This window comes from Vipera ursinii (assembly GCF_947247035.1).
Source record: "Vipera ursinii genome assembly, chromosome: 1".
NCBI classification, from domain to species: Eukaryota; Metazoa; Chordata; class Lepidosauria; order Squamata; family Viperidae; genus Vipera; species Vipera ursinii.
In genome coordinates this window covers 258,336,857-258,481,035 of record NC_139512.1, presented here as the reverse complement: position 1 = coordinate 258,481,035, position 144,179 = coordinate 258,336,857, and the positions used below count along the sequence as shown (strand labels likewise).

The following is a 144,179-nucleotide window of genomic DNA, read 5'->3' as shown; positions in this document are numbered from 1 at the left end:
CATCTGGTTTGTTCATGCTGTGGGGGCGTTTTTCTATCTCGATGGCTTCTCTGATTATTCTGTTGTTAAAATGTTCAATTTTGGCAATAGTTCTGGTTTTTTTAAAATCAATTTCGTGTCCCGTGGCTTTAAAGTGTTGGAACAGGGATGAAGTTTGTTCTTCCTTTCTAAGTGAATTCCTGTGCTCTTCAATGCGTGCGCTTATTCTTCTGTTGGTCTGTCCAATGTATGTGGTGAAGCAGGTGGTGCATAGGATTTCGTATACTCCTTGGTTTTCTAACGAATGTTGGTTAAATCTCCAATTTTTGTATCATCTAAAAATCTGACAAGTAACATTTGACTGTTACTCCAGTTCAACATAGAAATTACATCTGTTCTGGTTGTCTGAGCATGCTTAGCCAGCCAATTGTGGACTCACCTTACTGAAATGCCAAGTCATCAAGAATCTCATCAAAAGTCATCAAGAACCTCATCCAAAAATTTGGCTTAAATTAAAATAGATAATATTCACATCATTTTCCTTACCCAATAGATACCTTATCAAAGGAGATTTGTCTCGCATGACTTGTTTTTGACATTGCTGACACTTAGGACTCACAGCATTGCCTCTCAAGGTGCTCACAAATCATTATTATCTGCTGTAACATCTTTCCAGATATTGACATTAGGTTCACTGATGGATAATTGCTGTATCTTCCTCTTTTTTTTAAGGGGAGGGGAACTGATTTGCCCTTCTCTAGCCTTCTGGCACTCTTCCAGTTCCCTATGACCCCTCAGAGATAATTGGCAGAGGCCCTGATAGTTCTTCAGCTTTCTCTTTCAGTACTCCAGAGTGTATTTCATCACAACCTGAGGAGTTCAAGCCCACCTTAATGTCTTCAAACAACTACTCTTATTAATAAGAACCAATAAAAGAAGCAGAACCCTAATACTTACCTCAAACTTTTGATAAAGAAAAACCTGTCATAAACCTGTCAAGGTATGTGACATCTTGCAATTGGAAGAGTTAGTTTTCCAAACATCTAGGTAATTGAAATATTCCATTCCAACCACTTCATGATATATTTTTGTTCTTGATGTTTCAGTATCAGCGTTAATAAGTCTTCATTTACCATTTGGCAGTATACAGTAGGCTCCAAGAAATTATCTACTCAGTTTGCCTTTTTCTCATAACTCATTGTTTCAAAATTTACAAATTTGCCCACCATCTTGCACATTTTGACACACAAATCCCTGTCCACTTATTAAGTCTAATGTTCTGTGAGTGGGAATTATTCCACTATAGGTTTGAATTCCATGTTATAACATACTTGCCATTGTGCCTTGTAATATTCATATCATCTTGCCCATACATTAGTAAAATATACATGATAATGGGTTACACTTTCTCTATTCAGTGTCTCCTTTCCTTTATGCCTGCAGTTCCATTATTTCTTTCTTAAATTATTAGATTCCAAAACATTATTTGCTGCTGTATTTAATTCATTAGATGCAAATTGATTCCTCACTAATAGGCTTATGTATCCTACTTTCCTGTATTTCAGCCAAAAGCACTCCAAATCAAATCAACTAGCTATTGTTCAAAGATATACTTTACCCCTTAGTGTGATGAATTCTATCTCTGCAAAGTACCCCTTCATCCCTGAAGATTGCACCACTGCTGAAAAATCCAAATTCTTTCAGTTATAGTAATCTTGCAATCTGTTCTTTGAGGGGGGGAAATTGTTTTGTCTTGCAGGGCTTTTGTTTTCAACATGAGGTCCTGATGAAAACACCATCTAGGTTTCAAGATCCTTCACCTTCCTCTCCAAAGCCAAGAAATTGCTCTTGATATACAAAGGTCCTATCTTGCAGTATCATTTGAGTGAGGTCAGCAGGTGTAATTGAGCTTTGCCAGTCTTTCTGCTGCATCTTAGATTTGCTTCCAAGGACACAGCATGCATGTCAAGATGAAAAATCCAGATGATAAATAGGAGATTTTCTGCCTTGTAAGAGAGTCACCTACAGACATTACTAGATGGCTCTTGTAGTTCACTCACGATTGTAGAATCTGGAGACATTCATAGTTAGAATCAATTGCCATGATCCAGAGGAATAATCATTCTTCTCTTTTTATTAAACCTGCATGCTTCAGGTAGATCTCATGAACTACTGCTTCCAGCAACAACTGTTAGAAGTTACAACAGTCCTGAAAAAACATTTTGCAAAAAAGGCACCATTTATGACCTTTGCAACATCTCTCTCTCAGACACATGTTCATCATTACACTTAGTACACATTGTCCTCTGCCTGACTCTTTTCCCCTTTCCCCACAGATTATTTAAACAAGCTGTTTCTCCCTGCTTTTCTCTACAGTGCAGTTTTTCCCCAAAAGATTGCAAGTTATCAAGTTAATAAACTCCTTCTGTGACCCTAATTAGCTGGCTTGCAGATGCTTCTTGTAACTGACAAGACTTTAATCTCTTTCATAACTTTTGCCTCCTAAGCAACTGAGGATCAAAATCAGGAGTGCACTAGGCAAACAATCAATGGTATTTATCTCAATGTGTATTCACTACTCTGTGCCTGCTTACTCTCTTGCAATCCCTTTCTCTCCAATAAATGTGAAAACATAACTTAATTGTCTTTCTACTAATTTTCCCAGCACCAGGATGAGTATTCCACTGGGCAGGGGAATGGGGAAAAAGAAAGTAGAAATAAAATTGTAAGCACAGTTGCAGTCACATGATTTTCCACTTAGAGGATGCATCACTTAGCAACTATCCCAATCATGATCACTAAACAAGGGTTGTAAGTCCCTGCTTCAGTTCATCCTATTATTCAAGATGTGTAAAGGAGTATGCCAGTTATCTTGAAGGAAGAATTCAACAATGGTTATGGAAACATCAACTTAACCTGAATAGATAGAAGGGGTGAGGATTTTATGTAAGAAGGGTGAAAGAGTATTTCTGACAGGCTTTCTAGATTCTATTATTATTCTTTGTGACAATAGAGTAGTTTTTGCAGTATCTGGTCTATCTCAAAAGGCTGACAAATAGTAGTTATTCTGACTGGGGAAAAATGTAGGAATGATGGGCTATCCTCCAACTCATTGATCTTTGTCTTCCAAGCTTTCAGCAGCTGACATATTGTCAAGGTGAAATCTGCTTTATCTTTGAAAAATGGATGAACATAGTCCATCTATTGCAGGTGAGTGCCAGGACCCTATATCCTATATTTCCTATATAGGGGAGGGAAGCAGGTAGATTTGTTAAATTTCACATGCCATTACAGAAAAGTTTATTTGGTCCAGGAGATGGGGAAAAACTTGTCAAACAAACTCAGATTCCACCTTAATTATGCTAGGTATAAGTTGATCAGCAGAACTGTTTTGGCAGGCTTTCTAGATCCTGTTGCACTAGCCCACTAGCAATAAAGATCATTCTAAAAATCCAAGTGGTTCTTGTTCCTGTTTGTGCAAATCTCAAATGACTTAATATCAGCAGGCATTTGGCAGCTGGCTTGAAATGGTCAGAAGTCCAACTACTCTACTGTAGAAGTGACTTCTTTTCCCTTCCGCATATATGCTAGAATACCCCTGTAAATATATAATACATCAATTGGTCCTCAGATCTTTTTTTTTTTTAAAAAAAAGACAGAAGTCATGGCATACACACAAATGTTTTACTAGTTCTGTAAAAGAAAGAATATTTTGCATCTGATGAATGCAGTGTGAATACAACCTGTATCCCAAATATTTAGTACTTTAGCTAGTATTATCATAGCCAAAGCTATACAGTTTTCCAGTACACAGTTTAATGTGCACCTTTGAAAAAGCTCTCGGGATCAACAAATTACAGTTCACTATGCCTTGAAATTGCCAAGCATATCCCATATTAATGATATAACTGGACAAGAAAGCTTAACCTTGCAAAGGGATTAATAGTAGTGAAGAAGATCAGCAGGATGTGGAGATTTCTAAACTAGATTTCCCTTGCCTATATTTGAAAAAATACTTTTTAAATAAGAAATGCCACAGATAAGAGTACATGAAGATGCCAAAGCATCCAAACCAATGAGTTTTATTGAAAGATTGGGGAGTTCGTGTCTGAATTCTGAAGGAGGCAGACTGTCTAGTTATGTGAACATAATTCATGAAAGATGCTGAAGCCAAAGTGCCAAATAGTAATTAGCCAAGCAATCATTAAAATTGGAGCTAAGTTGAAATTAGTGATTATATTTACATCCTGTCCCTTTCTCTAGAAATTCATAATGCTACAGTACATATTAAGAGCTCTCCTTTTTAGTGTCAAAATAAACATGTAAAAGAGATAGTATTTACTGAATAAGCTCAGTAGTCAAGTGGAATTTGAACCTAGGTTCCCAGTTTTACATTTTAATTACACCGGCTTCTTTTTTAACAAAGCTTTATGTAGCAACTAAGCATTTTCCCCAATCTTATGCTTTCATCCTTCTAAGTACTGTATAGTACTAGAATATTTTAGTAGCACATATGAACTAGAGACCAGAACACATATATTGGTTTTATAGGCAGTGCTGGAGCTAAACATAGGTCTAGTGTTATAGACTCTCTTTATAGATCTATATGAATTAGAATTTGCATATGATTACACAGATCAAGTTGGCATTTCATTGGGTATAATACATCATGTGCCTAGTGAAATCAGTGAGGCCATTAGGATGTAACTACAAATGATCCTTACTTAATAACAGTAATTGAGACTGGAATTTCTGTTGCTAACCAATGAAGTAATAAATTGTGACATCACATCACCATACCATTTAAAGATGGTAATCCTGGCAGTCCCCATTACCATTGTTAAACAAGGATTGGGGTTGTTAAGCAAAGACCTCATGTGACCCTCATTTGTGACTTCCTGCTGGCTTCCCACAAGCAAAGTCAATAGGGAAGCAGGTAGGAAGTTGCCAGTTCCAGATAACTTGCAAGCAGGCCAGAGAGTCAGTGAATATTAAGCAGTGGGGTGGGGGGCGGGGGGGGAGATGTTGCAACAAGTGTGTTCTGTCTGCAAAGAGATTTTTGCACCACACCATGAGAGTGCAGATAGTCTGAAAAGGTTTTGCTGTGAAGTCAGAAGAGTGCATGTAGACTGGGGAAGGAATGTATGCAGATTTGGGTGCCCTGTGGAGCCATCAGGAAGTTGCACATCCTGGATAATTTGCAAGTGGGCCAGAAGGTTGGTAAATACTATCCAGTGAAGGGGGATGCTGCAGCGAGTGCATGCAGGCTGGGGACATTCTGCAGAGCCACACAGACTTGAGAAGGGGTGCTATGAAGCTGCATGTGTGCAGGTTGGGGAAAGGATGACGTGGTGCAATTGAATGCTACTAAAGATGAGATCCCTGAAATTCCTGGGATCGCATACTCCTTAGCAGGACTCCTTGGGAGAACAAGCAGTGGGAGCAACTTGCAACATTTCCAGCAGGCTTCCCTATTGACATTGCTAGTGAGAAGCCACACAAAGGATGCATTGTAATCAGGAGATTATGAGGCAGTGCAACCATTTTAAGTACAAGCCGGTTGTAATCACATAGCCACAGGGATGTTGCCTATATGAGACAATGGAGCACCAGGTCATCAAAGATAATAGGGCTCTGAAAGAAGAAAGGCAGGATTTCATGAACATTGTGTCTTTCTAGGAACAAATTTTCTTCTACTTTCCCAGAGTCTTGCTTGTCTCCAATATATCAGGGTTCCCCCATCCACAGGCCATGGGCTGGTACTGAGCCTCAGGCCATTTGGAACCAGGCTGTGCAAGCAGTGGGCAGCTCTACTTGTGGGAATGGTGGATGTGTGTGCTTACACACATCCACCATGCAAGCAGCGGGTACGTGCACCTGCCACTTGCACACATGGAGTTGTGCAGGCAAGCGCATATGCCCACTGCTCATGTAGAGCCATCCCCTCTGCCCCACCACCACCACCAATGCCACTGGGACTGCCTAGCTGGAAAGGTTGGGGGCCGCTACAGTCTATTTTCCCAGCTTACACTATCAGCATTCCTTGGCCTTCGAAATGTTTTATGACTAAGCTGAAAGTATTAGCTTTCCTGAGAAGCTGTATATCGAGTAGGGGCTTTTAACTTGGCTCCACTTCTTATTTAGTTTCTTACACATTCTCCTTGAAATGTGTCAAATAATATATAAATACTTTTGAAATAAGGGTAAAAGGAAAAACAATAACAGGTCTGAGCACAGAAAAGGCCAAGGTGTTCTTCAGTAATGACTACATTACAGGTATCTTAAGTCTGTTTTTTAAAAAAACCTGACAACAGTAACACAATTACATTCCTAAAGCCAAGTGAGATAGAAACAAATAATATCCTTTTTGAGCTCCTCAGATCTCAATATGGACTATCAGTTTTGTTCTCAAAGTGCCAGGTATACTGATCACACAGCAAGAAATATATTGTTTTATTTTATGATAATGAACATACTTTGATTAATTGTTCAGCTGAAGTTGTCTATTAAGATTCTTTCCATGTTTATTGAGACAAACAAAACTTTGCCTGTGGTAATTATATAAGTAAATGTCATGTAACTCTGTCCAAAGCAAAACACTATAGGTACTATGAAAAAGGGAGGGGTGGGATCAGCCAACTTTAAGTATTTTTTCAACTTTTTCTCTGAATTTGATCTGATTTCAACCCTTCAAAACAACAAAAGCACTGACTTCCTTTATGAGTTTTCCACGCTAATCAATAACAGGCATAAATTAGACAACTTTTGATTTGAACCTAATATTTTTTTCTTATGTGCTAAAGAAGGCCCAAACCTGTGGCAAATGTATAAGCTTACTCGCTTTTATGGAGAAAAAAATAAAAATGAAACCTGAAAAACCATTTTTCCTTCATAGAAATTCACCTTTGAGATGAAGCAATCAGCTCTGAAAATAAGATTTATCCTCCAGCTTTTGCACATTTCCATGCAAAGCTCCCAAAAAGGGAAGCTGCATAGTGATCAACGAACTTGAGTGTAAGGTAAGGCCACCCAATAATTGCTTTGGCATAGATTCACTGTTCACTGTACCATTCAACCTGCAATTCTAAAAAGGTCATAAATCAGATCAAATATATATTTTTTTCCTTGGGACCGTTCAATCATCAAGATAAACTGTAAACTCACATTATGTTCTCTCCTCCTCCAATGCAACCACAGAAAAGCAGAAGTTTCCCTTTTAAAAAAAAATCAACGGCACATTCTAGTTTTAAGTTCAAACATTTTGTTGTTAGCTGCGAAGTCGTGTCCGACCCATCGCGACCCTATGGACAACGTTCCTCCAGGCCTTCCTGTCCTCTACCATCTTCTGGAGTCCATTTAAGCTCACGCCTACTGCTTCAGTGACTCCATCCAGCCACCTCATTCTCTGTCGTCCCCTTCTTCTCTTGCCCTCAACCTTTCCCAGCATTAGGCTCTTCTCCAGTGAGTCCTTCCTTCTCATTAGGTGACCAAAGTATTTCAGTTTTAGCTTCAGGATCTGGCCTTCTAAAAAGCAGTCAGGGTTGATCTCCTCTAGGACTGACTGGTTTGATCGCCTTGCAATCCAAGGGACTCGCAGGAGTCTTCTCCAGCACCATAGTTCAAAGGCCTCAATTCTTTGGTGCTCAGCCTTTCTTATGGTCCAACTTTCACTGCCATACATTGCAACTGGGAAGACCATAGCCTTGACTATACGCACTTTTGTTGACAGGGTAATGTCTCTGCTTTTTAGTGTGCTGTCTAGATTTGCCATGGCTTTTGTCCCCAGGAGCAAGGGTCTTTTAATTTCTTGGCTACAGTCCCCATCTGCAGTGATCTTGGAGCCCAGGAAAATAAAATCTGTCACTACCTCCATTTCTTCCCCATCTGTTTGCCAGGAATTGAGAGGGCCGGATGCCATGATCTTGGTTTTCTTAATGTTAAGTTTCAAGCCCACTTTTGCACTCTCCTTCTTCACCCGCATCAAGAAGCTCTTTAGTTCTTCTTCACTTTCTGCCATTAGAGTGGTATCATCTGCATATCTTAGGTTGTTGATATTTCTTCCGGCAATCTTAATTCCAACTTTTGATTCATCTAGCCCTGCCTTTCTCATGATGTGCTCTGCATATAAGTTAAATAGGCAGGGCGACAGTATACAGCCTTGCTGGACTCCTTTCCCAATTTTGAACCAATCAGTGGTTCCGTGTCCAGTTCTCACTGTTGCTTCTTGGCCCACATATAGGTTTCTCAAGAGACAAATAAGATGGTCTGGTACTCCCATCTCTTTAAGAACTTGCCACAGTTTGTTGTGATCCACACAATCAAAGGCTTTAGCATAGTCAATGAAGCAGAAGTAGATGTTTTTCTGGAACTCCCTAGCTTTCTCCATGATCCAGCGTATGTTGGCAATTTGATCTCAAGTTCCTCTGCCTCTTCGAAATCCTGCCTGTACTTCTGGTAGTTCTCGATCCACATACTGCTGAATTCTAGCTTGTAGGATTTTAAGCATAACTTTACTAGCATGTGAAATGAGTGCAATGGTGCGATAGTTTGAACATTCTTTGGCACTGCCTTTCTTTGGAATTGGAATGTAAACTGATCTTTTCCAATCCTGTGGCCACTGTTGAGTTTTCCAAATTTGCTGGCAAATTGAGTGTAGCACTTTTACTGCATTGTCTTTTAAGATTTTGAATAGCTCAGCTGGAATACTGTCACCTCCACTAGCTTTGTTGTTGCTCAGCTTTTCTAAGGCCCACTTCACTTCACATTCTAGGATGTCTGGCTAGAGGTCAGTGACCACCTCATTGTGATTATCAGGGACATTAAGCTCATTCTTCTATAGTTCTTTTGTGTAATTTTGCCACCTCTTCTTAATCTCTTCTGCCTCTGTTACGTCCCTGCCATTTTGGTCCTTTATCATGCCCATTTTTGCATTAAACATTCCCTTCATCTCTCCTTTTTCTTGAAAAGATCTCTGGTCCTCCCTATTCTATTGTTTTCTTCTATTTCTTTGCACTGTTCATTTAAGAAGGCATTCTTATCTCTTCTAGCTATTCTCTGGAATTCTTAAATTCAATTGGGTGTATCTTTCTTTTTCTCCTTTGCCTTTCGCTTCCCTCCTGTCCTCAGCTATTTGCAAAGCTTCCTCAGACAGCCATTTTGCTTTCTTGCATTTCTTTTTCTTTGGGATGGTTTTGGTTTCTACCTGTTGTACAATGTTGAAAACCTCTGTCCATAGTTCTTCAGGCACTCTGTCTATCAGATCTAATTCCTTAAATCTATTTGTCACCTCTACTGTATATTCAACAGGGATATGATTTAATTCATACCTGAGTGGCCTAGTGCTTTTCCCTACTTTCTTCAATTTAAGCCTAAACTTTGCAATGAGAAGCTCATGGTCTGAGCCATAGTCAGCTCCTGGTCTTGTTTTTACTGACTGTATAGAGCTTCTCCATCTTTGGCTGCAGAGCATATAGTCAATCTGATTTCTGTGCTGACCATCTGCTGATGTCCATATGTAGAGCCGTCTCTTGGTTTATTGGAAAAGAGTGTTTGCTATGACCATCGTATTCTCTTGACAGAATTCTATCAGACTGTGCCCTGCTTCATTTTGCACTCCAAGGCCAAACTTGCCTGTTATTCCAGTTATCTTTTGGCTTCCTACTTTAGCATTCCAATCCCCCATGATGATAAGGACATCATTTTTGGTGTTAGTTCTATAAGGTGCTGTAGGGCTTCATAGAACCGGTCAATTTCATCCTCTTCAGCACTGGTGGTTGGGGCATAGACTTGGACTACTGTGATATTGAATGGTTTGCCTTGGATTTGAACTGAGATCATTCTGTCATTTTGAGGATTGTATCCCAGTATTGCTTTTCCTACTCTTTTATTGACTATGAAGGCTACTCCATTTCTTCTGAGGGATTCTTGCCCGCAGTAGTATACCTGATGGTCATCTGAATTAAATTCACCCATTCCTGTCCATTTTAGTTCGCTGATTCCTAAGATGTTGATGTTCAGTCTTGTCATCTCTTTTTTTGACTATGTCCAGCTTTCCTTGATTCATGGATCTTACATTCCAGGTTCCTATGGTGAATAAATCTTTACAGCATCGGACTTTCCTTTCATCACCAGATGCATCCACAACTGAGCATCCTTTTGGTTTTGGCCCAGTCACTTCATTCTTTCAGGCACTACTAGTAGTAGCCCTCTGCTCTTCCCCAGTAGCATATTGGACACCTTCTGACCTGAGGGGCTCATCTTCGAGCATCATATCGTTTTGCCTTTTGGTACTGTCCATAGGGTTTTTATGGCAAAGATACTGGAGTGGTTTGCCATTTCATTGTCCAGTGGATCACGTTTTGTCTGAACTCTCTCCTATGACCTTTCTGTCTTGGGTGACCCTGTACGGCATAGCTCATAGCTTCATTGAATTACACAAGCCCCTTCGCCACGACAAGGCAGTATTCCATGAAGGGAGTTCAAACATTAAATGCTGGCAAATTATAGATTTTCAAATATACATCACCATTATTGAGAAAGTGCTGATAAGATGAGAAGTTGCATGGTCAAGATAACTAGCTAAAATTAACATCTCATGCAAACGCAAATATTTGATAGCTTCAAACAAGCCAATTTTTTAAAAAACATAACCCCCTATTATGTTTGATTATAGTTTGCCTTCTTGAGAAATGATAAGCTATTATTTACTTTAAAAAGGAGCGAAATGTTCCCTTCTATTCCTTGTTGCCAAGATTACTTATAATTGGTCGCTTAATGACCATTTGAAGTTCCAATAGACCTACCTAGGAGATATTTACAACCTGCACTTGAAGTTACAACAGCTACCCCTATAGTCACATGATCACTCTTCGTGTGCTTGGCAACCAGGCCATATTTACAGCCATTTGAAGTGTTCCACAATCACTTTATGTCAGTTTTCCTGAACACTGTCTTACTCCCAGTTTCTGGTAAAACCACACCCACAGCAAACCATTGGCTCATTTAACAACTGCAGATTTGCTTAACAACTGCTGATTCGCTTAACAAACACTGCAAGAAAGGTCATAAAACTGACTGGGAATTAGTGCCACAAATTATGACCATGGTGGGCAGGCTCTCTTTGATTCATAACTCATAACTGTATTCTTTAATATACATGTATTGCAAACCTCATCAAATAGGAACAGTTGGCCCATAAATTTGTCGAAAACAAAGCTAGGCATAGCACTTTTCTTTGCCTCACCCCTTTCTCCCTTATTTTTTGGGAGGGAGGAAGGGTAGTTAACAAGATGCTATTTCTGTGTAAATAATGCAAGTAGAATACAATACTAAGAGACAGCAAATACTGCTGAATAAGTTGTTTTGCTTGCATCCCATATTTATGTAATCTATCTATATACTATTAAAATTCTCCTCATGACCTTTAACTGGACAAAACATTGCATGATAGGGCAACAATTTTTGAATGAACCAACTCAAATAGGACAACTTACAGAATGTGTCCAAAATCTGGAACCCATGACTTCTAAGAGAATGTAATTTGGCAAAACCAAGTCTTCAGTAGCTTTCTAAGGAGTGTCAAGGTGGGGGCCAATCTTTTTTCTGCAGGGATTATTTCCCACAGGGAGGGAACCACCATGGAAAAGGCCCGTCTTCTTGCTCCCACTGGATGGGTCTCCTTAAGAGAGGGAACACATAACATTCCATCTCCCCTCTCCAGTGGATCAGTGGATGTAACTGGAAAATTTTCTGCCAGATTCCCAACTGTCTTTCCACAAGCGAAGCAAATGGGGAAGCTGACAAGAATTCCAGGCAGGCAAGAATTTTAATAATTGCCAGGCTATTCACTATTGACAGAGTTCACACATAACACCAAGCTATAATGTACTACATTCATTTTTGGGTTAGCATGGGAAATGATTCCACTCTTTATAAAATAGCAGGTTGTGCAAATAAGATGAATATTTTTTTTGAATCACCTAGAAATTAAATGTTCTCTGAAACATTATCTTTTAACAGACATGTCTAGGAGTAAATAAAGTATTTGCTAGTCCTACTAACTAACCAGACTAGAGCTCAGAGTAGATTAAAGGTGGAGAGAAAGCAGATGAAAATCTACTGATAGAAATTTGGAAGGATTTCCACACTAGCGATTTATAATGTCATCCAAGCATCTCCATGATAACAAATCACTAATGCAGACAGGCTTTATATCACCATAGCGATGGAGGTGACGTTATAAATCACAAGTCAAGTAACAATTCTAGAGATTTGAAGCAGATCAGCAAGGATGTCTCACTCCCAATTATTTAACATGAGCAAAGGCAAAATTAATATTTTCTAAATATATACACAGAAGAAAGCTTGTAGCAATTAAAATTTCTATGGAACTGAGTTCTGCATTTTTTTCCTATGAGTTCTCATTCATTTTAATGAATGAATACTGTATACTATAGAAATTAATTCAAAAGAGAAGATAATTTTGCAGAAATACTTATACACGTGATTCTTGTTCTTTTATAACTATTAGGTAGTCAATCAGCAAATAGGAATGTTTTCTAAATCAAGTAATTTTCCATTAAACTGGATCCTCCCTGTCTTCCAACACTTTAAGCATACCCAAATAAAAAACATAAAATGATACTATGCCTCCTGTGTTTTTCACCATTTTAAGTATTAAAAAATATATATACCAAAAGGTAGTTTATTATTTCATGCAGTTAATACTTAAATAAGAACAATAAAAGAGGTACACAAAAGTAGATTGTGTTGTAAGAAAGTTTTAAAATATTAATGAAAAAATATTAAATAATACCTGACAAAAAACAATAAAACTGTGATTTAAGATATTTCCATATTACTTCTTGATTGGCGTCCTCATTTGCAATTTTCTTTGCTTTTATCTGAGCATCATCAGCTGTGTGATTTATCCTTAACCATCTTTTCACTGTAGGAGTACGATCCTGGTTGCGGTAGGAAGCCGCGAGACTTGTTGCACTGATCGTGTCGGTGCCGCCGCTCACTGCAGGAGGCTGCACAGTGCATCATGGCAATCACACTGCTGCTCTCGTAGCAGGATGCCATGCAGTGCATCACACTGTTTGCACTGGTGCTGCTGCTCATGGCAGGAAGCCGCACAGCGTATCACACCGATTGCACTGCTTCCACTACTTGTGGCAGGAGGCTGTGCGGTGCATCCCACCGATCACGCCAGTGCCACTGTTCATGCCAATCAGCACAACAAACCTTGCGGCCTCCTGCAATGAACAAGAGCACCAGCACAATTGGTGCAAAGAGCCACATGGCATCCTGCCCAAGCACTAGCAGTAGTGCAATCAGCACAAATAGCAATACGACGTCCTGGCATGAGCGGCGGCAGCAGCACAATGTGCCACATGGCATGTGGCCACAAGCTGCCACAGAAGAACTCAGATTTATCACAACCGGTTCACCTAACTCAACCAAAACTTAGGTATTGGTTCTGCTGAACCAGTATGAACCAGCTGAATCCCATCACTGATGATACTGTTTTCTAAGCTATCCTGGAAAAGTTGCTGAAGTTCTCTTTCCCGTTGAAAAAATTAAGATAATTTTTTGATTTATTTTTTCTGGCCATGAATTTGGTAGAGAATGTTGAAAGCTCAATAAAAAACAAGTCAATGGGCTCAGATTACATGAATTCTAATTCAATTGCATCCAATTTTAATAATTAATTGATTATACAATCTAAAGTCTGTTCAGGCACAGACCCAATTTTAAAGAGGGATTTAAATAATTTCATTTCTCTAACTATGAGATGAATTTGAAAACAAGGTATTCTTTATTCTTTTTTTTTCTTTTCTTTCATTTTTGTTCCTTCAAATCACTATTGACTCTTGGCAACTGCCTGGACAAGTCCCTAGTTTCCTTGTTCAAGATTTTGGAAGTGGTTTATCCTTGCCTGATTCCCCAGACTGAGAAAGAGTGACTTGCTCAAGGTCATCCACCTGTCGTTATGTGTAAGGTGAGACTAGAATTCATGGTCTCCCAGTTTCTAGCCAGATTCACCACACCAAATTGGCTCTCATTGCATGTTAGGAAATTTAACATCCCAGAGTAAACTATTAATAATAATAAAATAAAATTGAACAGTGGTTGTAGCTAGCCAACTCTGACACCTCCTAAACCGAAAAATTAATCAGGTTTTGGCCTGTCTAGTACTTGAACAGGGGAACCGCTTGGGGATGCCAGAGTGAAGGCTATATTGGTGAAATAAGAGGAGAGGAGAGGAAATGAAAAGAAACTATATATCTACCCATTTACCTATGTAACACACATATACACATCCTATATACATAAATATATACTGGTACTATACATGTGTATACACAGAGACATATGTATATTACTAGTATCTCCATATATATATATATATATATATATATATATATATATATATATATATATATATATATATATATAGTAAAGGTTCCCCCACACATGCCGGTGCTCATCTCCGTTTCAAAGCCGAAGAGCCAGTGCTTGTCCAAGGACGTCTCCGTGGTCATGTGGCCGGCATGACTAGACACCAAAGGTGCACGGAACACTGTTACCTTCCCACCATAGTGGTCCCTATTTTTCTACTTGCATTTTTACGTGCTTTCGAACTGCCAGGTTGGCAGAAGCTGGGACGAGTAACAGGCGCTCACTCTGTTACGCGGCACTCGGGATTCGACCCACCAAACTGCCGACTTTCTGATCGACAGGCTCAGCGTCCTAACCCACTGAGCCACCGCATCCCTTATGCAGTATATATATATATGTAATATATATATACATATATATTATAAAGTAAGAAAAAATCTTAGCAGAAAACAATAGCATAACAGTGATAAGAAAATATGCATAAATACAGCCCTGAAGAGGTGACGAAGAAGAAGGGGCCCTCCGATGATCATGGAATGACGGCAGTCAATCCATTTGATCTGGGGGAAGCCTTCCAATTCAACAGGAAAAAGGCTAGCTGCACTCTGGTGACTAGCCCAAGCTACTGGCATCTGAAGTCCAAAAGCACCAACTAAGAACAACTGTGAACAGCGTGTTGGGGCTGGGTGAGAATATTGATCTTCTTTTCTCTATTTTGAAACTGATTTCCTGGAAAAGATCCCCAAGAAGCAAAAAATCCTCAGAAGGAAGGGGAATATAACCCCACCCTTCCATAGATGGAATCAGCAATTTAATTTTTATGGGGGACAGAAATACATTAAAATGGACTAATGTAAAGCTATAATTTGGATAAAACTGAAAATTATGCAAATTGTTAAGATTTTCTACTTAAAACAATATTGACAGAATTAGAAGAAAATAATGTTTTCATTTTAAAAGCTGGAAAATACACAGTGTTCCACACTGGCATCTAGTGGTGGAACAGAGTATAGACTTATAGCTGTCCTGCCTCAGAAATTGGCAAGATGCCTCCTGGAAGCAGAGTGCTTTTATCCCTTTGATCCTCAAGGACTACTAGCTAAACAGAGAACAGCTGGGAACAGAAGAAAGAAAACACACTGGGCTATCTATTGCAGAATGAGAAATATAATTGTTTATGAAAACAGCTGATCTTCTTGGATTGTAATTACTTACTGAGCTGTGATATTTAAGTTTAAGAATAGTCTGTAAAGAAAGAAAAAATTTGACCTTTTGGCTATTCTTCTAGGGGGGAAATTACTGGATTGTTTTTAAATGACTGAACATTTTGGATTGTTTATAAAGATACGAGATGTATAAGACTATAGTGCTTGGAATTTAAGACTGGTTGGTTTGATGAAAATGGAGGTTGCATATACAACTAAAAGTGGTAAGAAACAACATGCAATATTCTTTTCTAAAATCCCTAGTCTGGAACATCAGAGATCTTCAGGAGAAATACTTCAAGATAAGACAAATATTTTCCAGGAGGAAATGTATGCTATGATGTAACTAATTCAATCGACAATGGATTTAAATCATAATGAGATTAAAAATAAATAAACACATTTTTGACCTAAGCTTACAATTAAAAAATTCTGAGAAAATGGTGATAAAGAATTAACAAACAAATCAGAAAGTAGAATAAAAACTAGAGGAAAGTGATTCAAAGATGGAGGCTACAAATGAAGAAAACCACAACTTAACACAAAGAAAACTTTACAAGATTTTGCTATAATATTGGAAATGGAAAAGATATTTCATTTTTTTCAGAACAACAAAACAAACCTGAAGACAAGAAAGAAGATTTGATAAAGTGGATAACAGAGCTGTCCGGAGAATTACTAGAGTTTGCGAGACAAAAAAAAATGGAAGGAGACACTGAGGGAGAAGAAAAGTGGAAGCTTCTTAATGAGTATAAATGGCGGAAACTCCCCCTCAAAAGCATCTGACTCAATTTGTTTTCCCCTTCCTAACAACACCTATAAAAATACAGGAAGAATCATATGGCAAGCTGAGTACACTGACTTGGAAAGCTGCTAGAGAAGAAGGCGAGAGCCAAGAGAGATGACTTGACTTACCAGATGGAGTACTACATGACTAAACACTTGTTTGAATATTGTTAAAAGAACAGTTAAATTTGGGATACAAATGGGTTATATAGTAAGAGAGATGTGATTTATAAGTAGTGTAGTGTATAAGTGTGCAGTGGGGTGCCCCAGGGCTCTGTTCTGGGCCCAGTGCTCTTCAACATCTTCATCAACGATTTGGACGAGGGGATAGATGGGGAACTCATCAAATTTGCAGACAACACCAAGCTGGCAGGAATAGCCAACACTCCAGAAGACAGGCTTAAGATACAGGAGGATCTGGACAGACTCGAACACTGGGCACTATCTAACAAAATGAAATTCAATGGTGAAAAAAGTAAAGTTCTACATTTAGTCAGGAAAAATCAAATGCACAGGTATAGCATAGGTGGTACCTTGCTCAATAGTAGTAACTGTGAGAGGGATCTCGGAGTCCTAGTAGACAATCACTTCAATATGAGCCAGCAGTGTGCTGCAGCAGCCAAAAAAGCCAACACAGTGCTAGGTTGCATTAACAGAGGGAAAGAATCAAGATCAAGTGAAGTACTAATACCACTTTACAATGCCTTGGTAAGGCCACACCTAGAATACTGCATCCAGTTTTGGTCACCACGATGTAAAAAAGATGTTGAGACTCTGGAAAGGGTACAGAGAAGAGCAACAAAGATGACTGGGGGACTGGAGGCTAAAACATATAGGGAACGGTTGCTGGAATTGGGTATGTCTAGTTTAACGAAGAGAAGGGTGAGGGGTGACATGATAGCAGTGTTCCAATATCTCAGGGGCTGCCACAAAGAAGAGGGAGTCAAGCTATTCTCTAAAGCACCTGAAAGCAGGACAAGAAGCAACGGATGGAAACTAGTCAAGGAGAGAAGCAACCTAGAACTAAGGAGAAACTTCCTGACAGTTAGAGCAATTAACCAGTGGAACAACCTGCCTCCAGAAGTGGTGAATGCTCCAACACTGGAAGTTTTTAAGACGAGACTGGACAGCCATTTGCCTGAAATGTTATAGGGTTTCCTGCCTGAGCAGGGGGTTGGACTAGATGACCTCCAAGGTCCCTTCCAACTTTATTAGTATTATTATTATTGTTGTTGTTGTTGTTGTATAGTATTGCATTGTGATATGGGAAATGTAAAAACAATGAGATGATTTAAACGAATGAAATGTTTGGATATTCAAATGTAATCAACTTGGAGAAACTTATAACTGATAAGAAATATTTTGAATACTGAAGGGAACCTAAGCTTTAACAAGAACAGATGAGAACCAGACTTAAGAGAGATGACTTGACATACCAGGTGGAATATCATATGACCAAGCACTTGTCTAATTATGGTTAAAAGAATAGTTAAATTTGGTAAATGGTTTTACAGTAAGAGAAATGTGATTTATAAGTAGTATAGTATTTTTTTTTCTCTTTTCTTTCTTTTTTATGATATGGGAAATATAAAAATATTGGGATGATTTAAATATATGAAATATTTTTGATATTTAAATGTAATCAATTTTGAGAAACCATAACTGACAAGAAATGTTTTGATTGCTGAAGGGAAACTAAGCTTAAATAAGAGTTCTGAAAACAGGACCTATAGTGATTTACATAAGATGATTTTTTTGCAAATGCAACTGTAAAATAAGCTGATTAGAAAAGACATTACATACTGATGTTATTGTGAAATATTAGAAAAATGTTTATATTTAAATTTGTATGTATTGATAGTATTAAGAATTGTATTTGCTTAAAGTTGGTAAAAGGAGAACACTATTGGAAGAAGAGGACCAAGAAAAAGTATTTCTAGTTAATATGTTGATTATGAAAATACAAAAATTAACTACTATTGATTGTTGTTAAATATTGAACCCAGACAACACATTGTTTACTAAGCCCTAAGGATTATTATTCTAAAAAAACTCAATAAAATATACTATAAAAAGGACGCATCATGGTCTATCATATAATTTAAGCTAATATTCTCTTTTCTATTTCTAAGAACACAAATTCCAGATGTAGTGAAGGAAACACAAAATTAAAGATTTGAAATTCATATCACATAATGCTGTATTGCCATTACCGTACCCTTATATTTTATCTTTTTAAATTCATGCTACTTTGCTTTTGTGTATAATCATTCCTGAAAGCTAAGTAGACCTGTATTAGATCATATGATTAAGTCAATAGCATGGGAAAAGAAAAATGCAACACACAATCAAAGAGCTAATTCCTACAATCATTTTCATAGCAATAAATGACAAGAATGTTAACATTTCATCTACCAAAAATAAATGGTTTCTGTTTCACTTTACTATTTTTAATAGCTTGTGTATGCCAATGTCTGGGTGTATAATCATTGTATTTCCATTCTTACATTTCTGTTTTGTTTTTGTTTTTTAGTTTTTTAAAAGAAACTTTTAGCTTGAAAAAAATACCGATGCCATGCTCTCAAGCCTTAAGGCTAAAATCACTTATACCACACTCTCATCTACTATGCAGGTCAACTCATGCTTTGTAAGTAATGCTTTAAAATGGTTCTTATTACTGCTCATTGGTTTAACTCTAAGGAGACAAGTGTTTAAAATATGCGAAAATGGCTGGAAAATACCACCAAAAAAGTTGTACTGTCATGTTTGTCTTGATAAATGTGTTTGTTTGGTTTGTATATCTGGTTTAATCCACATTCGGGGTTCTTACAAATATACTGGACTTGTCTGGATGTAACATTATACCACTGTTTAATCATGTTTTACTGAATAAACCAAGATCTGTTTTTCAAATGGTAGACTCTCATATGTGAAATAATTTGTTTCATAACAAGGCTGATGTAACCTTCACTCTCTCTCTCACGGCCTTCTCTGTACGTACAAACCTTTGGCAATAGCCAGGGAGTTGTCACATTACATACTGTCTGGACACTCATCAGCTACAAAAATGAAAGAAGATGAATGCTTTGTTCCTCAGACTACCTTGGCTAATCTTGACACTGTTAAACAATTGGGTGGGGGGTGGGGGGAAGGAGCAGTTTGAGAAAATGTTGCACATTAAATACTGAGGAAATTATTGCCGTTTGGGTCAGAAAGTACCAATACAGTATATACAAAATAACTTAAGTTAACATGTAACCTTTCAAATATTATTTATAAATTCTGGCTCTGCAGAAGCTGAAGAATTAGTTAGGGACCACAAAATATGTAACTGGAATGGTCCATGCATTTGGATTTTTGATGCTAACATTAAGTTGATTGTTATTAATTATATGTGTATTCTACCAGCATCCTATAGAAGGAGGCAAAGAAATGGAGGTGTAAACTAATTTTTCTTCCTTCCACGGAAGCAAGCATCTTATCTCTCCCACATCTAGAGATTAAAATAAGTGAATTTTCGTGAACGACGGCAGAGAAAAGCATTTCTTCATGCCATTCTTCAAAAAAAAAAATTAAGAACATTCATTTATGGAAGAGATTACCTTTTTTTTCAAGGTAGGTATCTACATGGGCTATCTGCCAAATTGTCAGTCATTTATGTTGAAAAGAACGAGGGTCATTTTAAAGAACAATAGAGAACACAGGCATTTTGTGTTTTCTTCATTTTGTCTCGTGTTATTACAGAACTACTACTTTGACAAAACACATAAGGAAAATGTACTGTGCTGTCATTTTAACCAATAAAGAAACTTATCAGATAGCAAAAATTTTGTGGTTAGCACTAGACCTCTGCCATTGGGAGGAAAAGGTTGAATTGTTCTCCTATAAAAATAAGTCTGGGCTCTGAATTTTAAATTGTTTAAGACAAAAAAAATACTATCAGGAAGGGTTAAGTGAGAAATCTGTCAGTTTGAGTGATTTATTCAAGATGAATAAACCATAGGCAACTTACTCAGAATTAGTTGTAACCACTTGTGATAATAGATTATATTTTTGACTGAGCCCTCCACTCATCCTAACATTACCTGTTTTAGTTTCCTCTGTTGTTCTTGTTAGAACAAACTTCAGGAAAATGTTACAAAAGGAACCATAGCCCATTCTAGAAAGGGTGCCAATGTAATTTACAAATATGACAGATATCAGGAGTAATCTGTTAGTACCTTTTCAGACTAACAAATGTTATTTTAAGGCATAACTTTTGTAAGTTATAGTTCACATCACCTAACACACCTGTATCAATCTATACTTTTTGATATCATTTGTTAGTTTAAAAAGCTGCTGCAAGACTTCCTTTTTGGGAACCAGAGGAATTGTTTAAGAAGTATAAAAATACTTCTAATTACTGTGGGAAATATGAAAAGCATGAAGGGACATTTGCCATACATGCTGGACTTGAGAAACCCCCCCCAAAAAAAAATTGGATGAAAATATATGACGTAAGATGATGAAGAGAATCTTAAAATATTCAGCTGATACCAAACCTGCCTTTTTATTATAACCTTTGTACAGTCAACTAGAAAAGATTCATGAATTAGTTTTATATATAGAAACTGAAACAAGGCTACTAGTATATGCACAAAGATGGAAATTCACAGAATACCCAATGAAGGAGTGGATGTAAAGTTGAAAGAACTTGCTTAAATGACTAAAATGATTTGTCTGATTAAGGCAGGAACAGTGTTTGCTTTCAGAAAAGACTGGAAAATATTTATCAAATTTTTGTTGAAAATGAGTTGGTGGTCCCAGGATTTACTGATTCAAAATGGTTTGGGAAGATTCATATAGGAAGATGAATTTCCACTCATCAACGCATATTAATAGCTGTCATACGTTAAATAGGATACAGGAATAACCGTTGTTTTCTTTCATGTCTTGTAATAATGCATTTTGTTCATTGGTTTTTCTGGTCAATTTCATTTTATTCTCATTTTCCCAAAAATAAAGCAGAAGTAAAAAGTCTCAGGTTAATATCAGTCCATAGATTCAAAGTATCCCTGGTTTGCTTGTTAATTTTGATCTGAAGCAGTTACCTCTGTGAAAGAAAAAAAAAGTTCTTCCACATTATAAACATTATTCTGACAGTTATTTCACTCACTCTTTCTTTTTCGGATCTCTGGTAGGCCACCTTCCAAACCATTGTGTTCATATTGATTCATTTTGTTTTTCTATTTATCATGTCCAGCTTGTTAAAATCAGAGAGTAATGTACTACGAAATCAATGGATCTGGCTGCAATTATTCATGCCCTGATAACATCTAAACTATGCTACTGCAGTTGCACTCGATATAAAAGCTTCCTTTTAAAGAAATTTCAGAAGTTTCCATCAGTACAAAACACATCCGTCTGGATGCTTCTAGGGGCCCATTCTGTATAAACCACATGTTATTTTCAGTAGAAAGAGTTTATATTGAATTGGAAAGCATCAAGGACTGAGTTCAGGTTATCGAAAAGATTATGTATACCCGTAAGAACCTACTCAGGTGTTATATTCAGCTAAAGTGACCCTGGGAAGTCAGTTCCATGTAATGGTTAAGACATCAAATTAAAAATCAAGAGACCTCAAGTTCTAGTCCTGCTTTAGGCCCAAAGCCCGCTGGGTGACCTTGAGCCAGTTATGGTTTCTCAGACCTAGGAAGTCAACACTGACCTGAAGGGGCATGCGCACACGCACATGTAGACATACACACACACACCACACATGTGAAACCACATACACACACTTTCTATTATGATAAATTATATTACTATTCAAAAAAGCAAACCTCGTGGTCCATTATTATTTTTTATTATCTCAATGCCTTTTTTGTACTGAAATAATGAGCTTGATTTTCTATTATTTCTGGATGCTTTTCATGGTAATATAATTTTTATTATTGGTATAATAAAATATATGACATATAATATGATATATGATTCTACTTCAAAATATGTTTTAAGATATTGGACCTGAATGGGAGTAGTGCAATTTTTTTTGTTCTTTTAGACCTTTCAGCAACTTTTGATACCATCAATCATGTATACTCAATGTGGGAGAAGTTAAACCAGCCACCAGACCTATTACAGAGGTCATTCCTCAACCCTCTGCTTTTTAACGTCTATATGAAACCACTAAGGGAAGCACAATTCTGGTATGCTGATAATACCCAACTATTCACTGGTATCCCTTACTAGTGGGAAAAAGCTGTTACATACCATGCCAATGCTGGAGGCTACATATGAGTTTTCTGTCCTGGCATGCTGACTGCCAGCCAAAGAGAAAGTAAGTTGGATGCCTGCCACAGTCCAGTAAAATGAAAGCTCTGGAAGAACTTTCAGAAGGAAAGAGTCTATTTTGCCTATATCTAAAAACAGCAACTGTAAACATAGTCAAAGGCTTGGCCCAGACTGAGACCAGGAATCCAATAAAACAAGCGACAAATCCAAGGGAAAACACAAGAATCTCAGTGGGCTGGAATCCAAAGCTCAAAGTGTGGCACGGCCAGGTAAACATGACAGGCTGAAGTTTGAAAAGTCTCTCTCTCAGTGTTTTCTTTCAGCCTAATAAGTAAGCCAAGCTGTGCTGAGGTGCACTACTCCTTAGGTCTACTGTTCTGCTGGCATGCTTTTTAGTTGATCTATCTGACCTGCAGGACTCAACCTCTGCTGTTAGATTTTTATTTATTTATTTTATTTATTTTATTTTAATTCCATTTATATCCCGCCCTTCTCCAAAGACTCAGGGCGGCTTACAAGCTTAGCAGTAGCCTTCATTCCATGTATATGCCTGCTTGTTAGGGCTTTCACACACACCCCAAGCGGCATTATTACAAAGTCAGCTTAATTGCCCCCAACAATCTGGGTCCTCATTTTACCTACCTCGGAAGGATGGAAGGCTGAGTCAACCTTGAGCCTGGTGGGACGCGAACCTGCACTAATTGCAGGCAGCTGGTGCTACTTAAGGAGGCATTAGCCCCCTGCTCCACCAAGGCTCATAAAGAATGTCTCTGTTTGGGACTGGGTGGATAGCAGGAGGAAGGGAGAGGGAGGGCAGAGTGGAGTCACTGGCTTAAACACTGCTGGAATCTTCCCCACGCCCCCACACACAGGACTATTATCCCTAGATGCAGTTGGCTCTATTTCTTCCTCCTTCTCCTCACAGAAAACAAGACCAGCAGGGTCGATGGAGATTCTCAGCCATCCAGCTTATGGTTGTCCCAAGGATGCTTTTTCAAAAAAAGCAGCTGGGTTTTGTTTTTCCTTGAAGACTTTTTGCTTCTCTTCCAGAGGATGAACTGAACCGAAGAAGCTTCTTGGGTCAGAAGCAAAACATCTTCAGGGGAAAAACAAACTCCAGCTGCCTTTTGGGGGGGAAAAAAAAAACATCTTTGGAGCAAGTCCAGCAGGGTCATTACAGTGAAGGTCTGTAGGGGTGAGAACAGGATCAAATTAAAACCAAGCAAGATGGAATTGCTGTTAATACATTGGCGTCCTCCTTTAGTCGGTATTATCCTTAGACAAGCACTACCACGGCAAGAGGAGGTTCATTATTTCGGGATCCTTCTGGACCCGTGGTTTGAACCACTGGAGGGGAAGAGGAGGCCAGCTTCAGCAATTGCACCTATTGCATCTTTATCTGAGGCAGGAAAATCTAGTGAATGTAATGCTCTCATCACCACCCACGTAAACCTCTGCATCTGTTTTCCATAGGGCTGCCTTTAAACTACCCAGAAAGTACAATTAATCCAGAATGTGGTGGATCGTGCATTAAGTAGCTCAGGCTGCTGAAGTTGCAAGCATATTACATCTGAATACAATAATAAAATATTGGGATGGGGTAAGGAAATGGGAAAATTTGGATATTTAGATGACTAATATATGAAGAAATCGTGACTGATAAGAAATGGATTGAATATAAGGGAAATTAAGCTTAAACAAAAATTACAAAAATAGGAGGCATGGTGAAATAATGAGATGATGGTTATAAGAATAACATAAGCTGGAAAAAAATGCTATACATAGAGATTATTATTATTTGTAGAAATATAAAAAATGCCTATATTTAATCATTTATATATTGAAAATATTAAGAATTACATTTTGTTCAAGGTTGAAGAAGGAGAATATAAATGGGAGAAGGGAAGATCAAAGAAATATATTATTAATTAATATATTAATTATGGAATTATCAAATTCAAATATTACTGACCTTCTCTGTGGGAGCGCCAGCCCTATGGAACCAAATTCCCCTTGAGCTCCGAATGGCCCCAGATTTCCGGTCCTTTCGCCACGGCCTTAAAACATTCCTTTTCCATCAGGCTGACCTGGACTGACGACAGGGATTTTAAAATGTTTTTTAATTTTTAATTTTAATTTGTTTTATTGGGGATGTTAATTTAATTCTTTTTAACTTTTGTATTGCTGTATTTTATTGTTGTTAGCCGCGCTGAGTCCTTCGGGAGATAGGGCGGTATATAAGTCCCAAAAATAAATAAATAAATAAATAAATAAATAAATAAATAAATAAATAAATAAATAATAAATAAATACTGATTATTAATTAATTGTCTTTTTTCTTATTAAAATATGCTGTACATCAGGCATTGGAGATCATTATAGTTAGAAACCAATACAATATTTTTTTAAAAAAAATAACAGAGTGGAAGGGACCTCGGAGATCTTCTAGTCCAACCCCCTGCTCAGGCAGGAGGCCCTATACCATTTCAGACTAGTAGCTGTCCAGTCTCATCTTAAAAACCTCCAATTCTGCAGTATTCAGAACTTCTGGAGGCAGGTTGTTCCACTGATTAATTGTTGTAACTGTCAGGAAATTTCTCCTTGGTTCTAGGTTGCTTCTCTCCTTGATTAGTTTCCAATTATAGCCCCTACCCTGGTTTCTGGTTCAGCTGTAAGAACAATTTAAAATGCTGGTACTAAGCTATAAACCCCTTCATGGCTTGGCATTTCAGTATGCCAAGAACTGTCTCCCCTAACTGGATTCAACCTAGCCTGTGATCATCATGTAGGAAAGGGGCTCCTTGTTGTCTCACATTTCTGGGATGTCAGCAGAACCAAATCAAGATGGCATTGCTTCTTTGCAGCAGTGCTAACACTATGAAACAGGTTCCTTGATGAGATCAGATTGCCTTCCTCCCTAATAATTAACTATTCCTAATAATTAGGAATGTATTAAAATGGAGATTTTTTTTTCAAAGAACCTTTCACCTGCAACTATTGTTATTACTTTGCTCTCTGCTATCTACTGCTTCTACTGTCACTAACCAGATGCTACACTGTTCCAATTTGATTGTTGTTTTCATTAATATCTAATGGCAACAGGATAAAAATCAAATCAATAAATGGAAAGCATTCTTAAAATGAGTAGGGGAGGAGTAAACAACCTATAATAATTTAAGTATTTAACTTGTACTTTCCTACAGAATTCAGATCCTAAGTGCCTCCTGCTTCAGGATCACCACTACTCAGCTTAAGGAAACTTGTTTTGAAAGGTAGCATCAAGTCTCAGAAATAAAAGTTCTGTTCTGTCTGTGTATCTATCTCAGGGGTCTTCAAACTTGGCCCTTTTATGATTTGTGGACTTCAACTCCCAGAATTTCTCTGCCAGTTTGCCTGGCTGAGGAATTCTGGGAGTTGAAGTTCACAAGTCATAAAAGGGCCAGGTTTGAAGACCCCTGATCTATCTGTTCCAAAGAGCGGCTCATTTTTTCCCCAGTCATTTGAGGGATTTAAATGTTTCTGATTGCAACAGATTGATAAGGTGCCGGTGTTCTTTTCCTGAAATGGAAATATAAAGAAAAGGAAAATGTAGAAAACAAAAAATATTCGTAGATAGAATAGGAAATATTTAGGACAAACTATGAACACTGCATCCCATTCTCTTGTGATAGCTAAAAATAACCGTTTTCATAAAAACTTTATCTTTAAAAACTCTCCCCGAAACAGTGTCCAGCCTTCAGCCAAATGATGACAAGAAAATCTGACAGATTCCTATTCATATGCACCACAAAAATGGATTTATTATTCCAGTCAGAGAGCAAGAAAGATAATAAATACCATATGGCCGCTCACTAATAAAGAGACTGCAGAAGAGAAACTTCACAAGAGTACAGGTTCCTTTTATACTCATGGGATACTTCCTCCACAAAGAAACTGAACCCATATAACACAAATGACAGGGAGATTTAGGATTTAATGAGTACCTTCATTCAAAATATTCCAACAGCAGGGCATTTTAACACAAATGATTACTGCTCCCATCCTGTCACTAACAAGTGCCAATGGTGCTTTATATTATAATAGCTAAGCACCTAAAATATCTATGATTCAAAAAATCCCCATACATGGTTCTTTTAAGGCAGGACGTGGGATCTATTGCCCTTATGTGGTTGGACTCCAGTTCTAGCCTCATGGCTAGTTCTAAGTTAGAAAATGACAGCAAGTTTTCTAGCCTTCTGTCCACCTCAAAAACAACAAAAAAGACATAGCTTTTATATAATATTCAGATTTTTAAAATTTCACAGAGCAAACTCAAAATTCAATATTCTACAAAGTATTATATTTATTTAGTTACATTTATATACCGCCCTTTCCCTGAGGACTCAGGGCGGTTTACAGGGAATTAAAAAATCCATCATACAAAAGTTAAAAACCAAATTAAAAAATATTAAATTGACCCTGTACACTTAAAACCCCAATTAAAAATTTCTCCTCAGCCTGGGCCCGAGAGCTCAAAGAGCCAGGTCTTCAGGCCCCGGCGGAATGATCGGAGGTCGGGGGCAGTTCTCAGCTCCACCGGCAGCTGGTTCCAGAGGGCAGGCGCTCCCACTGAGAATGCCCTATCCCTGGGTGTCACCCGCCGGCAATCTCTCACCGGCGGAACCCTGAGCAGACCCTCCCTGTGGGAGCGCACTGGGCGAAGGGCGTTTGATGCCGGCAGCAGGTGTTCCCTCAAATAACCCGGACCCAGGCCATGTAGGGCTTTATAGGTAATAACCAGCACCTTGAATTTCACCCGGAGGGCAACCGGAAGCCAATGCAGCTCGCGGAGTAGAGGTGTTACATGGGAGTATCGGGAAACACCCATTACAACTCGCGCGGCCGCATTCTGCACCAGTTGAAGCCTCCGAGTGGTCTTCAAGGGCAGCCCCATGTAGAGAGCGTTACAGTAGTCCAAACGGGAGGTCACAAGCGCATGAGTAACTGTGCGTAGGGCGTCTCGGTCCAGATAGGGACGCAACTGGCGCACCAGGCGAACCTGTGCAAAAGCCCCCCTGGTCACGGCTCCTATATGATCTTCAAAATTGAGCCGTGAGTCCAGGAGGACGCCCAGGTTGCGAGCCCTATCAACGGGGGGTAACACCTATATTCCATAACAACTTGTATATTATTACTATTAAATATTCTGGGAGAATATTTAAACTAAACAACAGGGACAGTGAGTTAATTGATACAGAATATCACTGTTCCCGGCAATCTAAGAAAATAGGGGAACTCAGGCACCACACAAGTTATGTAGCAAGTAAACACAGGGTCAGTCATAAAGGACTCAATTGTCTATACACCAATGCGCAGAGTATGAACAGTAAGCAGGGTGAACTAGAAATTCAGGTAAATAAGGGCGGATATGATATTGTTGCCATTGCAGAAACATGGTGGGACGAAACCCACAAATAGAACACACAGCTAGAGGGATTTAAATTATTTAAAAGAAACAGACTAAACAAAAGAGGAGGTGGAGTTGCTCTCTATATAAGAAATAACTTTATCTCTACAGAAATAGAGCACAACAATGATGAAAACTGTAAACTTGAATGCATTTGGGTCAATATAAAAGGGGGGAAAATGACATTGCCATAGGTGTATACTATAGACTGCCCAACCAAGCAGAGGAAATAGATAAACTTTTTGCTAGTCAGCTAACTAAGGTATGAAGCACAAGCAATAGAACACAGTCAGAGTAGAGTCTTGGACTTTAAAAGAGCTAATTTCAATAAACTTAGAGAGATCGTGGGAAGAATTCCATGGATGAGAAACCTAAAGGGGAAAACAACTCAAGAAGCTTGGGAAATTTTGAAAAGTGAGATAATAAAGGCCCAAGCTAGCACAATACCAACAAAGAAGAAAAATAACAGCTCTCAAAAGAAACCAGCATGGCTGCATAAAGAACTCTCTGATAAATTGAAAGATAAAAAGGACAAATATAAGAAGTGGAAAGAGGGGCACATAACTAAGGCAGAATATCAGCAAACAGCCCGTGCCTGCAAACATGAAGTGAGGGAAGTTAAGGCTCAAAATGAACTAAGGCTTGCGGCCAAAGTCAAAAATAACAAAAAAAGCTTCTTTCAACATATAAAAAACAAGCAAAAAGTTAAGGAAATGATTGGTCCATTAGTGGGGGAAAGTGGCAAGAAGGTGACAAGCAACAGGGAGAAAGCAGAACTATTTAACTCGTTTTTTTGCATCTATCTTTACACAAAGGGAAAAAACAGTCCAACCTACCAAAAACAGTGCCATAACAAACAGAATAGAAACGCAAGTTAAGATAGGCAAGAAAATGGTAAGTGAGCACCTGTCCAGCCTAGACGAGTTCAAATCACCAGGACCAGATGGATTACACGCCAAGGTCCTCAATGAACTGGCAGGCGTGATCTCAGAACCACTTAACTATATTTTTCAAAGATCCTGGAGCACTGGGGAACTACCAAAGGAGTGGAAGAGAGCTGATGTAGTTCCCATCTTCAAAAAAGGGAAAAAAACAGATCCAGGAAACTACAGACCTATCAGCCTGACATCAATACCTGGCAAGATTCTGGAAAAGATAATCAAACAACAAATCAGTGAACACCTTGATGCAAACAAAGTTATCACTAAAAGCCAACATGGGTTTGTCAAAAACAGATCATGCCAGACAATTATTATTGCATTCTTTGACGAAGTGACAAAATTAGTGGACCAGAGGAATGCTGTAGATATAATTTACTTGGACTTCAGTAACGCATTTGACAAAGTAGATCACAACCTACTACTTGATAAAATAGAAAAATGTTGGTTAAATAGCATTACCACCAGATGGATTCGTAGCTGGCTGACAGGCCATACTCAATGTGTGGTCCTCAATGGAACTGCATCTACGTGGAAGGAAGTATGTAGTGGGGTGCCCCAGGGCTCTGTTCTGGGCCCAGTGCTCTTCAACATCTTCATCAATGATTTGGATGAGGGGATAGATGAGGAACTCATCAAATTTGCAGACGACACCAAGCTGGCAGAGCCTTGGTGGAGCAGTGGGCTAATGCCTCCTTAAGTAACACCAGCTGCCTGCAATTAGTGCAGGTTTGCATCCCCCCAGGCTCAAGGTTGACTCAGCCTTCCATCCTTCCGAGGTAGGTAAAATGAGGACCCAGATTGTTGGGGGCAATAAGCTGACTTTGTGATAATGCCGCTTGGGGGGGGGGGCGAAAGCCCTAATAACCAGGCATATACATAGAATGAAGGCTATTGCTAAGCACATTGATTTGTGCTTAGATTGTAAGCCGCCCTGAGTCTTCGGAGAAGGGCGGGATATAAATGGGATTAAAAAAAATAGCCAATACTCCAGAAGATAGGCTTAAGATACAGGAGGATCTGGACAGACTCGAACACTGCGCACTATCTAACATAATGAAATTCAATTGTGAAAAAAGTAAGGTTGTACATTTAGGCAGGAAAAATCAAATGCACAGGTATAGCATAGGTGGTACCTTGCTCAATAGTAGTAACTGTGAGAGGGATCTTGGAGTCCTAGTAGACAATCACTTCAATATGAGCCAGCAGTGTGCTGCAGCTGCCAAAAAAGCCAACACAGTGCTAGGCTGCATTAACAGAGGGATAGAATCAAGATCAAGTGAAGTACTAATACCACTTTACAATGCCTTGGTAAGGCCACACCTAGAATACTGCATCCAGTTTTGGTCACCACGATGTAAAAAAGATGTTGAGACTCTGGAAAGAGTACAGAGAAGAGCAACAAAGTTGATTGGGGGACTGGAGGCTAAAACATATAGGGAACGGTTGCTGGAATTGAGTATGTCTAGTTTAACAAAGAGAAGGGTGAGGGGTGACATGATAGTAGTGTTCCAATATCTCAGGGGCTGCCACAAAGAAGAGGGAGTCAAGCTATTCTCCAAAGCACCTGAAGGCAGGACAAGAAGCAACGGATGGAAACTAGTCAAGGAGAGAAGCAACCTAGAACTAAGGAGAAACTTCCTGACAGTTAGAACAATTAATCAGCGGAACAACCTGCCTCCAGAAGTAGTGAATGCTCCAACACTGGAAGTTTTTAAGAAGAGACTGGCCAGCCATTTGCCTGAAATGTTATAGGGTTTCCTGCCTGAGCAGGGGGTTGGACTAGATGACCTCCAAGGTCCCTTCCAACTACTACTTCTTCTTCTTCTTCTTCTTCTTCTTCTTCTTCTTCTTCTTATTATTATTATTATTATTATTATTATTATTATTATTATTATTATTATTATTATTATGTGTCATTAAGTCGGTATCAATATGTAGTGACACAAAGATAGGTTTTCTCCAGGAGGCTCTGTCATTAACCTCTTCCTTCAGGGCTTACAAGGGAGTACCTATCACCACTAGAATTGAGCCCTTCTACTTTAATACTAAACATTCTCTTCTTCTTTTTCCTTTTGCCTCTCACAACATTAGAGACTTCTCCAGAGAACAAGGTTTTGTATAATGTGTCCGAAATAAGATAATTTGAGTCTGGTCATCTGTGCCTTGAGTGACAACACCAGACAGATTACTTTCACAATCCATTTGTTTGTTTTCCTGGGTAGTCATATATGTTCAACATCAAAGATCAAAAGCGTCAATGTTTTTTTATCTTGCTTCTTCAAAGTTCAACCTTTGTTCCCAGGGACTGCTGCAAGGAAAAGCTTTTCCTGCACAATTTTGATCGTTGTCTGAATAATCATGTCATGGCATCTGAATCTCTTTTCCAAAATCTTTATCACCGACCTACCAAGCTCTAATATGTGGCACAAGTATTCAACTGCTGGTTCTTTTACTGATAATAGTCAATCATAAAAGGCATGAGCTATCCACCTCTTCAATATCTTCATTGTTTCAAAGGGTGGTTTTTATACTCGTCATTAATTTGGAGTTGTTATAGCTAGCTTTAGTGTCATTTTTTCCACTATGCTCCTTATTTTTTATTTTTACTGCTTGCAGGTCACTTGCATTTTCAACTATTAGAGTGGTATTATCAACATTACACAAGTTATTGATATTTTTTCCTTCAATTTTAAAACCATGCTCAACTTCTAATGCAGCCTCCCTCAATATATATTCAGCATATACAGGATTAATAAATAAGGAGAAAGTATACAGTATTTTTACCTCATTCCTTTGTTCACCTGGGATCAATCTGTTTTGCTATGTTCTGTCCTTACTGTAGCTTCCTTATCTCTATATAGATTTTGTATGAGAACAATTTGATGTTCTGGAATTCTCATTTTTCTAAGCATATTCCACAACTTGACATAGTAAGCACAATCAAAGGCTTTTCTATATCCAATAAAGTGCACATTTTTTGTTGCTCTTTGGCTTTTTCAAATACTGTATCCAGGGTCCATCAGTTTTAACATCACTTTTTTATTCGTTATTTTTTCTAAAAACAGCTTGAACATCTGGCATCTCCCTTCCCATTCAGGGCTTTAATCTCCATTAGATGATCCTAAGCATTATTGTGATAGCACATGAAATTAAAGATATTGTATATAGCTTGCGCAATCTGTTAAGTCCCTTTGGTATTGGTGTATTGGTTGACGTCTTCCAATCTATTGGTCACTGTGTTCTCCAGACTTGCTGGCATAATTTGGTTAGAACAGTTACAGATTCTTCTTCTGTTGCATGCCTTATTTCTATGGATATTCCATCAACTCCTCTAGTCCTCTGACTTGGAAATGGCTTCATCTTCTACTATTAAGAGATTCTTTTAGATAGGGAATATCTTCAAAGGTATTGTGGATATTAACTTCACTGTACAGAACATCAGTATATTCCTTCCATCTTTCTTTCATCTTTTTTTAACCTGTTACCTTCTCTTTATTAGTATTCTCTAGCATGCCAAGGCTAAGATGTCCTTCTGAATTTGATCATCTTTTGGAAAACATTCATTTATTTCTGTTTCTATTTCCAGCTTTAATGTCTTTACAGATATCCTGAGTAGTAAACAGTATGATCTTCTGACTGCTGGGAGTAAAGTATATGCAGATAGACCTTGACTTACAACAGTTTGTTTAGTGACCATTCAAAGTTACAACGGCACTGAAAAAAGTGACTTATGATTGTTTTTCCATACTTACAACCATTGCCGCATCTCCATGGTCACATGATGAAAATTTGGATGCTTGATAACTGGCATGTATTTATGACGGTTGCACTATCCCATAGTTTTTGCGACCTTCTGATAAGCAAAGTCAATGGAAAATCCAGATTCATTTAACAACCACATAACTTAACTATGGCAAGAAAGGGCAAAATTCCTTTAACTGTCTTGCTTAGCAATGTATATTTTGGGCTCAACTGTGATAATAAGTTGAGGTCTACCTGTACTCTTGGCAAACATTGCCACCATTTTTCATTCATCTCTTTCACGAACACCTCTTCCTTCAACAAATTGAGGTTGCCTGTATGCCTCTTTGAAGCTTCTCTTGTTTTCTGCTTGCATTGATTTTTAATTATAGTTATGTATTTTGTTTTCATGCTCGCATGTTCCCAAAGAATTGTTTTACAGGTGCAGCCTGTGGTACAACAATGGGTGGTGAGTACACTGAAAATTTTATCTGTATATTTATAATATAAAATAATTCTTGGTTCCTGCAATAATTTTGGAAAAATGAAAGTGTCTCTTTTTTCAAATTACTTTTAAAATCCCCAGAAATAAGTGTTCCAAATGGAAATTATAGTTTGAGGTTTTCTTAGCAGAAGAACTGACTTCAGGAAAACCTAGTTCAGTTTTCTAGAAATAAGCATGTTGTTTTTTAAACCAGAAAACGATGGATTCAAAGAAATGTGTTGTCTTCTAATTTTCATTAATGTGTTCTTTTAAAGTGATTTTCTATTACAACTTTGTGATTCCCTCCCCAAAATAGCTATTTTGCAATGGCTCTCATAGCATTTTCTCAAGCATCCAAACATGTCCTCAGTCTCAAAAATACTAGAGATACTTTATGTTGAAGTTTTCTGATTCAAATTATCCAAAGGAAGAAAATATGTACTCCTCATTTCTCATTATCTATCACATTCTGCTCCTCCATTTTAAAAAAAAAATCCCTCTGTACTCCACTTACATTCACATTTAGATGATCATGTACCTCATAATTGATTTCTGGTTATAGATGAAGGAAAGTGCAAATTAATTTGCACTTTTCAAATAAATGCATGAGTCAGGCTACACTTCTTCATACTGTATACATCTAAGAATTCTGCTATACAGTATAATTCTTTAACATCAAAACTAATAGTTTCTTGATAATCTTTTCTGCCCTCCCCCCCAATCACTTTAAATTAATCTTATTCATTTTTCCTGAATTTGTCAAGAGATTCTCTTGGTTTTATTGGTGGAGATTAATATGTCTACTGTGCTTGTCAAAGATATTCAAAAAACCTTTGGATTCAGAAAAAGAAATAATCTATGCAGCTGGTTTTTTGTTGATTTTGTTTAGAAAGACACAAGTATTCATAATGCCTTATCAGACACATCCCAGTTACATTAATCAACCAGTGGCAAGTCTACTCCTTAACAACTACCATATCATAAGTGAATTGCACTACCTAGATTTTACAGGGCTACTAGACTGAAAATGGCAGAACTGACTTGAACATCAGAAGTCACTAGATCACTGTTCAAAATTACTTTCAAAAGAACGTTCTTTCTTTCCAAAAGAAAAAGTTAAAGGCATACAAATGACCTCCTTGGCAGCAATAGCAGACATATAGTGTAAGTTCTTCAAAAGTACATGGGTCTTTTCTCTATTATTGTTCTTGTTGTCTGTGAGTAAGGTACAAGAGATAAAAGAAATAAAAAAGATACTAATTAGATAGAGGTGTTTCTTCCTCCATGAAAAAATACTTTCAGAAACTTAGCTTATCCTTGAGTATTGTTTGACTGACGTACTTACACTTCCCTAAGTTGGAGAATAAAATATTCTTGCCTATTATCAAAAAAGAGAGTTAATCATATTTCATTATAGAGGTAAATTAGATAGCTTTCATTTTCATACAACTAAGAAAAGAATGGCTTGATCTGACGTTATGCTAGAGCAGTGGTGGCGAACCTATGGCACACATGCCAGAGGTGGCACTCAGAGCCCTCTCTGTTGGCACGCACGCTGCCGCCAGCAGCAGGTCTATCAAGCCACCACCGCCCAGAGCAGGAGCCTTGCCCAGCACAAAGGAGGCGAAGCAGCCAAATAGCAAGCTCGAGTAGAGCAGAGGTCACCAACCATTGTTGATTGGCAAACTGGAAGAAAAGGGACGGGGAAGCATTTTACATGCGTGCGTGAATGCACGGGGCGGTGAGCATGCACGTGCTGCAAATGGGGTGGGGCTAGTGCCTGCGTGATACTCACTAGCCCCGCCTCATTCTTGCGTGGTGCAGCGCCTTGTATCTGCACCCTACAGTGCTGCGGCAGCCGTATTTGCGCCTTGCAGCATGGTGGCCCATTTTTGCACCCCTGCTTTTTGCATGCCAGGGGTAGCACTCTCCCTGCCCACCCCTTGAAGGCACCACAATGCTGATGCGCCCCCTGGCATTTTGCGATAAATAAGTGGGGTTTGGGTTGCAGTTTGGGCACTCGGTCTCTAAAAGGTTCAGCATCACTGTGCTAGAGAATAGTTAACTAAACTAAAGTTGACAGAATTTGCATGACATATTGATCTACAAAGCACAATAGACGGGGTTAAAAACCAGTTGAGCCAAACCCAATAAACCACATTATGACAGTGCATAAGGCAAAATAAGACAGTGAGTTATGACATGCTCAACACTAATCTGATGAAAGCTTAAATTCAATAAAAAATATTCCCAAGAATGCAGTCACAGCCTGTCTGAGATAGAAACTGCAGGGGTGTTAAGACATATGGGACAGCTTTGGTTGAAAACTGTCTTTCAGGCATGCTGGTGCCAAATCACGAAAACATCAAAAACATTTCAAATTTGGCTCAAATACAGAATGGAAACCAGCACAGTCTGGGTTCTCATATTATGTTAAGTCATAAGGGGATTTGTTTGAATTTTATTTAATACATTATATGAAATTGCCCATTACATTTTAATCAACAAATCATGGTTGAACAATAGTTTAAATACCCAGGCCAGGTATTTAAATAAAGGATTTACATGCTTTCAGAAACAGCCTTGTTGGGAAGTTGCAGCGCTACTAAGATAAAGCAGTAGGACTGGAATTCATTTTCTCATACCTATTCCATTAACTATAGATCATATTCATTTTAAAAAAAACATTCTATTTTTTTTCACAGATAAATGCCCAGGATAGTTTATAACATTTAAACACAAAATAATAATGTATAATAAAAACAATCGGGAAAAAGCTTTCCCCCACTCCATATACAGATAATTTCCAAACTTAACAAATCACACTAAAATGATGCTTCAATAAGAATTTTTAAGCATTAACACATGACAGAAGAGAAGCAAATAGAGTATAATGAATTTCTTTTAGAAGAGTTTCGTAGTTTTTATGGATCCACTGGGAAGTATCCCTTAAGTATAGTGACTCACTACATAGACAGGAAGAAAACAATCTCTCACTGATCAAGCAATATTTATTTATTTATTTACTTACTCAAGTTGCTATTTTAAACCACAATCAAGAAAAAAGGCAAGAAAAAATAAAAGAAAAAACATACAAACAGTGTAGGATTGAATAAAAGTTTTAAAGTGATACTAATTTAATGTTGTACATTAAAATATCTTGTATTAAATTAAGATTTTAGAATCATTATTATTATTAACATCAATGCTTAGTAACTGACTAATGCAGTCAGCATAATATGAATGATTAGGAATAAAGTACAAACATTTCTATCTTAATCCAAAAATTCTATCCTATTTAATAAATTAAATTTAAGCTAATATATTAAAACCTTGTGTTAGGAGAAATATAATAACCACAGAATTTAATTAAGAACACATTCTGGAAACTATCTGGAAAGTAAAATAGCCAAGAATTAGGTGTTCAGGGAATTTTTTGGCTAAATGAAAGAGAAAAATGGATCATAACAACTGAATGAAGAAACTGAAAAATTTGCAAGACATGGATATAAAATTATGTAAATACAATTTTTCACAAAGCAAGCATGAAGTAACATGAAGATATTTGGAAATAATAATAATAATAATAATAATAATAATAATAATAATAATAATAATAATAATAATAATAATAAAGTAGTAGTAGTAGTAGTAGTAATAGTTGGAAGGGACCTTAAGCATATTGCAGTCTTAGATTGTTCTGATGATTACCAGAATGCTTATAGAAAACCCCAAATAAATAATATCAGAAAGTGCTAAAGGCTTACCAAACCAAACCACAACTAGGCATACTGAATTAAAACAAATTGCAACTAGAATATACTTTTTTCTTTCTTTCTGGATTAGGATTTTGTGTAAACTCAGGCACTGTAGGTTTGTCAATAGTATTTTAATATTTAGTGTGCTGTACAAATTCAGCTATTGTATAAACAATTATTAAACAATGAAACAAACCAGGACTTTGTATGCATTTTTAAATGCTTAACCAAGAACAGTATCTCAGAGAGGACAGCCGTGCATAAGCAGAGAATGCTTACTCTTCCTTTCATTTCAGATTCATATACTGCTCTATCAAAACACCAGAAACTGAGCTCAATGTAGAGGAGACTGTTCCTTTTTAATCTTAACATAAGGAAGCTGGTGGTAAAACACATACACAGAGAGAGAGATCTATAATACAAAAAATCATTATCAAAGAGAATATAACCATTATTAATTAATAAAATAAATAAATAAATAAATAAATTTGAAAAGTTATGTTAGGAGCTAAGAGCTCTATTGTCTCTTAGTAAAATTCTACCCACAAAGCAACAGCTCAGAAATCTTGATCTCCCTTTAAAATGGGGAGAAAAATAGGGTTACTGTGTTATTGAGTTCTGTTTGCTTTGCTTTCCTCTTCGCATACTACTTTGAACATGTGATTGAAATATAGCAGCAGGAAGTCGCACATGTTCTGACGTTACTGGACCTTAAATGTGGTTTAGTGTCAAAGACTTCAAAGGTTACAAATTGTTGGATAAACAGTTCAGTAGCAAAGCAAAAAAAAAAACACAAGGAAATTCTCATTGAAAGGTTGAATTAGAAATAAAATTCACCAAATTAAAAAGTTCACAATCTAAAAGACTGGAGAAAGCCTCATTCACTAGTAATCACTTGTTACATCTGTTGCCAGCTAAGTAGGGTAAAGTGGAACAGGAGTTTCCTAGAAAATAAAGAGAAAAATTGATGCCCCTGAACATTTTAATTCCTTCTAACAGTTTTCTCCTGTGCATCTATTTCTTGGTTCACAAAACTCAAAAACTAGCAACATTTCTAATATCAAAAGTCAGCATCCTTACTCCTCTGCTTACCAAATGCCTCTCCCATCATCACCTTTAAGCCAGGAAAAATGCCTGACTATGGAATACATTAAGCAGCACTTCCTCTAAACATTTGTAAATTTGCTCATAGAGATATACTCTAAAGCACTGCCTCATTTTCTAAGATTGCTGAAGGGCAAATTTAGTAATACATAGATCAGCCCAAGCAGCAATTGTACTTGTGCACAGAAAGAAAAATTTTAGTCTGGTTACACTTTATGTTTTAACTACAAAGCTATATAGCTATTTCTATGTTGTATCTCAAGCATTTAAAACTCTTGAAATATTCACCAAATCAGAAGTGTTTTGAGTAGCTACTGTACCTAACAACTTCGGAAATCTTTCTCTGAAGTATCACTTAAGCTATTAAGTTTCTGAGAAGTGGAGTACTTCCTATTTTAGCAAATGAAAATAATTTATGATGCAAAGGAGGACAATGAAGAATTAGCATATTTTTACCTGCCCCCAATTTTTGAAATAGATCAGGCTGAAACAAGGAGAGACCTAAACTCTGTTATGTTAATGAAGAGAGTTGGGCAATTCAAATTGTCAGTGATGTAATACAAATAAGAAAAAACTGTTTCCATGTATCCTGTTGCTACATATGTAATGAAGCCTCAGCTATGTTGGGGAATTCTAGGAGTTGAAGTCCACAAATCTTAAAAGTTGCTAAGGGTAAGAAACACTGGTATATACAGTCCACCTTCCCTTAAGCTTCAAGGCAAGTATTATATTGTTATGCCGTCACATACAAGGTTTTATATATTTCCATTACTAGCTCTTGGACCATCACCACTTAAATAGAGAAGTTCCCCTTTCCAAGCCACTGAAAGTATGAGAGTCTCTGAGTTCAATTTCTAATAGAGGATTTGAAACTTCCATATCTGGAGAATCCCTATAAAAACAAAAATTGGTCACAAAGTACTTCCTGGTAGTCAATGTAATTGAAAGAAATATTACAAGAGTCTCACCCTTATCTTCCAATCTTCCTTTTGCCCTATTCTTTGATACCATCCACAAATGAACCTTTATAAATAACTTATTGCTGTTCCCAGAACATTGTAAACCCATTCTGCCTTTCCTTTGTTGTTACTGACAGAACACAAATACTTCCAGAACCTCATTGTTGTTGTTAGCTGCGAAGTCGAGTCTGACCCATCACAACCCTATGGACAATGTTCCTCCAGGCCTTCCTGTCCTCTACCATCTTCTGGTGTCCATTTAAGCTCCCGCCTACTGCTTCAGTGACTCCATCCAGCCACCTCATTCTCTGTCGTCCCCTTCTTCTATTGCCCTCAATCTTTCCCAGCATTAGGCTCTTCTCCAGTGAGTCCTTCCTTCTCATTAGATGGCCAAAGTATTTGAGTTTGAGCTTCAGGATCTGGCCTTCTAAAGAGCAGTCAGGGTTGATCTCCTCTAGGACTGACCGGTTTGATCGCCTTGCAGTCCAAGGGACTCGCAGGAGTCTTCTCCAGCACCATAGTTCAAAGGCCTCAATTCTTTGGTGCTCAGCCTTTTTTATGGTCCAACTTTCACTGCCATACATTGCAACTGGGAAGACCATAGCCTTGACTATACGCACTTTTGTTGACAGGGTGATGTCTCTGCTTTTTAGTGTGCTGTCTAGATTTCCCATGGCTTTCCTCCCCAGGAGCAAGCGTCTTTTAATTTCTTGGCTACAGTCCCCATCTGCAGTGATCTTGGAAGAACCTCATTGAGTATGTGCAAAGGTAAGCAGGAAACGCAATGAGCAGTCTGTCTTTCCAATGAAAAAAAGAAAGCAGCACGACAGATATCTACGAATGTATTTTTCACCAATGCAAGAACATAGAAGGAAGAAAAAAAGCTGGGTTTCCCCAAACTACAGAGAGTTGGTAGTTTTTAGTTTTTCTTGCTTTCAAAGTACCCTACTAGCATCCATCTAGTGCTGCATGATTGATAAGAACATGTTCTTAAGCAGACATGAGTGTAATTCTTCTGTGGTAAACCTCAATGACTTGCAATGAAAGCTAATAGAAGGCTGCATATCAGATGCAGAATAAAAATGCAATTTATAGATCTGGATAAGACTGACAGCTTGCACAATACAATGCTTATTCAATGTAAGTAAGTTGAAATACAGTACAGGTAGTCCTCAACTTATAACAGTTCATTTAGTGATCAAAGTTACAACAGCACTGAAAAAAGTGACTTAGGACCATTTTCCACAGTTACAGTAATGGCCAAAATTGTGGAAACCTTTTGGGAAAAGTGTATTTTTGAGGTTTGATAGCTAATAACATCAATTTTTTTGGAGTAGTACCATAAAATTATATATCAATGGAAAGATAATTTAATCAAGAATGTAATGCAACAAAGTTTGTTCAATTATCTGTATTGTATTCTATGAAAATTTATAGCCAAATAACCAGAAAAAGGAAGCACACAACTTGCTTAGGTTGATATCAGGTAGCTTTCCTTCATCTGATTGTAGCCAATAAGCATGAGTGTTTAGAGCCAATCAGGTGTCATCTTGTTTTGGCAATGAGCCAATCAGATCACAGTAGGATCAATTATTGATGTCATGTATTAAAGCTGAGAGGAGGACATTTGTCAGTGTGTTTTGTGATCACTATCAAGTTGGGGTTTTTTGTGTTCTTTCATTTAGTGAGCTTGTAAAACGTAATAAAATTAATGTAATGGTGCAAAGAGTTGAGTGGTTGCCCAGAAAGTGATGTAAAATAGTATTATTAAGTGAACAAGGCTACAGTTATAAAGAAATTAGAAGAAAAATTAGTGGAAACTTAACCAAAGGTGGCATTTCTACTGTACACTTTTCCCAAAAGGTTTCCACAATTTTGGCCACTACCCTATGCCTGTTGCAGCATCTCCAAGATCATGTGATCAAAATTCAGATGCATGGCAACTGGTTCATATTTATGATGGTTGCAGGGTCCTGGGGTCATGTGGTGCATCATTTGCAACCTTCTGACAAGAAAAGTGAATGGGACAGCCAGATTCACTTAACAACTGTACTAAACTGCAATGATTCACTTAACAACTGTGGCAAGAAAGATCATAAAACAGTGTAAAACTCACTTAACAACTGTCTCAGCAACATCAATTTTGGGCTCCGTTGTGGTTGTAACTTGAGGACTACCTGTGTAAGAAAAAGGAGAGCAGGGAAAGTGAGATTTGCTAGGTTTATATTCTGCCTTTCAAAACTTCAAGGCACAATGCAGCAAACTGCATTTTATCCTATCAATTTGCCGGGATAAATTAAGATGAAAATGAGTGATTGCCTAAAGTCACCAGTGAATTTCCACAGCTGAGGATGGAACTTGTAGCTGGATTTCCCATCCAGTCCTTTAACCACTATTCCTCATAGCAAGGTTCTCCAAAGTGGTCAATATAGATTCCCCACCACCAGGGGTAGGCAACCTTGGCTCTTTTGTGATTTGTGGATTTCAACTCCCAGAATTCCTGAGCCAGCCATGCTGGCTCATGAATTCTGGGAGTTGAAGTCCACGAGTCATAAAAGAGCCAAGGTTGCCTACCCCTGCCCCCCCACCCCAACAATTGATGGGACTATAGAGCTGTGGTGGCACAGTGGTTACAGTATTGCAGGTTAATTCTGCTGACTGCCAAAATTTGATTCCCACCTACTCAAGGTTGACTCAGCCTTCCATCCTTCTGAGGTTGGTAAAACGAGGCCCCAGATTGTTGGGGACAATAGGCTGATTCTGTAAACTGCTTAGAGACAGCTCCAAAGCACTCTGAAGCAGTATATAAATCTAAGTGCTTTTGCTGCCCAAGGAGTCGACATTATTTGTAGTGCTGTTAATTAAGTACCATTCTTTACATTATTTCATCTTATGATTTATGATGAATGTATTTTTGTGATGCTTATGATCATGATTTATCACTTGTTGCTTGTATGTACACTGAGAGCTTATGCACCGGAGACAAATTCCTTGTGTGTCCAATCACACTTAGCCAATAAAGAATTCTATAAAATAAACGTTTGTGAGTCAATAAGCAGAAGACTTTGAGGCACCCTATTTTATAGCAAAGGTAAAGAATCCCAGTTTTATAAAGTAGCTCTAATGTGCTTCATTGAGAATTCACCCCAGTAGGAGGAGATGCAGATTCTATGCATATTTACACAGCAGCGAAAGAAATAACTCAATATTTCACTTCCTGGCACACAACCTGCATCTTAACAACTCGTTTAGCGTCAGTGCCCTTTTTTTTTTATAAGTGCCACGATGTTGCTAAAATAAAAGAGGTAAAACTTCGTGACCCTCCCATCCCGTGCATAAAACAGAAAGGAAAAGTCTTAAGCCTTTCCGTTCCCGAGTTTTGCGCGGTTAAACAAACGGCATTTGCGTATTAATGTTTCTCCACGGAGCACCGACAAAATTCGCCCGAATTAAGGAACGGGGAATGCCTCTGGCGTGACGGGCAACCCTGGACAACACGAGGACTGTAGCGGCACCCTCAGTTCGCACGTTCCGATCCGGGGAAAGCGCCCGGAGCCTCCTCCGTTATTTCTAACGGAACGTCTCCACGCCCACGTCCCGCCCGCCCGCCTCGCCTTTTAAACCCCGCCCCCTTTTTTTTTCCCCCGTAACGTTTCCCTGCTCCGCCTGCTCTGTGATTGGCCCAGCTTTGCTCCTTCCCCGCCAAAGGGGCGCCTCGCCTTCTTTCCTCTGAGCTCTCTCGCCTGCCGCGCTGCTGCTGCTCTCAGTTCCGCACTCCGTGAGCGGGCCAGCGATTCTTCTGGTCGGCGCGGGTCAGGCGGTGCCTCGGCGGGAGCCAAGGCTCTCCCTTCCTACGGTGTGAGCGAGCGGGGCGCCTCTGGGGACCGCCTGCCCCGTCCTCTCGTCGGGGACCTGACAGCCAAGCCTTGGAGGCGCCAGCATGGCCAGTCCTAGAGAGAGCAACGGCGGCGGCGGCTGCAGTAGCCGCCCCAGGAGCTGACGAGAGTTTGCCCTCCCATCACCCGTTCGCCGTCGGCCGCTTAACCACGGGTGGCCGTCGCCTGCCTCCATTCAGCCCGGGGCTCCAGCCGAGCGGGAGTCGTGGTTTTTGCGAAGAGGCGGCGGCCGTGGCGGCGGCAAGGGACTCGAGGAAACTTCCTGTCGCTGGGGAAGGACGACGAAGTCACCCCCGGCAGCGGCTGCCGGAGACGACGGGCGCGGCTAGCCCGCTCTGAGTGGGGCGGCGGCGGCGGCTGCCGCAGGGGAGCCTTGCGAACGGGGCCGCCCGGCGGTTTGTCCCGCGGCCGTCGTCCTCCTCTAGCCGGAACTTAGCAGCGGGGCTGTCATGCCAGCCGTCAGCCTGCTGCCGCTCTTCGGCAGCCCCGCCAGCCCGGGCGCTTTGGGGGGCTCCTTAGGCGGGGGGGCCTTGGGGGGCCCCGGCGGGCGAAAAGCGCCCGGCCCCAGCGGGGCGTTCCGGCTGACGGAAAAGTTCGTGCTGCTGTTGGTCTTCAGCGCCTTCATCACGCTTTGCTTCGGGGCCATCTTCTTCCTGCCGGACTCCCCCAAACTCTTCAGCAACGTCTTCTTCCACTCGACCACCCTCCAGCATCCTCCGCCGCCCGCCCGGGGCGATGCGCACCTCCCGCCGCCGGCGGGTGCGGGGAGTAGCAGCAGTTTCGGGGCCGGCGCGGCGGCGGCGTCGGAAGCGGCGGAGAACTTAGCCAAGATCCGCGAGGATCACGAGCGCGCTTTGCGAGAGGCGAAAGAGACGCTGCAAAAGCTGCCCGACGAGATCCGCAGGGAGATCCACCGGGACAAAGTGAAGCTGCTCCTGCAGGGCAAGTTGGGCAGAGGAGAGACGGGGGCTCCCGGATTGCCCGACCTGCCTTTCCGCAAACCTATCGGGGCCGTGGGAACGGAACCCAGCGATCCCGCCGTCCAGCAGAAAAGAGAAAAGATCAGAGAGGTGAGTAACTTACTGCAGCGTTTTCCAACCTTAGGAACTTGAAGATGCGTGGACTTCAACTCCCAGAATTCCCCAGCCAGCTATGCTGGCTGGGGAATTCTGGGAGTTGAAGTCCACGCATCTTCAAGTTCCTAAGGTTGGGAAACGCTGACTTTACTGCAAGCACTGAAATATAACAACCCTTTGTGATTTCCACCCCCCCCTTCCCGACCTCTGGAGCGGTCGGTCACTTTTCTTTTTTTTCCCAAGGGTAAGTTGTTTTTTTTAGTTGCCCTCTTCTTAAAACCTTTCTCTTGCTATTCGCGACCTTCAAGACCTGCTTCCGCCGCTTCTTTGCAAGCGATTTTGGGCGCGGTCCTGTGATGGGCACCGGACATCTTTTGACGTGAGCAGGAACTTCTGATGGGGAATAGATGGGACACGTGTCGCTCTTGTAAAATTGACAACGTGGACAGTCTTTGGAGAAAGCAAATGGTACCAACCCTATTTTCTCAAGCCCTTGGTCCAAAGCTGAAACATGGCGACGACTTACACTGATTTAGCTTTAATCTCTACAGTTGAGAAGCCAAGGCTAGAGAAGGTGTGGTGAGGAGAATGGTGTCAAAGCCAGAAGAAGGGAAAGAAAGAAAATGGCTTGTGTTTTTAGGTTAATTTTGCTATGAGAAACAACTACTGCTAGAAAGTTGTGGGGTTTTTTTTGGGGGGGGGAGGAAACAATACAATACAGTATAATATGACAAAATATTTCTGTGATCAATTGTCACTCAAGATTTCAATCCACAACTGTAACATTTAATGGATAATATGGGGGGAATTATTGAAAAACATAGCTTTACAAACTAATTATATTTGCATACCAGTCTCGGAACCAAATTTAATATTCCAAGACAAAATTAAAGAACTTAAACCTTAACTACATATTTTGAATTAACAGACTCATCCGTAACATGTTAACTGGTGGATATCATTAGCTAAGAAGGTAAATATTGCTAAAAGAACAGTACTATTTGACAACTGGTAGTGTCCATTTTCTAATGCTGTAAACTTTAGAGCACTGTCCTCGTCACACCTTGGGATTCTTGGATGTCTTTCCCATAACTAATATGTTCCTATCTGAAATAAAGGAGGAGTGTGATATTGTTGGCCACCTTGAGTGAATTAGCTTGCTGGGGAAACAATGGTAGAATAGTCTTTTAAAATATTATTGGGAATTATACTGTACAGGTAGATCTCATGTTTGTTTATTGAGAGGGTACTAAAACCTTTAAAACTATAAAGAGTTTTTAGAAAGCCTTTATATGGAATAAAACACCTGCAAGTAAAGCAAGTTACATAGCAGTGACTATGAAAAGAACAGGTAAGTGTTTACAGGCAAGAGTGATGAATACTGTAGAAATTATTTAGTGTGTCGTGTAGCCCACAAAAAGACTATCCTGCACTTGCAACAAGGTCTGTTTAGTGCAAGAGGATCTAGTTCTCGCAATACATTAAGCAATATATTCCATAAAATATTTGTGCAATTAAGTACCACTTTATTCATGCTAGGAGTCAAAGGTGCTGAAACAGAAGAATTGGATGAGCTCCCAAAAAGGTATATCTAGGATCTAGAACAAATTGCTATGCAGAGTCTAGCTTGTGCTATCTATAAAGCTACGTCATATGTGACGATTCAAGGTATACTGTAGGGCATTTGACCTCTGATTTATAAGATACCTATTTTCTGAACTTTGGAATAGTAAATAGATCTGATAAAAATGTTCCAAAGGTTGCGTGTGACATTAATGATGGATTACATGCATGCCTGCTCAGGTTTTCATTATTTATTTTAATTTGGGAAATTCAAGATAGTTAATCTGTACAGTTGGTTACATTTATGAGATTAAATTGTCCATTAAATCTGGAAAGTTTCAAATAAAAACTGCTACTGTTATCAGTGACTGTTCCATGAATCTGATATTATAGAATTGTAATACTATGCCTTGTGCTGCATATTTATATGATAAAAAGAGCATTTTTCAGGCATTTCCTTCACCATCGGTGAAAGATGTTAAAGCTGCCTTCAAAGCTTTTAGAGACATTTTCAAAGAAGTTGATGAAATTGTATATACGTTGTGTTCAAGAATTTCTGCCTAGAACTTTTTATCTCTTGGAACAGATTTTCAGAGTAGTGTAGACTTCTTCATTTAGCTCTTTATCTCAGGAATAGGCAGTGTGCCAGTACTACATTGTACATTCTAAAATGCTACTATCATACTCTGTAGACATGCGGCCACTGTGAAGTTTACACAAAGTAAAAAACATAAAAAGATGCAGCTGCTCTGTGGATGTGCATTTTAATTAAAGGTGAAAATACTGCATATTGACTTATGATATCGTCTAGACCAGCGTTTCCCAACCTTAGGAACTTGAAGATGCGTGGACTTCAACTCCCAGAATTCCCCAGCCAGCTACGCTGGCTGGGGAATTCTGGGAGTTGAAGTCCACGCATCTTCAAGTTCCTAAGGTTGGGAAACGCTGGTCTAGAATCCTATCTGTAAAACTACAGTAGCAGGAGATTCCCCAAGTGTAAGAAAACAGTTCATTTGTTAGTTGTTATCTGGTAAGAAGCACAACTTATAAACAGAAGTATGCATAATTTGAGCCCTCATTGAATTTCATGAGGTCTCTTAATGAAGGTGGAAGAAGATATTATGTGACTTGTGGGGCAGTAAATTTTTTATTGTTGCTCTAGGGACAGGCACCCCCCCCAAAAAAAGAGCCTGAAGAAAATCCGTGCAGACTGTTGAAGGAATAAAAACATATTTAAATCAAATCAGAAACATTGTGTTGCCATTTTAGCTGGTTTTGTGGTCCTTCTACTGTTCATCAGGGGTTCCCAACCAGGGGTTTGAGACGATATTCCAGGGGGTGCAAAAACTTTTCAAAACTATAGTCAGTGTATATGCATAATTCATTGTCGTTATTTCAAACGTTTGTAAGGGGTGCAGAAGCGTTCTAGGGGTGTGGGGTATAGAAAAGGTTGGGAACCTACTGGAGTAGATGAACACAAATGTAGATCTTCATGCATGTGCTGTCATCTACTGCAGAACGTTTTGCTTGTTCAACAAGTTCAACATTTTGTCATGAAGGCTTTCATTTTCTTGCCGTCAGCATATTTTCCACTGGAAAAATGTAAACTGTATTTAAGCAGTTATCTAGCTTGAGTTCTCTTTAAGTGAAATCTCATGCAAAATCCTGAATAAGTGAACAAAAAGATAACCTCAACTTCAGCATTTTTGATGTCTATGTCCCTGAAGTTTCCTTTGCTTTTTTGTCAGTTTTAGGGAAGTAATTTACACTGCTTTCTTTGGCATGGGGGATGGAGTTTTTTATACTCCGGAGTTGACTGTTGTAGAAGTTGTAGAAGTCCAAGGTATTCCCCATAGACTGTAAAGGTCTATACAATTTCCAGATCAAAGAAAAATACTTTTACATGTCCTTCATCAATCTAAAGTCACTTTGTTACAATATGATTGCTATCTGAATAACAATGAAAACTAGTTTTAATGGATTAATTGGAAAGAGGGTTTGTCCATTATTCTCCACAGGGCTGGTCAATTGAAAAGCATGTCATTACAGCAATCCAGGTAGCTTCATTTGCGTCTGCATGATATCAACATATTATGTCAAGAATATCATTTCCATAATGCAATTATATAAAATGATGTAAACTGCTGCAGAATTTCATTCATTGCATTGACATCTGGAAAATGGACATTGCAGTGATTTTCTTTGGCCAGATTATCCTGTGTGTAATTGATCTATAGATTTAGTAGCATAATTGGATAAGTGATTTTGCATTCAGGTTATAAAAAGGCTTCCCCACTGGTTTATGTATTTGACATAAAAATTTTCTTCCTGTGTAAATTACTACTTTATTTAAAAGTTGCCTTAAGTTCTGGGATCAGTGTAGTATTCTGCAGACAAAAATATCTTATATTGAAATCTAGAACTAAGTATTTAGCTTTAGGACATTATCTAAAGAGAGGATATTCCATTAATATAGGCTCCTTTAACTTTCAGCTTTCTACCATGGCAGGGTTTTTTATGATTCAGTGGTAAAAGTAACTTTTTTCCAGATTTTGAATACATTTCACTAGTACTGCTTCCTTGCTGGGTTTTTTTCATGTAATTTTTGGTAACGTCTTTTTGAAATATATAATACAAGCATATGAATGCTCCAACACTGGAAGCTTTTAAGAAGAGACTGGACAGCCATTTGTCTGAAATGGTATAGGGTTTCCTACCTTAGCAGGGGGTTGGACTAGATGACCTCCAAGGTCCCTTCCAACTTCTTCTTCTTCTTCTTCTTCTTATTATTATTATTATTATTATTATTATTATTATTATTATTATTATTATTATTATTATTATTCCATATTGCAATCTTGAACACAATCATAATAAAGCTATATGATACAGTCTTATTCTGCTCATGTAAACTTTGAAAGTCTCACTTGTTCAACAAAACTTTTTAGAAAGGATGCATTGAATATACAGTAATTGAAGAATATTTTAGAGTACACTTCTTGAAGTATAGACTAGTAGTGCTAGCTGAGACAAAAAATATTTGGGGGCATTTCTTCAAGAACACAAAATTTTATTTTGATGTGCAGTCATACCAGAATTGTTAACTTATTAAAGCTGATAGTTCTTTTTTTTTAATTATAAAAACAAAATAAAACTTCTTAAGTTTGCTTTCTAAAGGTTATTGTTTGGGCTACAGTTTTATAAGGTTGCTAAGGCTATGAAATTAATAGGGCTGCGCAGAACCAGGGGGGACACTTAAGTCATGGCAAGACTGCAGGTGAAAGGGGTTACTTTTCAAAACTTTGTGGCAGATCTCTGAATGAAAATTCGGAGCAGCCTTATGGAAAAACCTTCCAGCCCAGGTTATCTGTTTGTGTAACAGTTTACCAAATAAATTGTTGTTGTTAGCTGCAAAGTTGTGTCCAACCCATTGCAACCCCATGGACAATGTTCCTTCAGACCTTCCTGTCCTCTACCATCTTCTGGAGTCCATTTAAGCTCACACGTACTGCTTCAGTGACTCCATCCATCCACCTCATTCTCTGTCGTCCTCACCAAATAAATAAATATATATATATGGGCAAGTGTAATAAACATCGCTGCTGAGGCTGCCAGTTTCTCCCTGAGGTGAAAAGGCTTACCTCATCGCAGTCCCAGCCAATTCTCCCAAAGATTTGTACAGCCGTAGCATAAATGCCATAGCATTTGGAATCTTTAAAAAGAAGCTAATCTAATCTTGACAAAATAATAGTAAAAATAATTTAACCTCTAGTAACAGAGTAATTTAAATTTCAAAATAGGATGTTTTATCATCAGAGCAAAATGAATTCTACATGTTTTGACCTGATTTGATATTGGCATGTGATAATGTAATTTACATTTCCATTTGACTAAGCCACCCCTCCCCCCAAAAAAACCCATTAAAAATAATGTAGATACTTGACCCTCATTTTTAACTATGTGAATCTCTAGAAACAGTAGCGTAGCATCAAATATTTCATCACTCTAATAGTTCTTTGTATGTATATATATATATATATATATATATATATATATATATATATATATATATATATATATTCATTCAAAACACACTCCCACCCAATCAGAACACAGCTAACCCCCCACCCAATCAGAGCACACCTCCACCCACAGAACACACCCCCTCTGGCAGTTTAAAAAAGAGGAACAAACAGCCACTACCACACACTTCTCCCAGAAGAACGAAGCTGAAGCCACCAGCCTGAGGATGGAAAGATATTTGGAAAGTGGCATGCCATTGCCTTCTTTCTAGGGCAGAGAGAGTAGGAATGGCCTAAAGTCATCCAGCTGGCTTCTTGTCTAAGACAGGACTAGAACTCATAGTCTCCCCATTTCTAGCTTGGTGCCTTAACTATCAGAGTGAGTCTCATAATACAGTTTAGGATGATGTTTTTTTAGGAGCTAGGTAAAATTACTTCTAAGCATATTTTAGACAAGAGTTTTACTCTACATTGAACCAAGTAAACCCCTTAATTATTAGAAATAAAATATCACAAGGTTATTGACAATGACATAATATTTCATTGACTAAACTTCATCTGCAGACATGTTTAAGTATTTTATAATATATTTCATTAGCTCTGGCTTTGCTAACTGCTGAACAATTATTAAAATACAGCTTTTCCAGAGCTGCTGTATAAAAGGAAGAGTTAGGCTTGCTTACATGGTTCTTGTTCTCCACCCATCTGCAGCTTTGAGAAATGCAGTGCATGTATAAGTTTACAAGATTAAAAGTAAAATGTCAACATTATTAGCACTGTTAAGCAATCGTTAACACATTTATAATGGAGGTTTATCTATGAAATTTATATAATATTTTGTATAATATTCAGACTCAAATTGCTAAAATAATTGGGTAACTTTAAAGTCTTGCTTAATTATAACAGTTTGCAGGAAAGGTTAAAACCATAACTAAATAATCCAAAAAATCAAATTCATAAAGTACTTCTTTACCAAGCACAAGAACCTTAGTTTTCATTCAGAAATGACAACTTTAGTTCATTGCTACATTATATTTTTCCAGCTGTAGGGTAGTTTCAATGTTCTATCCCTTGCTGTCAGTGTATTAATATCTTTATACTTCAAGAAAAAATCATCTTACTTACTTCCTTTTCTTGACAATGCAACAGCTGATGTACCCAAGTCAGCAACTACCCATAGTTTACACATATTTGTTTCCACAAAATATCTCTATATAAATCATCCTTGAGTTGGTATTGACTTTGGATACCTATCAGTCATAACTGTATGTACTTGTCATACTATTCTTTTCCGAGATAAGCAACACAATACACAGCCCAGAAAAAGAATAAAATAGGAGGCAACATTATTCAGTATACTTACCTGCATCATTTTTCCAAATTTTGCTCATTATTGTCATTTTTCAGATTACTGCTATGTACCTTTCCAGATGAAACCTCTAAACTAATCTGCCTGTGGTTTTTGTATCTAATCTTATTCTATGACAATAATAGCATTGTTGGGAGAGAAGCAGTCTTCATAAATATGTTTAACATCATAAGTATAAGGAACCCACATTTGTATTTTAATATATCTCCTGAGATGCCAACTACACCTGCAACTTTTTCTACATTCATGACTTCAGTTTTTTTCTTGGACATTATCATTTATAGAATATGTTTCAGTTCCATTCTTCAACATATATTTATTAGTCCTATGCAGGTCTCTAAAATATACCTCCAGTATACCTTACTTAAGCTTCATTTCAAATAATTTAACCATTTTTGTTTTAATTCTCTTTATTTTGCCTTATTAACCCACTTTCAAAATTCCTTTTTCCCATCAAATTCTGCATTTTTGTGTCTTAATTTTAATCATTTTGTACTTGTCTATAGCCATATGTTTCTGTAGTTAATGAAACATTTATTTACATGTTTTTTTTCCTAATCCTTAGTCTGTATATTCTGCTTTTACTCATTTCCTTTACTTTTTTATAAGTAGGGGAAACTTTTGTAAAAAGCCTTCCCAGTTATCCGAGATGCGTTGTAATGTTTGTAAAACTATTTTTCTTTCTCATTTTATAAATCCATGTTCTTTACTACACACACCTTATACATTCCCAGCCTCATTCTTTATATGCCATGGTCATCAACAGATGGCCCTATGAATATTAACCTCCACTATCCGTCATTCCTCTGGTCAGCCAAGATTTTGACATATTTCTTCTCTCAACTCTTCCACACAGGAGGAGGAAAGCTAAGAAAACTAAATAGCATCATGCAGTTGTCACTTTTGTTATTGTTATTCTACACCCACAGTCTCCTTTGTTTCTCTGTAAATAATTCTGAACCACTGTTATTGGTTCTCCACTTTGGTCCTAACTTGTTAAAAGAAGCAAATCTCAGTAGTGATAATAAACAAACCATGACCAGTGCCATCTGGGTTAATTACTCATAACCCACTGGGAAGCAGAGTCGAGTGAGACTGATTGAGTAGTATATAACAGCATACTTTTTATTCCTGGGTAAACTAGAATCCTGTTTGACTTTTTGTGGAAACACTACCATTATCACCCCCTTGTTAATAAACATGAAATAGTATTATATGGTTGTATGTTAATAAATGTGATATAGCATTATATGATGGTACACGTATATTTTAAATCCAAAATGTTTTCTATTACTTATTTTGGAGTATTAGGTTAATTGTATTCTTCTATAGGGAATATGCAAAACCTAGCATGGATTAAAATTTACCTTCTTCCATTCCATAAAATGTGTGTTACTGAGATATTTTTTGGGTGCCCAGACTCGGGAATCCTAACTACACATGTATAATTGGGCCTTTATTTTTGATAGTACATACACTGCTATCTGCTATAAGAATGGAACAAGAAAGAAAAAAACAAAAAATTGATTTTTATGATATTTATTCATATGGATTTTTACATTTTATATCCATGGTTTTTTAATATTGCTCTTTCATCTCATTGTGCCCTACCCCAAGTTGCTTTTGGTGTTATAGATGGCTGTATAAATTTGAATAATAAATATGTTAACCCAAGCTGTCCTTCTGCTCTATACCAATTCTAAGGCAAAGGGCCTTTTCAGCACATTTTTGCTGCGTGCATTAAAAAAAAAGAGTTAATCCCTTTATTGCTATATTGATTAGGTCAGGACCCTGCGGCACAAATGAACAGAGTGTTATAAAAAGTTGGACTGTTACTAGATGGGATTCTTTGCCGTTGCCAGGAAAAGATCAGATATGGATAACCAGATAAAGTGTTCCTCTATTGATTTCCTTAAACTATTGGCCTTTGTGCTATTTAACAGCTGATGAATTATATTAGCTTTACCTCTTTGGATCACTGAGGACAATAATGTTAGAAAGTCATTTGATCCATTTTTTTTTCTAATGGCACATATCTAATATGCACACATGCACACAGTTTGATTTGAGTACAGTGTACTCAAGTACACTGAGTACTTGATAAAACAAAACAGTAACTTGTAAATAAAAGTAAAACTTGTCTCCATTGATCTTTATGCCACAACAGCCACAGTATAACAGTGCTGAGATATCATGGGGTAGGTTTCCTGAGAATTTCTGAACTTTCAGCAAGTTCAATGGATTGGCTTTCGATTTTTATCTTCCTTTACAACAGAGGTCTTCAAACTTGGCCCTTATGACTTGTGGACTTCAACTCCCAGAATTCCTCAGCCAGGCACACTGGCTGAGGAATTCTGGGAGTTGAAGTCCACAAGTCATAAAAGGGCCAAGTTTGAAGACCCCTGCTTTACAACTTCCACCAGATGAAATGGCCGCTGTTTGTTGGCTATTGAGGGAACAGCCTGTTGGGCTTAGTTTTTTCTTTTCTTTTCTTTTGCTTTTTTGGCAGTACTGGTAGAATGTTCCTGCCTCCTTTCCCATCATTTTCTACCCTTCAATGGCTGAAATTTAATCCCTGCAGCAAGAGGAGATCTGGGAAAAAGAAGTAGATGACTTTGCTTCAGGTTGTCTTTAAGAAATAAGGAAATGTTTTAGACAGAAACTGCATTTACATTTTAATTTCTTTGGTCTGTTCTTGTCCTATGATGCCCTTGCACTTCTAACCCATCTGCTGAGTCTCCTGATTAGAGCAGCATATAAACCACATCAAGTAAGCAGATAAATAATAAGCAAGTCAATGATATTATATATACTTTAATCTTTTATGCACATGTGAGGTTTGCGTGAAGACACTTTTTTTGCTTCCAAATCACTTGTAACAATTTTTCCTGAGAAATTCTTAGAGGTCAGTAAAACTCAGAACCTGTGGTGGAAAGTGCAGTTGGAGAAGGAGTTGGGGGCAATCTCAGCAATCACACTGTGGTTTCCCAGGAAGGAGACAGCATGCATTCAAGAGAACAGTCCAGGATAAGAGAGGAGGAGAAGACTCATAGTAGTCACACCCTAGAACAGATATGTCAAACTCACGACGTCACGTGACGTTTTGCCATTGCTAGCAATGGGGTGGGCGTGGCTTCCACATGACACATCCGGCCCGCGGGCCAGCAGTTTGACACCCCTGCAGAATCCCCCAGGCTATATCTATTAAAGTTAGAAAGCTATAGCTTTAGCCTGACAAGATTCTATTAGGTGTAAAAAAAAATAAAGAATAGGGCTTAATTGGATTTGGGCTTAGGCCTGACAGAAACTGATGGAATTGAAACAGCCCAGTGCTACCTTATGATCTTTGGATTTTTGTTCTTATTGTTAAGCCAATTTTCCAGCTGCTGTATATTGTAAATTGGTTCAGCTCTATATTTTCGGTCCTGCATATTTACAACTGTGTAAGTTTTAAAAGTTTTTTTCCTAGTAAAGTGTGATCTTTCCTGCCTGCTTGTGAGATTGGGAGTGGGACAAAAGCTGATATCTCTACTTTGCACTTCTCAATGCTACATGATAAGGAGGCAATGCTGTAGCAACTATTTCATTATTTCTCTCTTATCTTCCAACTAATCAGAAAAACACTGGTTAATAGAGAAGACACTAGGGAGTATCCCCTTGGAAGATAGGTGATAAAATGGCTGCCGAGCTGCTATTTCTAAGAAGGAGGCAGGACCACAATAATAAGAATCCCTCAGAGAGTTGATTTGTATTCTCTTATTTTCATGCATTTTTTAAAAAAAAGTCTATTTCAGATAAGTTTAATTTGGATCCCAGGACGATGCCATTAATAACTTAAACAGTGTTATTTATTAGAGCAACAAACAAAACTTAGAAAAAGCAGAGTAAATAACCACACATCCACACAGATACTTCATAATTCTAGCATCTGGCAAAGCAATAAAGGCACACATCTGCAATATATTTAAGTGTTCTGGAGATTACTGCCTGCACGAAGAATGAGCAGTGATAATATGCCCGCAGCTTGTTTAATGTTGGCAAATCCTCCTTCCTTTTTTTTCCTAATCTCCATTTAGCTGTGGTTTATTCTTCATTGTGAAAAAGACAAAAGCTGTGTTTGTGTTATTAGAGCCAAGCTGAAATGTGCCTCCTTTACAGCTAGTTCACCTGTGAAAAGCAGCTGAAATGCTGTACCTCTACCTACACACACACACACACACACACACACACACATCTCTACCTCCCACAGAACTTTTGGGTGGCAATAACAATCCATGATGCTTGCCTTCATTTGTAGGATTGACTGTTGCTACTGTTACATTATTATTAAAAAGTATCTCCCTTGAAGAAGGGATATAGGAGTTAATGTCATTAAGCACAAGTAAAGATAGTTCAGAGATAAGAAAAATGCTTTCTATTTTGATTAAAAAGTATTCTGCTCGCCTTTGATTAACTTCTGTGATGTCATTATACAGTCACAATTTGGTATGATGCTTTGCTGACATTAATGATGCTGTAATTTTGTTGTTGTTGTTGTTAGTTGCGAAGTCGTGTCCGACCCATCGCAACCCCATGGACAACGTTCCCCCAAGCCTTCCTGTCCTCTACCATCTTCTGGAGTCCATTTAAGTTCACACCTACTGCTTCAGTGACTCCATCCAACCACCTCATTCTCTGTCGTCCCCTTCTTCTCTTACCCTCAGCCTTTCCCAGCATTAGGCTCTTCTCCAGTGAGTCCTTCCTTCTCATTAGGTGGCCAAAGTATTTGAGTTTCAACTTCAGGATCTGGCCTTCTAAAGAGCAGTCAGGGTAGATCTCTTCTAGGACTGACTGGTTTGATCGCCTTGCAGTCCAAGGGACTCGCAGGAGTCTTCTCCAGCACCATAGTTCAAAGTTCTCAATTCTTTGGCGCTCAGACTTTCTTATGGTCCAACTTTCACAGCCATACATTGCAACTGGGAAAACCATAGCCTTGACTATACGCACTTTTGTTGACAGGGTGATGTCTCTGCTTTTTAGTGTGCTGTCTAGATTTCCCATTGCTTTCCTCCCCAAGAGCAAGCGTCTCTAAATTTCTTCGCTGCAGTCCCCATCTGCGGTGATCTTGGAGCCCAGGAAAATAAAATCTGTCACTACCTCCATTTCTCCCTCATCTATTTGCCAGGAATTGAGAGGGCTGGATGCCATGATCTTGGTTTTGTAATTGATCTTGTAATTTTAGTATGTCTTTATTACAAAAGTTCTTCAGATTTGGAATAATTCTTTTTAATAGCATAAATATTTATCTTCAAATATTTAGTGTAGATTGATTATGTTGCCTCAAGTGTTCTGGGTTTTTTTTTTGGGGGGGGGGGTTTCTGCTTTATTTTTGCCAACTTATTTTGAACTTAATTTTTACAACTAACGATGATGAATTTCAGTGTTAGCATTTCAGATATATACATTCACCATTTCCCATACTTATTTTGGGGTGTAGTGCCTTTAATATTTTGTGCAGTCCTTAATAGCCCATGTGGCATCATTTAACAGACCTTGATTGTTCTAAAATAGCTGAGCAGGTTTAGTATTTACTTGGGAGACTATCAGGGAATCACAGGTTAGTAAGATAGACCGGAAGGCAAAAAAGCATCCCAGAAATAATAACATCTGCAGTCACCTGGAGATAGTATATAATTAAGAAACTTGACTTTCCCTTATTCCATAATCATTCATGAAAGGAAGAGTAATATATCTCTTCAAAAACTTTTGTATATTCTGTGAAAAACATTCTTATTGAAATAAGATAATAGGTGGAATTCAGCGATATATTGCTTTTAATCAGCAGAACAAAAGAAAGGCAACTCTCCCTGCCGAAATCCTGTTCTAAAAAAGAATTCCAACCTCTTTGGTAGGATTTTAATATTTCATTGGATAATGATTGTAGAGGGAAAAAGCATCCCATTAAATGGCTGCTTCGTTTAGCAGCTGTCCCATGTAACAACTGTTTGCAGTTATGACAATGATGGAAAAGTAATTTTATGAACAATCCTCACATTTACAACCTTTGCAGGCCTCTGAAGCAAAAGAAACTAGAAATAAGATCATAAGCACAGCTGGCTTTCACTTAACAACTGCTTTATTTAATGACAAAGTTGTCAGTCCCAATTGTGGTCACTAAATGAGAACTGCCTGTATAGCTACAGTTAGATGGACTCCAACATTGATCCATAGCTGGAGTCCATCTAAAGTACTCTACAATTGTTTCTTCTCCTGCTACAAGATAGCGAACTCTCACAAAATAAGTCTGATATCATAACCAAATCTTCAACTTCTTGCTGCCTCATATCCTTCACGTATGTTGGTTATGCTTCTCACACTTAAGACAAATTTTCAATAACATATAAGCTACCAGTATGCCCTACCTTGTTCTATCTCTTGTTTGAGGGGAAAAATGGAAGCTGTAGCTGATCTGGTGCCCTCCCCATTGGGGAAAGTTGCCGTAATGTGTTATCCTTTATGACAGTGGTTCTTAACTACAGAGCCTGGTGGGGTGGCACGATGTCATCACATGGGGTCCGCAAAGGTTTGAAAAAAATTATTTTAATCCTGAGAAGTCTTGGGAGTCCATGACCACAAAAGGTATTTAAAGGGGTTCTTGATGAAGAAACCACTGCCTTATGACATTGTAAGATATGACTGGTGGGAATTGCACAATGTGATGTAAGGGATATGAGAGTTCAAGAGTTCTACAAGATTTATTCTGGTTCCAAACACTTACATTATGTTAGAAACACAAATCATTTGTCTAAAACCTCACTAGAAACAGTGGAGATATGGTTCTTGTCAGTCTGAAATAAATCCTTTATCAGCTCTTCTTGCCACTACTACTATTGAGTGGCAAGCAAGGAAAGGCCATAAATTTGCAGTTTTAAGTATGGAGAAGACATTGGACTTGGCACTTACTGAGATAATTGCAGTGGCTTGTTTGGTCTGTAAGACTCTTTTCTGTTCATTAGAACAGACAATAAAATAACTTTTTGGTTCTCTTGAAAGCTACTACTTGATGGCACGTAATCAGTCAATAGACTAAAATTGCAAATAATGTTATGCACAAAACCTCAGTGAAAGGCAGAATAATTCAACAGGCTAAAGAAATGCACAGTAAATAACCAGCTATAAAAGCAGTACAAAAGAGAGATTTTGGTTCTTGTTTTCTGAACAGTTAATTAAGATTGAATCCATTTGCATTTTTAAATCAAGTGGAAAGGAGAAAATTAGCTTATAGTTCACAATTTTAAATGGACGATCTCCTCAAAGGTCATCTCTCCAGAATAGTTGCTGGGGTGTGACCAGACAGCTTCAAATTGTCTTTGGCAGGCTGTGTAAGCAGAGATTGTGAAGGAATATAAGCTAGGTTCTAGGAAATGAGCCACTGAGCCTGTAAATGGGAAAGTAAATGGGAATTGCAGGTCAACCTCAGCAGGCAAGTTTAAAGGGAATAGTACAAATGTAGAATTGAAAATGACCAGAAGGATCACCTTAAACCAGCTTCCAGCAGTTTGCACACAAGCCAATTAAAATATTCACAAGAAGTGATTAGCCTCTTTTAAAAAGCCTGCAGAATTGGAAAATCCACAATCTCCTTAAGTAGACTGCCTATTGTGGCACAAATCATTGATTGTCAGGACATTTTGGCTTATAATTCAACTAAATTTTGATAATTGCTGCTTATACCCAGCATTTCTGGTTCTAGTTGCTGTGGGCTCTTGAAAACATGAATTGGAGCTGGAATTCTGAGTTGAAAACAAGACAAAATAAAAGCTGGCTGCTCTTGATTGCTTGAGGGAAGGGGGGAGGGGAAAAAATGAACGGAACCTGTGGTTACACCTGCAAGCCAGTATGTTTGGGTTTCCGCCTGAGAACATCCTGGTATATATAAATAACAATTATACAATTGTGACATTCCAAAAAAAAAATATAACAGGGGAGTGGAGCAACAAGCAACCATACCTCAAAAAACCAACAGTGAAAAGAACAGTAAGGCAAAGAAGCAAGCCCGGTGAATAAGAACAATACAGTAATGGATACAAGAGATGTAGAAGATATTCTGCCACACAGGAACCCAGAAACAGAAGAAAATACTGTAAAACTTTGTGAAGGTTCTTTGCTCTCCAAGGACTTGCACGTGTCATAGTATAGTGTAATAAATATATATAGAATTTACTTTATTACAAAACACATCTTCCCCAAATTACAGGGTTATCTCCACACTTCTAGGCTTTACAAGGTGATGTTGTCACATGAATATGTCTTCGGTCCTTTAATACTTAGTCTTTTAATACTCAGTTCAAACTAAAGTCTCAAAGTCTTTAAAGTAACATACAGCTTTTTGCCTTTCTCCAAACGGTCTTGTATGATTTGGGATGAGGTGCTGTTTCACTGTTGTTGCTCTTTTTCTTACTGCTGGAAAGCTCCAGGCACGACTTCTACCAGGATAGGCTGTTCAGCATAGCTTATGGTCCCAGCAGGTGAATGAAAGTCCCTCTTGCCTGCTTGCCTCTGGCCAATCTATAGACATTGCCTCCACTTCCTTGTCTAGGCTGTGTGTGTTTACCTTTCTTGCTACACACACCTTTCTCTCCACTCTATCTTAGCAATTGTTCTGGTATGCTCAAACGACTGAGTAGGGAAAGCTGCCCTTGGAGGGTCTGCACGTCCTTGAAAACACCAGGGCATAAGTGTATGAGTGCATGTCTGAACGGATGAGGGAAGTGCAGGGAAAGTGTTTCTGCCTGGCTGCAGCTGCTTTTTCCAAAACATAGGTAGCAAATCCCAACTTCACTCCCTCCCTGTCCTAAGCCTTCCGAGCAGAAAGGAAAAAAAAACACTGCAGAACAGGAGACAAATTAACAAATCCATAAGTGGCAGAAAGGACGCAATTGTTCCTTGCAAAATGGGTAGGAAAATAGGTATGCAAGATGGTGACTCACTAGCACAAATGTGTTCAAAGTGAAACCAGAGGCTTAATATATATTCTCAGGTAGGAGCAAAGGTTATACAGCAATTTAATGCAATGGTTAAGGCATCAAGCTAGAGACCAGGAGACCAAAGGCATGAAGCCAGGTGGGTGACTTTGGGCCACTCTCTCTTTCAGCCCTAGGAAGGAACAACGGCAAAACATTTCTTAAAATCTTGCCAAGAAAACAACAGAGATACGTCCAGGAAGTTGCCAGCAGCCAGCACCGACTTTTGACCTTAACCTGTATTAGCATTGTAGTCTCCTGGCTAACATGACATTGCCGTGTGCTAAATAAATAAGCACTGACTTGAAGGCATTAAAAAAAGGACCAAGGATCAGGGATGTCTGAACCCCTCCTAAAACATGCCAAAGCCACTGATGATTTTTCAAATGTGCAGCATTAGGGGGAAAAAGTGTTTCAAAGTGCATGGGAACATGAACAAAGCATCTCTTATCAGATTGCTAAAGCAGCCATGTCTTTTCAGAAGCGAATGTGCTCTGAAAGCTGTTCCCAGATGTTTTGTATTTACTTTGTTAAGAGAAAAAGGAAGATACATGGTGCATAGACTAGCCAGCCTGCCCTCAATACAAAAGAAAGTGATTCTTATTTCTGGTGAAAAGATTCTTTTGGTCAAAGCTTTTTTCCTCCCCACCCTCACCCCCAACCTCAGTTATAGTGCCTTTTTTGAGCTCTGCAATTTAAGATTCAGGGAAACTTAAACCAGGTTGAAAGAAATTGGGTCTGTCTACCATTGAAAAAAAGAAAACTGAAACACCATATTTATTTATTTATTTATTTAATTAGATTTATATACCGCCCTTTCCCGAAGGACTCAGGGCGGTTTACAGGGTATTTAAAACAACCAGTACAAAAGTTAAAAACAAATTTAAAAAGATTAAATCATCCCTAAAATTAAAAAAAACCCAGTTAAAAATTCTCAGCCTGGGCCGGAGAGCTCAAAGAGCCAGGTCTTCAGGTCCCGGCGGAATGAACGAAGGTCAGGGGCGGTCCTAAGCTCCACGGGCAGCTGGTTCCAGAGGGCAGGCGCACCCACAGAGAAGGCCCTTCCCCTGGGTGTTATACGCCGACAGTCTTTTATCGGCGGCACCCTGAAAAGATCCTCCCTGTGGGAGCGCACTGGACGAAGGGAGCTTGATGCCGGCAGCAGGTGTTCCCTCAGATATCCTGGACCCAAGCCATTCAGGGCTTTATAGGTCATCACCAGCACCTTGAATCTCACCCGGAGGGCAACCAGAAGCCAATGCAGCTCGCGGAGTAGAGGTGTTACATGGGAGTATCGGGAAACCCCCATCACAACTCGCGCAGCTGACACTATTCAAATATGCAAATGGGTATAATCCCAAAGACTGTTCTGTATCATCCCAGAATACAAGACAGAAAAAAATGGATCCTCACTATCAGAACATTAAAAAAAACCTCCTAATTTGACAGGAGGATCCATTATACACCAAAATGATTGTCTGCCTTTCATTAGTACATGAGCATGTAGAGGCTAGGCAGACATCTGATCTAGATAATCAGATGTTCGGATTGTTTTAATTTGAATTTCTGTACTCAGCAGGACAGTCAAGTTTAATATTCTAGCTGAATATTTCTGATTCTGTCACTCTAGATAATTAGTTCTTCAGTCAAACACTTCACTTAGATGTTTCATTCAAATACATTTCTTAAATGAGACGTTGCGGAGTATTCTTGAAATCCAGCAACAGTATAATATTTCTGACTCGCTGATTTTGTACTGGAATATTTTATCTGAATCCAAACTTTTACTGCCGAATGACTTAACAGAGTGTATACATTGCCAGTTTTAAATATAATATGCATACCATTTTCCCTCCAAATTCAAGCAGAAGCAGGAAATTATATATATATGAGTTCAATATAGCCAAACCTTCTCTCAAACACAGTTTAATAGACTTTAAGAATATATAAGCATGGAAGATTAGATTTGATTTATGGAAATAACCTTATCTAACATCTTTTTGAGAAAACATTTTTAAAAAACCTACTTTGGTACTCCATTAAAGTTGCTTTCTGCTAAGTTGGAAATCAATTTAATTAGCTTGAATTAGAATGCCAGGGTGTTTGGGAGAACAGCACCTGATCACTTAACTGATTCACTTCTCAGATTATTTTGTTAATTCAGTATTCCTTAGCTTGCTGCCCTCTAACATATAACTTTAATTTATAGAATTCCCAGAATAATAAGAGGACACCACAATCAGAAACTTTGCCTTGGTTATTTAAAAATTAACTTGAGTGAGATAATCTCTGTACTATTGAGCTGTTTTAGCTGTAGCTTCATATCATTTGGGACAGTTTAGCCCAAATGATATAGCTTAATCCCAACTGATATATAATGCTTGAATAAGCACACCTTTAAAATACAACATGTGTATGCATCTGTGCTGTGAGGTACATGCAGGGAAACAATATGTACCTTAGAAATGGAAAGATAATACTTGAAATAAGAACACAATTCTAGTGAGGAAGCTTAGGTTTTAGGATTAAAGCCATCCCAGTTTTTCCCAAGTGCTAGGAAGCTGTTGCTTCATATCCTATCAGTGCTCCTTTCCCGGCTAAGGAAAAACAAAATTAAATTAATCTTGGGAGAATGGGAACTGATGGCAGAGGGCTCCCTTCAAGAAGAGAGATCTTTCACAGGGCAAGTGATACATTTACACCAAAGTGTGGTGAATCATGATAAGACTCTAAAATATATTCCTTTATGGAAAGGAATGCACAGAGGAAGCATGCACTTCTACTCTCTGGTTTGTGAGAGGAAATGAGAGTGGTGGCTATATTTAAATATGAACATTCATATCTGTTATTCAACACATTCCAAAGGCAGCAGTATGAATTCTAACCTATATATGAAAAATAAATATTTAGGGGATGCAATAGGGGGATTGAGGTGGAAATTGCAAGCATTCTGGTATCTGTATCTGGCCTGTGCATTGTCAAATTTATTAAGCATTCTTTCCAAAATCTTGGGATTTAAGCATCTCAGTAGATTGCAGATATTTAAATTATTATTTAAAAATATTTTCATTTAGTATCAGTCTGGTGAGGGTATACATCTTTGAGCCAACATATGCCTTCCTGCTGATTCCTAATTTACACAATAATACTCAAAAGTTTGTGACAATGATGTAGGAACTTATAGATTGGGAACTACTGATTCATGAAATGATGTAAAATAATTATTTCTGCTTATAAAAGGATGCCATCCAAGTCTCTGCCTGTGTTGTGAATTAAACAGCTATGAATTTACTGGGGGTGTCCATTGATTTTTCTTTTACATTGCTAAATTATTTCACTAAATTCTGCTATGTTTGCTAGAGTTTGGATTTGCTTTATGTCATTATATGCTGTAGATGAATAAAATATCAGAATGTTATTGTTTATTGGTTTTAGCTAAGAGTTAAACAGAAATTCTGTTTTCCATCTGTTAGCTGAACTGGGAATATATGATTCTCCATTATATATTTCTAAGTAAGAATTGGGATGAGAATGGAATTAAAGCAGGTCCCTGTATAATTGAGTAACTAAAATAGCAAACATCAATATGATGTTGCTGCTAATATTGTTTAACATTAGAATATATTTATAATATAATAGGTGTTTAATTAACCATCGAATGAGCACATTGATCTTTGGTTATATTTCCTGCTAGTTTTCTTGCCAATTCCAAATTATAATCCTGCTTTCATGTCCCACCAGATGATGAAACATGCCTGGGATAATTACAAACATTATGCCTGGGGATTAAATGAACTGAAACCCATATCAAAACAAGGACACTCAAGCAATTTATTTGGTAAGTAATATGTGCTTTCTATTTAATGACATCAGCTGATTTACTATTCTGAAGTTAAAAGATTATATTAGAAGCGGTGTTTTTGACTAGCTGCTGTGATGTGTTATTGAAAATGTGTGTTTCTTTATCAAAGTTTAATTCTCTGGTTGTATCATGTTTACTGTTAAGAAAATTAGCAGCACTTGCAGAAAGAGTGAGAGGCAATGTTACTTTATGTTCTAGAGTTGGCAGAAGAATCTCTAACCTGCTACATCTTTCCCCTTACAGATTTTGCTACAAGTTTTTATACATTCACTATGCATAAGTAAACTTTAAATTAGTAAGATAATGCAAACAAAGGAATTGATAGAAACAGAGTTCCTGATAAGTTTTAGTGATCAAAAGGTTGAGTTCTTAACAGCATTCAAGGACAGGACTACATGCAATGAATGTATTTGTTAACAAAGTCTTAAGTGTAAAAAGAAGAATTTTTAACAATGCATGTTTTTGATCAGGTAAAATCAGTCTTAGCTGAACTCCGTCTGAGAGACTTAAGTCATTTCACTGATGGAAGAAATTATTTATTTATTTATTTATTTATTTATTTATTTATTTATTTGATTTGATTTGATTTGATTTGATTTGATTTGTATACCGCCCTTCTCCCTAAGGACTCAGATCATGCATATAGTAAGAGACCATTACCAGAAATTGTTACCATGTACTACGCACCTGAACAAAATCTATGTTGAAGTACACAAAAGGTCAAAATGGTGATGGATGAAGGGCTTTCCTAGTTTCTGCTGGGCATCTTGAGTTATAGGCTAGGTAAACTGGGTGGCTTCTACAGTACTGCTTCTTTGCAGTAGTAAATCCTGGTGTAAACTACAATTTTTCATCAAAGATTTCATTCTCCCTCTGCTCATATGTCCAATTCCATGGGCTAAATTAACAAAATATGGAAGCAGTACCTTAGGGGCCACTGAGTATCCATCAGAGGAAGCCTATTGACTGAGGGTATTAATAAGCATCTATGAGAATTCTAAGCATGCTTTCTCGATTTGGATTTCTGAAGAGACATCCAGGATCTGGGACGGCCTCTGTCGAGTCTGGGAAGCATTTAAGTGAGCACAAAACAGTTGTGTTTTGAGATGGACGGCATATTTGGCAGAGATATCTGTCAATACATTTCTAATAGCATCAGAAATACTCCGATGAGACAGAGAATGCAGAGAAGAGCAAGGCTTCTAGGAGACTTTTTACCAAGGAGACATGCTTAATAGGTGAACCTAAATTAGTTAGAAACTGTCTGAGTTTCCATAAAGCTCAATTTATGCATAACTCCAGAGACATATCAAGAATCTACATAAATACCAGCAGATTTCCCTTTGGCTAATTAAAGGCACATGTTAGCACAACTAGCTACTTGAGCCTGGCATTTAAGCAAGAGAGAAGAAATAGCATGTGATAACAAAAAGCTGATGGCCCAGGGCAAAGATCCACAGATTAAAGTGGAACAGCCACTGTGCCCAAGCATGGAGGAAAAGCAAGAGCAATGAGATCTAACACATTTGCTGTAGCAGGCCCAGTGATCCATATTGTTCACTGTGCTTTGGTGTTGATAGATTGAGCCAAGGTACAGAGTTCATGGCCAAAGAAGGTGAAAGTCTTAAAGCAGTCGGGAATTTCTACAGCAAAAATAGAAACAAGCACAAATGTTAAAGCCAGAAAAGAGGATTTTGGAGCTTCAGAGCCATGAAAGGGAGTAGCAGAAGTTTTCAGAGGAGTTGGTTAACTGCTAAGTTGAAAATCCACTGGCAGCAATAACCCATTCTCCAAAAGTGTACACTTCCGGGACAGAAGTAGGCAAGAGAAATTTAAAATTTAATTTAATTAATTTAATTTAATTTATTAATATTTCTATACCGCCCTTCTCCCGGAGGACTCAGGGCGGTGTACAGGGCAAGAATAAAACACAGAAATTTACAAAAACTAAAAGATAATTAAATACATGCCCGATTAAAATACAATTGATACATAGTAAAAACCCCAATAAAAATGATAAAAACCCCACCAATCCCCCCTCAGGCCAGGCCGGCTTGATCAAACAAGTATGTTTTCAGATCGCGGCGAAAGGAGCGCAGATCGGGCGCCGTCCGGAGCTCAACCGGTAGCTGGTTCCATAGCTCCGGGGCGCCCACAGAGAAGGATCTCCCCCTGGGGGCCACCAGTCGGGATTAATGGGATTAATGCCTTGTGAAATACCATGACCTAGATAAGGCACAGAGGTTTTTCAGAGCTACAGCTTGGTGTTACAGACCTGGTCCTTTCTCAGCAATAACAGATTGTCCTGGTCAGTCTGGCAAGTTTCCAGGAGAAAGAAAGCCACAAGGAGATCATCAACATACTGAATTAGAGCAGAAGATGCAGGACAAGATCAAACAGACTATAAAGGTACTATGCATACAAAACAAAGCTGATTATTAGGATGAAAAGGAACAGAAAAGAAAAGTTTACAAAGACTGGTGATTGAAAAGTTAGGAGTATAAAAACAAGAATGCTGACCAATGAATAGTATTGGGGTTTGGAACTACAGGAAAGGTGGGTATCATAAGTCTATTTGTCATTCTTAGATGCTACACAAAGTGCCACTTATTACTCTACCACCATTTTTAAATGAGGAAGATTCAAGAGTTGCTTCTAGTGATTACAATTATACCCTGCTTCAAGAATACGTTAGTTACTGGTTTAATTCCTTCCTTAGCTTCTGGGTTTAAGGGATATTGCATTTTCCTGGTTAATCGGGGGTGGGGGGAGGTATTTGAATCAATTAAAATTAAAATTTTAACAGGCTGGACTGAAAGTAGATATCTCATTTCATTAGAATGTTTTGTCCACAAAATATCTGTGACTTGCTTCAACTTGTATTCATCTAAAACGTGAGTCTGGCTTTCCTCCCGAAGAGGCATTGCCAATAGAACCATTGTTGCTTCTTCGTGCTGGGAAAGTATATCTAAACAAAGTCCATTTGGTATGAAATATGTAATGGTTGTTAATTCGCAAAGCCAGTCCCAATTGTAAGGCCCATTTACTACAGAGAAATATTGGGAATTCTGATATCTTGAGAGTTGAATAAAGAGTATCTAGAAGTATCTAGAAGCGATAGTTTTTCCTCCTGTAGTGCAATCAGCAAATGGCTCAGAGACAGAAAGAGACAAGAGGAGGTAAGATGCTATTACTTTCACCCGCACACATCCTTGGGCTATTTTTAGGACAATTTGTTTCCAAAGCCCAGGATTTCCATAGGAGCAATGTGATCCTGGGGGCTTTGACCCTGAAAGGATAAGTCTGAAGGCTTGTTTCAGATTTTGTTGCTTGCTAGATTTAGAGGTGTCCTTCCTTTTCTTGTCTATTACCGGTAGTTGGAAAGTGGAGAGCCTACAGTTGACTCACTTGAAGAGCCATCAGCAGTGTCTTTAGCTTTTTCTTTAGTTATCTAGAAATTTTTGAGTTTGAGTGGCTGTTGTAATAATCTTATTAAGGTGTTTCCCTTCCAGCCCAGTAAGACATTTTAAATGCAACCTCTACAGAAATGTTACTAAAATTTGGGCAAATTGCTTTAAGTTAGAGTCTCCAGGCTGCTGTTGGATCATAGTTCTTAAGCAATCCAGGAAATCAGCTGAGCCTTCCCCTTTTTCCTGCCTAAACTCTGTATTTTGTGCCAATCTTTATTAAGGGCACAGATGATCAAAATCTAAAATGTTTTTTCTGTTTTCAGGGGGAAGCTTTGAATGAACCTTTATTGTCAAAGTACAACCATGTATACATTGAGTTTGGCTGAGCCTCCCTTCGTGCCCCTACCCCCAACTTACAGTGACACAAACCCTCCATCTTATTACACCATGTGAGCTAATTGCACAACACACTGGCCTCGCAAGTCAATTCTGCATAAAATTTATAAAAAAAATATTTCCTGTTCAAAAGCCTAACAGCCCACAGATAAAAGCTGTTTTTCAGCCTGTTGGTGTGGCTGGCTATACTCCTATATCTCCTACCCTATGGTAGGAGAGTAAAGAGATACCGTCCAGGGTGTGAGTCATCCCTGAGAATTTTCCTCACTCTTCCAAGGCAACGAGCCCTGGTGATGTCATCCAGTGGTGTCAGGGGACAGCCCACAATGTCTTGTGCTGTGCTCACCACCCTCTGTAATACTTTCCTATCCACAGCTGTCAGACCAGCATACCAAACCACAATACCATACGAGAGGACGCTCTCTATAGTAGACCGGTAAAAGAGGGTCATTAGCTGTTGTTCTACCCTATTCTTCCGCAAGACCCTGAGAAAGTGAAGCCTCTGTTGGGCCTTTCTAGCCACCTGGGTTGTATAAACTTTCCAGGTCAGATCTTCGCAGAGGTAGACTCCCAAAAATTTAAAGGAGGAAACTCTCTCCACACAGTCCTCCCCGATGTAAAGTGGGGCAGGTTCCTCCTTTTTTCTCCAGAAGTCTAGCACCATCTCTTTCGTCTTGCCGGTGTTCAGGTGCAAGTTGTTGTTACTACACCATATGGCTAGTTTTTGTACCTCCGCCCTGTATGCTGTCTCATCCCCACCTGTAATGAGACCCACCACAGTCGTATCTTCTGTGAACTTAATTATCACAGTGGATGGGTCAGATGATACACAGTCATATGTGTACAAAGAGTACAGGTAGGGGCTAAGCACGCAGCCCTGTGGCGAGCCGGTGCAAAGCTTCAGGGGGGTGGACAAAGCAGACACCCTCACTGTTTGTAACCGGTCCCTAAGAAAGTCTTGAATCCAATCGCAGATGGGGGAGAATTTCAAGTCAGTCAGCTTCTCGATGAGAATGCTCGGCAAAATGGTGTTGAAAGCTGAGCTATAATCAACAAAAAGGGAGGAGGGTGTTCCATAAGGCAAGCAGCACAGTAGAGAAGGCCCACCTCTTGGGACTCGCCAAGTGAGCCTTCCCAGTTTGCTAATGTCACACAACATGGAGGTGTGCAAAGGCCTTCCTAGGCATGACTGCAACCTGCTCTTTGAGCAGGAGTGATAAATCCAGAAGGACCCCCGGATCGCTCACTTTCTAGGACATTGCAACTCCACCCAGAACCAAAGATGGTACAAGCATAACTGGCAGGTCTCAAAACCTCATCCTTACATGAACTCACCCAGCAGCCTCATGTACTGTAGATGTTGAATAAGAGCAGAGAGAATTCTGAATTCTGCAGTGCCCCCATGTTCACATTATCAATATTTAGATATTTGGCAGCCCACCTTTGGCATGCTTTGTTAGCAGCAGGAGCAAGAAAATGGCAAAGATGAGCTGGGACAGCAGGACAGTACAGGGCCAAAAGGACACAGAGGTGGGAGAGATAGGTGAGTGGGGGAACTTGATGTGCCCCCTGCAGTTGTAAGTGCAGTCGGACTGCCAAGAACCCAAATTGTGACCACAGGAGCAGCTGCTGCAACTGTAACTTTGAGCATGAGTCATAAGTTGATTTTTTTTTTCAGTACTGTAGTAACTTCAAATGGTCATTGAATGAATGGTTGTAAGTCAAGGGCTACCTGTATTTTAATTCTGGAATTGGGAAGAGCATATTTCTCTTCACCATGCCATAACCCCCATCCCCCTACAGCATGTTGGTATAGGTTTTGTGTATTTCTTGTGCATTTAGTCTGATAAACATGATGATTATTGCCCATCTGAGAAGATTTCTGCATGTTATAATTGTAACAACTAGTTTCATTGGCTCATGTACAAAGACCATTAACAAAAGGTTTTTACCATGGTTTAGTTCATTCCTAATGCGAACTCATAATTATGGATGACATTATGAGTCAGTATTATATGAGAATCAGGCTGTTTAATTCTTACTATCTGATTATAAATAATATCTTTATACTTTATATTAATTTTGTACAACATTTCTAATATGTATAATACTTCTAAAATTAGAATTCATAGTTACATAACAAATAATTTAGTTTTTTTTATCTCGCTTTTTTAAATAACTGAAGGCAGCAAACATAGCTAATACCCCTTCCTCCTCCTATTTTCCCCACAACAGCAACCCTGTTGGGCTGAGAGAGAGATTAGTTACCCAGCCAATTTTCACGCCTAAAGTTTTCATGCCTCACAGTCTCTCGGTTTCTAGCCTGGAGCCCCAACCACTAGACCAGGGGTAGGCAACCTTGGCTCTTTTATGACTCGTGGACCTCAACTCCCAGAATTCCTGAGCCAGCTGGCTCAGGAATTCTGGGAGTTGAAGTCCACGAGTCATAAAAGAGCCAAGGTTGCCTATCCCTGCATTAGACCAATGATGCAATATTATTAAGGGAAAAGAATATCACTGAGTGAGCGTCATAAATGTTTATGTTTCAGTTTTTATTTGTTTTATCTTTAACAATAGCCACTGAATTTAAAGCATTTTTTAATACAATTGTGTACTGTCATTCTATGACAGAAGATGAAAAGCTGAATCTTTGTAAGCTTAGTGTTTGAAATATATATTGTCTAATACTTCATAGGGTTCTCCTATTACCCATCCTATTACCCTTGCTGAAATTATTAAATATCATAATTACCGTAAATTAATTGTAGTGGATGGCTTTCGATTAGCAATTCAGAACTGCTACTTTCCCTCTTACTTTAGAACTACAGTCTGAAATGTCAAGGTTGAAAATTAAATGTCAGCCTCTTTTTGGTCAGGCCTTCCTTAAAATGACCTTCATACACATCATTCATTTTTGGCAACACAACAAGGAAACAAACCCATAAGGTTCAATACCATGAGGGGTCCTTGATGTTCTCTGAGCTTGCTTGTTTTCTTGCAGATGTTTCATTACCCAAACTAGGTAACATCATCAGTGCTAGACTGCTAGTAAGGAGTGCTGTTGACTGTCCATTTATATTCTAGTGGCTTGCCTGTGGTTGGGGGTAGTCTTAGAAATTCTTTGATTAGGCTGTTTGCTGTTGGCTTCTTTGGCAGTTTCTTGATTGGGGTATTGTTTACTTGATTGTTGGTCTGATGTTAACTTTGGAGTTAATTTATTCTGATCTTGGGTCTTTTTGTTCCTTTTTGGACTGGGTGATATAGTCTGTATAGTTCATAGTCTATATAAAGTAAAGGTAAAGGTTCCCCCGCACATGCGTGCTAGTCGTTTCCGACTCTAGGGGCCGGTGCTCATCTCCGTTTCAAAGCCGAAGAGCCAGTGCTTGTCCGAGGACGACTCCGTGGTCATGTGGCTGGCATGACTAGACTCCAAAGGTGCACGGAACGCTGTTACCTTCCCACCGTAGTGGTCCCTATTTTTCTACTTGCATTTTTACGTGCTTTCGAACTGCTAGGTTGGCAGAAGCTGGGACGAGTAACAGGCGCTCACTCTGTTACGCGGCACTTGGGATTCGACCTGCCAAACTGCCGACCTTCTGATCGACAAGCTCAGCGTCCTAACCCACTGAGCCACCGTGTCCCTTTTCATAGTCCATAGATGATGTTAATGTCTTTGTGTCTATTGATGGCTGATTTGTCAGAGTGCCTGGCTTCTAGAAATTCCCTGGCATTTTTGGATTTGGCTTGGTCTAGAATGGTCACATTTTCCCGATTGAAACTATGGTTAAATCTGTCTATATGCTGAGAAATTAAAGAATTTTCATCATGTCTTCTGACTGCTAATTGGTTTTCGTGGATGTATTCTGCCAGTCTTCTGCCTGCTGCCTGTTTGTCCTACATAGTGGTTGTTGCAATCCTTACATTGTATGTTGTGAATGACTCCTGTTTTTTTTTTTTTCTTCTGGGGTCTTTTGGTCTGCTTAGATGCTTTGAAAGGCTTTAGTTGTCTTGTGTGCTATGCTGATTCTGTGTGCTTATAGTTGCCTGTTGGTGTTTTTTGAGATATTCTTGATATATAGAGTTTGTGTTGGTTGTCCTATATTGGGTTGAATGGTCAGGGAATTTTTGATAAAGTTGCATGGATATCTATTTTGTTGGAATATGTTGTATGGATGCTCCATTTCTCTCTTCTGTTGTTCCTGGTTGCTGCAGTGTGTTTAGACTTGTCTAAAGTCCTAATGCAGCTTCTCTTGTTTGGAGGTTGGATTGTTGCTTTGGTAGTGGAGCACCTGGTTAGTATAGGTGGTTTTTCTGTAGACTTGTGTTTCTAGTTTGCTGTTGTGGTCTTTGCTGATCAGGATGTCCAGGAAGGGTAGCGAGTTGTCATTTTCCTCTTCTCTGATAAACTGGATTCCTTCAAAAATAAAATTTATTTTTTAAAAAAAAAATTAATTTAAAAATGTTATTAAAAATTACTATTAATTTCAGTGCTGCTTTCTGGTTTTTTGGAAGGAGCCTGCTCATACTAGTTGGGAACAAATGTTGGCAAAGTGTTTCCAAATTTGCCAGCTTTTAATTTTATAAAGAAACATTTTTAGAGCAAAATTGCCGCAGCCCCATTGGAGAAGTGCCAACATTAATCACAGAATCAGCACTGGAAAGAGCCTTTTAAGTATTGAGACCAAGCTCAGTTTGGAAATCCAGATTAAGGCATCTCTGACAGATGTCTCTCCAGCCTTTGCTGGAACACACCCAGCAGCAGGAAGATCACTTTATTTTCAAACAACTCTTACTGTTAGGTAACTTCTCTATCTCCCCAATTTATGGAACACAGAACAAACAGGGAAATTCCAGTTAAATGTTACCGAACATTTCCTAATAGTGTTACCAGTTGATTGAATTAACTAACCTGCATTGATGTAGCTAATTCTGTCTTCTTTATCCAGCAAACGCTGCCAAAATATTAGCTAGGCAGTAAACTTTGTTGCACAGTGCAATTTGCTGCAACATTTAACAAGTAGTAGATAATCAGACTAAAGTTAGATACCTATTCTTAGTTATTTGGGTGTGTAAAATTTTAAAAAGATAACTGAGTTAGTAAAAGGAATGGAAACCTAAAGTTTTACATAATCCTGGACCAGAAATGCTTTGCATGTTATCTGTTTATCATCAGTTCACCCCACCTTTCAAGATGACTAATCATTGTGCAAAACAATAATTGTCATTGAATAAGTGTCAGGATAAAAGGCACTAAAAAGGCAACTCCTCAGCCATTTTTTTCAAAGCACCAGCATTTCAACAGTTGGGTTCTCATGGAGTGTCCTGCAGGCACTCTCCTGCAGGACATTCTGATAAGAGCAGGTGTGAAAACACAGCCAGCTAACTTAGTCATGAGGTCTAGCAGCAACCAAGACACTTGGGTGTGAACATAACTCTGGGGGTAGCCTAGGGAGGTGCTGAAAGACTTTGAAGTAGCTGCCCCTAGGTATATATCTGCATGTCTTCCAGAGAGAGTAGAACTCTCTGAACCAAATTAAGAAAGAATAAAGGGAAGTAGAAGAAGAGAAAACCATATTACATCTATGTCATTGCTCTCCCCAGCTGTACTCTAGTGAAGATAAAATCATTATTCTTTTATTGGTGTGGGATTAATTTAGAATTTAGAATTGAAATAAAATCTTAAAGTGCTCATCTTCAGAGTCCCACTTCCCATACGTATCTTGAGATGGGTATGTTGAGTTTTAAGAGGAGAAGGTTGAAAATGGACACAGAGTATAACATCATAGAAAAATACAGTGGAAAATAGGGCTCTTGCTTTCTTCTTAATTTCTAGAAATAGAGGAAGCCGCCTTATACCAGTATTCCAAGTAGCAGCTCAGTCTACTTTACTTGGCTTCAGCTCTTCAAAATAATTGCTTCCAAATGTGATTATTTTATCCATGAAACTGCCGAGTCCCTGATTTTTCTTTTGCTAAATAGTGGCATATGCAACCAGTGCTATATAGCTACTAAATATAATAAAATAACATTAAATCATTGTATTTTGTGGTTCCACAATACATTTGGTTTTTAAAATAATTTTAAATGAAGATTGCATTCTACAGAAATACATTTAAAGAATTACAAATTTGAAAAAGTGCAGATAAAAAAGATAGAATAAGTTACTTCTCCCTTCATCTCCAGCAAGCATAGTCAACCTTAACAATGTATCACTCTATTAAAATACAACCATTCATATGCTCTTTAAGTCCATCTCTAGATTTTCATCTCTCCATATTAGTCAAAAAAAGTCCAGTGAAAGTAAGAACGCAAGTATTATGAACTATATTTATTACACCCAGTTTGAATCCTCCCATTTATATTTATATCTATTTCTATTTAAACAAATCCCCCTTTCCTCTCTTCAAAGTCCAATCCCAGTAAAAAAGACAAAATGAAACATTACAAAAAATCATCATCATCTAGTCCCAATCAAAGGAACTAATAAACTACTGTAATATAGTATAAATATCTTACTCAAACAAATTGAAAGCTTTTTAGAATTTCTTTAATTGAAATGTTTGTAAATATTTATTGAGAAATTAACATTCTTTGCATGCCAGAGATCCAGACAGCATGAATGACCCTTCCTCACATTTTTAGTAGTTTCCTATATTATTTAGATCCTAATAATATAAATCTTATATATGTTTATTTAATAATAAGTCTAACAGAATGCAGTGGAATTCATTACCTAGTAAGTATGATCTGGATCCAGCCTTAGGAGAGGGACTGGAAATACTTAAAATTAAGACATTAAATATTAATATGCTCATCTATCATGCCAGCTGTTGGCATATATATGTGCTTCCTAGCAGTAGGTGCCTGGAAAAAAAATAGATTTCATTAATATTGGTTCCTTTCCAGTTACTCAATTTATCTTGTGTAATGTTCAATCATTGTAATGAACAATTAGCTAGTATAATTAAATTTCTATTTTCAGGACTGTGAGTTTCTAATGTCTGAAAACCATTCGGTATAAAAAGTACAGTACTGTACTGATTTTTTTTGCACATAATATTGCTCTGCATAAGCTTTCTCTTGTCATTTTACTATTGGAAAGCCTATAATTCTTTATCTACATATGGCAGTATAATATAAGAAATGTCTTTCATAGATAAGCACTTCTGTCTTTCCATATGTTTAGTATCTTCCCTAATGATGTCAGCTTTCTAGCTAATCTGTGCTCAGCTGTGCCTTCTTCTATGTTACTCTTTACCCTCTGTCCTTTCAACTTTGATCTCAGTGCATCAGGAACATGCAAGTTTTCTACTTCCAGAATACAATGGGTTTTGGGGGGGATGTGGGTTTTTTTTACAGGCAGTTGTGCGTTCAACAGATATTGTGAGTTAGGAATGATTAAAGATTGTCACTTAAATAGCATCTGTTTAAAAAGCTGAAGTCAGGGCCAAAAGAGATGTGATTTCTGCTCAGCATGACACAGTTAAAGATCAGATGACATTTAGTTCTTTGCAGACTATCACTGCTTTTAAAAATGATTAAGGAATGGTCAGTAAACTGAATTGTTTACTGGCGCCATAAACTGAAGTTTGCATTTATAACCTTTATAAACTACTTAAAATCCAGTAACATTTCCTTTTGACAGCTTAGAGAGATTCTAAGATTCATTGGTAAAGCAAATAATTTTGTTTGCTTAATAATTTTATTCTATGTTCATTTTAAATAGAGTTTTTTCAGGTAGCAAATATGTTTCGTAGATATTTTTTTTTACTTTGTTTGAACTATGATGTGAGATGTTTTTTGAAGAGCAGAAGTAATCAGTATATACTTTCCCAACATATCTTTAGGAAGGATTACATATTTGTGAATAAAATAATTACATGACGATATTTTCCCAGTTTTCACTCCAAATTGTTACAAACTATTTTATTGAGTACAGTATAGGAAAACAAATTTGATGTGAAGCAACTCTGGGCTTATACCCAGAATAAATGGTAGGTTAATAAAATGCATATGGATTGATCAGTAAGAGTTACTTCTGTATAAATATGTACAAGATTTAAACAGAACATTATATATATATATATATATATATATATATATATATATATATATATATATATATATATATATATATTGCATAATATACCGAATAGCCTACATTTGTTTTTACATGAATTGCAGTATTCTCTTTGCTCAGTATGCATTGATCTCAATATTTTACTTCCTACTTCAATTAATATATCATTGCTCAACTAACAACACAACTGTTTTCTCATAAATATTAGTCATGCTTTCTACTTGAAGAGAGTGTGCAATGACTCAGTGGTTAAAGATGCTGAGCTTCCAGCTGACAACCCAGGTTTGAGATCCAAGTGCTGTGTGATGGGGTGAGCTCCTGTTAATGCCCCAGCTCCACCCACCTAGCAGTTTAAAAGTAGTAGATAAATAGGTACCACTTCAGTGGGACGGTAACAGCATTCCATGCACCTCAACGTATAGGCATGCTGGCCACATGACCGAGGAAATGTCTTTGGACAATGCTGGTTCCCTCAGCTAAGAAACGGAGATAAACATGGCCCCCTAGAGCTGAACATGACTGGACAGGGGAAAACTTTACCTTTTCTACTTGAATCTTTGATAACTCATTTAGGTTTTCCCTTATTCAAATTTAAGGTATTATTGAGAAATTGAAAGTTTCACGTACACGACAGGTCTGGAACAGTGTAGTATTCTTTATTTTTGAGGTATTGGTGTAAGATATTTGCATAATGTTATTGTTGCCAGTGGGGGCCCAATTAACTTGAATAATACTGCCAGAGAAATAATACTCATCATTTCTAGACATTTTATTGTATCCGTATTGCCACAGAGGAATTTTAGATGTATTTTATCAACCATTGAATGTTTTATCATCAATCATTGAGAAGCTTTGATAATTTAACAAACAAATGAGGTAATAGAATTTGTTAATCAAAATCAACTAGAACTTTTCTTCCTAGAACTGATGGTTAAACAATTAGAAAAGAGCCATGGAACTTTGTTTTTATATATGAGATTATTGAAGACATAAGCATGGAAAAATTTGGCAATACCTACAACAGAGGAATGGTTGCTGAAAATAATAGAACTTGCAAAATGTTGGTGGAGATTCTCAGTCATCCCGGTCATAGTTGTCTCAAAGATGCTTTTTCAAAAGTTTTTTCCCCTGTTTTTTTTTTCTTTTTGAAAAAACACCTTTGGAATAACTCGGTGAAATGTTTAAACTTGTTAAGGAATTTGTTGTGCAGAGGTCTCCTTGTGCTACCAAAGAGTTGCACAGACAAGGAAGGGTATTGAGAGCAGTAAGAGTCACACAGTAACCACAAGAGTACACTGAGTTGTAAAAGCAAAAAGTAGTTTACTTTTGAGGTGCTGTAAAACCAAAAATGCACAGTCAAAAATAAACAGTCCAGGTCATACACAGTAGCAACAGTCCAAGTAGCAATCCAAATACAAAGTCTTCTTACCGGTCCAGAGGTCAATACACAGTTCAGGTTATCACAGTAACAGAGCAAAAAACAGTAATAGTAGAGAGCAGTGAATTCAGAGAGAGAAAGAAGCTACGTTACTAGCTCCCTCTTATGGCCATGAGAACACTTACACACCCATTGGCCAATTAACATCTTAAAGACATAACATCATGGTTAATATATTTTCAACCCAACATTGTAGGCTAACACCATATGCCTAACAAAACTGATGTTTGGTTAAGGAAAACACAATAGCTATATTTATTGATAACTGGAAACCCATTATGGACTTTTTGTGCAAAAATAAAAAATGAACCTATGATTTATGGTTTTGATATCAAATAAGATAGATTATAGAAAGAAGAGATATAACTACTATGAAGAAGATCAGAGGCTTTTCATATTTTTTTCTTCAACCTTTTTCTTTCTGCACTTTTCGCTTTTTCTTTTTTCTTTTTCTGTTTTTTTCATTCTATTTCAATTTTTGTTAGTTCTCATTACTATTGTTAATAGTATCAATACAAATTATACTAATGGACTAGAACAGTTAACTAATGATCTACAAATTTAAGCATGAACACTGCTATATCTTCTCTCTTCACAAAGAAGAATAAAAGGAACTCATCAATAAAATTGCTGACTCTCTTTCAGGTAATATTCAAGGAGCAACTATCGTTGATGCCTTAGATACACTGTATATCATGGAAATGAAAGAAGAATTCAAAGAAGCCAAAGAGTGGGTAGAAAAGAATCTTAATTTCAATGTGGTGAGTATTAACCTGTAATGTTGCTTCTGTACACACAGTTTGCTGATGTGACTAGAAGAATGTTCATTTGTCTGCATTTGTTATAATTCTTAAGAGACACAGGCAAGTTCTGTCAAAACTGATAACAAGGTTAAAAAAAATTAAAAATGAAAAAGATTAAACTAAAAACTAAAAACCAGGATAATAGGCAATGTGGGGATTATCTCTATCCCATCAACCACTTCTAGTTTAGAGCGCCCCTGTCACCACCCGGCAGCCAGCAGAACCAGATTTAAGTCTTTTCTGGAAGGCCAGGTATATGGAAGCCACCCTCATCTCCAGTGGGAAAATATTTTTAGCTTCTCTTCTGATTCTGCAGACATTTATTTATTTAGAATGTCAATTCCTTTCTGCTGCTTGAAGTATAATATACAGATAGGTGACTGGATCATTTTTAAATGAAAAGTTACAAACTTTAATTAGTGTCAGATTATGCAACTACTATTCTGGAAAAAGTTTGTGAATGGGAAAACAGAATATGAAAAATAATTGTGCTGACACAAGACTTGACAGCAGCTATCATCAGTTCAAAATTTCTAATCTTGCATATGTCTTAAAAAATCAGTGTTGCCCACACATTTCAGAACACTTAAATTGGCAGAATATCCTTCTCGCAGAAATAAAGCAATGCTGACTTGCCTGATTTATTTCCTACATGATTTTTATGAAAAGATATTTTTGTCATTATTATTATAAACATAGCATTTATAATTATAAATGATCTTTGTATGCTTAACAGTGCAATCCAACTGGGTTCAATAGGGTTAACTAATGGAGGGTATATGTAAAATTATAGCTATAACAGTGTTTATCTTCTTATTCATTCATAAAATTTCTTGGCTTCCAAATATCTACTTGGGCAGCTTTAAAATAAAAAGGGAAAAGGAAAAAAATCATCTTAAAAAACAGTACACACCCAGAGAGAGCAAATTCAAAAAGCACTCACTTCATCCTGCAATTAAAGAAATCCAATCACAGATTAATCCAATGCCTGGGAGAAGGAGGGTTTTCAGGCTTGTTTCAAGACAGTTGGGTGGGGGTCGTATAAAACTCCATACCATAGCAAATGTAATGGGATATATAACCCCAGCTGTATTGGTATGGCTTCCTCCTAAAAGAAATGTTTTGAGATAAACTAGAACAGCCAATTCAGTTTGCAAATTAAGTGAGAAAAAGAGTAAGTCTCACAATAATCTTTTTATAAAAAATCGGTTTTGCTCCATCAGTCTCTAGTGTATGTAATAGCAAGTACTTGAGGTCTAGAAAGAGTACAATCATTAAAAATAGCCCTCCTTGTATAGACTCAGTTATAGTGATGATGAGTGCTCCATTAAAAGACCTTAAAGACCAGATTAATGGCAGGTTATCATGGAGTAAATCTATGCCAGACATGTCAAACTGCCGGCCCGCAGGCTGGATGCATCATGCCGAAACCACACCCACCCTATTGCCGGCAATGGGGAAAAAGTCCCAACATGTTGCGCGACGTCGCAAGTTTGACATAATTGATCTATGTGGTCACTAAGTGTTGACAATAATGACACATAGTCAGTCAATAATTTACACATAGGCACACGCACATATGTGTGTGTGCGTGCACCTGTGTGTATGTGTGTATCCAATATGAAGTATTTAATTTGAGCCCAGATTTTGCTTGAAACAAAATGGTGCCGGTTTACTGGCATATAACTTCAAAAAAGCAATAGATGAGTTTTAAATTGATCCCTGGGAGAAGGCTGAATTTTGAAAAAGGTATACAGTCCTTGAGTTGCAACCATTCATTTAATGAGCATTAGAAGTTATGATGGTGGCGGAAAAAGTGACTTCTGGCCAGTCTTTGCATTTATGATTATTACAATGTCCCTGGAATCATATTATCAAAATTCAGGTGCTTGGCAACGAGTATGTATTTACAATGGTTATAGCATTCCGGGGTCAATGTGATCACAATTTACGACCATCCCCAGTGAGCTTCTGATTAGCAAAGTCAATGCGGGGGAGCCAGATTCACTTAAAGATGTCGTAAAAAAGCTCATAAAATTGGGAGGTACTTAACGATCACACACTTGGCAATGGAAGTTCCCATCTGATTTGTGGTTGTAAGTCGAGGACTATGTAGATATTTCAGGAAAGGTTATAAAGATTTAACTATTACATTGGCAAACCTGGTAAAAATATAGACGGTGATCTTTAGGTGTTACAAGAAACCAGGGAAGCATAGAAGGGAGACTCAGAGTTGGTACATTTAAACTTAGCTCATAATAAAGAAATCATTTTTGATACCCTAAATAGTTATGCTTCAAAAAAGCTAGATTTGGCATCAATTGGCTACAAATCCTAGACCAATTTATTTAGTTTATATATAATCAAAATTCCTATGGATTTTTTATGATCAACAACAATAAAATTATATAACACCAAAACAACAATATAATAACTCAGGTGGTGCCCACATCACCTGCTTTCCCTCTCATTTATGTTTCTTGAGGAAATACCATCCAACAACCACATTTGCTTATCCTACCTTCTTGGGAAGGACTCAATACATAAATAAAAATGCCAGATCCAGCCTAAGCATTTGACTGACTACAAACTCTCCACCCCCAATAATATTCAGGATGGTAAAAGCTGGTTGAATAATTATTATTATTATTATTATTATTATTATTATTATTATTATTATTATTATTATTATTAGGATTAGGATTAGGATTAGAATTAAAAATAATAATAAAATATTATTATTATTATTATTATTATTATTATTATTATTATTATTATTATTATTATTATTATTATTATTATTATTATCATCCCTTGGTGGAGCAATGGGCTAATGCCTCCTTAAGTAACACCAGCTGCCTGCAATTAGTGCAGCTTCGAGACCCACCAGGCTCAAGGTTGACTCAGCCTTCCATCCTTCTGAGGTAGGTAAAATGAGGACCCAGATACTTTTGCTTTCCCTTCCCAAAGAAACCTTGTGTGATAAGAAGATAGAGTGGTTTCTCCATTGTAAAGAACATTTCATGAATTCAATTAATAGAAAAATGAGAGCTCCAACAAACAAATTATATAAAACATGTATTTTTAGGGTGAAGGTTTATCTCTGAATAACACCATATAAATGACCTTTACAATTTCCTAAATAAATTACCTAAGAAAATCCTGACATTTGCAAATTAAATAGCACACGCAGAGACTCATCAATAATAAGTCCTATTATTATAGCCATTGTTGCTTGAAACAAATCTAATTGACCTGTGATGCTGCAAATCACTTTCAATTTACTTCTAAAGTTAAAAAAAAGCCTAGCTCTGGGACAGAAAAAATAACAATAAAACCAAAGTAGACTCCCAAAGATATAGCTTGCTGGTTTCACAGTAACATATTCCTAAATGCCTCATTAAGTATGTTCTTCTCTCCCAATTCAATATTTATAAGTTGCCGTGATAATGTTTTGGAGATTTTAATAATTCTCAAAATGTTCTATCAAAGTTGGTACAAAATGCAGCAACATGACCAGTTATTTTGTGGATGTAACACCACTATTCCATGAGCTGTATTGGTTGTCATTGTGCTTCTGGGTACAAGAGCCTTGGTGGAGCAGTAGGCTAATGCCTCCTTAAGTAACACCAGCTGCCTGCAATTAGTGCAGGTTCAAGTCCCACCAGGCTCAAGGTTGACTCAGCCTTCCATCCTTCCGAGGTAGGTAAAATGAGGACCCAGATTGTTGGGGGCAATAAGCTGACTTTGTAATAATGCCGCCGGGGGGGCAAAAGCCCTAATAAGCAGGCATATACATAGAATGAAGGCTATTGCTAAGCACATTGATTTGTGCTTCTTAGATTGTAAGCCGCCCTGAGTCTTCGGAGAAGGGTGGGATATAAATGGGATTTTTTTTAAAAAAAGTTGGAAGGGACCCTGGAGGTCATCTAGTCCCACCCCCTGCTCAGGCAGGAAACCCTATACCATTTCAGGCAAATGGCTGTCCAGTCTCCTCTTAGAATCTTCCAGTGTTGGAGCATTCACCACTTCTGGAAGCAGGTTGGTAAATGGCAGATGCAAGTAAATGTGAAATCATATACATGAGGCTAAATCCTCTAACTTTACATACACACTAATGGAGTCTTGCTGTGGGCTTGTTTGATGAATCTGAGTGTGCTGAAGGAGCAGCTTCTAATTCGGAAGAGGAGGAGATGATGATGATGTGATCCATAGTCCTTTTACAAAGGGAACAAAGAACAAAGGCCTCTCACAGAAAAAGACATGACTCAAGAAATTAAGCATGTCTCAATCAGAGCTATAAAAAAAGAACTTTGACTTCTATTGTTAAACAGCTTTCCAATCTCAGACCTAACCTGTATGGAACTTTAGCATCTAAAGTCAGCTTGTTTGTTTTCCTACCTTCTCACATTCCTGCACTCCAATAAAGTGCATAGCTGCCATAAAGTAATCTATTAGGTCTGACCAGTGTTTTTTTTATAAAAGAAAAAGGTGCCGGAACTCACCCATGTCATACAACCCGCCTTGCTTACCCTACAAGGTTCCATCCAAAAAAGGTGCCGGAACTCCGTTCTGAGCATTCTATGACAAAAAAAGCCCTGGGTCTGACCTCCTGTACTTGTAATTACTGACACAGGACAGTTTTGAACTCTCTGTAACTTATCATAGAAAATGTCTTCAAATTATAGTAGATAGTTCACTGGTGATGTCAACTCATTGTATATGGCTGCTGTGGGGGGAAAAATCATGCTAGGGGTTCCTTACGAAAGTAATCAACAATAAAACTGTATTGTTAACACTGTAATATCCTTACACAAATATGAGCTGTATGTCTGTATCTGAAGTACTTCATAAAGTCTGGTTGCCACAGCTGTAAAGAAAAAGGATATAAGCAATATACAAAAAAGGGAGAAACTAAAATCATCAAGGGTTCAAAATCTTCCATATGGGAAAAACCAAGAATGTCTGGCTTTCTTTAGCTTGAAAAACAACAACTGAGCAAGGACAGAGCCATCTAATGAAGCTGATTCAAAGAAGCTTTAGAATTGACAGGGAAGGAAAAGTTATTCATACAGCACATAAACCTATGTAATTCATTAAGGGGAAAGTTGATGATTATCATGTAATTACCTTTACATGGTGATTTAAATGGCTTTTAAAAGGCTTTGGATAAATTCATGGAGAATAGGTCTAGCCAGAGCTATTGTTATTGAAGATACAGTGCTAATTCTCAGCAGATACCTCCAATTACTGGTTGCTGGGAAAGTGATGGGGGGTGTCTGCTGCTTGAGAACGGCCGAGAGACATTTTGTTGGCCATTGTGGGAAATAAAAACAGAAATAAAAGACCTGGCTAAGAGTTGTTTGTATGTACATGCAATATTCAGGCAGTGAGAATAGAGTTAAGGCTCTTCAAGCTGCAATAAATCCTTTTTTTCATACAAAATAAGACATGACACTGTCATATAACTTATAGTGAGCAATATAGTTTTGTTTGGAATAAGTGAGGATCTATTTGAGAAGCAGAAGTTGGCAATTCTGAGAACAATTTTCATTAAATGTGTCCTTTTCTAAAGCATAGTGATAATTGTTTTCAAAATCTGATATGAGTAAAACAGCATAATTTTGAATTAAGTACACATTGATTTCTTAAAATTGCTGATGGCAGCTCCATGTCTGGTGTTACATATTATATTTATTATTTATTTATTTATTTATTTATTTATTTATTTATTTATTTATTATTATTCTAAGATTCCAACTTAGTGCATTCACAATACCTAACAACAGAAACAGTTAAAACAGCAACCAGTATAATCATTAACCTTAGAACAATCATTCAACTCAAAAGAATCTTGAGGGATTCCATAATTCAAATGTTATGAGGAAACAGCCATTTAAATAGAATTGGAAGCCTCTAATACAGTGATCCCCTCATCCTATCTCCAACCACCTATCCAGAAGGATACCACCATTGATGGAATCAAAAGTTGTTGTTAAGTCCAGCAGAACTAACAGAGATCCACTTCCCCTAGCTTGGGTTAGGTTATGTTGGGTCTTTTATGGCACAGGTGATCCCACAGAAGCCTAATCCTAATCCTCCCCCCACTGGACAGGGACAGTCAAAGGGCCAAATGTGGCCCATGGACCGTAAAATGCCCGCGTCTGCCACAGAGCAAGAAGAAAGTCTGCTGAAGATGTTACCTAGTAACAAAATGTTACCTGGTAACAAAATGTTCAGAAACCAAACCACAAGCTCAGAGAACAAACCTTCACCTTTGTCCTATACCCGAGTTATAGATATTTCACCACCATTGCAAAATAGTTTCTGTTCCATAACCAGACTTCAACCCACATTGAAAAAGATCTTGAAAATCTGTATCATCCGAGAGAGCCTGGAGTTGATTGGCCACCAATGAGGAAGAAAGAAGGAAGAGCATATTAGCCACTGACCTAGGGTTGTTTTCATCGTCTGGGACCACATTTGATTTCTTCAGAAATGGCCTGAGAATTGCCTCTTTTGAAGAGACTGCAACTGCATCCATCTCACTGAGGCATTTATAGCTTTTTGGCGCTGGCCGAACACGCCCTCCCTATTAAATTAAATAAGCTGAGAAGGGCCAGGATTGAGTACGTGCTGGTATTTCAAACACTTCAGCTCAACAATAGAAACTCATGCAATAAAAAAGAACAGAGTGGTGCTCTGGACACTTCCGCTTCTGGAGTTGCCTTAAATGCAGAAACTGCGTGCTGTATGTTGTACTGGAATCAAGAATAGGGAGCTGGCAGTGAACACAGTTCTTTTACCACAATTAATATTAAAATTCTATCACCCTAATGTTTTATATCATAGTTTTAATGTATACATTGTATACATAACAATACATAATAATTTATGTATGCAAATATATTTCTTAGATTTTTGAACATGTTCCTTATGCTAGATTCTGCCCAAACTTTTTAGTCTCAAAGAGAGAGTATATTCACCTTTCACCTGCATTCCAAGATCCAAAGTATTTCATTTTTGAAATTTAGTTCATTATTAATAGGTATGGCAATCTGAGTATTCATTGGATTCCTCTTCCTTTTAACGCTACTAACCTAATATTATACCTTTCTGATACAGATTTTCTAGGCATAAGATGATTTTTTTCCCACCCACATCGTTTCCCATGGCCCTTCTAATGGGTTTGAGGATACCTGTGCTAAAGATAAAAGTTTTCATATTAGCCCTGGATGCTATCTTTTTTCTATGAGTCTCAGCAAACTGTAGAACATATTGCGCCAGAATTGAGATTGAAACAATTATTATTAGCTTCAGGAAACTGGCTAAAATTCAGAGGTAAAATTTAAAATGGTAGTATCTTCAAATGGTTCCATAATTCATTTCAGTACTCATAATCATTTAACCTATGATAAAGGGTAGTAACATCTAATTATCTGTTAGAGGAGGAGGAATTGTTTTCCATAATTTTCTTGAGGATTATATTAAATTATATAATATACAAAATTTTTCAAAGTGCAGAGAAAAATCAAAACAAAAGGAAGTAAAAAAGAAAAGTGAAACAAATTCTCAGCAAGCATAATCAACATTAACAATTTAACTCTGCCTTAAAATGTAACCAAATATTTCCATACCTCACCCCTTTTTCTATAAGCCCGTCTCTACATATATTGGCTCTCATTCTTAATCAAGAAAAGTCCAGAAAGGGTTACCAGAAATAACAAATATTATATCTCTATTTCCATTTAAACAAATTCCCCCTAATCCCTCTCTTCAAATAGGCAAAGTCCAGTCCTAATTAAAAACAAACATAACAAACATCTAGTCCCAATCAAAAAAGCATTAAACATCACCAGAAATAGTAATCCATTATTAATGTATAAAAATAACTTATTACAAATAAATCCATTGCAGCAAATTAAACATTACCTTAAGTAATTATCATTTTCCTGTCCCAGTAAAAAAATAGATATCACCAGAGATAGCAATCCATTATTTTAACCATAATTAAGTGAACCAATTTTCTATTTTTCTTTCAGCAAATAAATTTCTCACATCTGATTTCTCGTATTCTCTTTGACTCTTGACTCGAAATTTTTATCTTTGACAAAGTCCTTTTGTAATTCCAATATAGTAAATCTCTCATATTCCAATATAAGAAAATAATCCACATTATTTCTTATTATTTGTATATATTTTTAATTTTTAAATCATCATCCAATTCCATTTATTAATCCAATATTTTCATCTCTTTCTTGAAACTTTTAGTTTTTGAATCCACCTTAAAGTTCATTTCAGTTTTATTCAATGGGATTTGTTCCTCTTCAATAATTCCTTTTGACTTCTTTCTAGAGAAAAATAACTCCAAAACTTGTTGGACCCAAACATAAATATTTCCAGTGTCCACCTTTCAAACTTTTCTTTCCAGTTCAAAATATAAACAAAAGAGTTCTTCCCAGGAGAGAGAATCCTTTTAATTAACTTTAAAGTCTTTCTTTAATTCAAATTCACCTGAACCTTTAATCCATTTAAAACCTTTTTGAAATCAGCACTTTACTCATCCTTTTGCTGTAGTAAATTGTAAAGAAAAAAATACTTATAAAACTTGAACACATAATTTTCTTCTAAGTGGATTGAAGAGGAACTCACCTAACGAATTCCACAGTTCTGAAGCTTTTTAAATCTTTAAAAACCATAAGGAAAAAACGCTCCAAAGTGATTCAAAAGGTAATGTTTGGGGGAACTTTGAGTCCATGAAAGGCTACATTAGCAGCTCTGAGCATGATGGATTCCTGTGACACATAACTGATAGCAAGAGACTACAAAAACATCAGTTTCTGCTGTCTGCTCACAGAAAAAAAAATGTCCAGAGTACATAAGGGTAATCCCAAGATCTCTTCTTGATCCAGAGAGAATTTTTGACAGTCTGGATGCAATATCCATCTGCGTTTTTGGCCACAATATTTCTCACAATCCAATAAATGTCAGTTTGCGAATTCCTCACCAAAAGTGACTCTTGAGAGGAGGAGGAATTGATAATTCATCTTGTGAAAAGTGTGGGTGTTTCTGGAAGCCAATAGGTAAAGGTTCCCCCGCACATGTGTGCTAGTCGTTTCCAGCTCTAGGGGACACGGTGGCTCAGTGGGTTAGGTTGCTGAGCTTGTCGATCAGACGTTGGCAGTTTGGCGGGTCGAATCCCAAGTGCCATGTAACAAAGTGAGCGCCTCTTACTCATCCCAGCTTCTGCCAACCTAGCAGTTCAAAAGCATGTAAAAATGCAAGTAGAAAAATAGGGACCACTACGGTGGGAAGGTAACAGCGTTCCGTGCGCCTTTGGTGTCTAGTCATGCTGGCCACATGACCACGGAGACGTCCTCGGACAAGCGCTGGCTCTTCAGCTTTGAAACGGAGATAAGCACCGGCCCCTAGAGAGTTGGAAGCCAATAGTATAGGCAAATTTACATTTTATATTAAACATGATTTTAAAAATTACCTTACTATAGAAGATGACTAGGCTAAGGCTGATGGAGGGATCATACGCATCATAAATCATGAGTCCCTGTGCACCTGCAAGTTCAGCTCACCCTGAATGCCTTCTTAATTTCCGCTTATTTTCCTTGACCTTCCATTAGTAGCTCAGAGTTTTGTAGAGAGCTTAAGCTTGCAATAAATCTTTATACTCATTTGAACTGTCTGGATCTTCTGATTTCTCTGGCATTTGACAGTTTCTCTTTTTTTTAAGGAATATGAGGATAAGCGTATGAGAATAGGAGCAAAGGACACAGCTGCCAGTTTTCCACTGAAAATCTTGCAGCTGATAAATAGTAGATGGGAAGATTCATGGAGCAACAGATGATGAACCCCATTTATATCAAGAATATGTTCTGAACATCTTGGATATGTTGGTTGCCAAAATTATAAGGAAAATTGTGTACCTTATTTGCAACAGTGGATTCTGTGTGTCTGTGTCTGTGTGTCTGTGTGTGTGAGTATTTGAGTATCTATTGGAGAGGTTAACTGGTAAAATAAAAGTTTCTAAATCAAGACTCCACATAGCCTCTTTTCCCATTTTTTTTAAATCCAAGTATCCTTGAGTTACGGTTGCAGCTGGGAGTGGGATTGCCATCACTAAACAAAGTGGTCATAAAGTGCAGTGTCACATGACTGCATCTGTTAGCGATAGCAGTCCAGGCAGTCCCAGTTATCACCATCACCCCAAGACACATGGGAGGCAGAGGAAGTCCCAGGTAAAGAATGCATGGGTGCCAGAGAGAGATGGGGGAGGCACTGGGACCACAGGCCATACATGGGTTGAGGGGGCTGCAGTGGTGCAGCACAAACTCAGGAAGGCAGGGGAAGGAGAGTAAAAGGTGGGTCAGTATAGGTGAGTCACAATAGTCTTTGGGTCAGAATTAGTTGCACATTCTGTATGGAAGGGAGAAGTGAGAGAATAATTCAGGTGCAGAAAATTATAAACACACATAGCCGTAAATCTCAGATTACTTGATTGAATTCCCTTTAGATGAGATATTCTTTTAATCTCATTTTCATAGACTAATATTCCATAAAGAAGTTTGTAACAGTCTTTAGAGGAATGAAGCATAACTTCCCTCAGTATTATGCAAAATACAGATACTAACCGTATTAAGAACAATAAGATAAAGTTATTACATGTTTTGTGTTCACATTAATTTATAGTTTAAAATATATTTATATTTCCAGAATGCAGAAATCTCAGTTTTTGAAGTAAACATCCGTTTTGTTGGAGGATTACTTTCAGCATACTATCTTTCTGGAGAAGAGGTAAGATTGGATGTGTTTGTTTGTTTGTTTGCTTGTTTGGTGCCTTTGAATCAGTATTGACCCCTGGCATTTGCCTGACTAGTCCCTTAAGTCTTTTTGCCCAGATTTGCTCTTGTCTCATTCCTATGGCTGAGAAAGAATGAGTGTCGCCCAGCTGACTTTGTGCCTAAGGCAGGACTAGAACTCACAATGTCCCAGTTTCTAGCCTCAACCCTTGTTTCTTCTGTTTTATTAAAATAATCCTGTTTTTCTCTGTGTTGTGAGTTTGTTAGCTGACAGGCAAGTCTAATTCATAACAGTTTGAAGTGTCATCTCATGCTCACCCTTATTCCCATCAAAAAACTTTTTTAAAAAATAAAAGTGTAATTAATGTTTTGTATTAACAGAATCTGATTTAGCCAAATTGCCAAATATTTCTAAAATGTTTTGGAAAAATATTCTGAGTTTTATCTGAAATTTCAGATTAAAATGTAAGAAACCTTGTTTTCATTTTCTCCTGTGCTACATAACTCTTATTTATTTCCATTTTTAGATATTCCGAAGAAAAGCAGTAGAACTAGGAGAGAAGTTGCTTCCAGCTTTTAATACCCCCACAGGAATCCCTTGGGCATTATTAAATATCAAAAGGTAAAAGCTTACCATTTAACCTATCCGGAATAAGTTAATCTTGCAGACCAACTTTCCTGTATTCTTTGCCACTTAAGTTCCTTGATCCCCTGAATTGCTACCAGGTAGTCATTTCTCCTATGTTTTGTTGCAAGTTGCAGGCACAGCTAATTTTCAGTGTAAGTCAACAGGAGCAGCAGGGAGCAAGTCAGAGGCTTCCCATTACTAGCAAAATCAGTCAAGCCATTAAACTTAATATTTCCAGCTTTCAAACCAGGGATCATTGAGATAAATATTTGGAAAATCTTGCATATATCTCAATCCATGATTGTTTTTTAGAACTGGAAGCAATGGTGGATATTCCAGTCTTCCATGATACTAAGTCTGATCCAGGTCTTGTTGTCATACTGAAGTTAAGATGTATGAATGGAAACATTAACAGCTTTTGGTTCTGAAAACAAACCATGAACATGTGCTGTAAAGGTCACAATTAAGCATACAAACTGGAACCTTTTCTTTCCCAAATCATTGTTCCCGAAACATCACTCATATCTGCAGAATCATCTCAAATCAAAGCTGTTTCTAAATCTTCTTTCTTAGAATTTTGAGTCAACCTTTTTTTTTCATACTGATCAGCTATATTTTCTCAGAATCAATGTTGTTCAATTAACAAAATGTCTAAAATCAGCAGTCTGGCCTATAGCTCAGGTATATTAACTCCACCAGAATAAAAACAAGTCACATCAAGAAAGTTTTAAAAAGTCAACATGTTAAAAAAAAATTTCACATACAATATTATGAATTAGAATGAGAAAGATGCTACTTTCTTAAGTAATGAAGGAGGAGGGTTTTAGTAACCTACATAATTAGTAATCCAGACCTGGAGTAGGAGCTCTTTCGGTATTGGGTGGTATTTCCTGCACAACCCCCTATAGTTTTAGTATATAGCTCCTATGCAGTTTTGGACAAACAATCACAGGTTTTGAATTGGTGGAATCATAAGGCTACCCTATCAAAGTAGCTCTCTAATTATAGAACTCCTTGTTAAGAGAAGGGGATTAGCTCCTTCCTTACTCTTCTTTGCACTGACAATATTTTTATACAATATCTTGGCATACTCGGATTTTAATTGTCTTCTCAGATTTTATTGTATGAGTTTTGCACCTGTGTTTCTAAGTTCTATAATGTTTAATTAATGTGTCTGCTTTGGTTGGGAGTATTCAAACATTTAATTAATAGCCTGGGCATCCTTCTTCCATTAATCAGATGAAAGATATATACTTATATACTTATTTTTTCAAAATAACGTTCATGGAAATCTCATCAGAAGTGTGTGGTCTTGAAGCAAAACAAAAACAAACATTCCTGGCTCCAGAATTTCCTAAATAATACGGACGATACTATATTGGTGGGCCTTATTCAGAATGATAGTGAGGGTGATTACCAGGAGGCGGCAGAGAGTTTAATGAACTGGTATAATAAGAACAGCCTGGCTTTAAATGTAGGACAGTATCTGAGGGTCTGCCATAAAGAAGAGGGGACCAGTTTGTTCACCAGAGCACCAGAGGAAAGGATGAGAAACAATGGTTGGAAGCTGATCAAAGAGAGAAGCCACCTGGAATTAAGGAAAAACTACCTGACAGTGAGGACAATCAACCAGTGGAACAGCTTGCCTTCAGAAATTGTGGGCGCTCCATCGCTGGAAGTTTTTAAAAAGAGACTGGACAATCACCTGTCTGAGATGGTATAGGTTCTCCTGCTTGAGCAGGGGCTAGACGAGAAGACCTCCAAGGTCCCTTCCAGCTTCTATTCTGTTCTGTTCTGTTCTGTTCTATTCAACAAACCAAAGAGATCACTGTTGATTTCAGAAAAGGCAGGCTTAGCCATACACCTCTGTATTAATGATTCAACTGTGGAGGTGGTTAGTAGTATCAAGTTTCTGGGTGTGCGACTGATGAACTGGTTAGTTTGGTCGCTCAACAGTGAAACACCGGTGAAGTGGGCACAGCGGTGCCTGCGTTTTCTGAGTTGTATGAGTAGAGCACATCTTCCTTCCCCTATCCTTATCATTTTCTATAGAGGTACAATTGAAAGCATCCTGCCATATTGTATTAGTGCATGGGAATATTACTGTTTCAGACAGGAAAGCTGTGCAGAGAATAGTGAGAATAGCAGAAAAGATTATTGGTAGTTCACTTCGCCGTTTGACCAGAGTCTGCAGTATTGTCAGTGACGCTACACATCTTCATGAGCAGTTTTCTTTATTACCTTCTGAGAGGAGGCTTTGTGGTATCCAAAGCAAAACAACTAGGTTCTGTAATAGCTTTGTACCGTATAATATCAACCTTGTTAACTGTCAAAGACTCTTTTTTCTGCTATGTATTAAAAATGGAATGTGATTGTGTGTGTGTGTGTGGTTTGTGTGTTTGTGTAATTATTTTAATCACATAATCATATTAATATGTAATCACTTTAAGCATATACATATACATTCTCTGAGCGGGCATCAGAATTTCATTTTTTAACGTGTGCCATTGTGTTCACAGAAAAACGTGACAATAAAGGTTACCTATTTCCCACCCATTTTTCTAAGTTCAAATATTGTGGTCAGAAAAGTGCCTAAGGTATAGCTATTTATAATTTTAAAAAATCCAGGAAGATAGAAAAAGAAAGAAATTTTTAGATACCAAGAAGTAACTAAGAAGAAATTTTTTTCAAGAGGAAACCCATTCAAGTGCTTTCACATTCTGTGGTCTTTTGAACATTAATATGTGAATGTATAATGGTTTTTCAAATTAAAATTATTGTTAACAAAATTCTTTGGTTTACTCTATTTGTATATAGGGACTTCATTCATTAGGGTATTCATAATCACAAAAAATGATGTAACAGTACAATTGCCCTGAGAGTATTGATGAAACTAGATTCTTAAGTAATGATCTTCTCGGGCTAATTAACAATACTGATAGGGAAGAAAAAGCAAAAGAAGATAATGCTGAAATGTTCAAAAGAGAAATTCCTTTTGAGCTCCTGACAGTTAACTTGCTTCAACAAATACTAAAATATAGATGTTGGACTCCAGTTTCCTTCAACCTCATTTGATTCAAGGATGAAGAAAGCTGGGAGTTCTAAACCAGAAGAAACGTAGACAACATTCAATTTCACACTACTTTAAATTAAATTTCTCCACCTCACTTAACTTTACCCTACTTTTTTTTTTTTAGTGGCATTGGTCGAAACTGGCCCTGGGCTTCAGGTGGAAGCAGTATTTTGGCAGAATTTGGAACACTGCATTTGGAGTTCATACATTTAAGCTACTTATCTGGAAATCCGCTGTTTGCTGAAAAGGTTAGATTTCTATTTTAATATCAATTGCTAACCAAATATCTGGAATTTATACATTTTTTATTTAAGTACAGATCCTCTAGACATAATAGTTTCAAAGCGCTCTTTCAGTAAGGTTCAAGAACTTTCTTGAAATTGTTTATAGTGACCTTGACCTTGTACTACTAACAAATGAAACTTTGAGAAAGTATTCATGTAACCCTAAAACAAGCTTAGCATTAAAGTAAAATCTCAGATTCACATGTTTCTCTCTTCTACCCTTGCAGCTAAAAGAATTAACTCTTTGCCTTTCTTGGAGATCTTATTCAACAAGAGACTAGTTTAATTCAAATATTGATTAGACCAAAGGTTTTGTACAATAATTTCACTTTTTAAAAATTGATGTTTTATTTACTTGCCTTTATGTTATAGAAACATCTTTCTCTATTATATATTTTATTTTAGCCGTCCCCCATCTTATTTAATAGTGGACATAAATAAATACTACTAAAGTAAAATAAACCAGAAAAAGAATTTGGGTGGGGGTTGTCTTCAGATAAAAGGGACGCGGTGGCTCAGTGGGTTAGGACGCTGAGCTTCTCGATCAGAAGGTCGGCAGTTTGGCGGGTCGAATCCCAAGTGCCGCATAACAGAGTGAGCGCCTGTTACTCGTTCCAGCTCCTGCCAACCTAGCAGTTCGAAAGCACGTAAAAATGCAAGTAGAAAAATAGGGACCACTACGGTGGGAAGGTAACAGCGCTCCGTGTGCCTTTGGCGTCTAGTCATGCCGGCCACATGACCACGAAGACGTCCTCGGACAAGCGCTGGCTCTCCGGCTTTGAAACAGAGATGAGCACCGGCCCCTAGAGTTGGAAACGGCTAGCACGCATGTGTGGGGGAACCTTTACCTTTACCTGTCTTCAGATGGTTGGTTTGAGCACAGACAAGCCAAGGTTTGCTGAAAATGAAACTAAACTCAAGAGCTGTCCTATTAGTTACATGGGAGGAAAGCACAGGAATGGTAAGGCTCAGTATGGTGGGGTATGGTAATCAATTGACCGTAGCCATGAGCTATAATAAGACACAGTTAAATGAAATAAGGTAAGATACAGTGAAGTGTGATAAAGTAGCCTATGGTGGGATAAAATAGATTAAAATATAGGATAAAATAAAGATAAAAGAATAAGGTAACATAGTATTGAAATACTATAAGGTAAAATAGAGTGCAAAGATATAAAATGACAAAGTTCAAAAACAGTGTGTGCTTAAGCGAACTCATCACCATTGCATGCAACTCCAGTGTGTTCAACAAAACATGTTTTTTATTGAACAGGCCTGACTATAAATGTAACAGTTCTAGTGACTACATACAGTATACATTTGTGCTCTGAAGGAAATAAGTTAATCTTTAACAAAAGTCCCAGTGTGCGGTCCAGTCAAATAATGTATATAAGTACAGGGCCCTTGCTGTGGCATATAATTGGCAATTGAATAGAACATGTGCAATATCTTCTATTTCTAATGCTCCACACACACGTTCTCTCAAGACATGGAACTTGATGGAATTGTCCATATTTAACCATAGTACATAGATGCTAAAATCTTACTCTACTGTAGTAAGGGCTATCCTGTGTTATTGGAAAGCACAGGAAAAAGACAAGAGGCAGCCAAGGATTCTCTTAGGCTCATTCCATATTCATGCATTAGATCTTTATATTCATAAGCAGCATCTTGCCTGTGCTTCCATAATACTTGTTATGGACAATAGTCTATTCCAGTCACTGAGCCTATTATAGCTTTAAATATGCTTTGTATGTAATCATAGATGTGGCTGATACCGTAAAAGATACAGCAAAATGAGATAACTTCCCCAAATGGAACTAAGCTATGTATTAAGTATTGATCTATTTTTACATTTCCATCCATGTCAGATAGGTTTCCTTTAAAAATATTGTTGATAAAGATCCATTACACATGTGCTTCGGGCAGATCCATTCCAGTGGAATATGTATCATGAAGGAAGCTGTTGTTTGAGTTCTTAATTAGTACCTTAAAGGAATACTTAATTTTAAGTTAGAATAATATTATGACCAATATTTAAAGAATGATTTTTTAATGAAAATGTATTATATGCATAGGTTTATGTTAAAAAACTTCCCTTTTTTTGGAAATAGGTTATGAACATTCGAAAAGTGTTAAATAGATTAGATAAACCAGAAGGACTTTATCCTAATTATCTAAACCCCAACAGTGGTCAATGGGGCCAGCGTAAGTACTTCTGTTTAATATAGTATGCACAAAAGAAAAATATGTTTTCTAAGTTAGTTGAATTACACAGTCAGTTTGGGTATTTCTCCTTGAATGATTGCCACAAAGGTTAGTATTTTGTGTTCTGAACATTTGAAGGTATTTATTTTATGTATTGGGTATCGTGGCATTTTAAGTAATGGATTTTCTTGTGCTAATTGTGGTAGAAAGCTTGTCCAATAAAGCCAACAAGTAGAGAGGATTCCAAATTATTGCTTATTTCATTAAGCTAGCAGATTGCAATGAGTCATTGATCTATTACACCCTGAAGATCCAAGAGCAAAAGCTACAGTTTTACATCAGTTTTGTATAAAATGTTGACAAACAACAGCCCTATGCCTGCATATACATTAGTTAAAGACCTCAGTTGAGAAAGAATTATTTTGTAACTCATAAGGATACTAGGCAACAGAAGAGACAGGTACTGTATTCTTAATAGTATGGAAACTTCTTTGAAAGGAAACAGAATCACTATATTATACTGTACAAGTTGTACCAATTCTCTGTTATTCTAACTGGCTGTACTGTACTTTACTGCAGGAGAGATAAGGAAATACAGCATTATGCTTCCTTAGAAGTGTGGACTTTAGAGCCAGTTAGTAACAGGCACAGATTAGCACAGTAGTAAAACCAAGTAACATCAACCCCAAACACTTGCATAACCAAGAAGCTTGTCCCTGAACACTCTCAGGGCCCCGGACGCAGAAGAAAATCAGGTTTTCAGGGGCTTATGAAAGGCCAGCAAGGTCAAGACCATTTTGATTTCTGGATCTGGAGCACACCCATCCTGCCTGACTGAAGTGGATGGGTGAAAACAAGTGGGAGAGATGAGCCCTCAGGTAGCCCAGCTCTAGGTCTGGAAGAAGTTTAAAGATGACAACCAGCGCCTTGAATTTTTTTTTAATCCCATTTATATCCCACCCTTCTCCAAAGACTCAGGGCAACTTACAATTTTAAGCACAAACCAATGTGCTTAGCAATAGCCTTCATTCTATGTATATGCCTGCTTATTAGGGCTTTCGTTCCCCCCCCCCCAAGCGGCATTATTACAAAGTCAGCTTATTGCCCCCAACAATCTGGGTCCTCTTTTTACCTACCTCGGAAGGATGGAAGGCTGAGTCAACCTTGAGCCTGGTGGGACTTGAACCTGCACTAATTGCATGCAGCTGGTGTTACTTAAGGAGGCATTAGCCTACTGCTCCACCAAGGCTCTTGTACCCAGAAGCACAGTGACAACCAATACAGCTCATGGAATAGTGGTGTTACATCCACAAAATAACTGGTCATGTTGCTGCATTTTGTACCAACTTTGATAGAACATTTTGAGAATTATTAAAATCTCCAAAACATTATCACGGCAACTTATAAATATTGAATTGGGAGAGAAGAACATACTTAATGAGGCATTTAGGAATATGTTACTGTGAAACCAGCAAGCTATATCTTTGGGAGTCTACTCTGGTTTTATTGTTATTTTTTCTGTCCCAGAGCCAGGCTTTTTTTAACTTTAGAAATAAATTGAAAGTGATTTGCAGCATCACAGGTCAATTAGATTTGTTTCAAGCAACAATGGCTATAATAATAGGACTTATTATTGATGAGTATCTGCGTGTGCTATTTAATTTGCAAATGTCAGGATTTTCTTAGGTAATTTATTTAGGAAACTGTAAAGGTCATTTATATGGTGTTATTCAGAGATAAACCTTCACCCTAAAAATACATTTTTATATAATTTGTTTGTTGGAGCTCTCATTTTTCTATTAATTGAATTCATGAAATGTTCTTTACAGTGGAGAAACCACTCTATCTTCTTATCACACAAGGTTTCTTTGGGAAGGGAAAGCAAAAGTAGTATTTTTAAAAACAAAATGCCAAGTCACAGGCTGTTAGGCATGAAAACTTTCTTTAAAGAAGAAAATTTAATAAGGAAAAAAATTGTGCATGTCTGTCCTTTTTTTAGAGGACAACCTACCTGTCTTCATTTTTAATGGCCATAATTTGAGGACTTTTAATGTACAATAAGTTGTTCTTTTTCTCCTCTCCCCAAATAGCATGCATATAATTTCCTTTAATTTAAAGCTATATTCAGTTTGCATAAAAAAAATCAAAACCCATTTTTGAGTTATACCATTTTTAGGGATCACCAAAGTAACACAAAAGTAAGTGTTGAGTTCTCCAGAATTCTTAACAGGCCAATTGTTATAAAAATCAATGAATAGCAGAAAAGGGAGAAAACATCTCATTATACCAGCAGCTTAAATTATTCACAAGTAGAAAATGAATGAATCCAAACAAAATAGGTTTGTTGGGAATTAGGAATTGCTTGTTTCAACATGGGAGGGATTGGACCACAAATTTAACCCTTGTTATGACTACAGAGCATCATATTTTGAAATAGTGTAGTCTAATGGGATAGATATATCAAAGAAGATACAGTAGAGCTTGATAATGTGGCTTTTCTGTAGTATTTTGCCATTAATTTTTTGCCTTTGGGATTGTGTGTTTATAATGTTACCAGATTGCTCTTGCACTTTTTTTCCCAGATCATGTCTCTGTTGGAGGTCTTGGGGATAGTTTTTATGAATATTTGCTGAAAGCATGGTTGATGTCTGATAAGACAGATGAAGAAGCCAAGGAAATGTATTATAATGCTGTTCAGGTAAACACTATACAGAACTTGGGACACTATTATATGTAACTGTGAAAGCAAATATGATGATAGGGTTTTTTAAAAAATGTTTTGACTATATATACTCCTTTTATAAATATTTTTATGATACCACTCTAATGGCAGAAAGTGAAGAAGAACTAAAGAGCCTCTTGTTGTGGGTGAAGAAGGAGAGTGCAAAACTTGGTTGGAAACTTAACATTAAGAAAACCAAGATCATGGCATCTGGCCCTCTCAATTCCTGGCAAATAGATGGGGAAGAAATGTAGGTAGTGACAGATTTTATTTTCCTGGGCTCCAAGATCACTGCAGATGGGGACTGTAGCCAAGAAATTAAAAGACACTTGCTCCTCTGGAGGAAAGCCATGGCAAATCTAGACAGCACACTAAAAAGCAGAGACATTACCTTGTCAACAAAAGTGCATATAGTCAAGGCTATGGTCTTCCCAGCTGCAATGTATGGCAGTGAAAGCTGGACCATAAAAAAGGCTGAGTGCCAAACAATTGAGGCCTTTGAACTATGGTGCTGGAGAAGACTCCTGCGAGCCCCTTGGACTGCAAGGCGATCAAACCGGTCAGTCCTAGACGAGATCAACCCTGACTGTTCTTTAGAAGGCCAGATCCTGAAGCTAAAACTCAAATACTTTGGCCACCTAATGAGAAGGAAGGACTCACTGGAGAAGAGCCTAATGCTGGGAAAGATTGAGGGCAATAGAAGAAGGGGACAACAGAGAATGAGGTGGATGGATGGAGTCACTGAAGCAGTAGGCGTGAGCTTAAATGGACTCTAGAAGATGGTAGAGGACAGGAAGGCCTGGAGGAATGTTGTCCATGGGGTCGCGATGGGTCAGACATGACTTCGCAGCTAACAACAACAACTTCACCTAAAGATTTAGTATACTTTTCTGTAAATGACAATGTTATAGAGAAGCAACTTTTTAAATAGCAAGCAAATTAAAACAATTTTATTTTTATAGTGAACATGGAAGTTGCGGGTTGTTGGAGATATTTAGGTTTAGTTCATATCTTTAAATAAATCAATTTAACGAATTGGGCTATTGCTTCTTAAAACAGTTGAATCAAATCACCTAAAGCCAGTCTTCAAAGGAATATTGCATTGACAAAGCAGTTCTTCCCTTTACTTGTGGCAGCTATTCCATTACATGTAGTGGCTTTTTAGGCATTTCATGCTTTAGAAATGGAGAAGAGAAGTTGTGAGAAGACAGTTTCCTGATCACCCATTACCCAGTGGAAAATGAATTAGGATTTTGTTTTGTCCCAATGTGCCAATAGTTTACATTTACCCCACATTTCCTTTTATTTACCATTCTATTCAAAAATCTTTTTTTGTTGCAAGACTAACCTGATTTTTCCACCCTCACCTGGGCCAGCTCACTCATCATTTTGAACTCCAAATCATGTTTGAACAAGTTCCTTGTTCAACTAATAAGTTCAAGCATCTCCTTAGAAATTTCCATTTCAACAAAGTCCACTGATTCTGTTTGCTTTTCTTAAAAAAAAAATAGAAAAATCAACAAGAGGATCTCTTTTCCTATCCCACATCTAAATCTGCTCAGAAACCTTTGCTTAAGGGCTTTGTCATACATTTTGGGCTGGGTTGGGTAGGCTTTGTTTTGAAAGTTTAAATTTACTTGACTGGGTTTACATATCACACTATGCCGTGATATTTTAGCCATGTTCCTTGAATGAATTATAATTGACTAAATTCACACAACACTACTCCAAGCAAGCCATATTATCGCTTACTATAATGTATGACTTAGCTATTGTCTACCAATTCACCCCATTCTAGATACTTGTTAATACATTCAAATTTAATTCAAAGGTTTTTGAGACACTGATTCTCTTTGTCCAAGTTGTATTAATTCTTCTATAACAACAATTGCATTCTGTGTTCACTAATCATGTTTTCTATACTTTGGCTGGAAAAGAGATAAAAGCAGTCTATAACAAAATGGGCAATCCCCCAACTCATTTTAAGTGTTATGTTTGTTGCTTTCAAGTATGTGAAAAATATTCAAGTATGTGAAAAATAATATTTATATTATTGTAATTATTTATTATAGATTAATAACAGTTTTTTTTAACAATTCTAGTCCATAGAAACCCATCTAATCAGGAAATCCAGCAATGGTTTAATGTACATTGCTGAGTGGAAAGGTGGCCTCCTTGAACACAAAATGGGTCATCTTACTTGTTTTGCTGGAGGGATGTTTGTTCTGGGTGCAGATGGAGCACCAGCTGATCAAACTGGACATCACATTGAACTTGGAGCTGAAATTGCCCGCACATGTCATGAATCTTATGACCGTACAGGTAATTATAAATTGTTGAGTGTTGTTGTTCTGACTTTAAAATGTTGCTTGTTCCTGTACTTGAATTCAGGGCAATGTATTTGGCTTTTTTCCAATCAAACTGATATCAATTGTGTAAGACATTTTTATTACATGTAGTTCCTGCCTTTACATATTATAGAGTTAGAAGAAGTATCCTTATAAAGTTTTCCATCTGTAATGTACTTTATGTTTGTAGGGGAAGTAGTTGGATTGCTTATAACAGAAATGAGAATACATGGCCCTTCAAATTTGCTGAGTTACAGCTCCATTAATCCCAGCTAGCATAACCAATGTTGAGAGAGCTTTAATTGGATAATACCTAGAGAGCCAAAGAAGGGACGTGGTGGCTCAGTGGGTTAGGACACTGAGCTTGTTGATCGGAAGGTTGGCAGTTTGGCGGGTCGAATCCCGAGTGCCGCGTAGCAGAGTGAGCGCCTGTTACTTGTCCCAGCTTCTGCCAACCTAGCAGTTCAAAAGCATGTAAAAATGCAAGTAGAAAAATAGGGACTACTCCAGTGGGAAGGTAACAGCGTTCCGTGTGCCTTTGGCATCTAGTCGTACCGGCCACATGACCACGGAGACGTCCTCGGACAAGCGCTGGCTCTTCGGCTTTGAAATGGAGATGAGCACCGCCCCCTAGAGTCGGAACGACTAGCACGCATGTGCGTGCGGGGGAACCTTTACCTTTTACCTTTTTTAGAGAGCCAAGTGTTACCCTCCCTTGCCTGTGACAGTGTTGTGCTTCGAATTAACAGTCTGATGTAAAGATTAGTATTAAAATTTTCCAGGATGCTGTCTAAAAACACTTGGTTAATATGTTCAGAAACAGAGTAATACTATGTAGCAGAGAAATGGAGCAATTTTCTTAAATGGCTAATCGTGTGCACTGAAACGTAAAGGGAGATACTCTACGGACTGTAACACAACTGGAATCTTAGTAGATCAGAGTACCCAGAGTAAAGAGGCAGGGGAATTTTTTTGCCCTTCCCATTCTGATTGTTTTTCTTTTTAAATTCTTCCCATGGGAGTTAATGGGAAAAAATAATGGACTAAGAATAACCAATTTGAGGGCCTATCATCAGACATCTGCCAATTTAGGTATCAGTCCATAGATCTTAATGAAGGTGAACCCAACTCCTTTATTGTGTATATATTGTCACAAAGCTGTTCTTCATCAGTGGTGCAACATACCCATATCATTCTAATCTTTTCCAGCCAGAATTTTAAGTAACAGGGAAAATCTATCACAGTATGAAACGTAGGTTTGCCACTGTTGAACAAATTTCACAACCATCAATAAAATAAATACATGTCCAAGTCCATGTGTTTGAACATGAAAACATTCATGACAATGGGCATGCATGATATATTTCAACTCCATATATCTAAACATTTTGTTTAATTTGGGGGTCTGCAGGTGCCATGTTGGGTTGTTGGGAATTCTGTGTTACCAGCTCCTGCCCTACAGCTGTCACATAGTTTCTTTTTTTTTTAAATGCAATGTATTTCCCAAAATTTTTTGTTGTATTTTGATATCTGAGTTTGATTTTCCTTGTTTTTGTTTTTGTTTGATTGTGTAAAACTTACAAGAAATTGATTCAACAAAAATATGTTTTGAATACAATAAAACAATGTTTAGGAACATTTCGTGATTCTAGATACCATTACACAATTTTGTAAAGTGTTCCAGCTAAAGCTCCCAAAAACATTTTGCTGTATTAGACCCTACCACTAGAAAAAGTATTTACGATTGCTTCAAATATTGTTTTTCTGATATTTGGATATTTCTCAGCTATTAAATGCCAGAGTACAAACATCACACAATTTCCTATCATGTTGAGGCAAGAATCCCATTAAAGCTACTGTATAATGTAAAGCTTGACAGAGTTTTTCCTGTTCAAATTAAGTAGAACAGATCTACTCTCTTTTCATCATTTTTCTGCCTACTGTGGCCCTTCAGATTCCAAAACTGTTGAGTGGCTAACAAATGTTTTACCAACCTCCTTGTACAGCAGGACAATCCTGTACTTTGGAGTTCAAAATTACAAGATGTTATATAGTAATAAGGTAATTCACATATATTAAGATATTGTTCTTTACTAACACTTTTGAAAAGGCTTCATACCAGCACTGATAAAGCTGAATACTTTAATATTGTGTGTAGGTATGAAATTGGGGCCAGAAGCTTTCCGATTTGATGGTGGAGTTGAGGCAATTGCTACCAGACAGAATGAAAAATATTACATCTTACGACCTGAAGTTATAGAAACCTATATGTATATGTGGCGATTCACTCATGATCCCAAGTACCGGCAGTGGGGTTGGGAAGCTGTAGAGGTAACAACATTTAAGTTATTTCTTTGAAGTATCTCATAATTTATGTATTTTCCATTTTAAAGAGTTATTTGAATTTAGTACATGCAGCAATATGCTGTTTAAATGGATTAGAAATATAATTGGTAGGCTGTGATTTATCTCAGGCAGATAAAAGCCATTTGAGAGATTTCAACCATTTCCCATTTTTTATATCTACTGTTTAAGAAAAAAGAAAGAAAATGATAATTTATTAAAACATAATTAGCCATAGTTAATGCAATTTTCATTTTTAATTTCATTTTTCCCCTCTGTTTTTATCTTTAAAATCCAATAATCCAATTCAAAGGAACAAGACAGGGGAAAAAAACATTTGATTAGTATAGGATTTCCCCCCTAGTATTTGTAATCTCCAGACATTTCAGTAGTTTCAGCTTTTATTGATATAAGATGTCTAGACAAGATGATCAAGTCAACTTTGAATACAAACAGAATCCTTCCTATCTAACAATTAAAATATCAAATGAATCCTCACTCTTTTTCTATCATGAGAAACCTTTTTCATCTTGAATTATAACCAGGATTTAAAGCGTCATGGTTCCTCAAGAGGGATTATAGTCACTTTCTTGATCAGCATCAGTGTGGGGTTTCTGGCTCGGAATTTATTTTTCCAGTTGTTGCAATGGACCCTGCTATGAAAAAGACAGCTCCTACTAAAGACTATCCATCTGTCAGTTCCTCATCCCAATCCCAGTTAGAATTGTTCTTATTATTATCTTAATTATTTACATGTCTTTTTATTTTCATTTAAATTAATGCTACCACTTGTTCTACCAAAAGGGATGCTTTGTCAAAACTGGAATAAAATTACCAATTTAAAAGGATAAAACCGATATGAGAATAAACATTTATCAAGGTGTTTAAATAATACCGTATAAAAATATGCATCAGTTAAGATCTGTGTAGGGCAAGAGGTACTTAACGGAAACAATACCACACAACATAATTTATTATTGTTGTTTATTCAAACAAGTCAGTTTCTGAATTAGAAAAAGGCAATTTCTTTGTTTGCAATAAAAATAATGGGAGTTGTAGTAAGATTCTTACATTAATTTGACTCTAGATTTCAGCGCAGCATGACTGAGGTGATTTATGCAGAATATGCTATTATTGTGATAATTGCTTTAAGTTTAAAATTATGAAGTGGTATTATAGTGCAAATTACCCTACAATGTTTTGCACTGAGAAAGTTACTTATAAAATACCCTATTTTTTTCTATTTTTTTTAAATTCAGGCATTGGAAAAATATTGCAGAGTAGATGGTGGCTATTCTGGCCTTAGGGATGTTTACAGCAATCGTAAAAGCCATGATGATGTACAACAGAGTTTCTTCCTTTCAGAAACGCTCAAGTAAGCAATTGAACAGATTTTTAAGTGAGTTATGAATTAATACTTTGCTAGGTTGGAGCAGTAAGTAGCTCAAACATCATAATTAAAATACAATCACCCTCTCTTTTTCCAGTGGAAGTTTGGATGCTTCTCAATGAAATACTAAGCAAATTCTTAATATAATAAAGTCTCAGTATAAATAAAATAAATATGCTATATCTGCTATGTACCGTACTTCTAATTTTATAATGTATTAATAATGCACTTTGTTCTTTTCTAGGTACTTATATTTATTATTCTCTGAAGATGATATTCTTCCATTTGAACATTGGGTCTTTAACACAGAGGCACACCCTTTCCCAATTATTAAAAGAGAAAAAGAGGAAAAAGAAAGCAAATAAAGCTGTTTTGAATTTTCTTTGGGCATATTATATGGCTGTTAATGTTCTAGCTGGCATTTTTTAGTCTTCAACCAGGTTCTGTTTCACATTTTGTTTGTTTTTTGCAGTCTGCTATCAACCTAGCAATTTTTCTCAAAGGACCTAATATTATTAATTTTAATTATTAATATTTATGTTTTCCCAGCATGTCATGTGTCATCTCTAGATTTTGTTGACCATCAGTATAATAAGTATGTGGTCAAACAGAATACAGAATTCATTGTGTTACTTACTTTTTCACTTTATGTTTAGACTGCAAAATTGTTTTCTCCTCTGTGAGGAGATGTCTGCTTTAAGCTGTAATACTTTGCTGTGTTGCAAAAAAGCCATAAAGAATTAAGTACGAAGAGCTTTTTTCTTTTTAAATCTGCTCCAGTGGGATTTGTCTGATCAGTGGAGACAAATCTAACTGTGACAGCCTCTTCTTATGCGGGTCTATCATTAATTGGTAATCAGAATACTTAGAAAGATGTACTATTCATATAAACCAGATATAGTTTTATCTTATCTGTATATACCATTACATTGAACTGTGGCTTGTCTTAGAAGCCTGGATTATGAATTCTTTTTCACTTATTTGCATATCAAGCCTAACCACAGATAATTTTGGAGCCCATCTATTTCTTTGCCTCTGAATTTGTTTCATGAACAACTGTGAAATTGGGTTGGCTTTTGGACATGGTTTCACAGATACCCTTTGAGACTGCACAGTTCTCAAAGCCTGTCTTGGTGAAAATAGAGTTTCAGCAGTGTTTTCTCAGAAAGGAAAAATCTGTTTCCTGTAAAACTTTAGTTGTTATGCAAGATGAACTAATCTAATGCGTGATATCCTTTTTTGTGCTTTGAGATTTATCCTATTTGGAGATTGGTTAGTCCTATTCTACAAGTCTGTTATTGCTATTTCCAACATTCCATTAACTTCATCTTCCACTTGACAGACATTGGGCACAATGATGTGGAAAGAGGAGGATAATATACCTCAGAGGTACCTACCATGTTTTAGAAGTTCACACTGTGGTTCTAATTCTCTTTTGAAAGAATTGACCACAGTACTTTAATGCTTTACTGCAGGGGGCAGGGGGAACCTAAACTGTTTATCAAAGTGATAATGTTGACTGATTTAGTTTAGTTCAGTTTTGTTTTGGAATGGTCCTTTTTCCTGTTTACATTTGGGATGCTTCTGTAAATATTATAGTTTTAATAAGCAACATTAAACAATGCGAGTAGGGATTAATTTTATATGATACGCCATGTTTAGCAGCCTTTATGTAACAGAGCAAAATCTTGTTGAAAAGAAAGCTGGGGATTGGTGTACAACAGAAGGGAACTTGTTGTGGTAGCCTTTCTTCATTATGTAGCTTTTAAAACTGAATTTTGGCTACCCTCTAGTCCTAAAAGTTTCATTGCAGTCCTAAAAATTGTATTTACTATACCGTGACACAGCCTCCTATCTGGACGCTCAGATTAGTTAGCGCAAGCACGTTTATGCTATGAAATTTAGCTATCTTAGGTTTTGAACCAAGATAAGATGAAAAATTGCATAAACTTATTCCCTGATCCACAGACAACCTGATGATACATAACGTTGTGAGTGTCTGCACTGAGGTGAGGCTTTTCAGAACTTGCTACATCTCAGTACAAATCGTTTCCTCTGCAGTATGGCTCAGTCATCTTCCAGTGCTGCTGCAACATCACATCTCTATTTATGAACCCTGTGGATGATCATATTGTGCTGGGTTCTAGGTTTGGCCATAATGATGATCTGCTAGTTTGAATAGGGAGAACCACAAGCAATAATTCCCTTTCATGCCCCTGCCCTCCCAATTTTACCGGAATCTTTTTCTGTGCCTCTCTGTGCCAGCTTGCATATTAAGTTTCACACACCCTCCAAATCTTAAAAGCTATTCTGAAAATCAAACATGACAACTGAAAAAAAATCAGCAAATAAAATTATTGGAGGAACAAGGACGTTCATGTATATTTGGAACAGGACTGTTACAGCTAGCAAATCATTATTATTAAGACATTTTTTGTACAAAACGATGTCATTTCTCGATTATATAGACTACTACTAACATGCATATAATTTTGAGTAACAAATTGAAAAAAATGCTTCTCATTTGTTGGGCCCTTGTATTTTCTGTTTGGTTCTCTACGTCCTGAACTACCTTCACATTAAGTTTTCCAAATGCTGATTTACAGAAAAGCAAATACAATTTCTATTATGGAACATTGGGGGAAATTAATTTCTGCTTTGTTTTTAGATTCAATGCCAATATGTATGACTTGGGGGGCGGGATACAAATTACATCACAACCTGTTTTTACATAGGGACAGTTGATTTTTTTGCCATAATAATGGAATAAGTAGTAAAGTTTATTTTGGATTGCAGTATTATATTACAGATGTAACATAAAATTAATTACCAAATAACATTAACCTGTTTTATCAGCAAAGAAAGATAACTTCTGTAGCTGCTCAGCATGTTAACTAGTAAGATATATATGCAGTATATAATTACATAGAGTGAGAATCAAACTATATACTGCTGTACAGGATTTGTTATTAATATTATTCATCCTCTTACAAATCTACTGGTATTGATTGACCAAAATACTTTTAAAGTCAATGCACTTTCTGCAAGTAAGTGTAGTAGGGCAGCAATCATTTGTGTAGCTAATAACGTGCAATATTATCGGTTCAGAGGCATCAAATTTGTTAAAAATAAAAATTATGTAGCAGTTTTAATGTAAAAATACAGTTGATTTCCAGTTCTTTATTTTTTCCAACTAAAATGCCATTTTTACTTTCTTTGGGAGCCACCCTTGACGGTAAAAGTCTTATTATGGCCTCTAACCTTGAAATCCTTTTCACAAAACAACACTGTAAGTTATTATTCCTCCTTATGATGCTGTGCACTGCCATGACTTGCCTTGCATCATCCAACAAATGATAGTTAAATTCTTAGTCCTGTTCAAGACCTTTTGAAGAACACATTTTGTTAAAACTTTTTAATTTCCTAAGAATAAACTGATAAAAACCAGAAATGGTTACCTGGTATGACTATCTCTGATGCAGTACTTCATGTTTGTTTGTTTTGTCAGTTGTTCTCCAAGACTCTTATTTTTTTGTAGGACCATCAGTAGTCCTTCATTGTTTATCTTCCACCTACAGTATATCACAAACATATCATATCGTATCCTCATTGTTATGTTTACATGAAAATATTTGGAATAGCAAATAATTTGTTCCCCCTGTTTAAGGCTATAATCCAAAGGTTTGCTTTTTTGTTGTTCTTGTGGGATTTTTTTGTTTGTTAATATAACTGTTTCAAGACTATGTATTATTGGATTCGAATATCCTTTACAGAAATGCTGTGTTAGACATCCAGCAATCCACTTCCAATGCTATACCAGCTTGCTCCCCAAAATGTGCCAGTTTTAAAAAAAATAAATACAAGGGAATTATTTCACTTATTCTTTTTAATCATTATGTTTAATTTGTGAAGCTGATATTGGCTCATGTGGCATTTCCCCTCCTCTTTTCGCTGCCACTCCTCCAGCATATACTGCATCTGGGTGTCATTTGGGGTAAATTGGACTCTGACCTGCTCCTATGTAACCTTAAGGTCTGATTTCAAGTTCCCATATTGTGTGAACTTAACCATTGTGATTTATTTAATAAATCATAGGCCAGTGATCCATGGCTTAATGTCTGTGAAGTTAATATTTTCTTGTAGTCATCTTTGTCTGCTTCTATAAATCAAATGAAAAATGATTTTAAAAATTATGCCCACCCCCCTTTCCATTCTTTAGAGGCAATTAATTCTGCATAATCTCCTCAAACACAGTGACTCAAGTGTTTTTATCAATTTCATATTTCTTTTTAAAGAGAGTTGTAATTTTCTCATGGGGTTTATTATTTAAAAGAGCACAAAGTTTCTATAGTTCTATAACTTAGAGGTAATCAGGTTATATGTACAAGCTGCACTAATGTATCTTTTTTGTAAAGTGATGTAAGTAGACAAGAAGATTGTATGTCCCTTAGAATTGCTAACTATAAAAGAAACATTGTTTTATATCTTCAAAACAGCAAAGTCGAGTTTTGCAGAAAACTGCCAAAGTATAAAGTTTCAGATTGATTGCCATTTTAAAAGTTATTGCTAAAACCCTGAAATTATTTACAATGGTGTGAATAGCTTCAGATTATTTTTTTTTAGAATTTACTAGCAACGTCACACAAGCAACTTTGGGGTTCTCTTTTATCCTACCAGAAATGACTGAATTAATGCTGATCACTGTGTATATAGTTTAAGAATAAAGTAACTCTATTTTTTTTAAGTGTCTTTTCCAGATTAGACAGCGTCTAAATTTCATTGCTTTTTAGCAAAAAAGCTAAATCAACCACATTGATATGCACAATGTGGCTGTTCAAATATTTAATATACAAAACCCTGGAATTTCTTAATTTAAGTGCTATGTGTGTTGTATGACAGCTTTGTGATCCCAAATGACACTTCGTTGCTAAAGTGAACTGACCATGCAGTCATTTTGTTATAATGTTTTTGTTTGTGCATATTCCACTTAGTCTTTTTCCACCTTTATAGAAATATCTGGTTACAAGAGATCAAAATGCTTAATTTTTAAGAACTATATTTGTAAAAAAAATCAATTGTGAATAAAGTCTTTTAATAAATGCTTTCATTTGGCAATGTGTTCATGTACGTACGGTTATTGAAGAGGCACAAATAATAAATGCAATAAGTGGAGGAAGATCTGGGCTGATTACATAGAGGATAATGTGTCTGGTTTGAAAGGTCTGTTTTGACACTAGATAAGGGTAAAGTGAATTCAAGAGGGGTTGGACTGAGTTTTGTGGCTACGTAGAGATTCTAGGCTGATTCCCCATTTGACTCCACCCCCAGGTTCTGCCACTGCTACACAAAAGTAGGTTTGCTGGTTGATCATTTCACTAAAACACATAAAAAATGAACATATAAACTTCCTAATCCATGACACACAGTCAACAATGTAAAACAAATATTGCAAATATATTTTACTGCATTCATCCAGAATCTTAAGTGTCAAAGGAGAAAATCAAAAACTCCTTATCATAAGTCGATGAACCGTGGTTCATTTGACGCATGGTGAATAACAGGTAAAAGAAAGAAAACCCGAAACATATTCTACTGTAAAAACTTTAATCAGAAAAAGAAGAAACTCTTGTTTGGACATGCGCAGAGTAGTAGAACCAGACATAAAACCAAAACATGGTTGAACATGTGACACTCACCATGGTTACAATGATAAGATAACAGCACAGCTGCAGAGCAGACTGCAACATGCTTAACTGGCAAACACATAAAAACGCAGTGACAACCCCTTCTTTGTCAGTAAAGCAGAACTCAGATAAGACACATTTTCTTACGCAGATACTCATGCTGGGCTGCAGGAAGTGGCTTGTTAAGCATATCAGCAATCTGATCATGTGTAGGCACATACTGCAATTCCACAAAACCCTCTTTAACTACTTGTCTTATATTTTGATAACCGATGTCAATGTGTCTAGACCTTGACCCTGTAAACCGTGTTTCAGATATATAAACCACAGATTCATTATCTTCCATCACAGTGATTGGTCGAATCGGATGTGTCCAGATATCTGCGACTAAAGCATCAAACCACGTTAGAGAATTACATGCATCTGAAACACAAGCATATTCAGCTTCAGTAGATGAACAAGAAACAAAATTCTGTTTACGCACATGCCAGTACACAGGACATCCATTTAAGAATATCATATAACCTGAAGTACTCTTACGTGATTTCTTATCGCTCACCCAATCAGAATCGACATAACAACATAACTGCATAATCAGTATATGTCGGTTCTAATAATAACTTTATGTTCTTAGTGTGTTTTTAAGTATCTGAATACTTCTTTAACACATGTCCAATGAAACTTTCGCCTTGCCTACGTGTTGTGATAAGAGATTAAGACTAAGTGCAATGTTGGGTCTAGTCCAACTACTAATATACAGCAGCGACCCAATTACTGAGCGATAAAGTGCTTGATCTTCGAACTCAGGACTTCGTTCATGTGCCAAGTTGTGAAAATCGGTTTTCATGGGTATACTCACTGTCTTAGCATCCTTCATATTGCAGTGATGCAACAGTTGTTCAATTTTATCTTCTTGTGTAAGATTAAACCCCTTCTGAGTTTTGACAACCTGAACACCCAAATAAGTGTTAATATATCCTAAAGCCTTCAACGTGAAATACTTTTGTAAAGCTTTAGCAAAATCCTCACTCATCTGCTTATTTGGACCAATATAAACAATATCAACATAAACAAGAACTATCTCATACCCATTATCAGATCTTTTAGTAAACACGCATTTGTCCATTTTGGACTTAATAAAGCCCATTGAATTTAGTTTGTCAGTAAGACATAAGTACCACATTAAACCAGACTGTTTCAGACCATAAAGACTCTTGTGTAGAAACCATGTATCTCCTTCTTGTTGTCGGAACCGTGGAGGACCTTTCACATAGATTTCTTCATCTAGGTCAGCATGTAGATAAGCCATTTCAACATAAAACTGGAAAACCTCTAAACCAAGGATAGTTGCAGTGGCTAAGGCAATTTTCACACTCTCAGTCCGAACTGTGGGTAAGTGTTTGTATAGTCCTCAGGATAACGAGCGAAACCCTGAGCTACAAGTCTGGCCTTATACAACGACTCACCATTTGGCTTCTTTTAAATTCTGTAGACCCACCGAGTGCCAATAACTTTCTTGTTTTCTGGAGGGCTTGCAGGCGTAAACACTTGAAGTTTCTTTAGACTGTCCATTTCAGCCTGCATTGCCTCATACCATTTATCTTGCTCAGATTCAGGAAGATGTTTGATTTGAGTGAACTTATCAGGAGGAAGAGTAACATTACAAATCAAAGGTAAAGGTGCATTTGTTACATGCCATGAATACCGTTTTGGAGGGATTCCCTTTGTGGCCCTCTTGGAACGTCCAGAACAACCGTCTGTTCTTCTTCCGTTTTGTCCTCGTCTCCATCATCATCGCTAGTGGCAGCATCGGTGGCTTGCAAAGACGGAACAGTAGGTTGAGAAGAACTCGTGGAAGGAACATTTGCCTGTGAATCTTGAGCATCAGGCTGCGTGGCATTAGCAGCAGCATTTCTAGGAAAATAAACTCCAGGATCATTAGAATGAATCCTGGACCAGTCAGCATCCTCCTCAAAAGCAGCAGATTGGGAAATCACAATTACATGAGTGGAGTCAATGTATTTGCTCCATTTTGAATTATCATCAATACCCATAAACTCATTCTTTTTGCTGCAGGACCTCCTTTCTTTCTTTGAGCTAAAGGAATATTCACCATAGCGTATGAACCAAAAATATGGAGATGCGAGAGATCAGGCTTGTATCCATATAACATGAAGTAAGGGGTCTGATCTATTACACTACTCCATGTACGGTTGATGATATGATTAGCATATTTAATAGCCTCACCCCAGTATGGGAGACCGAGGTTAGCATCTTCAAGGAGGCAATGCATCATGGTTTGCAGTACCCCATTTCTGCATTCTGCCACTCCATTCTCAGCCAGAGTGTAAGGAGCTGCGGTCTGGTGTAGTATGCCATTCTTACGCATCCAGTCCTGAAAACGCTATGAATTCAGCACCGCGATCACTCTGAATTCTAGCTATGTTAACATCGTGTTAGGTATAGACAAGAGCGGCAAAGTCTTTAAAGATCCGAAATGTCTCAGATCTTTCTTTCATAGGAAATACATATCCATATCTAGAATAATTATCAACAATTGTCAAGAAATATTTTTTACCACCAATTGTTGGTGGAAAAGGACCCACTATGTCAGTGTGTACCAAATCAAAAATGTGTGTTGAAAGGCGTGTAGCACGCTTTGGAATTGCTGCTGCTTTGGATTTGGATTTTTTACAGACAGCACAATCCAAGAATACCTTACACCCCTTTAGATCCAAACCTCTCGCGAACTCTGAGATAATAAAAGAAAGACTCTTAACTGACTACATGCTCACCAAACAGCAAAGAGAGAAAGAAAAAGAAGAAACTTTTGTTTGGACATGAGCACAGTAGTAGAACCAGACATGAAACCAAAACATGGTTGAACATGTGACACTCACCATGGTTACAATGATAAGATAACAGCACAGCTGCAGAGCAGACTGCAACATGCTTAACTGGCAAACACATAACAATGCAGTGACACTAAGAACAGGTTTTTCAAACATACTACCTGAACATTTTCATTTCACAATTGTATTGTTGAACTATTTAATCACTCTGGAGACCTCCTGAAGATGCTCCATGCAACAATCCATTTGGGTTGTTCAGTATAGAGTGATAATCCAGCATTCTGTTTCCAACAATTGTATATTTATTAGCTGATGCTTTGTTTGTTGTATGATTAGTTGTGATGTTTCTCTGGGGTTAACTGTGGAATTGAAAGGAAACTTGAGAAATGTTGCAGAAAGGAATCTGACGACTTTTATTTTCTCAAAAAATTCTGAAGCTATGGAAAGAGCTGATGGGAAATAAATACCAACATAATATATACCAATTGCTCCCTCGTTAATGGTTAAGTTGGCCTGTGGTGTACAGGGAAGCTATAAGTAGAGCCGGGGAGAAAAAAAATCAAAACTCAATTTTGTCTCATTTCATTTAAATGAAATGTAATTGCAATTAAACCCAGTTAATATGAGTAGTTATACATGTTTAATAATTTTACTCTGCTATTCAATTAAAAAAAAATGGAATGTGAGGGTGGGGATAATATGTGGCCTTACAGTCTTACATTTTACATTTCTGTGTTAAATGATATCAGCTAATAGAGCTACCTTCCAAAGAAAAAGAATGATCATTATCTTAATTAGTAGTAAAATGAAACAGTTAAAATCTGCCTATTTGATAAATGCAGCACTCAGATATTCCAGCCAAGACACTGCTCTCCCAAATCATTGAGTAAAGTCATAAGCTAGGTTACTAATTAACATAAATCAGTCAACATTTTCTCTGACCCATAAAATCATTACAAATATGAGATTGCTATTTACAAGCCTGCTAGCTATTTCAGCAGGCTTGCTTCAGTAGAGAGCTGCTTATCAGATTCCAAAACAATAATTTTTAACTTCAAATAAAAAGAGCCCTTTATAAATTGTGATGCGGATACAAATCTTCAAGGCTTGCTCAGGACCCATGGATTTGGTGGGATGTAGGGGACACAATGGCTTAGCGGTTAAGATGCTGGGCTTGTCGACCAGAAGGTAGGTAGTTCAAGACCTAGGTACCATGTGATGTGGTGAGTTCCCATGAATGTCCCACTCCTGCTAACATACCGGTAGCAGTTTGCAAGCATGCACATTGGAAGTAGATAATATGTACCACTTCAGTGAGAAGACAACAATGTTCTGTGAGCCTCAGCATATAGTCATGACAGCCACATGACCACGGAAGCATCTTCAGACAATGCTGGTTCCCTTGGCTAGGAAACAGGGATGAGCACCACCCCCTAGAGTCAGACATGACTGGACAGGGAAAACCTTTTTTTATCTCTTAAATATGGGTGAAAATGGGTCTCCACACGATGCATCAATAATTGCAAATAAGAGGTCTGTACCTGTGTATGTGAAAACCTCCTTTTTAAAAACACAGATACATCATATGCAATATTTTGGAAGCTATAGCTGCAGGCACACATAGTGGAACCCCTAGCAAGGCATGGTTCTCCCGTATCCCTTTTCCTTTTTGTGAAAAAGGACTCCTGATTTCTAGGATTTGTGTTATAGCAATAGCAATGGCACTTAGACTTATATACCACTTCACAGTGCTTTTACAGCCCTCTCCAAACGTCGTATTACAGAATCAGCGTATTGCCCCCAACAATCTGGGTCCTCATTTTTCCGACCTTGGAAGGATGGAAGGCTGAGTCAACCTTGAGCCAGTCAGAATCGAACTCCTGGCAGTGAGCAGTGAGTTTAGCCTGCAGTACTGCATTCTAACTACTGCACCACCACAGCTCCTATTTTCTGTATCTTAGACTGTACTGTATGATTGTTTGGTTATGGTCAGGACGAAATCCTCACCCATGAAACTCTGCAGATGAGCGTAGTACAGTCACCATTTTTCATTTTACTCTATCTTACACAGATGATAAAGAGATGAAAGAACTGCTTTAAAAAATGCACTAAAAACAGGGTTTTTTTAAAAAAAAAATGCTGAAATAACAGCGACTCAGACGACTGCATCAATTTCCCCTTCAGCAGTCATTTTATATATATCAATATCCTTTTACCTGTCATTTTCTTGTATTAAATCCCACTCTTTGAAAGTCTTAATCTTTAAACAACTGTTACTGATTTCCAACAACTACAATCACATCATTGCTTTCACATCACTGAGCATTGAAAAGCTTAAGTTCTCCCAAGGGGATGTTGACTTGGCCAACCTTGATTTTACATTTCTTGGCCTAGAATGAATTAAAATTTTTTTATAAAGGATGAGATCCCTTTCAGCTATTGCCCAAAAAGGCTGAACTTAATCAAAAATTTGGAATGAATCACAGGATAGACTCAACATTTCAAAATCTTATTGCTCAGGGGGGGCTGCCAGGAAAAAGAACAAAAGCTCTTTTTGGTATTCTCTAAATTCTCACGAGGTTCCTCCAGGTTGCTTTTATATTTCTGAATATGGAATCAACAGAGGTGTTAGGAGTACAGATGCTGACAGGACAGAGGGGAAGAATGGGGCTTTACAAGAATAAGGAATTAATTGGAAAATGTAAATGGAACAAATAGCCGAACAGATGGGACGGAGTTGGAACTCCTTTTTAGGTTATATATCCCCAAACATTTAGTTTCAAAAGCAATTTTGTTTATATAACACAAAAATTATGTACTAGGCAATGCTGCATTAAGAGAAGATACACAAATAATGTACAATGAGAAGACTTACATTGTTAATATAATCCCTTCTTTTTTTCTGGAAATTCAGTTTAATCTTAAGAAACAGTGCTTTCAAGTCATGCATCGGGTTAAACTACTACCCATCAGCCATGAGGGTTCCCTAGCTTTCATCTGTTGTGAGATCATGCAACTTGTGTGGGAGAAGTTGAACACTGGTAATTAAGAGATGTGTAAGATTCCACCCTAAAAGTTCTCTACTGGGGCTTCAACTGCACAACCATTGGTGGGTCAGCAGGGTAGTGGAATGGGACAACTCACTGAGGCCAACTCGCCATGGCCAACTTGCTGTGGGACAAGTTGCCGTGAAGCAATTTAACAATTCAATTCAATTATTTAACATAAATTGTTGTCATTCACATTTCATTCTGTCCCTGTTTTTGCATCCCTTCTTTAATGATTGTGTTCCACCATTTCTTTGATATTAGTGTAACTCTTGTCCTGAGGCAAGTTGACCATGGCAAGTTATCCTACAGTGTGTTGGCCATATCAAGTTGGCTGTGGTGGACTGGTTGTGGTGAATTGTCATAGACCCAACTGTAGTGGGGAGGAAGGGAGGAATGGTTGCTTTAACTTAAAAAAAAAAAGAAAAAGAAAAAGTGACAGCTTGCAAGTTCCTGCACAGCAACTGGAAGAACTAAAACAATTACAGCCCAGACCCTGTCAACCCAAGTAGTGTACTTCAACACTTCACAAAGATGAACGTCTGACCAGAAGAGGGGGTTATTGAATTGTTTATTTTGTGGGGATGGAGATTTTCTGGAAGAACAATGCAAGGGGACGTTGATGTTGTGCTTCAGATTAACACAATGGCGTATTGTTTATGGATTCTCCTACATCTGATCAGTCAGCTGATTTATAGCAATTATTTGGACAAAGGAGAAAATGGGAAAAAAAATTCCAACCTGATACTGAATAACTACCTTAGTTCTGACAATAAACATTGATTTTTTTAAAAAAAAAATTTTTTTCTACTGCTGATCTTAATTTTGCTGCAGTTACGGGTGAAAGAAATAACTATGAAGATCAGGACCCTGGACACAATTATTTTCCCTTCCAGCAATCTTTTGATATATGAAGAAATTCACCTTTCTTTTTATACTCATTTCAGTCAGGTAAAATATTGTATCCTTTTAATATAGGTAAAGGTAAAGGTTCCCCCGCACATGTGTGCTAGTCGTTTCCGATTCTAGGGGCCGGTGCTCATGTCTGTTTCAAAGCCGAAGAGCCAGCGCTTGTCCGAGGACATCTCCGTGGTCATGTGGCTGGCATGACTAGACACCAAAGGCGCACGGAACACTGTTACCTTCCCACCGGAGTGGTCCCTATTTTTCTACTTGCATTTTTACGTGCTTTCGAACTGCTAGGTTGGCAGAAGCTGGGACGAGTAACAGGCGCTCACTCTGCTACACGGCACTCGGGATTCAACCCGCCAAACTGCCGACCTTCTGATCGACAAGCTCAGCGTCCTAACCCACTGAGCCACCGCGTCCCTCCTTTTAATATACTAAGATATAAATAAGCATTTCCCCAAATAAACAGCTTTTTCAATATAGAGATTAATGAGTTTATTGAGCAAATAAGAAACTATGGGTAGCAACCAAGGAAGAAGGCTGGATGTTAAACACAATCATTATCTAATCAGTTCATGCATATTAGTTTATTAAATTAAGATAAGATTGATTGGACAGAGGCAAAATCATGCTCAATCCTTGATATTTTTAATACCACTGGGTAATCCATTAGGGTGACATTTCTCCAAAGGAAGCAATGATTGTATATGGTGTAAAGTCGGACTATCAAATCTGAACTTCAAACATCTGGATGACTCCTAGGTGCCAGGAAAGAGATACAAGAACCTTGATTTTTGCAGCCCAGATGTAAAAGACAAGGGAAAAAATTGACCAGGATATCTGAGCTAGAATATTAGCCCCCAAAAGTCAGACATAAGATAAGCAATGAACAATTTGTGCAGAAATCTAAACTTTTCTCCATGTGCTAAGTTATTAATAATTTAGCTATTTTTACTGCTTCAGTTTCTCAGCTGTCAGTGTGACATTTCTTGTCAGACCCAGAAGTCAACGGGCCTAACAATTCATCACACACAAATGAACAAATCCCATACTGAAACTTAATGCTTTTCATACAGTGAAGGTTCATTTTTAAAAAAACCAGCCATTCCTATATATATATCCTATATTCACTAAAATAAAATCACTGTTTTTCTTTTAGGGGAACAAATCTTGTACCATTAACCAGATTTTTAAAAAACAACAACAGTATTTTCAGCAAAGCAGACTTCCCAACAACTGTTGGAAAATATTGATCCTATCTAGTTTCTGGGAATAGACTGAAACCTGAAATAAAGATTGAGATATTTTTTTTAACACCAAAAAGAATTTAAACAGTTTAATTTATTTGGGGTAGTAATAGTATTCATTACTATAGTTATAATAGTAAATTTTCCTCCAAACTTTTGAGGGTTAAGAGAACTGATCTGGCTTAGCCTTAATGATATTCTGCAAGATTTTCTTTTATTTGGTTATAGTTATCTCAAGAAATATCTAACTTAGTTTACAGTAGTAGCAACAGAGCGCAAAGCTAGGTCATTTGGTTAAAAAGAAACAGCAATGTTCTGCAAGAAGCCAAGAGATTAAAAAATGTTTTGCATAGGACTTGATGCATGTTGTGGTTAAAAATCAGTATGTTGAAGGACATTGAAAAGAATGGAGGCATGCAAAATATTGTATATAAGTCCTAATATATGTCCTAAGTCCACTGCTGTTCACCCTGTTGACCCATGACTGTTGTGCTAGGTTTGCCACCAGCCATATTGTGAAGTTTGCATATACAACAACAACAACTTTATTGATTAGCCCTTGGGCCATATCAAAATGCAAAGTTCCAGCAACAAATTGTTACTAAAATTTGATAAAGGCAATTTAAAATGGAATTTGATAAAATACAATTTAAAATGGAATTTGATAAAATACAATTTAAAATGGAATTAAAATAAAATACAATTTAAGATAAAATAGTAATAAAATACAATCTAAAATGAAATTGTAATAACGTACAATAATTTAAGATATAGATAAAATATGATAACATTATATTTCAGAGTGACCCTTGCAATCTACCCCAATCAGTCCCACATATGCAGATCTCAACAGGATCATTTTGTTTAAGTACTGTGCTACGTTAAATGTTATTTTCAAGTTCTGGCCGGACATAAGGTAAGTTATTTTGATGTGGGGATCCCAATGGGTCATTCGTTTGGTATATAGACCAAGATACCTGTCTCTCACCCTCTTATACAGACAACAGTCAAATAGGATGTGAGCCAGGTCCTCTACCTCTGCCGTTCCGCAAATGCAGAGACGCTCATTGTACGGTATAGCATGAAATCTCCCATATCTGACCATTGTGTCAAGCTGTTCGAATCTCGCTCTCGTAAATATCTCCCTAAGATGTTTTGGGAGTTGTAACTTCAAATAACTGTCTACTTGAAAAGTACGTTTGTATTTACTCAGCCATTTCAATTTACCCACCTTACTAAGGATAGCTATATCAGTTTGTGCTTCTATATCCTTAATTCTTTGGGCAACTCTTTTTTTAGATTGTTCTCCAAGAGACAGGAGACAGGAAGGCCACAGCTTCTTACAAAATTTGTTAGTTTGGTGATCCAGGAGATTTGTGATTGTAGTTTTATTTGCTCTAGTAGGCATAATTTGGGGAGTCTATCAGTCTCCATTTCATTAACTTTGCACCAGTAGTTATAAGCGTGAAGTTTGCATATGATACAACAGTAGTGGGCCTTATTCATGGTGACAATGATGCTTACCGCAGGGAAGTTGAGGGTTTGGTGAACTAGTATAAGGAAAACAGCCTAGTTTTAAATACTGGAAAAACCAAAGAGATCATTGTCGATTTCAGAAAAGGCAGGCACAGCCACACTTCTGTATGCATTAATGATTCACCTGTTACCAGCATCAAATTCCTGGGTGTGCAGTTAACAAGTAAGCTGGCTTGGTTGCTCAACAGAGAGACACTGGTGAAGTGAACACAGCAGCACCTGCATTTTCTGCATCACATGAGAAAAACACATCTTCCTTTTCCTGTCCTTACCACTTTTTACAGAGGGATGATCAAGAGCATCCTGTCATACAGCATCACAGTCTGGTTTAGAAGCATCACTGCTTCAGAAGGAAGGCAGTGCAGAGACTGGTGAAGATGGCTGAAAAGACCATTGGCAGTTCCCTGCCTCCCATCCAGGACATAGCACGGAAGCATTGTTTGAACAAGGTCCATAAGATTGTCTGGGACACTATGCATCCTCTTCACAACCTGTTTTCTTTGTTACCTTCTGGGAGGAGGCTCCGTGGTATCTGAAGCAGAACATCCAAAGTCAGTCACAGTTTTGTTCCATACAGTATTAACTTTGTGAACTCTCAAGCTTCCTCTTTCAGTTATGTATTCAAGATGGACAGTGGTTAATATTTATATGTATTTATATGTAAGGGTACAGGTCTATACATATGTTGTATATAGTATGTTTAAATGTGTGTTATGTATGCGTACACTTCGAGAGCAAGCAACTAAATTTCATTTTTAATGTGTGCCATTGTGCTCACAGTAAAAAGAATGATAATAAAGGTTACCTAAAACTAAATATAAACCTGAAGGGATCTGATTAACCCGATTGGGACTAAAAACAATCCACGTCAAGGGCCTCTGCTAGCAGCATGCACAAAAGTCAGTCATAGTTGTGTGAGATGATTCTATATAATGGAAATGAGATTTAATTCATGCAGATGCATACTCAAGTGGGTAGACATCTGGCAGATCAGAGCCTGTCTCCTCATTGCAACCTCTTTTTTTCTAAGGGAGGAGAACAAGGCAACTCTTTTGCGTAGGAGCAGAAGCCTGATCACATGGCAGTGGGTGCAGCCTACAAGTTTGCCCACCCAACCAGCCTAATCAGGGCTAGGATATAAACAGACAAGCTAGTCCCTGATGCCATTGACAGTGGTACTGTGTGGTTCAAGCTTCAATGGGAACATGCGTATAGTCACAAGAAATATGTAAATACAATGATGCAAGGTTCTTGAGTTATTGGGCTGGGTACAGTTAAGCATTTAATAAAAACATTGCAATAAGAAACAATATTTCACCCAACTACCATTTAAAGTGGTAGATTTATCTTTCCAAGGCACCAGTTGTGAAGAAGGGTAGTTGGCCAATTCAGGTATTTGTCCAGCATTACTAGCATGACTCACTCCATGCATCATCAATTCTCAAAGAATACTCTAGGGAGCCATGAGCAAATTTGAGGGGGGTTGCATTCCCTCCCACTCTACTTGGACACAGGCAGTGAGTTGATGGCACCAGAAGCCATAGGGGGGCTTCAGGTGCCAAGATGAGCCTTCAGTGGTTTTTCTGTTCAGTATCAACACCACATGCAGCCAACTCAGTGTAAAGAGTCACCCAAGCTACCAGCCAGGTTCATCAGTGGCGTAGCATGGGGGGTGCAGGGGGGGCCGGCCGCACCGGGCGCAACATCTGGGGGGGCCCGCTCGCACTGAGCTGCTCAGGGAGCCCCAAGGGCTGCACAGAGTTGGCTTGGCTCCGCTCTCGAGCTGCTCTTTCTTGCAAAGTGAAATGAGTCCAGCAGGTGAGATGGGCGGCCACATAAACTGAATAAAATAAATAGAAGCGGCCAACTCTCCGCCCAGGCTCAGGCCAACCACAAGCGCCCCGCAGGCGCCCTGGCAGGTTTGGCCGAGCGAAGACGGACCCACTGGCCGGCCGGCCTAGCTTCGTGCGCATGTGTGGCTTTATTTAGCGGGGCTCACGTGCGAGCTTGAATGCAGCGGCTCTTGCAGGTTGGAGCCCCGCCCAGCCGCCCTCGAGAGGGACCCGGAAGCATCCCGCATGCGCGCGACTCTTCTTGGAAAGTCTATGCCGCTGCGGGGCGCATCTTTTCAGCAGTGCCATGACGTCACCGCCCGCCCGCCCCTCTATTTCCGCTTCCGGTTGCCTTGCCCCAGGTGCTGACAACCCACGCTACGCCACTGAGGTTCATGTCACTCTTGCTTTCTCCCCTCTTGTAAGAATGGCTCTTCCAAGGCTTCCAGGGCAGATCCTGATGCTGCACTTGCATATTGATTCTAGGCAGCTTGAGCATACTTGGTATCCCATCATGAGGCATTATTCTCCTCAAAAAACAGAAGACTATATCATGGCACCACAAAGTTGGAGAACCTCTGCTTTTCAATACAGTAGGCAGTGATGTGATCATCAGAATTAAACCAGAAAACCATCTGGTAATTTCTTCCATTGAGAACAAAAATAAATGGGCATTGATGAGAATAAGGGACATTTTTATTCAGTTTGCATTTTTATGGTAACCTACTCAATTGTACAGTTTTAAACCACACATAACTGAAACAATAGTGATCTTTTCAATGCATACTTCTCCAGATATAATTATGCTGTTGTTGTTGTTTTTTTTAAAAAATGCTCATAATACTGTTATATATTGGGAAAAGTTGCTGGCAGCTTGGAAAAAAACATGTACTAAAAGATGAACGTGTATACATATTTTCACATGGATTTATCTCCACACACTCTCATAAACTGCACATTAATGTAGAAACTGAAACCGTCAAACTGAAGATAAAAAAAATGAAAAAAATGAAATGGATAAATTTCTCTTTTGAGTCATGACTACATCACTAGAAAAGGGGAAAAAATGAATAACCACACATGCTCTTGTAGTTTATAATTCACTGAATTATTCAAATGGGTAGCTCTTTGCTGCCATCACCTGACTTTGTGAAATTATTCAAACCTTCTATTCTGTAAAACACTGTTGACTTTCATATCCATGTTAGAACACCTGGATTAAGCCTCTGCAGAGATCATCAAAAGTACAAGATTTTAAGATGTTTCTATGTCTTCATCAGCAAACAAGATGATACAAGAGGCAGATGAGGGGGAAGAATTGTGATGTTAGAGTCATGAAGTCTATATGATTGAAAGTCTTATCACTTATGCAATTATCTTATTTTGGCTGTTTCCTTCTTCTTTCGGGTGATGAATTAGTTCATGCCAACATACCTCTTTCTCAACCTCTGCTAGTTTGGACCCATTCAATACAAACAATTAATGATTGCCATACTTAGCTTTTATTTTCCTAATCATGTCGTTTTATTTGTGTGCGTGATAAATCTTTACTTACTCAGGTCAATTTGGGAAAGTCCATCCTTATGAAAACAGTTGCTTGGGATTTCTCTGAAACGATGTGTCATGCTCAAAAGAGCACTGAGCTAGAGGTCTGACTGAAACTACAATTAATTCTTGCTTGGGACTTTTTTTTAACAGATCATGATTCTCTTCTCTCTGCTGAGAGTGGGGCTGGCTTTAGGCTAAGGCTGAGTAGGCATTGGCCTAGGCAAGGGGTGGGAAACCTTGGCTCTTTTATGACTTGTGGACTTCAACTCCCAGAATTCCTGAGCCAGCAAGGCTGGCTCAGGAATTCTGGGAGTTGAAGTCCACAAGTCATAAAAGAGTTCCCCACCCCTGGCCTAGGATGTCAAAACTTAATGCTGCACCTCTTCCCAAAAACAAAGGCTATTTTAACAATGTAAACTTTCAACTGGCAAGAAATGGCACAGAAGGAAGACCCCCCTACTAAAATGATCAGAGGATCCAAGCTGCTGCTTTCGTCGAACAGTCAGCAAACAATATCCGGGGGGGGGGGCATTTTCACAGAATCGTCTCTAACTGGCCCACTTTAGATCAGTAAAAGACGTTTTGACCACATACCTGATGGGAGTAGCAATAGCACCACAAGCCATCACTAATGACACCAAGTTAAGATGGTTTCCACTCACAGCCTCATATTCCAATATTGGGGCCCGAGTGCAGACATAAAAGACAACAGCATGTATATATTGCAGATGGCAGCTATAACCCAAGCAGCTACCTGCTTCACACTGACAGGATGCCACGTGCTTAAGGTCTCAAATTGTTATAACCTCACTAACACTGAATTAGCCTGTACTTAATACATAGATCTTTTTAAAATAGCATCAAGTGGAGACCATAAATACAAGATTAAATGCAGGATACTGTTTGGCAGGCTGTGTAATGCAGAGATATAACAGTGTATATTTGACCTTTGAGCGTTAAAAAGCTGCAGTGACCTCCTTTGTCAATGAATGCAGCAAAAGACTAATACAGGTAGTCCTCAGCTTATGACCACAATTGAGCCCAAAATTTCTGTTGCTAAGTAAGGCATTTCTTAAGTGAGTTTACAACTTTTTTGCCACAGTTGTTAAGTGTATCACTGCAGTTGTTAAGTTAATAACCCGGCTGTTGAGTGAATCTGGTTTCCCCATTGACTTTGCTTGTCAGAAGGTCGCAAAAGGTGATCACATGATCTCAGGACACAGCAACGGTCATAAATATGAACCAGTTGTCAAGCATCTGAATTTTGATCATGTGACCATGGGGGGGGGGGAATGCTACAACAGTGTGACAAAAAGTGATGTTACTTTTTTTTAGTATTGTTGTAACTTCAGTCACTAAATGAACGGTTGTAAGTCAAGGACTAACTGTAGGGCAAAATAGAGGCATTTGTACCTTTTTCCTTTTCCTGTTCTGTACCAGCCTGCTACCGGCCCTGCAGAAAAGGCAGGGACAACCCCTTTTACAAGAAGGCAAGAGGCTGGAATTAAGCCTGCCAAATTTATTAACATAAAAACACAGAGCAAAGAGAGCAAACACGAACCATGAAACAGGAGCTTTTCAAGTGGTTGCCTTCAGCAAACCAGCCCTCCCACGCATTCCCCTTTTATACAGTTCAGGGCGTGGCTTCTCTCTGCCTCCTTCCAAGGTGCCCCATTGCCTTCCTCTGTTTACTCCTGATTGACTGCCTCCTGCATCGGACGTCCTTGAACAGGGCCAGCTGTGGGTCATCTTCATCCACGCTGTCAGGCTCACACAGCTGGGTCTCCATCGTGACCAGGTGGGAGGGGCCTGGCTGAGGGCTCTATGGAGCCTTAATATTATTCTCAGCAAGCTCTTCAACACCCCCCTCCTCCTCCTCTGAGTCATCCGACCCAACTGCCGAACCCACAGGCTGACCCTGAATCACAACATTTCCCTCCAATTTATATTTATGCAGAAAAACAATGGAAGACGTTGAAAACCAAATGGAGGTTTTTTTTCATGAGCTTTCAGGATGTTCAACCTTTTCTACAGGGGGAAAGGCAATGTGTTTGGAAATTATTTCAGGCTGTGTGAGTCAAAGCAATAGAATGTTTCATTATGTCACCAGCACAAATACCTAAAGAGCAGTTTCATAAAGTATCATTTAAAAGTACATTTCAGTTATAAATGGCATCAAGACATTCTTGCAAGTCATCCAGAATGTGCTAGTCTTCTCATTTTACTTACTTTCTTCCACTCTCCTTGGTTGTGATCAGTTTTTATCCTCATCTTTGTTTTTAACTTGCCTGGTTTTCACGGAGCACTTTCTTTGCCTTACGATATTTGTAAGCAGGGCTTTTTTTCTCATAGAACGCTCAGAACGGAGTTCCGGCACCTTTTTTGGATGGAACCTTGTAGCGTACGCAAGGTGGGTTGTATGACATGTGTGAGTTCCAGCACCTTTTTCTTTTACAAAAAAAGCACTGTTTGTAAGTCTAATGTGCCCTCTTGTATTCGTTCAGCTCTCAGCAGAAAATTGCTTTAAGTATTAAATCACTCATTTTGCCAAAGTGCCCAGTGCAGGAGACAAAAACCTGGCAGAAGTGCAAGGAAATAGTGAGGGGACTGTTAAATGCCAACTCTCCCTTCACAGGGCTGGAGTGTTAGGCCACAGGTTCCCACAACAGGTTAATACAAAATTATCTTCAACTCTTAACTGAAAGAAGTTTTAAAAGATGGTCATTCCTCAAGCTCTCTAACAAAACAAAGCATGATGCAGAAGCAATAAGCAGCTGTAGTCCTTCAGCTGTTGTTGAACCACAATTCCCAGCATACCTCACTGTTGGTTATAGACTTCAGCCTGATCAGAAACACCTTAACAACCTCTATTAATAGAAAGCAAGATATTGTTGTGTATAGTATTGTTGTGCAATCCAGTGGTTGTAACAAAGTTTGTGCAAGCTAGGAAATTTTTAAAATGTGAGACTGATAAGATTGCAGAATACAGGAAAGAGAAACAGATTGCCTTTGCCGTTAAAGAATGTGGCAATCACAAATTACAGTTTAATTACCCTTTAAATGTCAGGAGTAGGGTGACAGAAAATAATGGAGAGGGGCGAAAGCTGGTTCTGGAATTAAACAGAACTAGCTCAGAGCTGTTGAAAAACAAATAAATTTTAGGTGCAGCAAGAACAAACATAGAAGAAGAAAAATAACAAAAAAGGGTGTTGAGACCAGTATGGCAGGGAACTGCTTCTCCTTTGCCTAACTCACTAAAGGACTACTTGTGAGTAAGCAAGGAAGAAAGCATTTCTCCTCAAGCTCTTTGCAGTTGACATTCTACTCTTTAGAGTGATTTTTTTACATTTATATTGCCTAATTGTTCAGAAATTCAAGATTGCATACATAGAGCTCCCTCCACTTATTTTTCCCTTAATAGCAACCCTGTAGGATCAGTTGGACTGTAAAAGTGACTGGCCTAAATTCATCCAGTGAGCTTCTGAGACTGAGTACACTAGCACACAGGTCTTCCTGCATCCAGTACAACGTACTGTGGTTTTCACATGTACTATACCTTATTGGAGAAATTCCCAAGAGTTTGTTCAAAAGCAGAAACCAGCACACAGTTCCACTGAAGCAGAGGTTGCTTGTTATGATACTGGAGGCAATAGAACAACCTTAAAGGCTAGCAATTCAACTACTCTATATAGATATATTGATTAAATGTATATTATAATTTGCACATATCGAGTCATTGATCGGACGATGGTGGGTCTGTTAATATAGGTGGAATACTGGAACAAATATAATGGCTTTTTGAGGTGATGTTTTAAGAAAAATGTTTACTGAGTGCTTATAGAAGTGTTCATTATCTACTTTCTCCCAGATATTATCTAATGTCTTTGGTTCACAATTTTTACTAACCCTTAGTGTCTCAATCATCACGCCTTTGTGTCTTAAGTGTTTTGTGGGTTAGCTAATAGTTTATTTTCCCTGAAAAATTATATTTGGGGTTTGGGTGATTTATCTAACGTAATGCCACTTTCCTACTGTGTGTGTGTCTATATGCAGTTTCTTAAAAAAAATACTACAAAAAGTTCATAGCAAGATATAGGATATTTTTCTTATTGTAATACCCCACCCCAAAAAAGAGGGAAATCATGCCATTGAGCCTCCTGTTAAATGAAAGATTTGCCAATAGGGTGTGGTAAACTAAATTCTATAGAAGCTGAAAGAGATCCAGTTAAGAAAACTCTAGGGGAAAATCAACTCCTTGCACATAGCACCGTGGGCTAAACGTTGCATCATATATCTATTTATTTATATTTCATATTTCTAAACTGCCAATCTGTCTCAAGGAGGGGACCTGGAGTATTTAGCTGGAATAAGCCCACTTGAACTTAATTACAGGTAAATTTTATAGGAAACAGCCTACCATTGTTTCCAAACAGGTGAATTGTAGCATTAATGATCACTGATGTTCTGCAACAAGTTACAAGCGGGTTTATTATAACCTTCTAGGTGAGCGAATCAAAATCTGTCATTTGCTCTGTTCTATCCATGCTAATGTCCGTAGAGATGCAGAAGAGAAAACCCAGGTCACATTTAAAAAGGCACTATAAGAATCTATATGGTCCTTTTTAGGACATATACAAATGCTATATTTTGTTTAGTCTGAACTAATGCTAATGATAAGAATGATTGTCCATTTGTTTCTGTTGTGGACAGGGCTACTATGTTTTGCATCAGATATGCAGTGTGGAATAGGGTTGTTTAAAAAAGATTGCTCCCCTTCCGTATATTTTAAATTTAATATTGCAGCATTATATAATAGACTTTTCAGCCATGTTAATGTTCTGTAACATTTCTGGGAATTTTCTAAGAGGGAGGAATTGAAATATAGATAGTCCTTGACTTACAAACACCAATGACCCCAGAATTTCTGTTGCTAAACAAGAGTTGTTTAGTTTTGCCCCATTTTACAACCTTTTTTGTCACAATTGATAATTTGTTAAGTTAGTAACACAGTTATTAAGTGAATCTGGCTTCCTCATTGACTTTGCTTGTCAAAAGGTCATAAAAGGTGATCACATGACCCCACAACACTGCAAACGTCATCAATATGAAGCCAGCTGCCATGGGTCACATGATCTGAATTTTGATCATGGGACCCTGGGAATGCTGCAATGGTTGTATGTATGAAAAATGGTCATAAGTCACTTTTTTCAGTGCTGTTGTAACTTCAAACAATCACTAAATGGTTGTAGGTCAAGGACTACCTATAAAGCAAGATTTTCCCATCTGAAGCAAACAACAAGACAAATCTCATATCCACTTTTGCTTCCACCCTTGGGGGAGGAGCTAATTGTCCTAAAAATGGAATTTTATCTCAACAGAGCTGATAGGACCAGATCCAACATACCTGAATGAGCAGCTCTTTTGATGAAGGAGAACAAACTGTATGTTAAAAGATGCTGTGTGCACACCTTGCCATAAGGTCTATTGTAAAGGCAGATTTGGAAAGATCCCTACATCCAACCCTATAGTCAAATAATATGGGCAGTACTCAGCTACCTCGATCAGTGGTGGAATTTGGTATACAGTAATGCAGTGTGGTTTTGATACAGCCTTCTCCAGAAAGGCTCAACCTTAGCTCATATAGAATGCCTTCAGGTCAGTGTTGATTCCTGGCAACTGCTTGTACTAATCCCTGCAGATTTTCTTGCAAGATTTTCAGAAGTGGCCAGCCATTGCCTTCTTCCTGGGGCTAGGAGGGGGTGATTGGTTCATGGTCACCCAGTTGGTTTTTGTGGCTAAAGTGGGATTAGGCCCATTCCATTCCTAGTCCTTAATTTCTTGACTGATTGATTGATTTGATTGATTGATTGATTGAGTTTATTCCTTAAGCACTAGATCAACCTGGCTTGCTGCATGAAATAGCAAATATTAATTTTTCACTGGATTCAAATATGAAATCTATCAATTTTGATATAGGACAAGGTTTGTTAGAACCCACAAAACACAAGAGCCAAGGAAATAAATAACTTTGTTTTTTCCTCCTCATTTGTGGCTCACCAAATTCCATTACACATATTTGTTTAGAAAATATCTTTGAAATAAGATTCCTTGAGAATGTGATTTCTTAAATTTAACACTTAGAGTATGTATAGCATACAGCTTGTGCACAAGAACATTTGGCAAAAGAAGCATCAGATGCTGGCAGCAATTATTTTTAGAGGCCATCATTTAAATTTCTCATCACAGAAAACAGATTTGAACTCTAACCTCATAATTTGTCTATTTACTGCACTTTGAGAGGAGTTAGCCATTCAAGGAGACCTCCCTATTACTAACAGGCCATTTGTCAATGTTTTTAAAGTTAAAGACTGCCTCCAGAAAAGATGACAGAAACAGCAGGAAATGGTGACTAATGCTGGTAATTTTATTTTGCATATTCAAAAACAATGTCATTTAGTGGCTAATAAGCAGCCTCTTAAATAAAATCTTGATTCCCCTGGCAACTAGATTAACACAATTTCATCTGAGATTACTGGAGGTAGTAGTGATTAAATATAGTAAGTATCGTCTTCAGACTGTTTCATCTTGTTAGGAATTTGATGGAAATTTTATGAATGCCTTTGTCATTTCTGGTACATGAGATAGAAACCGTCAGCCTGTCCTGAACATGGCTGGCTCTACATAATTTTCCTGAGCAATTAGGTTCGTTTACATTTCACCAGGGCAGAAAAATAAACAAAAATAAGGGTAATATTTTTCCCAATTAGTCATCAAATGGTTAGGATGGTGAAAAAGAAATGTCTATGAGCCAAAAAAAATTCAGATGTGAGAATCATAATAAATCTTAGTATCTCCTACAAAAATACCCTGAATCACTGCCACCTGAAGCCCTTCCCTCCCAAAATCCTGCTGAGGAAAAGTCTTTATCTTTATCCCGCAGAGTCTACAAGTATAGCCTTATGCATTTTTATATTGAGGAGGAAGGTGCAGACCTGGCATGCATTACTGAAACCTGGTTGGGCCCGGAAGGAGGGGTCCCTTTGATTGAGTTATGCCCACCAGGTTTCCGTGTGCTTCACCAGCCTTGGGCGCAGGGTAGGGGCAGGGGGGTGGCAGTTGTTATTAAGGAGGCCCTTTGTCCGCGGGAGACCACTGCCCCTCAGATAGGCGGATGTGAGTCCCTTCTCCTGAGGTGGGGTCCTGGGGGTCAGTTGGGTCTGTTGCTCATGTACCTTTCTCCCAGCTGTGTGGCAACGGCCCTGCCCGGGCTACTTGACACTCTCTTGGGGTTGGCGGTTGAGTTTCCCAGGCTTATGGTTCTGGGAGATTTTAACCTGCCTTCCCTGGGTGGTGCGTTGGGGTGGCCCGAGAGTTCATGGCTTCCATGATAGCCATGGACCTGACCCAGATTATTCAGGGTCTGACTCATGAGGGGGGAAACACGCCCGACCTTATTTTTATCTCTGGGCAGTGGCTTAATGGTCTGGGTGGCGTTACTCCAACATCTCAACCCCTTTCATGGACAGACCATTATCTCCTGCAGTTGGGCCTCCGTCATGCCACTCCCCGCTGCTGGGAGGTGGAACCGACCAGGTGGTTCCGCCCCAGGCGCCTGATGGACCCAGATAGGTTCCAGACGGCTCTTGGATTGATTCCTTCCTCCCTTTCCCACAGCCCGGTCGAGACCTTAGTTGACGCCTGGCAACGGGCTGCTTCGGAGGCTCTCGACCGTGTTGTGCCTTTGTGGCCCCTGACCCGGCGCAGATCCCGGCTCGCTCCTTGGTTCTCCGCGGACCTGCGGGAGATGAAGCGCTGGAGAAGGGGCCTAGAGAGCATTTGGAGGTCCAGTCGGCCCGAGTCTGACCGAACACAGTTAAGATCCTTTTCTAGATCTTATCTTGTGGCAATGGAGGTAGCGAAGCGTGCTCACTTCGCCACCCTCATTGCATCCACAGATAACCGCCTGGCCGCCCTGTTTAGGGTGACCCATTCCCTTTTAAATCAGGGGACGGGAGAGGACCCCTTGCAGGGATGGGCCAAGGAGTTTAGTGAGTATCTGGTGGATAAAATCGCTCAGATTCGGGCTGGCTTGGACTCCGACTGGGCAGTATCTGATGAGGGGGAATCGATGGGTTTGGCCGATAATATTTGGGAAGAGTTTGATCCTGTGACTCTGGATGAAGTGGACAGGATCATGGGGAAATTAAGTGCCGTCATGTGTTTGTTGGACCCGTGTCCCTCCTGGCTGGTTTATGCGGCTTGGGAGGTTACATGAGGCTGGCTCCTGGCAGTTATCAATGCTTCCTTGAGTGAGGGGTGCTTCCCTGCCACCTTGAAAGAGGCGGTGGTAAGGTCCCTCCTCAAGAAACCTGTCTTGGATCCAGCTATTTTAAATAACTTCCGTCCTGTCTCCAACCTTCGCTTTCTTGCAAAGGTTTTTGAGAGCGTGGTGGCATGGCAGCTCCCTTTGGTCCTGGAGGAAACTGAGTATCTGGATCCATACCAATCGGGTTTCAGGCCCGGGTACAGCATAGAGACGGCATTGGTCATGCTGGTGGATGATCTCTGGTGGGCCCGAGACACGGGTTATTCCTCTGTCCTGGTCCTTTTAGACCTCTCAGCGGCTTTTGATACCATCGACCATGGTATCTTGCTGCGATGTCTTGAGGGGTTGGGAGTGGGAGGCACCGTTTTACGGTGGTTCTCCTCCTACCACTTGGGCCATTCGCAGACGGTGTTGGCAGGAGGGCAGAGGTCAACCCCTAGGCCCCTTAGTTGTGGGGTGCCTCAGGGGTCGGTACTCTCGCCCCTCCTGTTCAACATCTATATGTAGCCGCTGGGTGAGATCATCCGTGGTTTCGGGTGAGGTATCATCAATATGCTGATGATACCCAGCTTTTTATCTCCACCCCGAACCAACCCAGTGATGCCCTCGATGTGATGTCCCGTTGCCTGGAAGCGGTACGGATTTGGATGGGGAAGAACAGGCTCCAGCTCAACCTGGCCAAGACTGAGTGGCTTTACGTACCGGCATCTCGACTTGTCCAAGAGGTTCCATCTTTGGTTATGGGAGGAGAGGTGTTACCTCCTGTTGATAGGGCACGCAATTTAGGCGTCCTTCTGGACTCACAACTCAGTTTTGAAGAACATATTGGAGTCGTGGCCAGGGGGGCATTTGCCCAGGTTCGCCTGGTGCACCAGTTGTGCCCCTATCTGGACCGAGATGCCCTACGTACGGTCACTCATGCACTCGTTACCTCCCGGATAGATTACTGCAATGCTCTCTACATGGGGCTGCCCTTGAAGACCACCCAGAGTCTCCAGCTGGTGCAGAATGCAGCCGCACGGGTAGTGATGGGAGCATCCCAATACTCCCATATTACACCCCTCCAGCGTGAGCTGCATTGGTTACCGGTTGTCTTCCGGGTGAGATTTAGGGTGCTGGTACTTACCTTTAAAGCCCTACATGGCCTAGGCCCGGGATATTTGCAGGACCGTCTGCTGCCGGGGACGACTTCCCATCGCCCAGTGCGCTCACACAGAGAGGGCCTCCTCAGGGTGCCATCGGCTAGACAATGTCAGCTGGCGACCCCCAGGGGGTGGGCCTTCTCTGTGGGAGCGCCAGCCCTGTGGAACCAACTCCCCCATGAGCTCCGGAAGGCCCCGGATCTCCGATCCTTTCGCTGCGACCTCAAAACTTTCCTTTTTCATCAGGCTGACCTGGACTGATGACGGGTTTTTAAAATGTTTTAATTTTTAATTGTTTAGTTAATTTATTTTGGGGCTGTTTATTTAATTTCTTTTAACTTTTGTATTGTTGCTTTTATTGTTGTTAGCTGCCCTGAGTCCTTCGGGAGATAGGGCAGCATATAAGTCCCAAAAATAAATAAATAATAAAATAAAATATGATTCAAAGGCAAACATTCCCCTATGTTGAAGTATGCAAAAGTGTGAATTTGGCAAAATCAGACAAAAGTCTTTTTTTTTTTCGTTTAAATCCTATCCTAAACTGGTAGTTCTCCACTTGCAACTACAATTGGGATCAGAACTTCCATTGCTACGCCAGGCAAATGTTAGTCATGCTTAACTTTACAGCCTTTCCTCTCCACCATCGTTAAACGCAAAGACCAATTGTAAGTCACTTATTTTGGTGCTGTCGTAACTTCAAATGGTCACTAAACAAGTGGCTGTAAGTTGAGGACTACCCGTAGTGATATAAAAATACAGAACACACAGGATACCAGAACATCAGCTGCAAACTATCTTTCCAGACACTGCACAATTTTCTTCTAGGAGGCAAGGAGCACTTTAATGCCACTGAAATTGCATAGAAAAATCTTTTCCACAGCCCCAGAAAATTGCAAGCTATACATAAAGTTTCGGGAGCACAGCAACCCTCAGTTCCTTAGAAACATAATATTTTTGCAGTTTCCCAGATGTTTTACCAACAAGTCTTACTGCTGAAAGTTTTCTTTCCTTAAAATCAGTTAATGAAATAAGCCCCTTGGAGCTGCACCAATGTGAATGTATTTTTAACTGGAGTGACTCCAAGTACTTAGCTGTTCATTGGAAATGCTTTGCACATATATCATTTGATGACTAATTAGAACATGATGTGGTGATTTGCACAGAATGAATGAATGAAATCATATAGATGAAATCCAGTCACAGAAATTGCTCCTTTCCTAGATGTGATGCTTTTTTCACTTCAAACACTTATTACTTAGTCATAAAATGCAGAACAATGAAACTATTAAAAAAGCAAAAAAAACCCAAGGGATTTAAGAATTCTATGTAGTTCTATAAATTGGCCCATAGCTTATGGACATTGTAGTTTGCTAGATTCCAATTTTTGGTTTCTAACGTAGCCATGGCCAAGCCTTCTCCTCTGTGGTCCAATCTGAATAAGTTCTAAAACTCTCAAGCTGTGAAACAAGGATATTGAGAACGACGGCGTTGACCCTGAGGAAAATAGACAAGAACCCAGTATATAGGGATTGAAACATTTCTTAAGTCCTGGAAATCAAGATAATGTTCAGAAAAGACTCAAACATGTTCCTCCTTGATGTACTCGCTATAAAAGAAAAGGGAGGTAACGCTCAACCAGGTTTATAAGATTCTGCTATAGACTGTCTCAATATAGTCTAGCTCTAAACTTCCTATGCAGTCAGCTTCCAGATCTGATTCCCCTTGTAAGGCTGACAAATGCTGCATTTTGCTGGTTTGTGGGGTTTTTTTTTTGTTGTTGTTGTTTGCTCTGGTTAGGTCCAATAAAGTTAATCAAGAAGTGCTTTGCATCATACCCAATTGCCATGCTATGAGGTTACTTAGCTCTTATAAATTTAGATTCCAAACACCATCCCTGGAAATGGGAAACTCTTCTTGTTATGTATCCAGGTGCAGGCATCTGCATAGCAGTGGCCACTAGGGGGCGTTGGCCTGGATGGTTTTGGCGGGAAACCTAGTTTTGGCGGGAAACCTAGGGCCAACCCCATTGGCTAGAAACCTGGTATATAAGGAGGCCAGGTAGCCCTTGTTCTTCAGTACAGTCCCCCCCACAATAAAGAGCTGAACACGTACTCCGGCTGGCGTCTCTTCCTTGCATCGGACCCACTACATTATACTTCTTTCTTGGAAATATTTAGAAAAGCTGGATGGCCATCTGTCAGGAATACACTAGTAGTGGATTCCTGCATTGAATAGAGAACTGGGCTAGAATCTCTCCCATTCCATTCCTTGGGTTTTTTGTTCCCAAAGGCAGCCATTGTGAATATCAGAAAGTGATACTAAAGAAATCTATGTATTACCAAAGAGTGTTTACAGGAACAGTGTGAAAAAGTCAATCTACTACTAGTAGATAGTGGCATATATTTTTAAATATTATTCTGTTTCATCCTCTTTTGGTAAAGAAAACGTTTGGGAAATTGGCATTTGTTATTGTTTGCAATATACAGATTGCTATGTAACTTTTTCTAATATATAGAATTTCAGATACAAACTTCTCTAGCATAGCTTTTTAAAAAGCATATACTGTACACTTCTTTAAATGTACAATTTCCCTGAATACTTGATTTTTAAATATATATAATTTCCCCAAATGTATGCTAAATCTAGACCTCAAGATATGCTTTTTACAGCGATGGTGATTTTGAACAAAATGTTAGAGGAACAGAAAATGTTCCTAAGACTCCTAGGAAGCAAGGATTCTACCTGTCCTGTCTCCCACAGCAATTCCTCAAAGTGTCAGTGGGCTTTTCATTTCATTACTTTAAAAAAATGCTTCCAGGTCTCTGGAGTTAATACATGCTTAATTCAGATTTCACCTGAGGCCACATATCTGGATGGCTTGCTCTAGTCTTTGTTATCCAAGCTGAAATATTTATAGAAATCATGTTTTGACTTGCTCTTGACAGCAGTCTGGCTACCTTGTGTTCATCCTGTCTTAAGTTGTTTCATTGTGTTGTCCTCATTTACCTGTTGATATATCTACCACATTTCTAGAAAGGTCAAATGGCACAAGGGCACCTGTGGTGCTCTTCGAAACCTCCCATTCTCTTAGAGAAAGGACTGTAGCTCAGGTGGGCTGGTTTATTTAGCATTTTCTTCAGTTTATTATTTTTCAATCTAGCCTACAACCATGGTGTTTCCTGACTGGTCTCCCTTCCCGGTCCAGTTTTACTTAGTTTGCTCAAGGAACTAGAATGAGTAAATTGGTCACCTAATTTGATCAAAGCTGTAGACAATTTTTAAATAAACTAGCTCCCAGCTTGTACTCTTACATGTAGCTGCATTGTCTATTATCCATGTACAATTTTTAAAGGTGCAGTCTTAAAGAAATTTACTATGGAAACTTTCTTCTAAATACCTTCACCTAAAATTATGCAAATCTTTCTTCATAAAACCTGAGCACTTGCCACATTTTGGAACTTCATTCCCCTGGAGCAGGGGTAGGCAACCTTGGCTCTTTTATGACTCGTGGACTTCAACTCCCAGAATTCCTGAGCCAGCTGGCTCAGGAACTCTGGGAGTTGAAGTCCACGAGTCATAAAAGAGCCAAGGTTGCCTACCCCTTCCCTGGAGCTTAGATTGGCACCAACCCTCCTGGCTTTTAGGAACTTCCTGGAGATTTAGATTTTTCATTGCACTTGAGGATTTGGTGATATGGAAAACTTCTTCAATAGCTGTATTGAAAATGATGTGTCGATGGGATTCTGTCACTGATTGTTATTTTTTGTGTTTTTCATGTGGAGAGGGGTGGGGGTTTGGCTTTGTTGTTTGTTTTTTGTTGTTGTTGTTGTTTTACTAATAGCTTGTATGCTTGTGCTAACTGAATTGCTTTTTGTGACATGGGTGGCAAAGAATAGAATAGAATAGAATAGAATGGAATGGAATGGAATGGAATAGAATAGAATAGAATAGAATAGAATAGAATAGAATAGAATAGAATAGAATAGAATAGAATAGAATAGAATAGAATAGAATAGAATAGAATAGAATAGAATAGAATAGAATAGAATAGACTTTACAAATGAGAAATTTTACAATTCAAGTGTAAGGCAAGGATTATTATGATCCTAATATATACCTTTATATGCAAACAGTCTTTCTTGGTTCAGTGAAGTCTGTTTCTGGTAGCTAAGCAAGCGAGTGGGCAATTATTTCAATTCTGCATGTACTGTACAAAGAAACATTTATGACATATTTTTACTAGTCGAAGTAGTTTCATGTCAGCTTGCTCTAACCCATCTTGAGCATTTTCATTTAAACAAGAAAGCAGGGTAGCTAGTTATTATGGCCCTTCAAAACTGCAATTAACCCCTCGGCAGAACTAGATGATCTGAGGTGAAAAATACGGTAAAGTCTAAAAGATGTTCTGTTTTAGATTCTCTCTGTCTCTGCTCTGAAGCTTTTTTCTGGCAGACTGTGTGACTCTTGTCATATATCAAAAACAGAACAATTCTCCAAGGGAAGAATGATGAAAATGGTTGTCTTTCCCTTAGGCTGGAATTGGATGGGAATTTGTGGGTGCCCGGTAAAATTGCTAAGGTCTCTGGACCCCTCTCATACGAGGTGGTCTTGGATGGAGGGGCGAGTCGTTCGCCGACATATTGATCAGCATTTCACTAAACGAGGACCCCCCAGAGGGTCCGCAACAAGAGCCGCAGCCAGCAGTCTAACAGAGCAGTTCACACGCTCTGAGGACACATTCAGTCATTACAACAGGGAGATGGCCATAGAGGGACACAGTCCGGAGGTGCAGATGGGGAAGGACAACCCCCAGATGGGGAAGGACAACCCAAACAGGGCAGCAGCTCTGCTGACCCAGCAACCACATTGGACTTTGGTTTGGGCCAACCAGGAATGGCCAGCCAAAGGAACTTGAGTCAATTTGACTCATGTGAACCTAAGAGTCCTGGTCTACCCAGCCTGGCAGGCAAGCAGGTAGACCGGGAGTTGCCCGGAACCCCCAGGTGTTCTGAACAGTTGCATAGACCATCAAAATATCTTCAAGATTATGTTATTAAATAATGTGTGTACATTCTAGTGGGGAGGGGTGTAACGTATTGGGATTTTTACTTGTACTGATTCACATGTCTGTTTAAATGCTGCTTAAAGGTTGCTCAATGGGGTATCTGTGTAACGGTCTCTGACTAAGCCAGACTTGTTGTCTCCAAGAAGATCATTGGTAGATTTGGGGTGGGAACACGTTACTTTAAATCTATTGGCCACTGCCTAGTGGCCAACCGTATAAGTAGCTGCGCAGCAGCCACTGTTTCAGTTCTGTTCCTGTTTACTTCAATAAAGCATGTTCCTGTTTGCAACCTTCTGTCTTGCTTATTGCCTGCAAAGAACTGGCTACACAACAGTTATCTTATCTGAAATACAGACTAATGTGTCTTCTGATGGAGTGATGGTTAACCTATGATTAAATTCCCCCTCCTGAGTTCTACTTCAGAGGCAGAAGTCTCTTATATATTCCCTCTACCCCTTCAGTGAGGGAAATGGGGGAACCAGGTAGTAAAAAAAATTAAAATCTTCTCATCCCACATGCTATTAAGCCATTGCAGAACACAAAGATAAAAGGAAGTGTCAACCAGGTAGTTACAGCAAGGGTGCCCAGAGTATCAGCTAGTATTGAATGCAACTAGCAATCCCCAGCTGGCTGACATTTCCTGCATCACTTGATACAACACCCATAGGTATTAATATAGGGAAAGCACTTACAGGCTATATGAGAATTGTGTGCCTTTTCTGATTCATTGTGCTTACCATACCAACAGGCTGAAAAATAGCTTTTATCCGTGGGCTGTTAGGCTTTTAAATGGGACATAATCTCTGTGAACTTATGCAGAATTGACTTGGGAGGCCGATGTGTGGTGTAGTTGGTTCACATGGTGTGGTAGGATGGAGGGTTTGTTGTCACTGTGTGTTGGAGGGAGAGAGCAGGGGGGGAGGCTCAGCTAATCTCAATGTACACATGTTGTACTTTGACAATAAAGCTTTATTATTTATTTATATTCCTAAGCAATTTCCTTTGTTCCACAATGGCCCGGCTGGAGACTTTATCAAGATATGGTTGGCTTTCATCTAGGCTGGTAGATTAACTGAAAGTCTACCATCAACTTATTTTTTTCAACCTGGTAGTCAAACATTTGAAAAGCTGCTATGAGTGTATTTCAACAGCTTAATGGTTTAATAATCATTTTAATCTGCAGGGGGCAGCAAATACACACAAATTACCAGAATCCTTAAACCAAGCCATTCATTGCACTACATAGGAACATTTGTTTTACAAACTATGTTTCCAGAATGAAATACCTAATGTAGCATCAAAAATATAAACCGTCCGTGGTAATTTCAATTGATCTATAACCTCCTTGATATAATGAAACAGACCCTGCATGCCATAATCACACTTCTTTGATAAAATCTGAAGATACCAAAAAATGACATCTTAAAAATCCTGATCACTCCCATATCTCTTCACTTAATGTATTAATTAAAGATTTGGCTGATCAAGCTTTCAGGCTATTTATAGAACAGCTGGGTTCATATAGTGTACTAACTCTTGGCTTGTTTCAATATGCTTTATTAAATATATATGTAAAATGTCCAGCTATTTCACTTGATGACATTGCTTTTCAAATATTCAAACTGATGCTGCTGAGGGCTAAAAATTATTAATCCTTTTGTTGCCACAAGAGAACACTTGCTATCATACTGTTCTTCAGGGCACAGCAATAAATCTCAGTTCTCCAGAAACTTTATTACATATTCTGTTAAGTAGCCTATAGCAGAAATTTAAGGACTTGAAACGGTTAAATGGATAAATAAATGCCTTCATTGCAGATATAACAAGAGGGAGGGAGGGGGAGAGAGAGAGAGAGAAGTTCCTGTCGTGCCCCAAATTAATAGTTATTGCACTAAGACACTTACCTAGCAAAGATCTCACTTTGGTAGCAGTTGCTATATAATTCCTTGAGATGGGTTGCCTTTTTTCCCCAGTAAAAACAGTTCATTTTCTGCAGTGAAGATACTCTTTGGTCCCACCTGCAGTATTTCACAAATCTTTCAGCACTGAGACAAAAATAATTGACAGATATTAAAATGTCAGTTGGATCTACAGTATTTGTATTTAAAATACAAAATTTAATTAAAAATACAGAAACTCTTTAATTAATTTGACAAGTAATGATGCTTTCCATTTCAGTATAATGAAGCCTTGCACTGCATTTATAAATACAATGTTTTATACCTGTATTAGCTGACAGTTACTTCCCATAGTTATAGATGTCAAATCAACTTATAGTTTATTCTATTTTTTTATCTTCTTGCATGCAGACATTACATATTGGGAAAAAATATACTTTTGAAAGAATATACTTTCAAAATGACAAGTAAAGATTAGAAGAGGGAATAGATTAAGTATGTGAAAGGACATTTGAATTCAGAATAATTTGCACCTTTGCAAGTTTAAAAATAAAATAAAGAATACTTTTTAACTACACAGTGAAATATTATACTAAAAATGTATTTGTTCAGTAATTGTTTCAGCTATGAATTCATACATTTAATGCTCATTTCATTTCAGTATCACTTCTCCTGAATCATTTGCATGTCTTTTCATGTATATAAAATATTCACAATTCCATTCTGACTTTCTTTATACAATACAGGTAGTCCCTGACTTAAGACCCAAAATGTATGTTGCTAAGTGAGACATTTGCTAAGTGTGTTTTACAACTTTCCTTGCCACAGTTGTTAAATGAATCATTACAGCTGTTAAGTTAGTAACCGTGATCACATGACCCTGGGACACTGTAGCCATCATAAATATCAAACAGTTGCCAAGCATCCAAATTTTGGTCACATGACCATGGGAATGTTGCAACAGTCATAAGTGTGAAAAACAATTATGTCACTTTTTCAGTGCCATTGTAAATTTGAATGGTCACTAAATGAATTGTTGTAAATCTAGGACTACCTGTATATCAATATTTCAGTTAACTGAAGGCCGTGATCTGGATAAGAGGGTTTTTAAAATGTTTTCCTGAAAAAGAATACTGTTATTTATATTAAAAAAAATCATCTGCAATAACAACTAATACAATTAATTTTCTACAGTTTTTCTATTCTCCTTTACTATTAATTCTTTCTTCTCTGTAAATGTTTGTCTCATTTCTCTCAAGATATGAAAATAATTGTAGGGCTCCATCAGTCCGCCATCTTTTCTTGGTAGGAATACAGAATAACAGTGTTGGAAGGGACTTTGGAGGTCTTCTAGTCCAATCCCTTGCTCAAGCAGGAGACCCCATACCAGGGGAAGGCAACCCTGGCTCTTTTATGACTCGTGGACTTCAACTCCCAGGATTCCTGAGCCAGCCATGTTGAGGAAAAATGGAGAGGTTTCCATGCTGAGCCATGCTGGCTCAGGAATTCTGGGAGTTGAAGTCCACGAGTCATAAAAGAGCCAAGGTTGCCTACCCCTGCCCTATACCATTTCAGACAAAAGGCTGAGCAAATCTCTTCTTAAAAACCTCCGGTAATGGAACAACCATAACTTCTAGAGGCAAACCATTCCACTGATTTAATTGTTCTCACTGTCAGGAAATTTATCCTTAGTTCTAGGTTGCTTCTCTCCTTGGTTATTTTCTTTTTTTATTGAAAAGTTTTAAAATACATTTTATCTTTAACAATCCCCCCTCCCCCCTACCTATCCCTCCCTTCCCCTCCCCCCCCTTTCCCCCTCCCCCCCCCCAACTTCCCAGAGCTAAGTACAGGGTATAAAAACAAAGAACAATCATAAACATCCATATGCTACCAACAATAAATTCTTAAATCTATCACTCTCTAGCTCATATAAGATAACTACAAACAATACTAATATTACATATAAAGAGAAAAAAAAGAAATAGAAAGGAAGACTTATTCAAATGCTAAATTAAACTTTTTAGTCCCATATTTGTTCTGGATATATTCAATCCATTTTCTCCACTCCATAATATAACGTTCTTGCGAACGATCTTTCAAATAAGCCGAAATCTTTGCCATCAGGTCAGAAACCTTTAAAGTCCATTCTTCTATAGTCGGCAATTCCTCCTTCTTCCAATATTGACCTATTAAAAGTCTTGCTGCTGTAATTAAATTCAACATCAACTTAGTGTCCACAATAGTAGCATCTGTAATTATACCCAACAAAAAGAGTTGCGGACAAAACTTTATCCTTTGCTTGAAAATCTTCTGCATATTCCACCAAATTTTTATCCAAAAAGCCTTGACCTTTTTACAGGTCCACCATATGTGAAAATATGTTGCATCTTCGCCACCACACCTCCAGCATTTTGGCTGATAATTCGGATACATACTTGCAAGCTTTTTAGGATCTAAATGCCATCTATAAAACATTTTATAAAAGTTCTCTCTTAAGTTTTGAGCTTGTGTAAATTTTACGTTCCTCACCCAGATCTTTTCCCACGTGTCCATTGTAATAACTTCTTGGATGTTCTGGGCCCATTTTATCATACAATCTTTAACAAGTTCTGTTTCTGAGTCAATTTCTATCAATGCAAGATATATCCGTTTGATATGTGCTGGACCCTGATTTCTAATTTGCTTTATCAAATTTTCATCAGTCATTGCAAAACCAGTTTTCTGATCTTCTCTCCTTGGTTATTTTCCATCCATTACGTCTTGTCTTACCTTCAGGTGCTTTGGAGAATAGGTTGATTCCCTCTTCTATGTGGCAGCCCCTCAAATATAAGTATCTGACTAGCTTTCCAAGGATTACTGGTGGTAACAGAAGGTTGAAATCATTAGTTTGTGCATAGTGTTATCATCTGTATCATGCTACATGTACCAAACAAAATAGGTCAAAGCGACATATTTAAAGTTCACAATTGTCTTCATACTTTCATGCCAACGAGATCATCTAAAATTGTGACTAAAGCAGATTCACGGTTCATTGCTTTCTCAGTAGAAATTTATCTAAGGAATTCTGTGAGGCCAATTCAGAAGACAAACATCAAATGCTGGCAAATTGCATTCCTCAGTTACGCCTCTGATTTCCATAAAACTGGGAGGTGGTGTTCTGTACCAGCCTGCTACCGGCCCTGCAGACAAGGCAGGGACAACCCCTTTTACAAGAAGGCAAGAGGCTGGAACTAAGCCTGCCAAATTTATGGATACAAAAGAAAACAGAACAAGACATGAACCATGAAACAGGAGCTATTCAAGCGGTTGCCTTCAGCAAACCAGCCCTCCCACGCATTCCCCTTTTAAACAGTACAGGGCATGGCTTCTCTCTGCCTCCTTCCGAGGTGCCCCATTGCCTTCCTCTGTTTACTCCTGATTGACTGCCTCCTGTGTCGGGCGTCCTTGAACAGGCCCAGCTGTGGGTCATCTTCATCCACGCTGTCAGGCTCACAAAGCTGGGTCTCCATCGTGACCAGGTGGGAGGGGCCTGGCTGAGGGCTCTGTGGAGCCTCAATATTATTCTCAGCAAGCTCTTCAACACCCCCCTCCTCCTCCTCTGAGTCGTCCGACCCAACTGCCGAACCCACAGGCTGACCCTGAATCACAACAGGTGGTAATACCATTTTGCATTGGTTATGCTCCTACATGAGTAGACAGCTCCGGTCAGTATTTATAGGGAAAAAACAATTGAACCCGTGGCACTTCCACTAGGGCATTCCACAGGATTCAGTCTTCTCCCTCAAGTACCTACTCCCTCAAATAATATTTAGTTAACACATGTGAATATTAGGACATCAATCTGCATATTAGTTATACATTGCTACCCCAGTCTGGCTACCCCATGGGATCTTTGAACTAGTATCTAGAGACTTTAAGGGCTTAGATGTAGAGAGTCTGTAAAGGCTTAAATGAGGAGAAACAAATTCAGATTAATCCACAGAGAGACGGAAGTGCTTTTTGACCGTAAACAAAAGAGCTACCATAGAGCAGTGAGCCTGATGCTGATTGTAGATATGGTTATTCTAGCCATGATAATAAAGTTGTATGGTATGGGGTCTTTATTGGCTCCAACATATATATTAGTTATGCCCTTACATAGAAGGGAATCTTTGGTAATTTACATATTGATCAGCTTGAAAAAGATAGTGGTGCACCCCAAGATGTCTCTCCTTGGACTCAACACTTTTGACAATTTTCATCCAGTTTCCAACCTTTTCTTTTTAGCAAGCCCTGGATGAAGTGGATCATCTAGACCTTTTCCGGTCTGGGTTCAGGTCGGAGTTCAATACCAAGACCACACTGGTTACACTTGGGAAGCTCAGGATGTGGATAATCATGGTATCCCTCTGAAACAGCTTTGGGGACTGGGAGTGAAAAAGGAGAACATTCCATTCCAGTCACTGTTTTAACAGCTTAGAATCTCTGATTAATTTTGCTTTCTAAGAAGAATATTACTAAGGAAGTCCCTGATTAAAGTAATAGCCAGTAGTATAAAAAGGTAAAGGTAAAGGTTCCCCTGCACATGCGTGCTAGTCGTTTCCAACTCTAGGGGCTGGTGCTCATCTCCATTTCAAAGCCGAAGAGGATTTGTCCGAGGATGTCTCTGTGGTCATGTGGCTGGCATGACTAGATGCCAAAGGCGCACGGAACGCTGTTACCTTCCCACCGTAGTGGTCCCTATTTTCCTACTTGCATTTTTACGTGCTTTCGAACTGCTAGGTTGGCAGAAGCTGGGACGAGTAACAGGCACTCACTCTGCTATGCGGCACTCGGGATTCAACCCACCAAACTGCCGATCTTCTGATCGACAAGCTCAGCGTCCTAGCCCACTAAGCCACCGCGTCCCTTTTAGCCAGTAGTACAGTATATGCATGTGTAAAATATGTGCACCCAGCCACATCTTTATATTTAAAAGTGGCTATAAAAATCACTTATACTGTTTTTTCCTCAGGTATGATCTGCTTAAGCTGATGCTTCCCAAGCTTTTCTCCTTTTTCGGTGGCCAGTTTTAGTTTGTGTTGGTGGGCAAAAAGAGGTAAGGCTCTAGGTCCTTGCAATGTGGAGTCCCTCAGGGCATGGATATCTCTCTTCTTCTCTTTAACATTATTTACATGAAAACTCTGGGTGAGGTCATGCGCTGACAACAGGTGTGGTACTTACAGTATGCTGATGATCCCATTATACAATTCCTGCTTGGTTGTCTATAGACATATTGTAATATTTTGAGCCTGTTTATAATCTGTTTGAA

General features: G+C 38.3%; 1 protein-coding gene across 1 annotated transcript; it reads left to right on the top strand.

The window, feature by feature from the left end:
• Positions 1-43,424: 43,424 nt before the first annotated feature.
• On the top strand, positions 43,425-108,905 carry MAN1A1 (mannosidase alpha class 1A member 1; the record flags this gene model as incomplete). The annotated part of the gene is made up of 12 exons (XM_083378733.1): positions 43,425-44,045; positions 63,749-63,845; positions 77,839-77,954; positions 88,722-88,802; positions 89,335-89,429; positions 92,633-92,756; positions 94,907-95,000; positions 97,583-97,698; positions 99,825-100,044; positions 102,229-102,401; positions 103,673-103,788; positions 104,048-108,905. The coding sequence occupies 12 exons, from the start codon at positions 43,425-43,427 to the stop codon at positions 104,166-104,168; spliced, it is 1,974 nt and encodes a 657-aa protein (XP_083234859.1). The 3' UTR covers positions 104,169-108,905.
• Between the last annotated feature and the right edge of the window lie 35,274 nt (positions 108,906-144,179).